The sequence below is a fragment of the Talpa europaea genome (assembly GCF_964194135.1).
Source record: "Talpa europaea genome assembly, chromosome: 3".
NCBI lineage: Eukaryota > Metazoa > Chordata > Mammalia > Eulipotyphla > Talpidae > Talpa > Talpa europaea.
In genome coordinates this window covers 105,711,137-105,832,990 of record NC_140069.1, presented here as the reverse complement: position 1 = coordinate 105,832,990, position 121,854 = coordinate 105,711,137, and the positions used below count along the sequence as shown (strand labels likewise).

At 39.2% G+C, this 121,854-nt stretch overlaps 1 protein-coding gene across 1 annotated transcript; it reads left to right on the top strand.

The window, feature by feature from the left end:
• Positions 1 to 14,637: 14,637 nt before the first annotated feature.
• On the top strand, positions 14,638 to 95,941 carry DPY19L1 (dpy-19 like C-mannosyltransferase 1; the record flags this gene model as incomplete). The annotated part of the gene is given in 22 exon segments (XM_084230773.1): positions 14,638 to 14,935; positions 30,456 to 30,480; positions 31,154 to 31,241; positions 33,236 to 33,373; positions 36,672 to 36,797; positions 37,487 to 37,578; positions 51,190 to 51,247; positions 54,519 to 54,610; positions 58,341 to 58,440; positions 60,818 to 60,895; positions 63,752 to 63,838; positions 65,825 to 65,884; positions 66,435 to 66,515; positions 67,825 to 67,926; positions 70,961 to 71,032; positions 72,962 to 73,011; positions 85,216 to 85,240; positions 86,315 to 86,434; positions 87,662 to 87,836; positions 89,195 to 89,294; positions 90,443 to 90,568; positions 95,785 to 95,941. Coding segments are annotated over 22 exon segments (2,250 nt in total).
• Positions 95,942 to 121,854: the final 25,913 nt, after the last annotated feature.

Genomic DNA, 121,854 nt, shown 5'->3' with positions numbered 1-121,854 from the left:
TCTTTAGCTGTGCAGAAGCTTTTTAGTTTGACATAGTCATTGCTTATGTTTCCTTTGTCATTGTAGTTGAGTCTCTGAAGACATCACTCAAACCAGTGCTGTATTTTGCTAATGTTTTCTTCTATGAATTTTATGGTTTCAGGTGTGACATCCAAATCTTTAATCCATTTTGCGTTAATGTGTGTGTAAATTGTGCAATAGTGCTCTAGTTTATTTTTTCCATGTGGCTGTACAGTTTTTCCAACTCTATTTGTTGAAGAAATTCTCTTTTCTCCATTGCATACTTTTGGCTCTTCGGCCACAAGTTCACTATCCATGTGAGTGCAGATTTATTTCTGGGTCTCAATTCATATTGATTGTAGCGATGATAAAAAGATTGCATAATGATCAAGGGAAGTCTGAGGACATAGTATTTGGATATATGAACATTAATATTCAGAACCCTGTTGAAATGAAGTCAGGAGGCTAGAGAGTGTCTACGCATGTGCAAAGCAATAAAAACCAGCAAACTATAGGTCCCAACATTTGCCCTCTCTGCTGCTGTTTTGTTTCCAAATAAAACCCTGTTTGTTGTTGAAATAACAAATTACTTATATTTGAGGTCATCAAATATATAGATATGCCCTAGGCTTAAAACCTAAATAATGTTAATATTAATTGAATACAAGCAAAGTACTGCTCTAGAGCTTGTGGATCAGAGATACATTTGGATTCTACAAGACTACACATTTGAAATGAAATAGAAAATGATTTGGGGGTGGATTGTAGGGAGAATACTGGGGGCAGAAGGAAATCATGCAGTGAAAATCTGGCATCTGAGCAATCCCTTCTTAAAGCGAATTCAAATTATACACCCGACACATTTTAATCAAAGCACCACAGGTATTTTGAGTTAGAAGGGACTTAGGGAATCACATATTTCATCCCCTTACAGCAACATTAAATGACTTGACCAAAGTCTCCTAGCTGACCTGATGCCCAGTGAAAGTGGGCAGACATCCTGGAAGAGTGCCTTTCTTTCCTTGGGGCCTGTCATTTGCTGTTTCAAAGGGAAGCTTCTCAGCCAAGAGTGATTTAATCTTATGCAATAAATGCTGTGGCTTATGGCACTTATGTCCTGTGGTTTTGGCAGGCAGCAGGATCCTCCAAAGCTTATCTCTGCAGGCTCAAGTGCATCACAGCGATGTGTTTGCTCCTCTGCCAGCTACTTTTCTTGCCTACTTTTCTAGAAGGCACTAAGCTGGGAGGCCTGACACAAACTGCTGATGTCTAGTTTTATGTGCCTTCCAGCTACCTTTTCCAATGCAGTTATATAAATATCTTTCCGCTTAAGTCTATTTTCCAGACTGGTGGCTCCCACAATGGTGGAGTCACAACCTGCTGGGCTGTTGCAATGGGCTGTCAGCAGAGGTGCAAGTCATTTTTTACTAACAATAGAGTGCCAAATCTGTCAAAAACTTACTTTTCAACGTATAAATTAAAGAGAAATTCAAGTTAATCCTTGTGATATGCCACACTCAGTAGCCCTGAATGTACTTTCTTTTGAAAGCCCATAATTATTGAATGGACTTTTGTAGCCTTCGTTTTCAGGAAAGCAATTTTTAGCTCTAAAGAGAAACTTCGACCCACGGTGTCATTTATGAATATTCCAGCTCACAAGACAGCACAGAGTTAAGAGGCAGGCAGAGTGGCCCCCTCTGGGTTCATGTCTTGGCACCACCTCTAAACAGCTGAGTCACCTTGAGTAAGTTACTTGATGTCTCTGTTTTCCCCATGTAAATTGGGGCTAATAAAAATATATACCTTGTAGGTTGTTGTGAAAATTCTTTAATGTATATGAAAGACACAGACCTGGCAAATGCTGGTTTTAGAGGAGATTTTCTCGTTGATAATTGTGAGGCTTTTCCTTTTATAAGGGTTTTCCTTGATGTCTTATCATTTTGTCTTCGGGCATGAAGAACAAATATATCATTACTGTTTTGAATCATGTCTGCCTATAAATACATAGGCCACCTCGGCCTGCGTTCCTTTTGTTTTCATGGCGCTTACATGGTCCTCTTTCTATGCTGGTTCCAAAAATGTGTCTTGGGCTCCACTGAATCCAAGATAAATTGGATTTTGCATGAAGGGTTTTTCTTCAAAATTATTTCATGACTCTCTCCACAAGCTCCTCACACTTGCACCTTGATTCATTTCTCCTTCCCTACATCCATCATTATCAGCCTCTCTCTGTGACTGGCCAGTCCGGGGAGAGGGCAGGGTGAGATTTGCAGGTTTTCTGAGCTGCAGCAAAGTTGGGTCTGGGTTGAGGGGAGAAAAAGGAGTCTGGAAAGGTGACTCTCTGGAATTTCAGTTGAAGTTCCAAACTCTTTTCCAACCAATGCTGTGTGGTTCTTTTTTTTTTTTTTAATAATTTTTTTTTTTTAAGAGGCATGCTTTTTATTTATTTATTTGTTTGTTTGTTTGTTTGGTTGGTTATACATGCACTGGGTACAGTCAGAAGCACGGGAGGGTGAGAGAATTCACCAGAGCCAGAGAGGGGAGCAGAGCAGGCAGAAGGACCGAAGTACACTGCTGAGGGGAGCAGCGGGCAGCAGGAGAGGTCTGCACGCCATGTGGGACCCTCCTCCAGTGGCCGGGGAGCAGCCGGGGACCGAACCGGCGCTGCAGTGGCTGCGGGCAGCTTCGCAACCCAGCGCTCAACCGCTGCGCCACCGGGGAGGCCCCTGCCCTGTGGGTTCTTCATAGTTGTCACCTGATCAAAGTGTTGGGGAGGGATGCAAAAAAGAGGGATCAGTGCCACAAAGGTCTGTGAAGATCTGACTGTGAAGGTCACTTCGGCGTTTAGATTGGAGTGACATCCTGCCTTCCTCGTACCTCATTATATTTTTCTTTTCCTCTTTAGACTTGATGTAAATTGAGAAATAGGAACAGATAATTTCTTCTTTCTCTAAAGTTCTAAGTCTCCAATGCACTTTGGTTGTGTCACCTGGAAGTTTCTAAGAGTACAAATGTGTCCTTCTTGGTTTCATTGGCTGGGTGAAGTCTAGGCATCACATTTCTTAAAGGATCCCAAGTAATTTTAATGTTGTCAGAGCTCCAGGGGTGAGAGCTGGCAGACATGTGGGTACCTCCCAAGCCCTGCGGGCATCCCCGTGCCCTCCAGGTTGTAAGAAAAGAGTTGGGTGGCAGCAAAGACTCTTGCTTGTAACCTAAAATATTCTAACTCCACAGAACCTAAAATTACATATTTGTGTAACCTTAGAAAACTTTAACAAAGTTTTATAAATAGCACGTGGGCTTATGTTACCTACCTCAGCTTCTTGGCAGTATTTTCAAGCCCTGTTTCCAAGACCCATCTTAAACTACTAAAGAAGAATTACTATGGGCATAATTCTATGCCCATAGATATAGCTATTCCTCCAAAATACGACTCCAAAAACAAAGATGAAGGGCAAACTTGGTGAAAATGTATCTCTTTTGCTTTTGCAATTTGTTTAAACCATCGGCACAATGGGTTTGCTTCTCCTGAATGTCTCCTTCACAGAAGTACAGATATCTACATGTTAGCAGTAGAGGAATTTGAGAAAATATTTGCATTCAAGAAAATCAAAATGGATGCAAAAGAAAAATCTTAATTTACTGGGGATTGTGACCTCCACTCAGAACTGATTCACTTAGAGTGGCTAAGCTTTAAGCCACCATCCAGGCCCAATTTTTTAAGGTGTAGTCATTTTGTAAATTGTGGTCAGGAACCATGCACATCAGAACGTCCTCACTAGAAATACAGGCTGCCTATGGCCTCATCCCAAACTTCTTACTCCTTAGGACAGGGACATACAATCATCTGCACTTTAATCAAGCATCCCAAAAATTTTACTGGACTTTATATTTCAAAGCAGCAGTGCCATCTTTAAAATTATACAGGGAAAAATTAACTGGTAAAGCTGGAGCTCCTTTCTTGCAGCAAAGCAGGGACAAGGCAGGCTTGTACTCAGTAGGTAGCCTGCCCTGCGGCTCAGGGGAGCTTCATAGCACTCAGCTGCTTGAGGGGCTCCAAACACCATTGTCCTCTCTGCCTTCCTTCTTCTGACAAGCTGTGGTTCCTGACTTGTCTCCTTCCTACTCTCCTTGTCCTCTCCACTCCATGGGCCATCCTTGTTAAGGTCCTTGGTCCTCCTTTTATCCCATCACATTTTTTATCCTCAACTGTCTTACCCACTCCGTTGCTTCCGAATGCATGCATTTGTCAGAAATAGTCATAGGAGAAAAGAAATTTAGAACACATGAATTTGCAGTGAGGCAAACTGATTTTTTAAACACCTGCATTAACTTGCTGAATAATAGAACACGTTTTTACTCCCACAAGGCCTTCATTTCATTGCACATCTACTCTGACTGCAGAGGCTTCCAGGATGCCCAGGCTCTGCTTGTCTCTGGTTGCTACTGAGGACAGATCTCCTGTATCAAGCAACTCTCACCTAGTCATATGCAAGTGCAGTTCCCACAAAGAAAGTTCTACTGCCAGTTAGAACTGTGAGCTGACAATGAAGGAGTTGTGTGCACTTTCAACAACTTCTTAAAAGTCCTACTTGTGTTATTTCATTGTGGGAGAAGAGGAAAAAAGAACAAACATCAGTCTGTATGGATTGTATGTGCTGTGATAAGCTGCCAAGGGAAGCGCAGAGTGGGCAGCATCAACTCGCCCATTTAGCTCTTTTACACCCAAGTGTGACTAAACTCTGCACAGAGCAAGACACAGCACTTGGGACAATCACTGGGTGGGTGGGTGGGTGGGTGGTGATGTTGTGGCTTCTGTTCAGGGGACTCCAAAGGCCCAGGCTAACCCTCTCTGACTTTTTTTTTTTTTTTTAAGATTTATTTTTATACAAGAACCGGGGTACAGGTCAGAGGCGCGAGAGGGTGAGAGGATTCACTGGAGACAGAGTGGGGAGCAGAACAGGCAGACTGAAGAAATACACTGCTGAGGGGAGCAGTGGGCAAGACAGGAGAGGTCTGCTTCACCATGTGGGATTCTTACCAGCCGGCTGGGATCGAACCCGTGCTGCAGAGGCTGCGGACAGCTTCACAGTGCGGCGCTCAATCGCATGCATCACCAGTGAGGCCCCACCCTCTCTGACTTTCACCCTTGGAACAAATGAGCATCAAGGGAGGCTGAGTGTCAAGAACATCACTGGCCCCAAAGCATCACTAACATCATTGGCCCCCATCCCCAGTCACCCTTATCCTGAGTTGCAAACTCCCCAAACATGAGAGAAAGCAATGGACTATGCAGTCCTAGGACCAACGATTGAATTTGGGGTATGTACTCAGTTACTGCCACTTCCTCTTTAGTCCACTGCATCCAACCAAAAGGTCATTTAAGGAAGATCAAAAAGAATTGGGATAAACCCTTTTCCTCTCTCCCTCAATCTTCTCACTAACTCAGGGCCAATGGCAATTGGATCTTGCCTCCTCCTGAGACAGCAGGGACCCCGCGCCGCAGAGAATATGCCTAATCACAAATCTCTCCCGTAGAATTAAACATTTTAGCCGTTCTAATATTTGTCCTGGTGTGCTCTTCCTATCCTACTACAGGCCTTCTGTACCTTCTATACTACACCCGTGCTGATTACAGGAGCGGGCTCTCAGCACCTGGTTTTCTCTCTTGCAGCAAAGCAGGGACAAGGCAGGCTGGTACAACTCCCTAGCAGCATTTCAGCCACCCCACCACCCACTTGTCACAAGTTCATGTCCTCATAGCAGGCCTACTTGCTATATCCCTGAATCCTGTTTTCATCCGTCAGTGTTTTGGTCATGTACTTTATTACTTCCTTATTTCCAAACTAAAATATTTGTCTTTCTTTAAAGGTATGAATCTCAATTATTTCCTGCTATTAATTTAATTTATAGATTGAATCTATGGCAAAGATTGGATAGGCACCAAAGGTGTGTCACACTCCAAGACACTACATGTTGTTGCCTGTGGTTAACTTCAGGTGCTCTCCAGATTCCCTATTCAGGCCTGGAAACAGGGATTTGGTTGCCACAGTTTCAAAGCTTTTGAAATTTGTTTCTAGGATCGTTCTTGGTTGTAGACTTTCCACGGAGTGTCCTTTCCGTGCTTCTCCCACTCATTGGAAGCAGCCAATATAAACATTTGGTTGATGTGGTGTCACAGGTTTGGGACCCTTGCCACCCTGGGAATCTGTGGCCTTGATCCTAGCTCTAGAGCTCCCTGGTTGGTTGGCTGAGATCACTGTTGTGATTGCTTTGTAGTTAAATTTCTCTTTGCCTGATTCCACTTTCTTCACTCCTTTACAGATTTTGTTCTTGAAAGCACCACCCAAAAACTTCCATGCAAATTTTCACCTTACCGTCAGTCCCTGGGAACTTAACCTAACATAGAGTTTTCCCTCAAGAAGCTTACAGTTTAGCTGAGAAGTCAGACGAAGAAACAGGCAAACAAACAGTGTGATCGGTGATAGGACAGGGGCAGACTAGATTATTAGATGTAGAGCCCAGAGTGAGGATGGAGGCAGAGGAGGACAGCCCCTGCAAGGACCGATTGCTAAGTGAGAGGTGAAGGGTGAGTCGGAGTGACCCCAGAAAAGACAGGACAGGACGGAGATATGACAGTTCCATAGAATAGCATGTATGAAGGTCTAGAAAGACAGTGGTCACTGATAATTGGGGGATGGTGAGAAATGAGCCTGGAGGCAGAAGAATAAGAGAGGGGTATTGTAGGGCACAGACCAGCTAAACCTATTAAGTCATGCTCAGGAATTTAGAAGTGTTAAAGGATGTCCTAAAAAGGAGTAAAGGAGTGATATCAATAGATTTGCATATTTTAAAAGTTCTCTAGTTGGACACCAAGAAAAGATGCAAAGCCAACAGTCAGGTGTTGCTGAAAAATGATGGTGGATCGTGATAGTGAGGTTGGAAAGAGACTTATGTGTGACCAGTTTAGTAGGATTCAGTGATTGATTGGATTTTGGAAGTAAGACAGAGGAAATAGGAATGATTCCCCGAATAGAGAAGTAGGGGAGTCCTTCCATAACTGAGATAAAGAGTAAGGAGGAGACGCATGCTTGGATTTGGGCTCAAAATGCCAAAACTCCATGCCAGTGTGAGCACACTGGGGATAGTTTGGGATGTGGCTCAGAGAGATCTAGGTGGGAGACGCAAGTTTGGAATTCTGCTGCAACAGAATAACAGTAATAAGATTGTCCAAGGAATATGTGTAGAATGACAAGAGGAGAGGCTCTCTTTAGAAACTTAGGGAACATCATCATTCAGTGAGCAAGCAGCGAGACTTGAAAAAAGGCAGACTAGAAAAGAACAGCCAAAGAGAAACAAAAACTAAGCATATGTAGGTCAGAGATACCAAAGGGAGGAAGGGATTGGATGACAAGATAGAGCAACACAGGGATGTCCTGATAGCCTAACAAAACAGAGGCCATGAGCGATCTTGGTGAGAGCAGTTTTGTGGAGTGTTAGTTGCCAGAATTCCATGAGTTTGAGTGACTAGGACATGAGGGAGAAAAGAGCAAGTATAAGGAATTCTTCCAGGAATGTCTGTGACTTAAGAAAATAGAGGCAGAGGACAGATGCCTTAGGGAGATATCAGATTGGGGGAGGATTCTAATTAAGATAGTAGTTATATGGCAAGCTATTTGTGCTGTTTTCACCCCCAAATCCATGTGCTGGAATCTAATCCCTAATAACCAAGTGATTGGTTGGTAGAGAGAGGTGCCAAGTTGGTGGGATGGGATAAGCTAACCCCTGTAAGAGAAGCTGGTTGTATATGGATGTATATCCCGGTGATGGGAGGGAAAGTGGTTCTGGGTGAGTTTGTGTGAGTATGGGATGACAGGGAGATAAATTCAAGTTTCTCCATGGAGTAGGAGGGAAGGCCATTTTCTGGGAGTGTGATAGCTGGTGATAGTGTGGTAGGTTTGAGGGACTTACTCAGCTTGGGCTACTGACTGGGTAGCCAGTCAGTTTATAGACATCAAACTGGGTGACCTATAAACAGTGGAGATTTACTTCTCAGATGTTGGAAGCTGGAAAGTCCAAGATCAAAGCTGTGTCAGATTTAGAGTCTGATGAAGGCCTATTTCTTGGCTCATAGAGGGGCTTCTTTTTGCTGTGTCCTTATGTAGAGGAACCGGGTGAAGGAGTCCTCTTAAGGTCCTTTGGTAACGGCACTACTATCATTCCTGAAGGCTCCTCCCTGATGATTTAATCACCACTCAGACCCCAATGTCCAAACAGTACCATACTGGGCTTTCAGCACAGGACTTGGGGGCATGGGTGACACAGACCTTCCATTGATAACAGATATAAGCTATACCTGCTCTGGAGGATGAGACCAGGTGAACACAGAGGATTTCAGGGCAGCAATTGGGGTCTAGTTACGGATGGAAACAAATAATCCCCTGCCTGACAAGTTTGGGAATTCTCCAGCATTCCTCTGCACCATGGGTGTAGATCCAAAGCTGGACAGTGGGATATTGCCAGGTAGGTAAGACAGAAGGACTGTGCAGGGGAGGGTGACAGAGTCCTGGCAGCGAGAGTTGCACTGATGGAGCTTGACATTTGAGATGGAATAGCAAAGAGACTGAGAGTCATTGGAGGTTTGTTACTTGAATGGTAAAATGCAGAGGCGAAGTCAGTTTGGGGTAATGGCAAGGAGCAGAATGAGACCATGAGTGGTAGATGACATGGAGGAGGAGGGCAGGTCACCAGAAAGGAGGATGTCAAGAAGCTGAAAGGCTCAGTGATAAAAGGGTATTGAAGTCATTAATAACACTGGAGGACTGAGGGCCCTGGGGCCAGGGTAAATGGGGGATGTGTGCTACTGGCAGTCTTTGTTGGACAGCACACAGAGAGAAGAGATGTCAAGGAGTTCAGAGGAGCCCTCCAAGAGGCAGAAAGGAAATCAGCAAAGAAGGGGTGGAGTTGTGGGACAATGAAATTGTCACAGGAGAAGAAGGGTCTCTGGAAAGAGCTGAGAGGTGGAGGTTGCAGAGGTGGAGACTGCGGTTGGAGGCTGTGTGTATCAGGGGTGGATTGGTGGCCTCAGGGAGCACAGGCCAAGTCCAGAGTAAACAGCTTAGGCGTGAGAGAATAATTGTGTGATACTAACAGGTGTTTACCCTGAATAATGGGGATAGGTAACTGAGCTATGATGTCTAAAGAAATCAGCCCTCCACCTTGTTTGTGTCTCTGGGCAGATGAGATGGAGGCTTAGGCAACTGGCTGGGAGTCAGCCAGCAGAGGCCACTGGATACAAGCAAGTCATGGTCTGTGCTAGAGACCAGAGGTCTTATGCTTATGCACAAGTATAGTAAAAAAAAAAAAATATATATATATATATATATATATATATATAAAACGTGAACCATCATAAATTGGGGATTATCTGTACTCCTAAGGCCACCTGGGTGCAGGGGAGGCTCAGCATCCTTCTGGAAGGAATCTGCTGAGGTCTGGATAGATTTGGGGGTGTGAAGAGCCAGGTTCCGTGTTTAGACACTCTGAACATTTCATGTTACAATCATTCCTTTATCCCTTTATTCCCTTTTTAATCCATTCATTTACTTATTATTGCATTTTACCATTCAAGTAACAAACCCACTCAAACATACATTTGCTGCTTCTTTTCTTCTTTATTCCAAAAAGGGAGCTCATATTATCACCTATTATATGTCACACACTGACCAAGAGTTTCAGAATGGTACTTTTTCCTTCTATAACACCTTTTCCATGTGTCCTTCTATTCAAACAGAATCTATTGTTCCAGCAAGGCCTACATCACCTTTCATTTCCTCCCTGAAAACTCCTCAGTCATGTCAGCCATGGGCTCTTCTCTTTGAAATTCTTTCTGTATTTAGCTCTGAATCACACATTTTGCTACATAAATAGATTTTGTTCTAGCTTCCCTTATCTGTCCAACTAAACTATAAGTTCTTTGGCTATAGGGACTTAGAATATGACTTTTTACTATCTCTAATATCAATAAGCCTTTAAGCCCTCAATAACAGAATTACATTTTAGGGTAACATGCTCCTATGTGACAGGAAAGGTTTTTGATGCATTAAAACTAGGACTAATTGAGTTTTTCGGGAACACTATTTGGAGTATGAACAGTTTAAATTACAGGTCAGCTATGAGAAAGACAGAAGATAAAATCTGAAAGGCAATAAAGTAGCAATTTACATTTATTTTCACCAGAGACTAAAGGAATACATTTTAATACAGTGACAAGTTAATGTTGGAGCTTTGTAGAAAGTTGAATTACACAGATACACTTTATTTTTATTTTTTTTTTTTCAACAAAAATACATTTTATTTATTTTTTTTTTTTTTATAAATTTTATTGTTATATTCCCCATACAATTGCAGCCCCCCATTCTGACCCCAATCCCTCCCCTCCCGCCCCCGCCCCCCTAAAAGTGTCTCTGGTTCATAGTTTTTTGTTGATTTTGATTTTCACTTTCTTATAGTTATTCATTTTCCTGGTCCCTTATTTAAGTTTTCTAGATTCCTGCTATGAGTGAGACCATCCGGTATTTTTCTTTTTCTTTTTGGCTTATTTCGCTGAGCATGATCCCTTCCAGCGCCATCCATGTTCCTGCAAATTGCATGTGTTTATCTTTTTTGAATGCTGAGTAATATTCCATGGTATATATGTACCACATCTTCTTGATCCAGTCATCTATTTTTGGGCATTTGGGTTGTTTCCAAAGCTTAGCTATTGTAAACAGTGCTGCTATAAACATAGGGGTGCAGGTGTTCTTTGGAATTGATGTTTACACAGATACACTTTAATGCAAGTATTTTAGGTTTCTATGACTTGGGTTGGGATTTGCAGGTTCTTCTGATGTGAGCAGCTGCTGAGGGACACCATTACCAGAATCTAGAACTTGACCCCAAGACTTTTCTCCAATAAAGAGATCAAGTTACCTAGTTCTAGGATATGAGAAGTAGGTGCCATAGCCAAGATTCTCCTTTTGCTCTCACTCTGTAAGTAGGAGGGCACATGGGAAAAAAGAGGAAAGAAATTTAGAAGTTTTAAACAGCACCTATAAAATGCCAATGTAGAGAAATAAAGAAATTGATTCTCAGCAGAGTCATTTCTTGACCAAATATAGCTTTTCATGTCCCATTTAGGAGTATTTTCTGGTCTCCATACTTTAATATTGCTGTTTCTTTTTTCATTATTTATTTGTCTTCCTCTTACTTTATACCATTTATGTTAATTTCCCCTTTTAATCTCATCCCCCTCTATCACCAAAGTGTTTTTTTTTTTAATTAAAAGTTTTTATTTAAAACACCTGAATGTAGCCTTTTGTGAGAAAGGATTGGGTTAGTACCCAGGGAGGGGACCAGGTCAGAAGTTCCTTTTGAGTGGTTGCTCTGTTGGGTTCTGTTCTTGGAATATGTCTGCCTTTGTCCAGCATTTCTATAGTCACATCAGGAAATACCTTTCTGGTCATCTGGGACTCCTTGGTGAAAAAAACATTAAAAGTGATGAGTAATTGTAATGCTTATTCTGTATTCATTATAATCTAGAGTCAATTCAGAGGCTCATCTGTGCACAACACAATTTTTTAAATGCAGCTTTCACTTTGTCTATATATATATTTTTAGTTATCTACCACTATGTGGCAGGCACTGGCCTCAAGATATTGATATGAGCATGCTGCAGTCTCTGCTCTTATGGATCTTATAGTTAGAAGGATAAAATGAAATCTGGCATGTAACCTTCCATGACTGTTTTAAGTTTCACTCCATCACTCCCCCTGTGTGAAACATCCTTCTTTTGGTGGTGGGGGTGGTGATGAGAGGTACTATTTACTATTTGATCTGGGCTTAATGGCCCATCAGTGGCATCATTGCAAAAGTATGTATGGGAAGCAGGGAAATTTAGCGGGGATTGATCGTTCAAAAACTTAGAAGCGTGAAGGAAGGGTCTGGTCTAAAGATCACATAGCTGTCCTTGATTTCCCTCTTTGTACCCCACCCTGGACTGTGAGCCTTAGACTCTGGGAAGACAGAGGATTTGCCATCCTTCTGATGCCACATCCACTGCTTTGAACATTTATCAGGCAATTACGTTGATGGAAGTAATTGTTATATATCTTGCATGCATTATATTATGTGAGTCTTATAAACCTGTAAAGTAGATGTTTTTATTAACTACATTTTAGGGATGAGGAAACAGAGACTAAAATAGGTCATATAACTTGGCCCAGGTCACATGCTGCTTACCTGGTGATGAATGTCAAAGTAAAGATTGGAACCTGGTCCTCGATTTACCATATTTTTAATCCAATACCTACACTGCTCCACTCTGGGATTCCTCATATGGTGACCAAGCCAATAAGGGTTACTTGTCACTACTGATGGAGTTGATAAAAACTCACTGGGTGTGTCTTACACATAGGTGTTCCTCTTTCAGTTCAGTTCAACAAAGCTTCATAGTTGGTTCTGGACAAGACTCTTTGAGACCATATGAAGGTGACAGGAACTTGATAGGTCCTCCATAAATACCAGATCAAAACAGAGGAGGGCTAGAACTGAGTGACTTTCAATGGACCAGCACCACAAAATGTTTTATGAAAGGTCATTTGATTATGCCATTTCCTGCATTCATTCAATCACATTCATTCAATCACATTCATTCATTCATTCATTCAACTCTGGTAAAGGGTATGGGGTGAAAGAAGCAGTTCCTGAATCCCAGGCCCCTCATGTAGAGAAAGAGACAGGCAAGCAAGCCAATAGTTTCAATATTGAACCTCATTCTCCATGTATTTTCTAATAATTAAAATCCATGAACAAATTATTTGTATTACCTTTATTAGACATTAAATTAGGTTACTTTTAAACCTAAAAGGTAACAAATTCAAAAGTAATCCAAGAGAGTAACACTGGATCCATCTGACACATTGTTTCAAATTCTGATATCACCTTTTTTTTGTATCACTTTCATTTTTTAAGTCTAGGGTCTTTCCATTGCACCTTGTAAAACAGCATTAACTCAATTCTAAATATTTTTAAAAAGTCAGTGTCTAAAAAGTTATCCTTTGCTCCAAAAAGACATCCGCATATCCAATTCACAAAATTTACAGTGTATGAGGAATTATTCATTAGCATTGCAAAAAAGAATTCCCCCAGTGAAAGGTTCATTGTCCCTTAAAAAAACATAACAATTTATCAACGATGGTCTTAACTTCTGGCAGAGAAACTTAAGGGTGAGGATCCCAAGCTAAGGGAAGCCCCTGGAGTTACAAAGAGCGTCAGAACGATGTGCCTCCATCTTCAAACTGGAATTCAGGCACTCTTTGGAACTAGCCTCACAAGGAAGGGACCAGACTGGTAAGTATTCCAGGAGGTGTAGGTGTAGGGCTTTGTACAAAGACCACAGAAGTGGGCACAGGGAGTGGAGGGGGGGAGGGAAAACTTGGGATCCACCTGGTTTTCTTCATCTTCCCGGGGTGGGGCGGGGGGCTTTCTTTACTCCTGCATTCTGCTGCCGTGTGAAAGAAAATACGTTTCAGACTGGTTTTTATTTTTGCAGCAAATAAAGTTTTTTCCCCTTACTTTCTATGGAGCCAGAAAGTTACAGCATGTGAAACTAACAAAACATACTTGTTGATAACCTTTCCTTCTCGGGCCTGTCAATTTCACCACGTCCAGCCTGAAGGTGGTCGCCTACCCTGGTTTTTTGCACTGCATTAAAAGCCGGCAACAGGTGTGCCTCGACCCTCATCAGCTCTCTCCTGAGTCACCTTGTCGGCATTCCATACTGGCTTCAGCAGTTCATCGCATCCGTGAACTAGGTAGCTGCACTGTGCAATAATAAACATAGCACCGAGGCTTGACCATCAGCCCGCCTAACAGCGGGGGAGGGAGGGGGGCAGGCCGGGGGAGGGCGAGGTTCCAGGGCGCACGCACAGCGCACCCCAGTGGCGGTTCTGGGGCACTTTCCCCCGGGTCAGACACCCCCGCGCCGCGCCGCCTGGGCCACGAGGTCTCTCTCCTCCAGGCTCCCGGCGCAGCCTTAATCGGGTCCGAACTTCGCCTAGCGGCTCCCGCCCTCAGAGGGGTCTTTCCTCCCGGCCCCTCCCAGAGGGCGGGCGGCGGCTCGGGGAAGGGGGCCCAAGCGAGCCTCCGACCCAGACCCGCGCGGGCCGCGCTGAGCAGGGGTCGCGGGGCGGCCGCGGGGTTGGCCCGGCCCGCGCCGGAAGTCCGCGCGTGCGCGCTGGGGGGCCGGGAGCGCGCGTCCGGCACGGAGGGGCGGAGGAGGCGGGGCCGCGGCCGCTCGCAGGGAGTCCCCGCCCCCGCCCCCCGGCGTTCCGCTGTCGCCTTGACAACGGGAGCAGCGGCAACGGCGGCGGGAGCGCGAGTCCGGCGCCGCCTCCCGGCCGCACAGCCAGGCTGGCAGTCGCCGCCCGGCCTTGCAGCTTTCTCCGCCTCCCCGCCCGCGGGGAGGGACCGGCCCGCCCTCCGCCCGCCCGCCCGCCCGCCCGCCGGAGAGTGAGCGGCGCCCGGGCCACCCCGCCAGCCCGCCGTTTCCCGGCTGCCGTCCGGGCGCGCGCAGCGAGGGGGAGCGACTATGCCAAGATGGTCCTGCAGGCGCGGAACAAGCACCGGGAGGCGGCCCCGAAGCCGCCCCAGCCGCCCCGTGCCTCGCAGTCGCCGCTGAGGGGAGCGCCGGACGTGGGCGCCGGGGAGCCCGGGCCCGAGCGCGCGTCCCCGTCCTCGGGGCGCAAGGGCGCGGGGGGCAAGAAGGGGCCCCGCTCGGAGTCAGGCGCGCCGCCCGCAGGGGGCGGCCTCGGGGGGCGGCTGGCCGCGGGGCTGCGCGGGGCGCTGGGCCTGCGGCGCGCGGGGCGCGGCCGGACCTGGACCACGCTCCTGCTAGGTGAGCAGACCCGGCGCGCGGGCGCCGCCGGACGCGGAACTTTGAGGCGCGGGCCCCCCTCGCTCCCTCCCTCCCCGCTTCGGCGCCGCCGAGCCCCGCGGGCCGGCCCCCGCCAGTTTGCAGCCCTTTCCGACTTTTCCCGGGACGTCCTCACCTCCTCCTCCCCTCCCCCGGCTCAGCCTGCCGCGTTCGCTCTCCAGCCGCTCCCGGTCCCTGTATTTGGAAACATGGCCCCGCGATCAACAGCTGCCCGGCCTGGCGGAGAACCGGCAGGTCTGCGCGGACGAGACTCGGGCAGTGCTGCCTGGCGCGGACCCGTCGCCTTCCCGTTATCTCGGCCCCTGCCGCGGAGGATGGTTGGCTTCAGGTTGGGAGTGAGGGTGTAGGACCGAAAGCAAAAGCTCGTGCCTTGTCCTGGAAAGTTGCTAAACTTATTAAATTGTAGCGTGCTTTTTACTTGGCCGCAGACGCCGTCGGTGACACTTATTTGTGATTTCCCCCTGGGCGCCTCAGTTTCCAGGACGTGTTGTGTTTGGGGAGCCCGGGGCTAGTGCTTCCCGCTGAGCGGGGGAGCCTGTGGCGAGGAGGGCTCTTTTGGTCTCGCCGCCAGGCACCAAAGGAATAATGTGTAACGTTAGGCTTTAAAAAGACAAAAAAAGAAAGTTGAAACGTTCACAGGTTGTAGGCCGACTTAAGGTTCCCTTTGTTTCCGGATGCACATCCGATAAGGCAAGTTAGAACAGTTTAGATAATAGGCCTAGTTTTTCCAAGTCATTCGGTAAAAGGCTGTCACATTTCCTTTCCTATGTAATGCCATGAAAGGGCTTTGGCTGCCGAATTATTTAACTTTTGGTGATTTATTCCTTGTTACTCTTTAAGATTCTTTTAGTGACCCAAAAGAATTTCGTGTGCAAATAGGCCGAGGAATAGGACACAGCAAAATCGGCTTCCCTGGAGATAACATCCACCACTAGAAGCCACTCAGTCATAAAAAGCCAGAGTCCTGTGTGTGTATGTGTGTGTGTGTGTGTGTGTGTTAATAGGCTCAGGAAAGGTTGGCTTTATTATTGGGGTACTTTTTTTTTCTATTGCAGATTAAAGATTAAAGCCTAGAAAAACTCAAGTGTTTTCAGTAGCGATCTCAAAAAGCCTGGCTGGTGTGCAGGTTAGATCGGTTCACCTTGGGGAGGCAGCATGGTACAGTGGATGAGACAGAGGCTCCAGATTCAGTTCACAATGGTTAAGTTTAGCATAAGTTTCAAGTTATTTCCTTTGTGAGCCTTTTCTTCCCTATGACATCAACTGCTCTACTTACCCCAGGGGCACCTTCCTGAGGGGCAGAGCTAACTGGAGTGGGTAATAAATGCACGGGAAGGCACTGATTTAACAGTATTTTGTTGCTGTTACACAAGCAAATATTTAATACTGATTTGAAGTCTGGTAACAGAATGAAGTTGCATATTTCTTGAATGACTGATGAAAACATTAACCATTATATGGTGAAATACAGAATGACATTTCTTCAGGGAGGTTGCAGTAACAAATCATAGAGTGATGTAATATCTGTTGCTATTTTCTTATGTATTTTCTTTTCTGATAATTGTTTTTCCTTTGACTCTTACATTATGCTGGATGGCTTATGTTTGGATTTAGTAATACATGTGCCTAAATACAGATTTATATTAATGTGATATTGTGTGGCACTTGATTTATTTGACTCATTCCTGTGGGCCCTGGATGGAGGTTCAGTGAAGGACCTGTTCCATGTTCTTGGGCGCACTTTGGACACTGGTCATCCCATATAGGGAGGTTGGATGACCAGACCAAGGTTTGGAGAATTCCTGCCATTGATAGCCATCTGCATGAGACCACAGAGCAGCTTGAGGATGGCTCAGCAGAACCACTGGGATTCATGAGTGAGGGCTGAGCTGACATTGTACAGTTTTTTAGTAGGGGACTTTGTTATGACAAAAGTTGCTTCATTGTGTTTAGGAAGACATTTTCACAACTTGAGGTTCCTTGATGGAAGATTTGATGACTGATTTTAAGATTTAGAAACTGATGAAGGGTCCCTATTTCAGTTTTTCTCCTGGTCATGTGTATTAAGCCCTGTGAAGAGGAACTTACTACCTACCGGGGTGGTCTTTCCATTCTCCAATAGTGTTGTTAAGCATTGTTCAAATCAATTTTAGTAAATATATATATTTTTCTTCTTTTTGGACATTAGTTAATATTTATTCGACAACAGTTGTAAGAAAGGGTTCTTGAAATGTTTATTTTTAGAATTTTTAGTGCAGTAGCTCCCTGTATCAGAAGTACCATGATAATGGTTCTCAAACTTTTTTAATGAGAACCCATGCAATAAACAATATAGTTTATGTGTAAATTGTCCACGCTTTTGAAAATGCCACCCAGTGCATTTATGCATGTGTTTGTCACCTATTTATGCACGTCATTGTCCTGGCAGGAAACACACTTAATAAGTGGTATGTTTTCAGAAGTTTGAGCAGGTTTAAAGAATCCACAGAGGATACTGAGGCAGCCAGGAATTGTCAACATGGAAAGCTTGAAGGGAAGAGGAACTTTTTCAGGAGAAGAACCCAGGAGAGCTGTGCTGTAGCAGCAAGATCATCCAAGAAGAATGGCCCCCAAACACTTAGCTCCCACCCTGGCATTGCTCACTGGCTAGCCAAGTGAAAACCTTGAGGCAAGGGACCAAAATGAATCCTTATGTGAGGGTTGAATGTTCCTAAAACTGGGAACAGGTCAGAGAAAGGAGGAGAACATATTGGAAAGACAATGGAGACTCATCTGTACATATGTGCATATACTTACTTAAGACAAAAGGGCCCTGTAACATCCTGCACTTACCCTTATTTACTACACTTGGACTGTCTAGTCTCTTTTAAAAAAGATGTTGCTTTTTAATAAGATGTTGCTTTTTAATTTTATGATCTAATATTATGACCCACAGTTTGAAAACACTGTTTAAGAAAAACTTCCAATTCAACTCTTGTTAAACTCGTTTTTTTTTTTTTTTTTTAATGACCCTTAGTTTGTGCACATGTAAAAATGGGACACCTGAACTCAATCTCAATCTTAGCTGTGTACTAGAGTCATGAAAACTAAAAATCCTGATAACCAAATCACACATCAGAGCAATAAAATCAGAATTTGGGGATGGGTGGGGTGGAGGAAAAGCATCTGCACTTTAAAGTGTGATGTTCTGCCTCTCGTTCGAAGCGTGCTATGGAACATCACTGAGCTGACATCCCCATGGGGCACACTTGCCCTGGAACTAAGTAAATATCCTCCTCCCCTTCCTAAGTGGGAACACAGAGTCCAGTTTGCCAAAATTTTGTTTTTCTAGTTTGCCAAAGTCCATTTTTTTCCTCATATACTGTTTCCCCCAAACTGGGATCGCCAGTTGTCATTTATCATCTGATACTGTTGGGGAAAAGGATGTCCTGAACACACTCCACAAACACATGTGTTACGGACTCCACCCCCACCCCAGACTAAAGAGATCAAGACACCAAGGACCATAAATCCTATCATGTCATCACCACTGAAGGGAGGATTGCTGGGAACTGAAGGTGGAGCTAAGCAGACAGACTTGGTATATAACCAGACATGCGGGCCTTGGGGTCCCCTTCGGTTTTTTGCCAGCTTTCAGCGTGCTATTAGGGTCCCAGCTCAGCAGAGCTGGTAGGACACATTCACCAATTTATCTCTTTCTCCCTGAGTTATTCCTTTCTTTATTTCCCCCTTTTTGTAAATAAATCCTTTATTAACCTTTTTGTGTGTGCCTACAGTTGTGTCTCATAAGTTCCTTATAAGCACCCAGGTGAGGACCCAGAGTCAGGCCAACCCATTTCACATTAGGGTTGCCCTGTAACAATATAACTGCTATTTTACTTTGATTTGAGAGAAGAGTGACATGTTTCCTGTACCTGTGTCCCTTTTCAAAGGAGGGAAGACAAAGATAGCTGGGGAGGGCATTGTGTTTCAGGTAAAAATAGAAGGGGTGCTATGCTTTGTGGATATACTAGTTAAACTTGCACACAAAGCCTGTCTGTGGTGAGGGACTGTAACTTAAGATGCGATGCCATGGTCAAAACAAGCATAATGAAAAAATGTACCCTGAATATGGAAAGATGATAAAGACCACTCTTTTTTGCCCATTTACTGCTGTCCTCCGTGACTTATTTTCATTACCTGCCTGCTTCCTGTGGTCATAGCCACTGCACTCCTGCTTGCAGCTGGCTCTTTACTGGTAGGGCTTCTCACTACAGTGTCTTGGTTGGGAGAAGTCTTTGTCTTGGGGGATATTTGGTAACACCCTGGCCTCTCTGTTAGATGTCAGTAGCACCTCCCCAGCTGTGAGAAGAACCTGAGTCTCCAGATGTTGGCATATGTCCCCTGGGAGGCAAAATTGCCACATTTAGAACCACTGCTTCTGAGAGCCTGGAAGATCATTGCAGTAAAAGCCCTGAGAGCTGGCTTTTCTTTTTGCATGTAGTGCTTGACTTTGATGCCCATTGTCGATTTCAAAGAGGACCAGTGATTCATTGCCCAGCTGTCACACAACACATAAAGGTGGCGTCCCCTTCTTCCCACTTCTCTCTCACCTACACAGTGATCTCAATGTGTGGCCCCTGGTGTGCTTGTAAGTAATAATAATCCTCTATTTTTCAAAGTCTCTTTATGGGCATCACTAAAGAGTATTTTGCAACCGTACTAAGAACCACAAGCACCTGTCTAACCACTACAGTGGTTACTGATAGGCAGAAACTTGCACACAACACCCTTGTAATGGGAAACATATGCAGCTTCTTTGGGGAAAAGGAGTAGGAACATGGGTGGAGGCAAAGGGCTGAGGGTACGGCGTTGGGAGTAGAATGGGTAGGAGGCAGTGTGGTGCACTTGGAGAAGCACAGGTATCTAATACTGACTTGCCTTTGAATGCTGTTTCCACACTTAAAGCTCCGAATCCCTTAATATTTCTGAGTTTTGATTGGCTCATCTTGAAAATGAGATAATAAATGCTTACCTGATTATGGTAAAGAATAAATCGTCCTTGGGAATTGTGACTAACTCTTGGAGGGACATGGGGCCTACATCGTGCCAGACATTGTTTTAAGTCATTTAGATTAATTCATTTATCTTAAACTTATTTCACTGCTAAGTCATTCTCACTGTGACACTGATTGCCATACCCATTTTCCCAGATAGGAGGTTTGAGGCACATGTATGTTAGGGTATCTTGCCCATGATTACCCCAAGTATCCCCAGGATTCCAGCCTAGGTATTGTGGCCCCCGAGTTCCTGCTCTTTACTGCTAGGTTGTATTTTGTCTTCTTTAGGATCAGTACAGCAAGAGCAAAATTGAAGCCCCAGGGTCCAGTTCTGAGAAACCCTAATATTTAGTTGTAGAGGTCAGGACCAGGACCCAGTGCAGGTTTTCTGATCTCATGCAGACCGGGTAAAGGAGGAGTCTGAGTCCTCAGTGGTTTTGCAGGTCTTTTATTGGGGTTCGGCGGGTACGTGCAAGGCAGGGGTGCTGGCTGGGGGGGTGGGAGGCTGGCAGGCCTCCCAACCCCAGCAAGTCTTCACTCTATCTGTGCTCTCTGGAGTTTGTTCTGCTGCTTCTCGGCTTCTCTTTCGGCTTCGGCTTCGGCTTTATTGCTGCTACTGGCGTCCCTGTGACGCCGCCCTTAAAAGCCCAGTCTTAGCCCAGGTGAATCCTATCTACCTATGCCCACACCCTATTCCAGGTGCCCGCCATCAGGCATGCATTCAGGATAAGGATCCATCATCTATCCTGATGGCGGAAGGGCAGAAAAGCCTGATATTTTCTTTACCCTACATTAGTGTTCAATAAGCGTTAGCTTTCTTATTTCTTCCTTCTGCAGGAGAAATAAGGAAAAGAGGAATCATACATAGACACACAAGAATAAGAAGTGGAGCGAGAATGTTAGGCGTGGTGTTAGGGACAAGAAAAACTGAGAAATTGAGGCACAGAGACTAGTGGCCATCTTAGTGGCCCTGTTTCAGACAGACACTTAGGCACGGCTGAGCGCAGCCCCTGAGGGGTGTGTGCTCACACATGGCTGCCAGGCAGACACCTTTTCCTGGAAAGCCAGTGAATAGTTTCCTTCCATGTTTACAACCATTTTTTTCTCCTAAAATAGACTTCTAGTTACCTCTGAAGAATGTTTAGATTCTCTAGAGCATCCAAATCACCCAAATATCTTTTATTATTAAGGCACAATTAGAAGGGGTCTGAATTTGTGATACTCTTAAGTGCTCAAAATAAATAACAAACGTGATGCATTTAATTTGTATAAATATAAGGATGCATAAACAACTCATGATTGATTTTTGCTCTGCAAAATGGCACTGATGTCATTTTTGGAGTCTGTGGGTTTGCAGTGCGGGGTCCTTGGATTCATGCTGGGAAAGGTTTCACCAGAGCTCCCCTTTCAGCGGCACATGGCGAGTTTCCCAGGCGAGTTTCTCCAGGAGACAGAGATGTTAGTTGTATTTAAAGAGCTGGTTTATAGGGCCTCCCCTGGTGGCGCAGCAGTTGAGCGCTGGATTGCGAGGCTGCCCGCAGCAGCCTCTGCAGCGCCGGTTCGATCCCCGGCCGCCTGTGAGGGTCCCACAAAAATAAATAAATAAAGAGCAAGTTTATTAGAAAAGGGACAGAAAAGTAAAAGACACTTGCATAGGCACAAGCGGGCAGGAAGAGCTGCCCCAAAAGGTTCAGGTTTGCTGAGAGAGGCCTGCATGGTAGCAGGGGGGCGGCCTTGCACCTGCCTAGGCACAGGTGTGCAGTGGGATTGCTGCCCGAGCCAGTGCAGAGACTACACTGATACAGTGCTTTTCTCTTTGGGAGGGGCGCACTCCTCTCTGGAGTGGCCTGTTTGTTGCTGATGTTGGATAATTAGGCAAAACTAGAAGAGGACCAGAGATTCCAGGATGGGCCCAATCTCCCTATCTTTACCCTCAGGTCTGTGATCCTTCTTGGGTCTTATGCCTTGTGATAAGGCACTGGCGCCTGAGGGTCTTGATTCCTATTGCTCTATTAATGGTCATGTTAATCCCCTCTACCCACCTCCTGTGTGAGTCAGCTTTTAGTGTTGTGAGGCCTCCTTTAGGTTTTCTATTCTTTCCTCTGTCAGCAGCAATAGTGAAAATGGATACAATTTTATTAAATACATATTTGTATTTTGATATTGCTAAAATTTGAATTATAGTTGTTCTTATTATTGTTTTTTGTTTTGTTTTGTTTTTTTTAAAGAGGCATGTATTTTTATTTATTTATGATTTATTTATTTGTTTTGTTTTGTTTATACATGCACTGGGTATAGTCAGAAGCGCGGGAGGGTGAGAGAATTCACCAGAGCCAGAGCGGGGAGCAGAGCAGGCAGAAGGACCGAAATACACTGCTGAGGGGAGCAGCGGGCGGCAGGAGAGGTCTGCGCGCCATGTGGGACCCTCCTCTGGTGGCCGGGGAGCAGCCGGGGATCGAACCGGCGCCGCAGAGGCCGCGGGCAGCTTCGCAACCCAGCGCTCAACCACTGCGCCACCGGGGAGGCCCTATAGTTGTTCTTATTATAAGCTTTACACACTTAGCCTATTAGATTGTATTAGTGTTTCTTAAAGTTTATGTTAGTGAGAGGTATACATTTTTATAGTGACTAAGAATCTATGTGTATGTGTGCATATCTGTGCAAGTGGGGTAGCTTTAGACTTTTTGTTTATATTTAGTCCTGCATTCTTATCTTTTCTCACTAAGAGTTTTACCCAAACCATTGGAACATTACTCTTCAAGGGAAAGTGTTTTCTTTAATTATCTATTCTAATGATTATTAGTTATCAAAGTTAGTAAAAATTATATCTATTTCTAGGTCAGGAATGTTATGCTTCAGTTCAACCCCATAAAAGGCATTCTTATTTCATGGAAAAGATCAGTTCTCCTTGGGTGACTTTTCATTATTCTAGACTCTTTGAATAGGAATAAATTTAAGTGGAAGTATTAGTTTTCAGAATATATAAACGTACTTGTAACTTTTATTTTTTGTTATAAGACTATTCTTTGTTTTCTCAGCATTGTTACTGTAGATCTGTTTTTCCTGATCATTTAAATTAACAGTTCACATATCTTCATGTTTGCCTGGCATCTTTCTTCATGTTTGATGCCCTCTCCAAAGTAACTGGTAGTCAGGTGTGTTGTGCTGCACTGGACTATGCATAATCAGTGCTTGGATGGCATCTTCTAATTTTAACTGTTTATGTAGCAAATGTGAACATCGCAGCATATTCACCAAAATTACTCAGTGAAGTATTGAAGTACTGTGATTCATGTACTGACCAAGGATGGAGGTGATTTTATCTTCTAGTTTATAGTAGCATCAGCCATGTCTTGAACACAGTTTATAAAATATTGGACTATTTACTTTTGAAAACTTGCTTTCTTGACAATTTTAATTTGGGGAGATTGGTGTAATTGAGAGAAATGAGGCTTTATTCATAATTTTATACCAATTTAAATTTGCCTAAAGTGCTACTGCTCTGTACTGCATTTCCCTTTTTATTTTTTAAGCGTTCACTTGCTTTTTGAATGTCACACCTCATTTGAATAGCAATCATTAAGTGATCACTAAGTACTTATGTAACTGGCATAGTGCTACTGTTTTCTACTTCATTTAAAAGATATTTTTTAAAGACCTTATTTCTCTGTTCTCATCTCTGATCTCCAAGATATTTCATAAACATCTGGAACTTAAAGGTTACCTCCTGGAGTTTTACAAGTGAGGAAACTGAAGTGGGCCAGGTGAATGAATGGCCCACCATCATTCCTGAGTTCCTGGGTGAAGTTTGGGATTGAAGTTAGGTCTCATGGCATGTGAATCATCTATCAAGCTGTAGAATGAAGTCTGAGGCAGCTGTCAAGATACTTTAGTGGGAAGACGGCCTCACATAGTCCAAAACCTGAGAACTCTTTTAGAAAGAGTACTGCTTTGTTGACTTAGCAGAATCACTCCCATTGGTATATCCTTACAGATAAACCACCAGGCCTTCCTGGTGACACCAGGGGTTAAGTCTCAGCACGATGAAGCTCAGCAGCCTCTGCAGCATGAGTTTGATCCCCAGCCAGGGAGCTGACCCACATGGCATGGCAGACCTCTCCTGTTGTGTCCACGGCTCCCCTTAGCAGTGTATTTCAGTAGATTTGCCTGTTCTGCTCCCTACCCTGTCTCTGGTGAATCTTCTCACCCCCTGCACCTCTGGCCTACACCCCAGATTTTGTATGCCTAAATAAACAAAATATTAAAAAATGAAACAAAACAAAGTAAAGTAACCAAAAAGTATCACAGTTTTCTTAATCCTTTCAAGGATAAGTAGGATGTGATGTCCAAGAAATGTTTGCAATTGGGGGAAATCCACAACCTTAATGTTGGGATGGCTTATTGGTTATCAGACTTGTTAAAATCTCTTGCTTAGTATGCTGGGTCTGGGTATAGGGTGTGTATTGGGGGTCTTTTTTTCCTCCACTGAGATAAAATCTATTATTTTCATTAGATTGACTAGTGTTTGTAGTTTGGTTGTCTTTCCTCAGAAGTATTTAATGAGCTTGCATATTATTGTGATAAGTATCCAGGTACTTGTTCTTAAAACACTGAAATCCATACCAGTTCATCCTTTTTTGGGTAAATGTGCTTATTAATAACACCTTCATGACTAAGCTTCCAGTCAGAGGACAGCAGTAGACTTTCCTGTAGGTTTTGATACATCCTAGTCACAGACTTAGGATCTCATGGAAATAGAAGAGCCATATTTGCCTCAAAAGGATTACAGAATCTTTTTGCTTTTTTGGTGAATGTGTTCTGCAAATTGCAGCTGATAAAAAAGATGTCACATCTTATTGTTATTATTAGTTTTTTAATTTTTTTCTTTAGTGTTGTAAAGTATCATTTTTCTCAATGCCAAATATATGGTGGACGTTTAGATTTACTAAAGTCACCTTATAATCATCATCACATAGACCATTGTGAATTCTAGATCTCACCAGGATTAGTAGTTTCTTTAAATCATGACTGAAATTTAAGGCAGTCCTGTGTTTCACGTTGAGACTCAATATCTCTGTTACATATTGAATTCATTCCTATTTCCTGTTCTCAAAGTGAAACAAAATTAAAGGGTCAAACCTACCAAGGCTTTAGTTTTGGAACAGGGAGATCAAAATAAAAACAGAAAATAGCCATGGAGGCACCTTGAAGAGTGTGAAGACTGAAGTGTTAGTTGTAATAGCTGTGTGAGGTTATTGAGTGCTAAGGGTAGAGATAACCAAGTTATAATCCCCCATTTGACATTTGGTGAAAATGAGACTCAGACTGAATGACTATAAGTCATAGAAAACTCATTAAAAATGACTTACTAGGGGGCCTCCCTGGTGGCGCAGCGGTTGAGCGCTGGGTTGCGAAGCTGCCCGCATCCTTTACAGCTACAGTGCCGGGTTCGATCACTGGCTGCTCCCCGGCCACCGGAGGAGGGTCCCGCATGGCGCGCAGACCTCTCCTGCCGCCCGCTGCTCCCCTCAGCAGTGTACTTCGGTCCTTCTGCCTGCTCTGCTCCCCGCTCTGGCTCTGATGAATTCTCTCACCCTCCCGCGCTTCTGACTGTACCCAGTGCATGTATAAACAAAACAAACAAACAAACAAATAAATAAATAAAAAACATGCCTCTATATAAAAAAAAAAAAAATGACTTACTAGGGAAAGTAAAAAAGATTTTGATTTTTAATTTTAATTCTTTCCCTTTCTTAACCGTTTGTTGTTTTCAGCTATCAGGATTTTCTTGATTCTCCTTGAGAGTAGCTTTTGAATTTACATTTGTCATTTATCGTTTGTTTTTGTCTTTTGTTTTTCCTAATAAAACTTGTTTAAAATGCAAATTTCCAAGTTTAGAGTGATCTGTTGACTCAGGATCTCTGGCAATGGAGGTGCAGAGATGCAGTCCTAACTGATTCCAGTCCTAACTGGATCAGTATTTTTTTTTTTAAATATTTATTTATTTTACAAGCACTGGGGTAAAGGCCAGAGGCACAGGAGGGTGAGAGAATCCACCAGAGACAGAGCAGGGAGCAGAATAGGCAGAAGGACCGAAATACACTGCTGAGGGGAGCAATAGGTGAGATAGGAGAGTTCTCCCTGGCCAGCTGGGAATGGAACCGGCATAGCAGAGGCTGTGGACAGCTTCACAGCACTGTGCTCAACCTGCTGCACCACTGGGGAAGGCCCTGGATCAGTATTCTTAACAATACTTGCATATTAGAATCCTCCCAATGCCAGACCTAGTGATAGTCATAGTTTCCAGGTGATTCTGAACATTGCCCTTATATGTGTTATACAGATATCTGAGGGGTCTTATTAAAATGTAGATTTGGAGTCAAAGAGTCTAGGATGGGACCCAAGGGTTTGCATTTCTAACATGCACCCAAACAACTTGGGGAGGAGAGGAGAATGAAAGAGAAGGTCAGAGCAGGCATGGAGGCTGGAGGCGCCACTGCTTGTGGAGAGTAAATGCATTAGACCTTGCTGATGGAGTTCAACAGTGGGGAAGAATTCCCTCTCCCATTTCTTTCTTCTGTCCTCCTTCCAGACAACCACTACAGGGCCAGGTAAGGTGGCAAGAGCAGGGGACATCTCCTCCCCTCTTGCTGGGTGGACTGTAGACTTGCTGGGTCCATCTGGAGAGCAAGAACACTAGTGCAGCTGGCCCTGGGAGCTGTGACTGGAAGGAGGGAGGGGGCTTCTCAAGGAGTAGAGGTGAGACAGGCCAGACTGGGAAATGCTCCTGAACTTGCAGAAGAGAGTGCCTGGCCCTGCACCCCTGCCGCTCTTCCTCTGTCTCCTCCCATAGAGGCTTCAGCTCCTGCAGTGGGGAGAAAGGCCCAGAAATCCAGAGGCTTAGGCAGCTTGCTGCCTATAGAAGAGGGATCTAAAATAAAGTCTCTCTCTGACAAAAATAATTTTTGAAAAAAAAAATCTATTATATGCACATGAGTGGATTTATCCATCTTGTCAAAGTATATTGACTTTGCTTTATTATGGCGATATGATTTAGGTTTATTTTATTCCCTCCCTTAATTATATCAAGCTGTATATATTAATTCAGCAAACATTTGAGCTGGGCTCTGTGCTCAGCTTCCTGAACTTTAGTTCAGTAAAACATTGTTTCTGCCCTCAGAGAGTTATACTTGGTTTTGTTTAAACATGATTTGAACAAAGGAAGGATAATTTTCAGTGAAGGAGGTGCTCAGATTCCATAAGACTGAAAATTGATATCAATGTGGCATGTAATCTGCCACAATTTTTAATCAGAGAGTGGAAGGAGTGTCCTATTTAGTCTCAGTTGTGGTAGTTCATGTGTTTCTAGCAAAACATGAAGAGCCTTTCAAAAATTCTCAGCCATAGGATTCCAGTCTTTTGAATTAGATTACAAAGCAAACCTTTCTGTGAACACTTTTTTCTTACAGATAATGTTTGGGATTTTGGAAAGTTTTTTTATGTTCTGACTTTTAAAATAACATATTTACTTAAGTGTCTTCGAATGCTAAAAAAAATAGCATATGTATAAAATGGAAAAAATAGACTATCAATTTTATGGCACTCCCAAAAGAATATAGTCTGAGTTGATAAACACTGGAATAAATTAGAGAAAAATCACTAATAATCTTTCCTACTGTAGGCAAGTTCTTTAGGGGTGCCTCAGGAGTTTTTTTTTCATTTTATATCTTTGGATTTAAATTATATTCATGTAGGGCAGTATCTCCTTCACTGGGGCTTTTATTTTCAGATGACATAAACATATAATATATTCAATTTTGAGTGAATTAAAACCATGACTGTGTTTTATATAAAATTTATTAGTGTCTATAAATGTGCTGTATTAGCAGATGCTGTATTAGCAACTTTTTTCTTTTACTGTTAAAATTAAAAACCAAAAAAAGAAGAGGGGGCTATGACACTTTGGAGACCTAAACCTTTGTCCCTCCTCCTCAGGCCACCAGTGCCTGGTATAGGACTCAGCCAGAGGTTCTGCCTCCACAGTGTGTGTGTCTGCCTGTTGTGTTTCTTTGCCAGGTAACTGAGCCTCACTGAACACTCAGTTTGTCATGTCTGTACTGGGGAAATATATGTACCTACCTCATAGGATAATTGTGAGGATTTATTGGGTTTGTTCAAGTTAAAACAACTAAAAACTGCCTGCTATTTAATATGAATTCAAATGTTAGCTGTTTTATTAGTTACTGTTATTAAAGATATTCAAAACACTGGGCAGGTTATGAATTGACTCTGGAGACTATGAAAGAACGCTATTTGAATACCAAGAACTCCAGGGGTTTTCCTGTCTAGTGCCTTAGAGACTGAGTTAAAGGCATTAAAGTTAGCCACAAAAAGCCATATTGCACCTTTTATCCTACTTCTGAGAAGCTGTAGTATTCTGAGGAAATAGAGAAATGATGATCTTTAGAAATCCCATTTATCACTCCAGAATTGTGAAGATCAAAGGTTAATTTAAATGCATTGCTGTTTAAGTCAGCAGAAGACAGGATGCCCTTTTTTTCCCTTTTAGAATTATTTAGTGTTATAATAGGAGTTTACTGTTATTGTCAAATGTAAAGAAGAAATGGTAAAATTATAAAATAGGAACAAAAATAACACTTTTAAATATTGTTTAGAATGGAGAATTGAAGATGATAAACCAAAAAACTGTGAGAATTAATAATTTAGTAAATGAGCCCAAAATAAATACATCACAACATAAATACTCTTCAAAAATTGCACATTAACAATATTCGGTGAAGATGATTTCATGGATTTTAGCAGCAAAACTTGTGAGACTCCTGGGAAAGACTTAACAAGAAATATTAAGTTTACTGTGTATTACTATGTATTAACTCTACTGATAGGATTTTTATCAAGGGCAATTGAAAAGCAAGTTGAATAATTGAAGGTAAAATACCATGTTTATCGATATGAACATGGAAATTTAAACATATAGATCCTTTCCAAATTAATTTGCAAATCAAATTCCAACTATAATCTCAGTGGTATTACCAAAGTATATGACTAGTTCTCAGTATGATAAAGGTGCCATTTGCATTCAGTGAGAGAAAGTCATTCAGAGCATTATTGTTACATCATTGAGTAAATAAAACTCCAAATTTATTATGGTGAAATAAAGTCTTCAAAGTCAGAAACCAAAAAAGAAAGGGGATGGTTGATTTGTCAATAAAAAAAATTTTAAAAAATCAGAGTACCATTTCAAAACATTTGACAAATTTAGTTAAATATTTGCAATTTTGGAGATCTAGCTAAAAATGGGAATGCCTTTGTTTTTTTATAACCATTTGTATTGCCTAGACAAAAATGTATTTGTAATCTTTAAAAATATCAATACTTTTTAAAGAATGAGGAAAAAAGATCTGAGCTGTTTTTTTTTATTTCTGAGAGTACCTTCATAGTTTGATTCCTTAGGAGTTATTTCATCAGAAGCCTGCAATAAGATGAGTATTGTGATATGAGGAACTTGAATGGTATTTTCTGGAGTTGTCTTCATATGTTTTTTGTACTTGGACAGAAAGCAAATCATGAAGTCTCAAACTGATTTTGTGACTAATCTGCCTTTCTCTTACCTTTTCTTCTTTTACTCCTTCATCTCTTCCTTTCTTCTTTGCTGGTTTCCTTTTACATCTGTTTAAAAATGGTAAAATTTATCATAAACATTCAGATGATGTAGCAGTGCAATAGAAGGTGGTAGTTCCCTTTCTTCTATCTCCAGTTTTTTTCCCCTGAGGTCACCCTGTCGTTTTTTCTAAGTTACCTCACACCATTGGTTCTATTCTTCTTACAGTTAACTTATTTGTAGGGTCTCCACTGAGGGCCCCTTATATAGCTTTTAACAATTGATAGACCCTCTGATATTTAGCGAATTAGTGAATGAAAATTGTGTGTATATATACCTAATTGCTTTATAATCCAGTCTATTGGTATATTTTTTTAGATTTATTTATTTATTTATACAAGCACTGGGTACAGTCAGAAGTGCAGGAGGGTGAGAGAATTCACCAGAGCCAGAGCAGGGAGCAGAGCAGGCCGACTGACGAAATACACTGCTGAGGGGAGCAGCGGGCGTGGCAGGAGAGGTCTGCGCGCCGTGTGGGACCCTCACAGGCGGCCGGGGATCGAACCGGCACTGCAGAGGCTGTGGGCAGCTTTGCAGCCCAGCGCTCAACCACTGTGCCACCAGGGAAGGCCCCCAGTCAATTGGTATTTTAAGCATAGTCCTGAGGTGTCTTTTCAAGTCAATATTCTTTCCCCTATTCCTAAAAGTCCAACATTTAGACATCACAAAATTTACCCAGCTTGTCTTTGTAATGCTTGTCTGTAAAGTGAAAATATTTTGTTATGTTAAAACAATAATTTCAATTTCTTTTTTCTTCCAGCTGCCTTTGCAGCAGTGTTGCACTGGTAAGATTGTTTTTCTATTATTGTGTATTTTATGCAGTTATTTGTAATGAAACAAAACTATTGGTTTATGTATATATGTACTTGTGTGTATATGTACATATATGTACACTTCATATGTGTATGTATTTACATATGCATATATAAAGGAATAATTTCAGTATGATAAGAATGAATACATATTACACTCAACACAACAGTGTGAAAAAGTAGCTTAATGGATAAATCAGGGTTAGAATAATGTGATTTTTTTAATTAAAGAAAGAGCTCCATTATTAAAGAAGCTATATTTGAAGCTATACCTCGTTTAACATTAATATAGTGTTCATGTTGAGAGGAAGATTAATTTTTTTAATCTTCTCTATGGAGAGAGATAGGAATTTCATTAGATATCACTGAATGGTAACTCAGTGACATTTATAACATAATTTATAATTTTATTGTACTTGATTTAAAATATTTTTATTCTAGTTCATTCTAATTTTGAAATCTAATTTGAATGTTTTTTCTTAAATAGATAAATTTCAGTAGAAACATAAGACATACTAAGTAGGCAAACAGATATGGATGACCTAATATTTGAGTTTAATTACAAAATTACCTGCAAATTTTCTTTTAAAAGTATTACTGTATATAAATTTCAACACTGTTGGTTTTTGCTATTTTGTTTTTGCAGGAGTCATATAACACACCTCTTTGAAAATGATCGTCATTTCTCTCACCTCTCAACATTGGAAAGAGAGATGGCTTTTCGCACGGAAATGGTTAGTTTTCACATGGTGTTTTAGAAATCTAAAAACTTGAAGTTTTTTGTCATGGGAATTTTCAAAGATATTCCAAAGTTGAGAGAATAGACAGCTCTCCCTCTCCCCACCTCTCTCCCACATCCCATTTCTTTTTAAAGAAAACCTCAGACATCATATCACTTCTTCTGAAAATACTTTCATACGTATCTCAAATGAAAGAATTTTTTGGTTAACAAAGTACCGTTATCACACTGAGAACAGTGTATGCCAATTGTTTAACATCATCCAATACCCACCAGTGCTTAAAGTGATCTGATATTTTTATTACTACTACAGTTGTTGTGTTGGTATGTTTGTGTCAGGATCCAAACAATGTCTAATCATTGTATTTAGTTGATGTGTCTTTTGGGTCTTTTAATCTATAAATTCTGCTTCCCATTTTTGTAGCTTTGTTTTCCTTGCATTTACTTATTGAAGAATCCACATCATTTGTCCTGTAGATTTACCCACAGAAATTTATGTTGATTTTATATTCCACTGTCCTAAATTTCTGGAAAATTGATAGATCAGATGAAGGTTTGATTTTTTTCCCCAGGGAGAAATACTTCATAGGTGATGCTGTGCACTTGTGCAATGTCAAGAGACTGTTATCTGTGATGTTCAGATTTATCAGTGGCTTATGATATTGTCATGCTGATCCCTCCATTACAGCCCAACCATCAGCCTACATCAGCTATTTCCATAGGATTGCCAAATGGTGATGGCCTATTCTGTTATTTTTTATGCATTTATTAACTGTAATTCTATACAAAATAAACTTGTCCACAATACCTTTTTGGTTTCTCTGAGGTACACTTCAGACAGAAAAGACAATGAAAGAAATCAGAAGAGGGCCTCCCCTGGTGGCACAGGGGTTGAGCGCCGGGTTGCGAGGCTGCCCGCAGCCTCTGCAGCGCCAGTTCGATCCCCAGCCACCGGCGAGGGTCCCACAAAAATAAAAAGAGAGAGAAAATAAATCAGAAGAAAGTGAATGATTCTCTGTTTACTACTCTTCAGAAAAATGAGTTGGTTCCCCAGCATCTTTTGGTATTCAGTGGAGTCCCTTCTTTTGAGTATCGTTATGCTCTGATGGATCTTAATACGTTTAGAAAACTTTTCTGTCTAGCTGGTGAGAGCCCTCACAGCTGGCTCTCTGTCCCCTTGACATGACTTCATGGGTATTCTAATTTCCTAACTTTCTGGTTCTACTAGTCATTTCCTCTCCATGGAATCACATGGTATTCCAAGGAGCCTCATTCCTTTCAGTGAAAATGGTATTTGAAGACTGTACTTTCGGCGCTAGAGAATCCCACTGCTACTACATTGACCTTTGTGGCTAGGCCTTTTTAGTAAACTGTATGAAGAAACTTTTTGTAAGCTTTTTTTAAAGAGAAAATAATGATTATTTTTAAATTCAAATTTAGGATTACGTAGGTTACTTTTTTCTTGAGAGGAAATGTATAACTTTTCTGTTAGTCTGAGAACCTTGATTTTGGATTTCTTATTTTTGATGAGTACCAAGGTATTATTAAAAATATGGTTATTATAAGACTTTATTGCAGTTTTTTTTGACCTTAGGGTATTTTCCACTGGGTATGTGTAGTAAAATTAGTATATTTTAAGATTTGAAATCCTCCCCCAGTTTGATAGGTTAATTCCTTTTTTTTTTTTTAGTATTTAGGGATTAAAAATTTGTTTTATAATTAAGATATTTACACGACTCCAAAACAAACCTATTTTTGAAGCTATTTTGAGCTCAATTGTTTTCAGTTAAGGCAAGGTTATATAAAATATATAGCGTTTTTGGCAAACTAAGAATTTCAGTGATCAGAAACCTGTGAAATTAATGGTGGCTATTACTTGCTCAATTGCTTCATTTTTCAAAAACAGTGTATTTTTAAGTTTTTTTAAAGTTAATAAAAGGCATAGGAAACATGTACTTTTTATTATAATCATAACTTTACTTGTTTCAGGGGCTCTATTATTCTTATTTCAAGACTATTGTGGAAGCACCCTCATTTTTTAATGGAGTGTGGATGATTATGAATGATAAGCTGACTGAATATCCTCTTGTTATTAACACATTAAAAAGGTTCAATCTCTACCCTGAGGTAAGTTACTTCTCCAGATGTGATTTTGAACAACTTTAAAGAAATGTTACCTGCATTTACTACTGATTCTAACTTAAAGTGTAATTACACTTTTTTTTGAAAGAAAATATTTTTCCTTGGAAAAAATATTGGAAAAAGCGTTATTTTTGGAGGAGCTTTAACTGATTCTGTGAGAATTATTATCATGATTGTTTGGTTTAGAAAATGTATAACCTTTCTAGATTTAAAGTATGCTTTTAGGGGCTATAGCAGGAGGACATCATTATTTTTACATGTCATTTGCCAAACAGTCTTTTTTGCTATATGGGGTTCCTCATTTAACTGAATGGGGTGGGGATGGGGAAAAGGTGGGCTTATCTAGGACACAAAAAAACAGTGATATTTACCTTTTTGGTCTTTCTTAACATCCCTGCCTTCAGTTGATACATTCCTGAGCATTTCCGGGCCTGAGCTGAGATGTGATTTCCATAATGATATCTTCTCCTGTTCAGCACACTTCCCCAGTGTTCTTGCTTCTTAGCAAGAGCTAATGCTGCCAGGCAGCTGTGGCCTGATAGCAGGGCCACGGCTGACTTGGTCTCTGTGGGTTCCCCAATCTTGGCTAAGTCCCAGCACTTAGCAGGGCTGTCAGTCATTTCCCATTGAGTAAGAGGAGGAGTTGAACTTCCAGATCAATGAGTTAGCCCAATTGATTAATGAGGAGACAGAGATAGAGGAGTTAGAGATGAATAATTAATCACCAAGGTCTAGTGTTTCCTTACTAATGTACTGCTGATTGAGTACTTTCTATAACTGTATACACATTTACTTTCACAGAAATGGACTCATATAGGAAAAATGGGATCGTGCAGCACATTTTTTTTCCTAAGTGCCTTTTGTCTTTTAAGAATATAACCATCTTCCTATGTCATCTCTTTACCACATCATTTCTAGTGGCTTTATGTACAGAATACCATTTTTTGTTTAGTCCTCTTATGAAAAATCTGTCTTTTTCTCAACTTGTAGATATAATGAAGCTGCAGTTAGTCTCTTTGAAACTAAATCTTTATACACATCCTTATTTTTTTAAACTGTAAATTTGTTGATGTGAAACTATTTAGTTTGGTAAATTTTATTTTGCTACATGCTGTCAAAGTGCTTTCCAGGTAGGTTATACTAATTGAAATTCCCACTAGCAGTGCTTGATTTACCTGCATCCTTGCTAATTTGATAGACAAAGAAATTAGAGTTACATGATGTATTTCATTTGTTACTCTGTGTGTTTGTATTTCATTCAGCACTGTATATTAAAATGCATTCTCACTTTAAAGAATAATTGCTTGTTCATGCCCTTTGTCTATATTTCTGTAGAAGTCTTGTAAGAGCTCCTTAGTTATATATTAGATGTCAGTGCTGGGCTGACTGGATAAAACATTTCCCCTAGCTTTTTGTTTGCCTTGTAGCTTTATGTATGATGTGTATATTTTTTTCTGTATAGAAATACAGCTATGAGGGCCTCCCTGGTGGCTTAAGGGGTTAAGCACTGCACAGTGAGGCAATCCGCAGCCTCTGCAGCACGAGTTCGATCCCCGGCAGGCCAGGGAGCAACCCACATGGCGAAGCAGACCTCTCCTGTCTCGCCCGCTGCTCCCCTCAGCAGTGTATTTCAGTAGATCTGCCTGTTCTGCTCCCCCCTCTGTCTCTGGTGAATCCTCTCACTTCCTGTACCTCTGGCCTATACCCAGCTCTTGTATGCACTAATAAATCAATCTTTTAAAAAAAAAAAAGAAATACACCTATGGAAGTTTAATATATAATTTTTGTTTTACTCATATATTTACAAATATTTATTTTGCATAAATATTATAATCATAGTTTTGATATCTACATTTTTAATTAATCTAGAATTTGTTTTGATGTATAATATGGGGTAGGAATCTAACCTCTTAATATTTTCAAAATGATCTGTGTTACCTCTTTGAGGAGTGGTCCATCTTCTCCCTACTGATTTGAGGTAGCTTTCTTTATTATTTACAATTATTGTATATATATATATGCTTGCTTCTATTTTGAACTGTGTTAAGTATTGCCTTAGGTCGAGGTCTTGGGAAACTAGCTTTGAGTTGGTATTTGCATGCAGAAGTGTATGAGGAGAGCAGGGTGAGGCAGGAGGAGAAGTGGAGCTGTGATACTGTCACAACAAAGGCCCCAGCCCATCCCCCAAGAGCTCTGGAACCAGCATGGCCTTGCAGTTTTCCTACTTTGAGACAAGGGCTGCTGCCCTTGGCATTCCTCCCCTTTGAGTAGTCAGATATTGGGTAAGGTTACCCTTGGGTACAGGGTAGACTTTCAGTGAATTTACTCTCGTCAGCAGAGGGTAGTTTTAAGAGAAGGACTCAACTGAGAACTTTAGACACCAGCCCTCCTAGCTGGTGGGAGAATGAGTGCTCAGCCTGGAAGTGGAGTCTGGGTGATACCCCAGTGCCTCCGCCTTGGTTACTTTGCTCTGTCTGACTCTTCTTGGGCCAGTACTACACTATTTAATTTATTACAAATAATCAATTTTAATTTTTATTAGGATATCCTCCCAGTTGTATCTTTTTTGTTATTTGTCCACATGACATCTATAGATAGATACTTGGGTTTTCTTATTATTTTAATGTTTATCGAGAGGAGAATTTACAGCTTGAAGATTAGGTCTATTCATGAAGACAAGTATCTTTCTGTTTTTTCAAGTCTTCTTTCATGTGCTTTAGTAGAGTTTTATAGTTTTTGAAAATGATATATTTTACATATTTCTTATATTTTACTTTTCTCCTTGGGTAAACAATTGAAGACTGACTAGTCAAAAGTCTGTGGAGGGGATTGTGATATTCAATTTACTAGGTTTAAAAGTTCCCAAGTTGGGGCCTCCCCGGTGGCGCAGCGGTTGAGCCCTGGGTTGCGAGGCTGCCCGCAGCCTCTGAAGTGCGGGTTCAATCCCCGGCTGCTCCCTGGCCACGGAGGAGGGTCCCACTTGGCGCGCAGACCTCTCCTGTCGCCCGCTGCTCCCCTCAGCAGTGTACTTTGTCACTCTGCGTGTTCTGCTCCCTGCTCTGGCTCTGGTGAATTCTCTCACCCTGCTGCGCTTCTGACTGTACCCAGTGCTTGTATAAATAAATAAATAAATCTTTTAAAAAAATAAATAAATAAAAGTTCCCAAGTTGGATTGTACTGGAAGGGGAAATTTGATAATTAGAAAAATAGCTCAAAATATTCTAATAATGAAACTATTGAGGATATACCTTTTCTTACGATATCTCCATGTTTTCAAAACCAGGTAATTTTAGCCAGCTGGTACCGGATTTATACTAAAATAATGGACTTGATTGGCATTCAAACCAAGATATGTTGGACTGTTACCAGAGGTGAAGGACTGAGTCCTATTGAAAGCTGTGAAGGCAAGTGTGTTTCTGTGATAATATCTAGTAATCTGTTATAGCATTAAACCTTACTCCAAACTTATGGTATAAACAATACCCATTATGCATATGTATTCTTCAAGTCAGGAATTTGGGCAGGGCATAGCATAGTAGGGTTGGTTTGTTTCCGTGATATCAGAGGCCTCTGTTAGTAAGACTCAAAAGACTGTAAAGACTGGAATTAACTGGATGCTGCTACACTTACATTCTGTGTCCTGAGCTACCATGATGGTAAAGCTGGGTTCCTCTGGGACTGTCAACCTGAGAGTGCCCTTTCCACGCAACATGTGCTTTTTTCTAGCATGGTTCCTTAGGGTAGTCAGTCTTGTCATACGGCAGCTCATGGCTCCAAACTGGACACTGTGTAACCTCTGTGACCTAGCTTTGAAAGTCACATACTTTGGCTTCTGCAGTTCTCTATTAGTCAGTCACAAACCCAAGCTCTAAAGCTGGGGCATAGACCCCATAAGTCCACAGGCGAAGTGTCAGTGAATTTGTAGCCCTGTTTTAAAACCACCATAGCTACCCTATTCTTCCTTATGTTCTCCGTAGGGTCATTTAGTATATTAATATATATGGTAGCCTTTTTCAAAAGAAGTACATTTTATTACAAATTGCTAAACATATTAACTAATTTATAGTTGGGGTATGTGTTTTGTTTATTTTTAAAGGATTGGGAGATCCCGCTTGCTTTTATGTTGCTGTAATTTTTATTTTAAATGGACTAATGATGGCATTATTCTTCATATATGGCACATATTTAAGGTAAGACTATTAAGATTTTATATGTGTTTACAATAATATATACAATAATGAATAATCTTAGAGTTCATTTTTATAGTGACACCGTTTTTAATATATCTGCTTATAGGTATAAAATCACTGCCCAATTGGATGATTTCATCATTCGCATGGCCAGCCAGGCTGAAAGTAACTGTAGAGAGTTAGATAGAACATGATGGAGGTTATTTGATAAATTCTAAATATTTATAGGCATTTAAACATAAGCACTATATATTGCTTATATAAAATATAAAGGAAAAGACCACTGTCAAAGAGTGTTAATGGCTTTTTGCTAATGTTAAAATAGAAATGTATTTTATGCAGATGTTTGTTATTTAACTATTTCATAGCTGAATAATCTTCTTAAAACTTAAAGATTGACAAATTTTCTAAAGGTTTTTACATTTTTTCCCATTTTTTGACAATTTCCATTTTTACACCTGTTGAACTATTTTACTGTGAGACTATCTTTAGGATTTAGAACTTTCTTTTTTTACTAATTACTGGTTCTTTGTAGTATCCTTGTAGAAGTATTAGTGTATATGTATGATTTTCAGTTCAAACAGTGAGTTTGGCTCTATTATCTCATTATCTTCTTTGTTTTGAAAGTGTGGCATTTTCATTTGAGTACCTCAGAATTCTCTGAGGTTAGCTCCTAGCTCAGTGTTTGAATGTACAGCAGTTACTAGATAAATATTTGTAAATGAAGGAACTATTAGAAGATCAATTTAAAATATATTGCATACAGCTTTATGGTATTTTGATGCGAATATTTCTAACTTAGTTTTAAGAAAGTTTTCTTTGTATTATGTACTATGGGAGAGATCGAAATGAATATGCGTGATTATAAGATGATTTGAAAAGTTGGTTTTTTGAAATGAGATGGAAATAACTTAATCAAAATTATATGGTAATCCAAAGGTGATTGAGACAGGAAGGCCAGTAAGCCTTGTGTCCTGTCATTACCAGGCAAAGGGAGAGGATCTGTTCCTTTTGCTGAGTATGAAGATTAGATTTCAAGCAAGAAAAGTTAACCTATAATCCTGGCATTATTGCTAAATTTCTAATTTAAAATCATGCTGCTTTTTAAATTGAAACAATTTCTAAAAATATTAAAATAAGCATTCAGTGTCATATATAATGCTTATTATACCCATTGTTTTAAAGGTTGAAGGTACAATAACTGCTGCAGAGAATGCAAGGTTCTAGGTTTGGTTGAGGGGTTCTTGGTAGTTTGGACCCTGACTGAGATTTTTTTCTTCAGCCCCAACAGACCCTGGTTGGGTGTTTTCTCCTATATGGAAGATGCATCCTCATTAGTTTAGTCAACACAGAAAGTATATACCAATGTCTTTCTTTTTGAAATGGTGTGTTTGGGTTCTGAGAGCATGACAATGTGGTGACATGGGAAATGGGTTGGTGGTAGGTGTATATGAATGGAAGATAAATTAGAAAGGACAAAGTGCTTAGAATTCTGGAGGCAGGAGAAGTTCTGTGTTGGAAAGTTTGGTTGAACTCATCATTAGAGGAGCAGAGCATTTTGGATTCATGGAGGAGAAAAGAATTTCAAGGATAGGCAGAACTGGAAAATCTGGAATTTGGAAAGGGCAGAGCAGGTACATCAGTTTTACTGGTGTGCAGATTATTGAGGAGGCATTGTAGAAGTTAAAGTTGGGAAAATGGGTTAGCTCGTTGGAGAAAGATTTAGTGGCTGACTAGTTTGAAACATATTTCAAAGCAAGTGAGGGAATTCAGAAATTTGACCTATACAGGTTTCTCCTGCTATATAAAAGTAAAATGATCCATTTGATAAGATTTGGTAGGCTTTTTCAGGCCTGGGATCTCAAAATTTTTTCCATATAAATTGATGATAATAGTGTTTGCACACCCAAAAAATAACTTGCCAAATCATACCAAATAAAAATGGTCTATTTTCAAATAGTGGGGGAAATCTGTAGGGGAATAGATACAAACTGAGGTATGATCTCACCAGACCCTTGAGACACTTACTTTATACCTGTGTCCTAAGTCAGGTGGTGTCTCCTTCAGCACAATGTTTGTGAAACTGCAGGGCATGATCTAGTGGGGGATTCTAAAATCAATTTAGTGGGTTGGATCCAGCAATTTTTTCTTCAAGACTTATTTTTATTTATTATGCATACAAGAACTGGGGTGTAGGCCAGAAGTGCAGGTGTGAGAAGATTCACCAGAGACAGAGTGGGGAGCAGAACAGGCAGGCTGACTGAAATACACTACTGAAGGGAGCAGCAGGTGAGACAGGAGAGGTCTGTTGTGCCATATGTGGGTTAGCTCCCTGGCTGGGGATCAAACTCAGGCTGCAGCAGCCGGCAATAGCTTGGTAGTGCTGAGACTTTAACCCCCTGTGCCACTAGGGAGGCCCTGGATCCAGAAATTTTTTTTACATGAAAAATAAATGAATCCAAATATAAATAATAGTGTATGCCACGCTTAATAAGGATAGATGTTATTTAGAGAAACTTCCGTTTGTTGTATATATGTGTATACATGTATGTGTGCTGAGTTGTAAAGTCTCATTTCTTATTGTAGTTTTCATGTAAAATATTTTTTGTAGACCTGTTTAGTGTAGCAAGAAGGATTAACTTAGAACATTGGGGTCTTTCCAAATCACAGCCTCCAGTGTTTCTGCAAATTCTCAAGGTTGCAGTCTGTTTCAGCTTCACCTATTTTATTCCTTTGTACTCAGCAAGGCCCTATGATGTTTGCAGCTCCTGGTACTCTAATACCTGGCAGTGGGCTGCCCTGTGTAACTGACCTTTGGTATAGAGATTGCAGTAGTGGCATACATTTTCATTTCTCTAGCCCTTCCTTTGCTCTATTTATGGGCTTTTCTTAACTTTGAATAATCTCTTTAACCCTGTCCAAACACATCCTAAGGTCAAGGCTCTCCCAACAACACCCAGCCCAAATGAGTATCCGGTTCTTGTGCATTATAGAGCCAATGAATTTTAGGAAACCTCCACTATTGCATCTCTTCCCAATGATGGGTATGTCAAGTGGTAATCTTGGCTTATATAATGTAGAATAAAGTCTTCTATCACTTCTTTTCTAGCAGTTTTTTTTTTTCATTGTACTTTTAAATGTTCTTGGCGAGAGTATTTTTAGAGGTCTCAAATTACTAGTTAGTTCTTAATGTTTTCTTCCTTGATGATAAGTTTAGTCACCCTTCTAATTTTATAAAGTGGGATAAAGTGGCAGACTTCTTAGCAGGTGGGTTAAGAATAAAGAGGAGGATATGTATTGTTGTAGAATCTTTTTATAAATTTTGTTGTATATTAAGAAATAAGAGTAGAGTTAGTTTGTCATAATTTCTTCTTACAGTGACATTGGTTTACAGCACTATATATGATTCACAAATATGGGGTCCCCTATCTTCAGGTGCGTGCTGCCACAACACACCCATCTTCAGGGCGCCCATATTCCTCCAACACAATCTATTGCATCCCTTCCTCTCATTGTTCTCCGTCCTTCCCCCCCTCTAGCATTCTCAGTCTTACAGCCAGATTACTAGGATTTGTTTTCGTTTTGTTTGGGTTGGTCTTTACTTACCTTTGTTACATTTCATTACGGCCCACAGGTAAGTGAAACCATATGATATTTTTCTTTCTCCTTCTCACTTATTTCAGTTTTCATTTTTTCCTCTAGTTTCATCCATGTTGTCACAAATGACAAGAGTTCATCGTTTTCTAATAGCGGGAGAGTATTCCACTTTGTAAATATACCACATTTTCTTTATAGTCTCAACTGTCCCTGGACACTTTGGTTGTTCCCATAACTCATCTATTGTAAATAGCACTGCAGTGAAGAGAGTAGTGCATATATTCCTTTGAATTAGTGTCCTTTCGTTCTTCAGGTTTGTACCTCCTGTGGTATACTTTGAGAAACCTCCATACTGCTTTCCTGAAGTCTGCATTCCCACCAATAATGGAAGAGGTTTCCATTTTCTCCATGTCTCGGCCAGTATGTAACTGGGACGTTCTCACAGGAGTGAGATGGTATCTCATTGTGGTTATTATCATATTCCTTATGATGTCAATTTTTTTTTTTTGTAAACAACTGTTGGTCATCTATATGTCTTCTTTGGAGAAGAGACTGTTTAGTTCTTCTACCCATTTCTTGATTGGGTTATTTGTTTTCTTTTTCTTGAGTTACGTGAGTTCTTTATAGATCTTGGATATCAACCCCTTATTAGATGTATGATGTGCAAAAATTTTTTTCCCATTCAATAGGTTATTTATTTTAGTTATATTTTCTTTCACTGTGTAGAAACTTTTCTAGTTTGATATAGTCCCATTTCTTTATAGTCTCTTATTTTTCTTGACATTGTAGACATATCCACAATGACATCATTGAAGTCATCATCAAGGAGTATTTTGCCTGTGTTTTCTTCAATGTATTTTATGGTTTCAGGTCCAAATCTTTAATACCTTTTGAATTAATTTTTGTGTAAGGTTTGAGATAGTGGTCTAGTTTCATTCCTTTGCTTGCGGTTGTTCAGTTTTCTCAGCACCATTTGTTGAAGAGACTTTGCTTTCTATGTATATGTTTGGCTTCTTTGTTGTAGATTAACTGTCCATATAATGTGGGTTTATTTCTGGCCTCTCGATTCTAGACTATTGGTTTTGTGCCTGTTTTTTATTTTAGGACCATGCTATTTTGATTTCTGGAGCTTTATAGTAAAGTTTGAAGTCTCTGAGTATGATTCCACCATTGTTTTTCTTCTTTCCTTGGCTATTTGGGATCTTTTGTGGTTCTGTATGAATTTCAGTAATATTCAATTTCTTTGAAGAATACCATTGAAGCCTTAGTAGGAATTACATTGAATCTGTATATTGCTTTGGATAAAATGGCCATTTTAATAACTTCCAGCCCATGAGCAGTGACTATCTTTCCATTTCCTTGGTTTATCTTCTCTTTTTTTCAACAATGCCTTATAGTGCTCTTTGTGTAGGTCCCTCGCCTCCTGTGTTAAGCCTACTCCTAGCTCTTCAATTCTTTATGCTGTGATTGTAAATGGGATAATTTTCTTGATTTCCTTCTCTTCTAGCTCATAGTTTGCAAATAGGAATGCAACTGATTTTTATAAATTGATTTTTTAACTTGCCACTTGACTGATTTTTTATTTTAATTGTTTTTTTTTAGCAGCATTTCTAGTGTCTTCTATGTATATTTTAATGTTGTCTGCAAATAGTGATAGTTTTACTTCTTTCCTAATGAGAATTCCCTTTATATCTTTCTCTTAACCTAGTTTCTCTAAGTAGGATTTCCAATACCAACACCATTTTGAATATTTGTGGTAGAAGTGGACAGCTTTGTTTTGTGCCAGAGCTTAGAGGGAAAACTCTCAGTGTTACCATTGAGTATGATGTGAGCTGTGGGCTTGTCTTATATAGCCTTCATTATGTTGTAGTTTGTTCCATTTTTTCCCTTAGTTTTTAAGGGTTTTTTTTTTTAAATCATAAACATATGTTGAATCTTATCAAATGCTTTCTCAGCATCTGTTGATTTGATCATGATTTTGCTCTTTCATTTTGCTGATGTGGTGAAGTATATTGATTGATTTATGGATGTTGAACTGTCTTTGCGTCCCTGGAATAAATCCCACTTGGTCATGATAAATGATCCTTTTAATATATTTTTTAATTTGGTTTGCTAAGAGTACGTTGAGGATTTTTATATCTCTGTTCGTCAGGGATATTGGTCTGTAGTTTTATTGTTTGTGATGTCCTGTCTACTTTTGGTATCAGGGTAATATTGACTTCATAAAATGTGTTTGGAAGGCTTTCCTCTTTGTCAACATTTTGGAAGAGTTTGAGAAGGATATATATTAGTTTGTTTTTAAAGGTTTGATAAACTCACTAATAAAGCTGTCTGGTTCTTGGCTTTTTTGTTTTGGGGAGACATTTGATTACTATTTTGGTTTCCTTGCTTTTAATTGTTCTGTTCAGGTTTCTATGTCTTCCTTATTCTGTCTTGGAAAGTGTATACCTCTACAGTGAGAACTGTAAGACATTGATGAAAGAAATAGAAGCTAAACTAAGGAAATGCAAAGTCAGTTCCCTGCTCATGGATTGGAAAAACAAACGATGTTAAAATGACCAGCCTACCCAAAGCAGTATACAGATTTGGTGCAATCCCTATGAATGTTCCTATGACATTCCTCAAAGAAATGAAACCAACAATACTGAAATTTATATGAAGACACAGAAGATGCTGTGGATAGCCAAAGCAATCCTGACCAAAAAGAGGAAGAATGGCAGTATCACATTCCTAGACATCAAACTAGACTACAAAGCTAGTAATTAAAACAGCGTGGTACTGGAACAAAAACAGACCCAAAGACCAATGGAATAGAATTGAGAGCTCAGAAATAAATCCTGTGTACCCAAGAGTATAAATTGGGAAAAGAAGATCTCTTTAATAAATGTGCTGGGAAAACTGGACAGCCATGTCCTAAAGAATAAAAGTAGATCACTACCTCATCCTTGCACAAAATAAAATAAAATTTCATCTCTTTTAATCTTTCACAAACATCTCTATGCCTAATGTCTGCTGCTGAGTATTACTATGGCAGGTGTGATCAGTCCCAGATATTTTCCTCCACTTTTGAATAATTATCCTTTTCTGTTTCTCTCCACTCATTTTTCCATCGCTTCTGTGAGAAAAGTCTAATCCTCTGTACATATAACTAATCACCAGGAAAAGCCTTTTCTTCAACAGGAGGAGTCAACCATTCATGGACTATAATATTTGGTCTGATTTTCTCTTCTTTGTTATTCTCTTTGGTCATTGTACTTTAGAGTTGCTTCTTTGATGAAAAAAAAAAATTAACTGCTTTATTTCTAGAGATGGTTCAAGAGTCCCAAGGGCCTGAATATTAGCCTTTGTTGTAAACTTTCCTTTTAATTTTACATAATGTCCCTCTTTCTATCCTGAAGTGAATAATCATAACTAATATAACCTATTTTCATACCTTTTTTTATGATCCAATTTACATATAAAATGACTTAGTATTCTTTTAAAGCTCTGTGGCAGATAGACTAGCTTTTTTGTGTCCTTAAAAAAAAAATCAGTTATTTACTCTTTCTTCACCCCTACCTGTATTAAAGAAAACTTGAATTTCCTCTTTATACCAATTTTGTTTCCATTGTTTTATTTGACTTTTTTTGTCTTTATAATATCCAAAATTTACTGTTTAAATCCTTGATTTTTGGCGAAAAATTTGTCTTAAATAGGTTATGGATTACACCAGCTCTGATGCCAGTGTATCATCCCCAAATGCCAGAACATTTTGGGATGTTCTGTAACATGGCCTGCTAGCACTTTTTTACTCATTTAGTCTAACAGTTGTATATGAATATTTAAGAGATAAGTCTTTCTCTTTATCCTCCATAAACTGATAAAAGTTACTGGTTGAAAATATTGTTATCTTTTTTTTTCTTCCCAAAACCTGTTCCTTTTTATCTCAGTATCTTAGCAAATGACACGTTTTCCACATTGTTTGATGTTTGAGCTGACCCCTAGATCATATCGTCAGCCTTCCTCTTTAGTTACTTCTGAAATCCAAGTATCACAGATTCAATAGTCGCAAAATTTCTTTCTCCATACTCTCTTTGGTATCCTTACAGTTCTGTGATTGAACTCCTGTATCCTCTGTCCCTGAGGGAACCCACATTTCCTCTTTCTGAGACACCCTGTTTCTCCCTGATCCATCCCACTTACTCTCTCTCTGGGATACCTGTATTCTCTCTCTGAAATTGCCTCAGTTCTGCCACAGGTTTTGCTCCTCCCCAGATCCGGCGCTATCTCATGCTTTCTTCAGTGTGACTTTATTTGAGGAACTGTGACTAGGACAGTGCAGCTGGAGCACAAGCTTTGGAGTAGGAGGAAGGATAGTGAGAGGAGTTTAGAAATATACGCAAGGCCAGATTCTGCAAGACATTTTAGACTTAGTTTGGATTTGCTCCTGTCAGCAATGAGATGCCAATGAAAGATTGACTGCTGGTATTTGCATGATTGGATTAATTTATTTTTAAAAACGGCACTAGCTGGATATGGAGCATGTACTGTAGACGGCATAAGCTGGAATAAGCTAAACCAGGCAGGAATGTATTGATTTGTTCTTGGAAGAGGGTGATCTGAGCTGTTGTAGTGGGAGTGGGATAGAGAGAAGTGGAGAGACTCCGAGGTGTTTGGGAGATCATGAGGCTTTGTAATTGACAAGTGTTTTTATTTTTTGTAATTTTTAGGGCAGCACAGGTTTGCACATTGGTGTCATTTTCTTCAGTGTTGTTCAGCACAGAGTTATGAATCTAGAGTGCCTGTGAGAAAAGCAGCTGTGGATTGTGGGAATGAGCTGGAATGTTGGGAGATAACAGCTATGAGGAGGACGAGGGAAAGAAATGAACTTAGAGGAGCAGGGCTTGTGAAGGGCTCAGGAGAAGTATCTGGCAGTGCAGTACAGGAGGCTCCTAGTCTCCCGTCTGGGCCTGGAGCCTTGCTTCAAGAGAGGATCATGGTGGAGTGACTAGGGAAGCACTATTTCAGAGGCGAGTGAGTTTTTACGGCAGGAGAGAACAGAAGCATCTCAAAAAGGACTGATGGTGCTGGGGGATGCTGGCTCTGGAAGGCACAGTAGAGTTAGGACATGGAGTCAAGCAGTGGGTGCTGGCTGGATCCCCTACACAGTCGGTGCTGAGGGCAGTCTGAGTCTGCTCCCTCTGGGCCAGAGTTTGACAGCCACATTCCAAAAAATCTTACCAACAATCTTTGATCGATTAGTTTTTATGTTTTCATTTTTCTTCAGATAAAGACCTTTGAATTTATGCCATGGGGAGACTCAGTGTTAGGCACGAATGGCAACTATGATGATGAATTGGGAAGTTCAAAATCTAGTAAAAATAATGTTTCTTGGGTCTCGCAAAGAGTTATAGGCATTAATTAGTTCCTTCTAATCTGCTGGAGGGGATGAAACTGATAACTTTCTCAGCCTTCCTGGTTTTCATTCTCTTCCTTTATTTGCACTTTCCATAGTGCTTTTGAGTATCCCCACCCCTGACTTGAGTGGAAAATTCTCTTATTTTAGTTTTTTAATTATTCACAGATTTTCTCTTCTCAAGCATTTACACATGAAAACACACTCAGGTAGTGATTTAATATAATTTTGAGTTAACTATATTACTTTTATTTTCTTTTAAATGCTGAACTTTGAATGTTTCATTATGCTTTAGTAAATAGAAAAAACCCCAGTGATTAATGCAGTGACACCACACTGTGATGATTGATTTGAATCCATGTTACTTAAAGATGTGGAAAAGAAGAGAATTATGTAATTGATAAATGTGAGACTGATAAGTACTTTTAACACATTTTACATTTTTACCCCCTCATTTTTTATATGTGAGAAAAATGAAGCTCAAAAGGTGAATGAGATGTATGAGTAAAGGTAGTGGATGTTTAGCAAGCTTAGACTGTTTTATAATTTGAAACATAGGAGCTTTCACTTTTTCTGACAGTCGGTGGTAATACTGCACTAGAAACTTTTTTTTAACCCCTAGGGAATCACCCAATAGGTTAATCAGCTGTAATGAAAAAAGTAATGCAAATATTCTGAACAGTATATCTTTTTCATTTAACGTAATAAAATAATCTTGTGTGATAGTCTGTCAGGATTGGAGGGGAGGAAGGTATGCTGGGGACACTACCTTAGAGTTATTGCATATCACATCGTTCGTAGTGATTGTAATTCAGAGTATTCTGTGTATAATGAAACAGGTTTTATTTCCCCCCTCTAGCTATGGAGGATATGAAAGTGTACCAGAAATCTGCCTCCCTACTTAGTTAAGCTAAACTGTTTATATTCAGGGAAGATGTTAGACCTTATCCTATATGCTGGTAACTTGGTGGAAAAGGAATGTCCTCTCACTGGTTCTACCTTTATGGAAATGTCCAGTCTCAGTGACCCACATATTGTATGGTGTTGAGTGAGGGTAAGAGATTTCTTGGGCAGACCTTGTCCTGCGATTTGGTGAGGAAATTGAATTTGTATCTATTCTGTTCATGTACTCTTTATCCCCATCCCTGTCTTTGCTTTGCCATTTAAAATTATGAAATTTCAATATTTACTCTGTTCTAGGGCATTTTAAAAAGGGAATCTTACATTAACTTCCCGAAATGTATTTTATCATCTTCTTGGGTTTTAGGTTGTTTTTGTTTTGTAATCAGACTGTATTATCTTTGCAGCCAGTTACTAGAAGTTCATAAGAAAATATGTACATTCTCTGTATAGTTAAAATATTATATATATATATTCATAAAGTTGACCATTGTGATTATTTTGTTCAAAGTCTTGTTATGTTTCCTTTAGCCTATGTGACCTGTTAAATTATGAAAGTGTTAAAATACTCCATTATCAGATTTTATCTTGTTCTTATATTTTTGGAAGTCTAACTCTAGGTTCTTGAAAGCTCTATTGCTTTTCCATAGCATTTTTTTCTAAAGAAACTTAACTAGAATTAAATAAATGGAGAGATATACTTTCCAGTTGAGTGGGTCGGCTTACTATTATATAAATGACAGTCCTTCCCCAATTATATGTAAATTTAATGACATTTTGACAGACACCCAACTTTTTTTTGAGGGGCATTAGTTAGAATGATACAAAAAGTAATGAAACAGAACCTAAGAGTAGTTGGGGCCAGGGAACTTTCCTTGTATTTTGAAATTAACAAAATGCTGCAGTAATAAAAGTAGTGTGATGCAAAATATATAGAATTAAGTCATTTGACTACAATTAAATGGGTTCTAATGTTATAAGAAATGAATATATTATACTCAATTTCATTTCACCAGAAAATGAATGTTCAATTGGTAAATGATATTAGCCTAATTAGCATATCTGCTTCAAAGAGAACAAAATTGGAACTTTATATGTACATTTCTATAGGTAAAAGATTTAAGTTCAAAATATATGATTTGAGAAGAAATTTTAGAACACTATATAATTTTGAGATGAGAAGACCTTCACAGACAAGGTAGGAAAAGCAGAAGAGATAATTAATATTTAACTTCATAAAACCAGCTATATAAAATTAAAGATTTCTTTTGGCAGAATACACTATGAATTACATCACAAATTCAACAATCAAAAAATTGGTCTCCATGTTTAATAGGGGAATAGACAATCTAATAGAAAAATGGACTTGAATGTGAATTAACAATTCACAGAAAAGAAAAAGTAGATGGTCAAAAAGCACTAAAATGATTCTCTATATAAGTGGGCGGGAAGTATAAATCAAAGTAAATTGAAAAAAAAAGCTTCCACCTGTCTCATGGGCAAAATGTATCTGGTTCTAGTGCTGTGTCAGAGAGACAGGGACTCCCCATATACTGGCATGGGAGTGTGGACTAGTGTGTTTTCTGGAAAGTTTCCATTCTTTGACTTAGCAGTCTCAGAGTTAGGTCTATCCTATAGAAATAAAAGCACCAGTGTTTCTGTATGTAGCAGGATGTTTACTTTAACCTTTTATTATAGCAAGAAATAAAAAATGCATTCATATGTTAAATAGTAGGGAAAGACTGAACAAATTGCAGTACATTTATATTATGTACTATTTAACATCCATTACATGCATTGCTTCATAATAGATTAACTAGAAAAGGATCAAATTTTGGAGGGATGTTAATGATATGATTACACTAAAATATATATTTATATGGCTGTAGAGAAAGATTTGGAAGGATGGGGACACACAAATGTTACTTTCTTAGGTGAATAGCATTGGGGGAGGGTGACAAGGAGGAAAACATTCTAAAAAAATATACAGACTTGTGCTTTTTGTCTCCTTGGAATAAGTTAACAGTATTTGCTCATTCATTTATATGTACATATACACAAACATACCCCGTAATCACCCTTAACTTTTCTAATGTTTCGTCAATTTGAATGACTTCTGGCATTTGCCTCTTTGCTTGTCCTTTGTAGAGTTGTTGCTCCTTTGAGGAGAGAACCCTGACTTCTACTCTCTGGCCTGTACTACTTTTTGGTCCTTTATCTGTTCCTATTACTTCTGTGATCCATCATTTCAACCACTTTATCACAAATATGTTGTTTTTGTGCCCCTATTTCTATTTAATCTGTGCTAGTCTGTTGATAACCAATGGAGAAAAATCACATAATCCTACGATCAGTGCCTCTGTAAATTCATGGTCTCCAATTTTACTTGCGCCTGAGCAGACAGCTCTGCAGTTCTTGATTTCCCTCATGACCTCTTTCCTTAGCTGCAGGTAGCATTTCAGACACTCCCTTTCCTCAGACCATTAGCTTTGCCAGGTCTTTTCCTGGTTTTATCCCAAGTGCTATAGGGAAAACGACAACTTCTTAGTCCACTTTCCCCTAAAGTGGTATCTCCACCTTCTTGTGCTTAGTCATCTGTCCTGGGGATCCCAGCCCTTCCTGTCTCTTTGTGGAGGTAGGGGTAAGGAGGCAGTATGTGCCCCTCCATGGATTATTCCTGCTACCTCATGCACCTCTTCTATTTCTTTACTCATGTTCTTAAGAGTAAAGATAATGGCCCATAAAACCTCTGTCTAATTTTTGTTCCCTCCCTGACTTCTCTGTGTTGTACACATACTTTGTTGAATGGAGAGAAAGAAGGAAGGATATTGGGGGGGGAGGGGCGGGAATAATGAGAAAGCAACATGAACTAAAGAGAGGAAGAAGGCCTGGAGATTAAAGATGAAAGCAACAATGGAATGAACCTAAAACAGCCTCACTTTCCCCTACCCAGATCCCTCTGGCCACAATGGGAGACCAGAGTGAAACATGCATCACTCTTACCTGAGCAAGGGAGGGTGTGCTTGTTTAGCACTGTCTGCTGGGCCCTTGTGGTTTCTTAGCTAGAGTTACACTGTCACCTTTCGGTATTTGTGTTCTGATTTGCAATGCTTTGAAAACAAATGAAAGGCAAACCTTTATCTGTAAACTAGTATTCCCCAAGTATGTTCTGTGAAAAAATTGCTTGGGGATAGGTTTTGAGAAATACTGAATTAATAAAGTCTTTCATGTAAATGCTGAAGTACTTTGTGAATTTCCAAAACCAGCTGTGTTGTTTTCCAACCTCATGACCACATACATTGTGACTTTTCTGTGTTTTCTTCCTCTCCCTTCTCCTGAATATATGTCATGTGTCCCAAGAAAAATAGTTTGGTAAGTGCCGAAGGACACAAGTAAATATATTGTGCTAAAGAATAAATAAAGAAAGAAGATAAAAAAGGCGAGGTTGCATTGTATGATGCACAGTAACATCCCTATTAAGAAATTTTTATTTCCTGTCAGTTTCTGTGTTTTCTGGGTACTTTGAAGATAGAAAATGATTTTGAAAAAATGAAGCATTATGATTAATGATAGAGGAAATAAGCAATTTTGTAAATAAATATAATCAAGTTCTAGTGTGGCTGAAACTTTGTAGTACTGGAAGATTATTATGTCATGTTATTTCAGGATTGACCTGGATTTCTGTTATTTGAGTTACATTTTCTTATCCTCTTTTCCAGTGGCAGCCGATTAGGAGGCCTGGTGACAGTGTTGTGTTTCTTTTTCAATCACGGAGAGGTAGGTAGCCAACAAATGTTTTCAAAATCTTAATGGAATTTTACTTCTAGAAATACAAGTCATTTCTTTGGTGGTCACTCAAAATTCTTTTTTAAATTATTTGAAACTTTACTTCTAGAAATATAGGCTTCTTTTAATTACTTTAATTTTAAGCTATAGCCGCATTTGAAAAATGCTTGATCTTGTTTTGAATCAAATTTCAAACAAACATTAGCATTTATTTTAAGTTGATTTTTAATGACATATCTCTCAGATATCTCTTAGTGATTTGAAGAAACCTGTATCAGTTCTTTACAAAGCTCACACTTTCGCTATAAAAGGAATAAGTCAGCCATGTATATAATTAACTGTCTTTTAATGGGATTAACAGAGCTGTGTACTATATTTCTATTTTTGTGTGTTTATATTAAACTTTGATATACTTTTTAGTGTCCTTTGCAGAATATTTTTCTTTATAAATTTTCATGTATCTGAGGGTGTTCTAAGGGAATCAGCATTGTAAAAAGCATAGACTCTGTATCCAGGCTACCTTGGTTCAAACCCTGGCTCTGCCATTTAGTTGGCTGTGTGGCTCGGGCAAGTTTTTTAATCTCATCTTCCTTAATTTCGCCTTTCTTTTCATAAATGGTCATATTTTGCAAAGATTAAATGAATTTATATGTGTAAAGTACCTAGGACAATGCCTGACACATAATAGTTCTGTGCCATTGTTAGTTTGTGGTAGTATCATTACAATTAACTTAGTTTAGATTAAATTCTAATATAACTTAAAGGTGTGAATCAATTCTTTCCACTAAATTAATCATAGCTGTAAATGAATTTCTAATACCTATCTAGTTTAATGGAAAGTTCTATAAGAGGGAAAGAAAAGAAAGGTCAGCTTACTTTGTGTGTGACATATCTTAATCCTTTTATATGTTTCTACACTGTCCACTGTATTTGAATATGCATATTACAAAGCTACGTGTAGTCATTTTAAAACCTAACTGTAGAATCAAGATTGAATTTTAAAAATTTTTCAGGGAGTTACGGATCGTTGCTGAATATTTGGAATATATACTGAGTATTTGGAATCACAAATTTAAAGCTAGTATGCCCTTACAGATTAGGACATTTAACTAATGAATAGTATGACAATAATTGATTGGTTTGGTCTGAGTTTTGAACCAAAAAAATTTTTTGGATTTTTCTTGACTATGAATGCAGCAATGTTATAGTATAGACCATAAAACATTTAGAAGCAAAGATTCTGAATGACCTAAAAATAGGAAATGACCACTTAACAGTGGAAGAAAGGAGCATTGAGTGTTCACAATAAAATGTTGGAAGAAAGGGAATATTGAAAATTTTTGAAAGTAGAGGTTGAAAACGGAGCTATCTATTGCTAAAATTTTTTAGTCTTTGAATTCTTAAGTAACTGATTAAAAATTTACTTTCACTAGGCAGAAAATAAATTACAAGTGTATTGTCATCAATATCTATGCAGTATTATGTTGCATTATTCAGTGTTTGAAATATATGCTGAAAATTATATGTAAGATAATGACATTTTGAAGCTGTAAGGTCTTCATTGAATTCCTTTTCACAATTAAAGGATTTCTTGTAGTTTGTTAGAATGCAGCATGCATTTGTGACCTTTTTTGATGCAGTTCAGTTCCTTTTTTAATTTTTAAGCTTCAAGATAATGCTTTTAAAAGGCATTGATATTTTAAGCTGTCAACCTATATAGAGAACTATAGATTTTTATTTTCTACTTAACATTTAAAGAGAAAACACTTTGTTGAAACTTAAGGTACGGTTAAAGCACATCTCTTTAGCATTTTCAAATCATATGGATTGTCTGGAACAGCAGTTGTATTTGTGCCATATCTGGTAAAGCACAGTGTTGTTGGAGACCCAGTAAGTACTTTCACATACACTTGACTGCATTCACTCCATATTTTAGATGGGGGAGACCTTGTTCTTTTGTTTCAGTCCTGCAGTTAGACCTTCTTAACCCTACTTTACACAGGATGTAATTGAGTTTTAGAGAACAGAGTTACTTCAGTCATTAAAAGTAATGAATTTTTCTAAGAGATGTAATATAGTTGATTTGGGTAATAAGATAAATGTGGATGAACACTGTGCATGAAGAAAACTCTCAAATTGTATATTATGTGGTTAAACTTTTTCTTATTGGTTTTTGCATAGAGATTGATTGCTTTTAAAGATTTGTTATGTATCTCTGCTATCAATTGTACTAAAATCGTTAATCTAACAGACTTTTAAAAATGTATCAAAATACTTTTAAAATCTTTTCATAATTATCCTGTATGTATAACTTTCATAGTAGCTTTGGTATAGAGAAAAAAAAATTGTCTCAAACTTTCTGTAGCAATAGTAGAAATGTCTCATAGTCTGAAATAGAGCAAAAATAAAGGAATAGCTTATTTCCATTATGGTCTTTGTAATTTTATGTAATCTTTAAAGTAGCCCTGCTTGATCTGAGAGTTGTAACGGTTTCATCTAGTATGACTAGCTTAGTATTAGAAATATCAAATTGTTTACATTAATCCAATTTATTTTTCTTTAAATTAAAAGATGGACTTATTATTTGTATTTATTCAGAAAAATGATTGAGTACTGAAACTGGCACAGTATATTATTTAATTATGTCCAAAGTGAGCTCAGAGAGCTTGATAATTGTTTTAGGACTTTTGCTATTTAATCTCATCCCCTCTACCTCTTTAAAATATTTTGCAGCTCAGGGTGACTAGGCAAAGAAGAAGTAAAAACAAAGATGATGTGCTCTTATTTTTAAAAACAAATAAACAAACAATAACCAGCATGGTGATTATCAGTGCTAAGACAAAGAGTTTTGAAGTATTGGTTAGGGATAGTTTTGATGAATTTCATGAGAAAGAAGATGAGTATAGCTAATTGACACGACAATTTAAATGAAACCTTTTTAATTTTGCCAGGATTTTTTTTGCTGGTATTTCCCCCACTTTTAGGCTCTAGTTGAAAGTTTTTGGTACTTTGTTATTGGAAATTCATAATGCTAGTATTTTACAAGATCTTATGCCATGTTTGTCTCCTTTTCAGAATTGTTCCTCACTTCTCTTTTATGCTGTTGGAGGAAAATCTAGTAGCTTGTTTTACAGCACCATTTAAATTATGTGTGAAAACACTCCTTTTTGTATTTATAAGTAGTATAAATAGCAGCTTTTGCTTGGTATGTCTTACTGAACCACTTTGATAATTGTGCCATATGCCGTGACTCTTCTTTCAGTGTACCCGTGTGATGTGGACCCCACCTCTCCGAGAAAGCTTCTCGTACCCCTTTCTTGTACTTCAGATGTTGCTTGTGACTCATATTCTCAGGTAACTTTGACTTAGCCTTAGTTGTTACTAGTTTTGCATTAAGAAACTTAAGCTAGAACTTCTTAAACTTTCATAATAAAAAATCACTATAACAATATAATTAAGATTATACTGTTGCTAGGTGATCTATGGGTGCTGCTTGTGGAGCAGCAGCTCAGCTGCCATTTTTGTCATCAGCACTTTCCCAAATATTTGCTGTTACCATGATAGTGTCCCAAAAATTGACAGAAAGAAAGGGAAAAGCTGGTGGCAGTAGAGAGTATTCTGTAATTACAGTTCTTCAGAGGCAAAGAACAGTTTTGCTTAGCTATATTAACATGTAATTCTTTCTACATTTGCTTAGTATTCTCGAGAATCAGATGGTTGGGGTTAGAAAGAACCACTCAAATGGACCAAAGCTATACCAGGAGAATTCCTGTAGAAGTTCAGAATTAGACTGGCCTATGCCACATTCTGGCCTTCAACTAGAGACGTCATATCAGTAAAAAGAGAGTTGCACTGAGAACAGTTCTCTCCCTGTTCTGTTGACAAATATTGAGGCTAGATAGATGCTACCTTGCTTCAGAGGGTAAAATAATAATAATAATAATAATAATAATAATAATAATAATAATGTATCTATGAAAAGTTAGAACAAAGCCCAATGAAAATCTGCAGATGACTCAGGCTAAAAACTCCCTCCAGTAATGAGCAGATTCAGGAGAACATGGCTGAAGCCCCGTGCACCAGAGGCTGCTTTTCTCTAGCTGATGTTGCAGTGGGAATGGAGATGTTTTGTGGCTTTTAGTTACACAGGCTTTTCACAGAATTTAGAATGGGCAGTGGCTCTTTTATTAGCTTGTAAAGTCTCTGCAATTACAGCCTGATTGCTCTCCCCTAAATTTCTTTTCAGTATGGGATTTAAAGCTTCTTTTGCAACTTCAAATTCTGTGAATTCCTAATCTTTAGCCCTGGGGCACCTTGGTAGACATTGCTTTCTCAAGGAAGGACAGCACTTCTGGAGGAAGTGTACAATGTCTGAGCTTTCGATTCACCACTGCAAATGCTGTGTGTCCACATTCCTGACTGGCTTTTCTCTCCAGTTTCATGTAGACCTTGGACTGCCCATCAGTCTCTATTTCCTGCTTCTCTTTGGCCTCTGCTCCTGTCTTAAATCCAGTGGCACAGACCTTTGTTTCCTGTCATACTCCTTCCCTGATCTGCTCTACTCTGAGCTGCTCCACTTCCTGAGCACTGCTTCCTTTCACGCATCCTGAGTGATAACTGCAGATGGTAGTGCTAGTTTTCTTTTTTTGCTATTACAAATCATCACAAACTTAGATTTATTTTCTTACATCTTTCACCTTTATAGCTCGGAAACCATAAAATCAAAATGTTGGCAGACTACACTCCTTCTGGGGCCTCTGGGGAGAATCAACTTCCTAGCCTTTTCTAGCTTCTAGAAGCTGCTGGCTTTCCTTGGCTGGTGGCCCCTCCATTTTCAAAATAGCAGTGGTGCATCAAGTCTTCCCATTACTTCCTTATCTTCTCTCCTGCCTCTCCCACTTTTAAGGATGCTGTGATTACATTAGGTAATCCAGGATAATCTCCCTGTCTGAAGGTAGTGTTCATTTCCATTTGCCTTGTAATGTGACAAGCAATTTTGGGGGATCAGGACGTGTACCATGTGGAGATTATTACTCTTCTGGTCACTGTAAAACTGCTCCAGTCATTGTTTCTTAGCTTCAGAGGCTGCTTTGTGCTAGGTTCTCCTGTCTTGTTCTCCAAGTGCTTTGTGGCAAAAATCCTTCTTTTTCTTTAGACTCTTAATCATGTCTATTCATTCTTTTTTCCTCTTTTTTTTCCCCCTCTTTTTTCCTTTGCTTGGTGTTTGTCTTCATCAGCGTTTTCTTTCTCAGATTCCCGGCCATCTGAAACTGCTACAGCTTTTACCACTGCTGCTTCAGCTTCTCTGTCACCTTCATCCACGTTTTCCTCAGGATCTCTGCCCATTTGTGTTTTCTTAGTTGGCATGACTCCGTTGTTGCCTGGTGTGGCTACTGCTATGGGTGGTTGCTTGGGAATGTGATGGATGCTTTCATTTTCACTGGGGTGACAATTGCTTTCTTAGCAACTACAGTCTTTTTTGATGGGGAAAACTGCATCCTTTTCTACAGTTACGGCAAACTTCTTGGCTATCTAAATCTTCTGATATTTTATCCTTATAAACTGAAATCTTTTGGCAGGACAGCGATTTCCTTTTATTTTTAGTATCCACCTATAGTTGACACCTTGTGGGTGAGACAGTAAGAAGCTCAGTAATGTTGAGATAGGCTGCAGATGCCAAAGATGCTATAAATTAGAAGAGACTTTCTTAATGCTAGGGGTCATTTATAAATAAAAATACTTAAAATTATAAACAGCTAGTCATAACAGCACAGTCTTAGCTCTTTTGCAATATTTGTGTTTCCATTTCCATTGTGGTTCAGAGCCATATTGATCATGCCACCACTAGTTGGAATTCTTTTGCTTTCCATTTGCTTCATTGTCCCTCAAGTATATTCTGTACTCAACTGCCAGATTAGTGTAAATTCCATGTGTAAATCTTTAATGTCTCTCCTTACCCATAAAATGAAAATCTTGTTTAGTATTCAAAAGCAGTAGAGAAATGCTTTGTTTTAGACAGTGACTCATCAACTCTTTGTGATCTACAATAAGTAAGATGCACTTTGTTTATATTGTGACCTACTATACACATACATGGGTGCACACAAAGACCCAACTTAAAGTTTCATGGGATAGAATACTTATTACATAGGATGCAATCATATGATTTGCTTTATTCTCCTTTGCTCCATTAAAAAAAAAAAGATAATTTTTATCTAGTTAGTTTACTTTGTAACTTGTTATAAGTTACCTGGCTTTTAGAAATACTTCATTTAGAGGCATGATAGAAAGGGTTGGATTAGAATAGCAGAAGCATCAAGAAGGGGGAGGGATAGGGATGAGTAAGAACAAAAAAAGAAGAAAGCATAATGGCCTAGGGTGATGGACTGTGGCTTATTTGGTGGTAGGTGCACTTTGGTAGCAATAGCTAATGGGAAGGATCCTAGTGTTACCTCAATTAAAAGAATAAATTAATTAAAAAAGAATATGAATAAAATGCTAAATTAGTATTAAAAATAAAAAAAAAAGTAGAAAAGAATGTGTGAAGAAGTGTGATTTAAGGAATGAAGAAAGGTGTTTCCTCTAAAGGTCTCTTCTCTGTTCTATATCCTACTTGTGTAGGGCTGAGCTTTTACCTCACACTTTCCATAGAATCTCCTTCAGCCTCTCAGCCCATATTCTGAATTCTTACATCACTTATCTATATAACCCTTAAACTTAGAATATGTTACTGTCTATATCAGACATTACCTTCCCAACTAATGAATCTCTTGAACACGCCTTTAAAAATATCTGATTATGAATTCACAAAAATACAGTTTGAAAAAAATCCAATGGCTGTACTGACCCAGCCACTCCTCTCTCTGGCAGACATTGTTTTTTACAGTAATAACAGGTATTTGCTTTTCATAGAAAATTATTGTAACTGAGTGTCAGGAGGTATAATTTCTATCTCATTGGTTCGTTTTGTGTCTGGTTTATTTTACAACCAGATCATGTGTAGAGATACTAATTTGTAGCAGTTTGGACTCATGCTCGGATATTTTGTGGTTAAACTTACTGGTATTTATTTTATCCTTTCAAGGGCTACAAAACTTTATAGGGGAAGCTTGATTGCACTCTGCATTTCCAATGTATTTTTCATGCTTCCCTGGCAGTTTGCTCAATTTGTACTTCTTACTCAGGTAAGGTTGTTTACATTTTTAAATTGCGTTAATAAGCTTCTTAGTGTGTTTAACCATGTGAACTCCTTGGTAACATATCCTGGAACTGAGATGTTATATGAATTTAAGTCCTACATTGTTTTAGCTAATACTTTTTTAAAGGGTTAGGCAGGGCAGGAACATATGTAAGATTTATTAATGAATGTTAATTATTACAAGCAAAATTTATATATTACAGTCAAATGTATGCAAATGGCAGTCTTTGCTATTCAGTGTTTGTGGGCCTAACAGAGGAAGAGTGCTATAGTTTTGAGTATTTCTCTTAAGTAAACTGTAACTTTTCTCTTAAGTAAAATGTATTTTGTGAATGAAGCTGTGCATTCTTATACAAAGGATAAATGTAATATGATAACAAATATACAGAGCTAAATGGTTCATATTTTATATGTCTCTCCTGCCAGTATACAATTTATCTATCTTTTTTCAGATAGAGGGCTATAAAGCAATATCAGGGTAGCATTTTTAGAGAGGGAATAAATTGTGTGTTTACCGCCCCCCTTCTGGTTTGCTTCTTTATTATGCTGGCCTTATTCATATTCATATTAATATAAAGCACTTTAAAGTTGCTATTTGGTGTTCTTTGAAATGTCTCCCTGTGGAAATGAAGTCAGACCTGGATTTGAGTGCTCACACTACTCACTAGCTTCCTGACTTGACAAAGTACTTAATTTTTGTTAGTTTTTTACTTTCTCATTTGTCAAATAGTGAAGACAAAAGAGCCTACTTTACTGAGTTGTGGTAAGGATCAGATGAAGTAAAGCCTGTAAGACCACACATTACCTGGTGCTTAGCAAGACGTCAGTCAAGTGAGCTGCTTTTATCATTATGTTTAAAAACAGATTTTATTTGTGCTATATTCTTTCTTTCATCTTACCTTTTAGACTCCTTTGCCTTCTTTAGTTTGATGACATTTTAAATCAGTTTCTGGTTTAAAATGTCCAAGATTAACTCCTTAGGATTCTATCCTGTGGGCCTGCTTTGTGTTGCTGAGCCCCTGTTGGAAAGGAGAGTTAGTTAGTTTAGCTCTCTTGCTCATTTTGGTGGGTGAGGTGGGGTGGGCAGGCTGGGGATGGTTTAATGAGGGGAGCTGGTAGTGTGTTTCCCTGTGGACCTGAGACTGAATGACAGCGCGCACGTCCCAGCAGCCACTGTGCAGCATCTATCATCCCTAAGCTGTGTAGTGTCCCCCAGGGATAAAACTGGTGAAGGGAAACTCTTTTTCTTACTAATGGGAAAGTTTGTTTGGAGGTAAAAAACTTGATGAATTGAACTTAAGTTACAGGTTTGAGAATTCACTTGTTTTACAAGTTGCCTGTACCATGTTTGTGTAGCAGGAAAAGCATGGAATTTAATTCAAATTGAGGAAGGATGGGGAGGCATTGTTTGACTTAATTCCTCTATATTTTACTAAGAGTCAATTAATTACTTCATCTAATTAACTGCAGTACTCTCAGAATTCAGAATAAATACGTACAATTTTTTTTCAAAACTATGAAGTTACAAATACCTTTTTTTTTTTTAGTGAAAATACTTCTATCTTGAAATTGATAAATTTTATTTTTTTAAGATTTTATTCTTATTTAAGCATACAAGAACTGGGGTGCAGGCTAGAGGTGTAGGAGGGTGAGAGGATTCACCAGAGACAGAGTAGGAAGCAGAACAGGCAGATCTACTGAAATACACTGCTGAGGGGAGCAGTGGGCAAGACAGGAGAGGTCTGCTGTGCCATGTGGGTTATGTCCCTGGGCATGCATTGAACTCAGGCCTCAGTGGCTGGTAATAGCTTGATAGCACTGAGACTTAAGCCCCTGCCCTACCATGAGGCCCCAAATTTTATTATATCTCGAGAATATTTGTATTAATGAAAGAGAACACTAAAAGAAATACTGATAGTGATTAACAAGTACAACTTATTTTGTTTTTATACACACATATTAAAATCATATATAATTATTTTTGAGTTTGATGTACCTTCCTTGATTACATATTTTGTCATCTGTTACAATTAAATTTGCATATTTTTTATTATATGTATTTATAGTAGAGTCACTTAACTTTTAAATGAATGTTGTTATGGATAATCCATGAAGTAGATAATTTGTATGAGAAGACAATTATTGAGAAGACTGTGTATGGCAGAGAAAAAGCAATTAATATTTGTTATGTAAATATATTGACCAGATTCAATTATAAATTGACAGATAAGAGCAAAGCTTAAGAACTCATTTTCAATATAAATATAAGTCAGTTTGAAAGAATAATAAAGGTAATCTTTTCTTCACTTATAGCTATTCATTATATTTATTTTCGATTTTTAACTCATCTTTTTAAATTTCAGATTGCATCATTATTTGCGGTATATGTTGTGGGATATATTGATATATGCAAATTACAGAAGATCATTTATATACACATGGTAATGATTTCATGTTTTCCATTTTTCACTTACTTTGACCTTAAAACAAACTTCTGGTTACTATTGGGTTTGTTCTTGGCTGAAACGAGTTGTAACATAATTCCATAACTAATAAAGTATCATTCCAAAACTGTTATATATAACAGGCCTTGTTTTAAATAGGCCACCCAGAAAAATTTAATTTGGGTCATATTATATGCTGCAGAACCATGCCTGACTTACGTTATCAGTAAAAGAAAGAAGTCATGAAAGAGAAATACGGATTGATATATTATCCAGGAGCTATTCATTATGATGAGGTAGAATGTTCATCCACTGACCAATATATGGGACACACCAGTGAATAAAACTTTAAAGATAGCAGCATACATAAGGAGGGTGATACAGTGTGTAAATAATAAATGTAGTAAATGGGTAAATTATGTAGCATGTTAGAAGATGATAAGAACTCTAGTCAAAAAGAGAAATGATGTTACCCCAGGGAGCTCAGGGAAGTTGAGGTATCAAATGAGATGACTGAGGCAGGTCTATTGAGAAGGGGATAATGGAGCACAGACTGGGAGGAGAGGAAGTTAGTCAAGTAGAATATTCTAGGTTGGTGGAACAGCTAGAACAAAGGCCCTAATGCTGGAAGGTTGACTTTGGTGGTATTTATTCTTTAAAGACATTTGTCTCTGTCTTTAGACTTTATAATTTTGATGTTTTCATTTTCCAATAACTTTAATGTCATTAGAATATATCATTATGTCTGGTTTTAAATAACTGATACATGTAAAAGGACATGTGTGTAGGGAAGTTGTGAACAGAGTTATAAAATGAACAACTGTGAGCCTGCCCTCCAAATGTGAAATAGAGCCATCATTACTTTTAGAACTCTTGTGTGCCCTAAACTTACCTCTCCCATTTCATAACTTTACCATATATGTATTCCTAAATAATGCATATAATATTTTATTATAAATATTATTATTGTCTTTAAGGTTTGTGAAAAATGGTATGCTTTTATTAGAATTAGTGTCTACTTAGGTTTCTGAGATTAGTGTGTTACTAGAGTGCAGACATTTTCTGCTTTATATTTTTCATTGTGTAAATAAAGCACTAATTATTTTTCCATTTTCCTCATTGAAAGGTTTTTCTTCCATTTTTCCTTTATGTATAATGCACTGTGTCTTACACATACCTCCTGGAACATATATACTAAAAGTTTCTCTAGAGAATTTAAGCCTAATAGTAAAATTGCGGGTGGCAAATTCTGTGTAATATGGTTTTGTGTTTCCTTTTTTAATGACATTCTTACTAAAATCTTTTGGCATTTTTTTTCTTCTGACATCTGAGAGAAAATGGTATCTGTTTTATTCAGTGCAGTGTAAACCACTATTTTCACTCTCTATTTTAATGCTTAAATTATTTCCAAAGGACAAATTTCCTGTCCTTTTAACATGTCCTCAAATAACTGAGCACTTTTAAAAACAAATAAATAAAGGCTTAGCTTCATCAAATGCTTTTCTGTATCTGCCTGGATAATCCTATGTATTTTCCCTCTTTAATGTTAATTGATTTTTTTTTTTCCAGCAAGATATCGTGCTTTTCTGGGCTTAACACAATTTTTTAAATATTACTAGATTCACTTTGCTATCTGTTAGGATTTTTATTTAATTTTTATTTTTTTCACTTTTATGGATTTGCCAGTTGTTTATACAACTATGTAATTTGAGGATTATAATCTCATACCTTTGTATACATACTTCACCTACCGTTAACCAAAGCACGGTGCCAATGCCAAATCACTTCACTTCCCATCCACTCTGGTTACCTTTTTATTTTTCAGAGTGTAAAAATTATGTTTTGCTGTCTTAATGTCAGTTTTTTTTCCCCCCGTTGGCTCTTGGGTTATATGAATTCCCTTATATTTTTTAGATATAAACTCTTTATCTCATATATGGTTTGCAAATATTTTCCCCCATTCTCCAGGTTTCTTCACATTGTTGATTATTTCTTTTGCTACGCAGGAGAGTTTTAGGTTGATGTAGTCCAGCCTATTTATTACTGATTTGGTTGCCTGTGTTTTGGAGTCATATCTAAAAAACCAAAACTGAAAACAAACAAACATTGCCAAGACCAGTGTTACAGAGCTTTTCCCCCTATGTTTGCTTCTAATTTTATGGTTTCAAAGCTTATATATATATATATATATATATATATATATATATATATATATCTGTAATCAACTACTGCTTCATGTTGTGAGCCTTGTAAGTTAGGGGTCCTATTTTATTCTTTTACATATGGATATTTAGATTTCCTGTGCTCTATAGGCAGAAGAGTAAAGTGGTACAACATTTTGTATGGCATTTGTCAAAATTTTAAAAATTTTAAAATGTAGAAAATCACCCATCAATCCACTTCTCATAAACATATTGATATATACATAAGATAAACATGTAAAGATGTTTACAGCAATGTTTGTAGTAAGAAAACAGAATGACAACAGAGCTAGAAAGCACTTAAACGTTTAGCAGTAGTCAGGATTGATTAAATTATAGTGCAGCTCTTAAGGAGAATATTTTTTCCAGTCATTCAAAATAAATTACACGGTTGGGATTGACTTGGAAAACTGAAACAGAGTAAAAACAAGTCATAAGATAGCTTATTTCCATTTGTGTTTTTTCAAAAATACACAGAATTTGTACATGTGTCTGGAAGGATGTACAAAATACTTGATGGTGGTGATCTTTGGGGGTTTGAGTTTGAACTTATGGGTATGTGCAATTTCCAGAATAAAAATTAGTGGTGGTTGTTTTTTTGTTTTGTTTTTGCTGTGTGTATATTAATGATATTTTTCTTGGATTTTTCCAGATTTCTCTTGCTCTCTGTTTTGTTTTGATGTTTGGAAACTCAATGTTATTAACTTCTTATTATGCTTCCTCTCTGGTCATTATTTGGGTAAGTGTTCTTTTAGTACATAGCTGTTTTTGGAACACTGGCCTTAGATTCACCTGGAATTTACTATGAAAATTATTTCAAGCGTCTTACTAGAGACATCTATATGTGATAATGTATTCAAATACTCACTTCCAAAACAGGGAAGGACACACAACAGAAGTTAATATTCAAAACCATAGCACCTTACATTGTGGTCCCAGTGTACCCTATCTGTCTCTTTTCTGTCACCACAGTATTGTCTCAGGGTTCATTTTAGGAAGGATTCTGTTCTTTTTCCCTTTTCTTTCTTCCTCTCTTTAGTTTTTATTCTGTTCCTGCTTCATTCTCTGACCCCCCCTTTTTTTTTCTTTCCAACCTACTGTGATCAGTGGCCTTAAGCCTTGATTTTTTAGTCTCCCCTCCCCACTGCCATATTTGTATGAAACAGTCACATAGTTTAAATCAGGTGATTCAGTTTTATTTTGTAAAATCACTACCAACAACAGATTTACATTATGGAGAGATCATCTTAAAAAATTTGAGCGAATGACAATAGGTCATCTAACTCCTGCCTCTTTTGGCAGGTGACTTTCTAAATATAAATCTTCCTAAATTAAAGAACTTCCAAAGGTGGCTGTTCTTTATTAGTGGGGTTTCACCATTACAATATTTTGCCAACTTAAGAGTAAAGATCTCCTTTATATTTAAAGTACATGTGCGTTAGAATTGGCCTGTTTGTCCTGTCTTAATTGAAATGTATTCTACTTCCTGGATAATCATTTGTTACTTAGGTCATTTGGTAGAACCCAATAACAAATTTGTAAACTCTTATTTCTCTGTCTTATTTTATAAATAATTTTAATAACTAGCTTCCCCAAAATATGCCTCTTCCCAATCTAGGCCACAATTATTTTAGGTTGTATGTCTCGAGTATAGTTAGTTATGGAAATTAGCAATTAGCATATGGTTGTGATGTACTTACAACAGTGACAAAAAAATCATTAACTGAGTTGCTATGCTTTGAGATGAAAAAGGTTCTTATAGTCAGTGACTTCTGTTTGTAATTTGGCGGTGTGACAGAGTACTTAATGCTGTATCTTACCATGTGTAGATAGGCAAGTCCTACTAATACGCAGGTTAGTAATGATCTTGGTACTTGTATATAGGGAAGTCATTGAATGGAAGATGGCATAGCAATAAAAGCTAATGTCAGCATATCTTGCAGGAAATTTCTGTTAAGCTCCTACAATGTACCAAGTTTCCTACTAGGTGCTCGATACTGAGGTGTGTCTTAGATGTGAGTTAAACATGTTTACTTATATTTCATATATTTTGATGTGTAAAAATAAATAAGTCTAACAGCTGAAGAATATAGTTTGTTTATGCATATTTAACTATAAACAGACATTTGTCTATTTTAATTTTATCTATACTTACTGCTTTGAAACCTGAATCTTATCACATGATGCTCTCTCACATATTCAGAAATTTCTGAAAAGATTTAATTTGTTTCATGTATTTATGTTTTGATCTCTAACCAGTTTTTGTCAAATTGGAAATAGATTTAGCTTCCTATATTTATCACAATTTGGGAGTGATAATGCACATGAAAAGACATAAGATTTGACAGAAAAGTAATTAGTTGATGCACTTGTAGTTATTCTGAGTCTATAGTATGTGATTTAAAGAATAATTATTTAAGACACCTGTGTGAATTTGTGAAATTATTATATAACTCAACTCTTAGATAAATCAGAGATGTAAAATCAGTCATAGAAATTTATATATGGTGATCTGTTTTCAACTTTACAAAACTACTAACCAAAACTACTTTGATTAAGTAGGGCTATTTTTTAAAGTCAGTGAGCCTGCGGTGCTGCTGTGTGAAACATGGACAACGTGCTAAATTTTAGATTCTTGAGAGTCTTATTATTTAGAGGGATTTTTTAGTACTTGAATTTATGTCTATAAGTACTAACTGTATATCTCGCTATTTTCTCCATGCAGGGCATACTGGCAATGAAACCACATCTCCTGAAAATAAATGTTTCTGAACTTAGTTTATGGGTAAGAATCAATTGATTTGATTGCTTATGTTTTCCTTCTCTAAAATATATCATTGGTTTTATGTTTTACTTTTAAGGAAATGATCTATGTAATTAATGCAAGGAATCTAACAGTTTTACAACATATTAGGGCTCAATTTTAATGTGCTGAAGTGCCCTTTTCATGAAGGAAGTTAGCATTAATATTGGATAGGTAGTTAAAGAATTCCAGTTTTATTTATTTTATTACCAATTTTTTTTTCCTGAGGAGCAGAGCATGTATAAGAAACTGTTAACAAGACAGCAATTTTATTGAAATAGCTATATAAACCTTCTATAAAATATATTTTTATAACTAGGTTATATATGTGGTTTTGGTGATAGCCCCTGGATTTTAGAGTAGCATTCTATATTTTAATTTCAGGTATACATTTTTTTAGCATTTTTTCTTGCATATGAAGATATTTATTTCATGTATATGGTTAAAACATTTTTTTCTTCCTTGGCTATGTCTATAGAATGTCTATAGAAGCATCAGTTTATTTTTGTTATGTTACATTTTTCTTTTGTAGGTTATACAAGGATGTTTTTGGTTATTTGGAACTGTCACACTCAAGTATTTGACATCTAAAATCTTTGGCATTGCAGATGATGTAAGTGCATTTTGCTAAGACTTGAAAAGAATTAAACAAGAATGAATTGCTGGAGTTACTAAGTCCCACTATTTAAGTCAAATTCTAGGATAAAGTCTATTCATCTGTTGTTTTGTTTACTATGATAGGAAGTAAATATGACTATTTATAGTCTCTTCCTATATCACAAAGATTTTAAAATTTTAAAGCAAGAAGTCTCCAGAGGTTTAAGTTTAAAATTTAAGTCTATGTAGTAATTTTTTTTTTTGGTTTATTTTAATTTCCTTTTGTAACAGATAAAGCCGCCAGTTTCAGAGACTTTTAAACCTTTAAACAGAGATCATAATATAATCCATCCTTAGTGAACTTTAGCTCTTTACATATCTGGCAGTTATTATATTGTGATTTATTACCTCTATTTTGTTTAAGGTTGTCCAATTATTTTACCTTTAAAAACTTTTTCATTGCGTAGATTGCTTTCTTACGCTCTTTGAAGTGCGATATATCCTCCCTATTGACTTCTTAAGTTTATCAGTATACATTTCTCCTCCAATAAGTTTAACTTGAACATTCTTCAAGACATTCCCATCACCCTTTAGTTCCTACTCTCCCTCTTCATGTGGATATCATGTAGGATGTTAAGTATGGTTTTTCTTAGATATATCTTTCCCCTTTTCCTTGATTCTTGTGCTTTTACGCACTAATGAACTTGGAAGTTTGGTAAATGTTATCTCATTTGTTGAAATAATTGCACCTTCCTTATATAATATTTTTGTGGGAACTAACCAAACCAATATAAGTAAGAACACTTGCCATCATGTAAAGAATTTTATAGATGGATTAGTCAAAAGGTGTGTTTTATTCCAAGTCTTGCCCATTTTCTACTTCTTTCAAAAAGTCTTTTCAATCCCTTTTTCAGAAATCTGAATCACTATGTCCTTCTCTTACTCCATTGCCCTTTGTGCATTTATGATTGACAGATGTCTGCATGTCCCCAAGCCCATTCCTCCTGATAAGCTCCAGCAAAGGATGTTGTGTAATATATTTCAGCAGGGTTAGCACAGTGAACACGGACAACCAGGATAAAAGCCTTTGGTATGTTGATGAATGATCATGGAAGCCAGAGTGCTGTTGGCATGATCACGTTAGCAAAAGAAGAGAGAGCCTGAAATTAGACAGCACAGCACTTTCTTCTTTCACAGAAGCAAACCTACTATGGAAATAGTAGACTATAATGTCGTGAAGACTATTTTTAGATATCATTAAGATGAAAATGCATTATTAAGATATATAGCATAATATAATGGTACCTCACTTTATTCCTTACTAGGCTCATATTGGCAACTTATTAACATCAAAATTCTTCAGTTATAAGGATTTTGATACTTTATTGTATACCTGTGCAGCAGAGTTTGACTTTATGGAAAAGGAGGTAAGATGTGATTTCTAGTTTTCTTAGATTTTAGTCCATTCATTTTTCTTAAGAGGTATATGCTCGGATGTTTTTTTCCCTTAGGCTTGTTCCTCTGTGTTGTTATCTCATTTTGAAGAAATAGGAAAATCCAGCAGCTTAGTGGAGATGTTCCTATTTGCATTAGTTCATTTCCATGAACTATTTGGCCTTTTCTCATTTTGACAATTTAGAAGCATGCATTCAGACTAGCAGTCTTTTTCTCTTTTTTTTGATGGATAAACACAATGGCATGTCAGGCATGTCTTTTCAGAGATTTCATTAATTTAGTGACGTTCTTGTATTTCCACCCACTTTGTGGTTGTTTGAATGATCACATTGCTTTGAAATAACAGAGTAGTAGTGAATACAAGTTTTTCATTCCAAGAACATTTTTTATTCTAAAACTATATTCAGATGTATAGAAGAAAATCGAAGAGTAGTTTAGTGAACTGTGAGACAGAAGCCTGCAATATTACTTGATGTTCTCGAACAAATGACTCATTCTTTGTAGTACAGCTTATTAGTTTCTAGGAGTGCGCTAAACAAACATGGTGAGGCAAAATGAAATATTTTGGAAAGTACTTTAATATTTTAGTGATATTTTATATAAACTATATTTTGCAATTTTTTAGGATCTGGCTAAGGTCAACAAGCATATATTTATATGTCTTTGTTAATATTGCTCAGGTGCTCCTAAATTATTATATTTTATTATCTGTGAGATACTTTTCCTTAAAGCTGTATGTCTGTATGCATTAAATTTGCCAACAGTACTCTTAACTCATTCATTTTCCTCTTTGATCTCCCTGGGTTAACCCTGTATCCCTGGTTACAACCAGTGGGTGGTAGTACACCACACCGCAGGCTCTTACTAGCTAGACTTCTGAGTAGACTTTGTCCTTGTACATGTACTGTTTCCTCCACACACTGTCAGTCTTTCTTGGTGTTCTAACAAATGACTTTGACACTTAGTGGCAAATAAAAGGTGTATGGATGATAGTGCTGAGCTTGCTGAAAGAAACTAAGAAAGTGTGTCTTGCAAGACATTACAATGTATATCAAAGCAAGACTTTCTCGAGGAATTAGTAAAAGAAATAGAGGGTAAGCATCAACAGAGAGTTAGGACGCAGTGGAAGTCCTTCGATATTATTGAGGACGCGTGTGCCACTATAGTCTGAGGATATGAAACACCAGTTATGTGGTTGAAGAAATTGCTTATTGAGGTATAACATGACATCATTCAATTTGAAGAAAATGGCACAGCTGTTTTCTGCATTGCTGTAGATCCCTTCACAGCAACTGTGCTGTAGAGTCAGAATACACTCCCATCCTCTTATGGTGTGTCTGTACAGTGGGGAAAAGGGAACAATATAACATCATTAATATGAAAAGACAAGTAAGTAGATAATAGAGGGAACAAAGTGGTACCATCTTATTTACATATAAAAAACAAAGTCCAAGAGCAAAATTTCAGCACTGGCTTTGGGTAGTGAGATAATGATTTTTTTGTATGTGTAATTTTTCACTTTCTATAATATATTTTTAGTGTTTTGTGCTACTAAAACAAAGTGAAAAGAGTGAGGTGAATCCTTCCCTTTAAGAAAGGCAAGTAGATAGCAACAATATCTAAAGTACAGGGATCCAAAGACAGGTACATTTGTATGGCAGGGAGTAGATAATGCTGGATAGACCCATGTGTCATGCCTGATTATATGTGTTTGTGTGTACTTAATGAAATGAAGAAAACATCAGAGATAAAGGAATAAAAGATTCCTCAGGAAATGTTCATGGGATCAGAAATCCCTGAGTTTTCACTTGATCAGAGTATCTTATCAGTCACTTTTATACATGAAGATCTTTTTGGAGAGATATAAACTCTTTAGTTCATGTGTCTTTCTTTTCCTATTGTAAAGAAATTATTCCACTGTCTTCTGGTTTAAAGTGTTAGTATTTAAGTCTGATGATCTGATTTTCTTTGTAAAAGAAGTAATAAAAATGCTTTTAAAAAAACTTTGGAGAATAACTTAAAATGGTTTGAACTCTTAAATTTTGTTAAGTACTTTTAGCACAATCTTGACACATTGCCTTTTTGAGGTGAACCACCTGTATCTTACAACTGTTCTTAAATTTAAGAATAAATTTACATTTTAAATATTAAGTATCGTGAGCTTGTTTATAAAGGTAAATAGTAAAATTTAAAACAAAAATTATTAGTGGCACTTTTAATTGCATGATATATGCATTTTGTATTAAAAACTATCAAAATTACTTGTCTAATGAAATAATAAGTAAAAATATTTGGAATAAGATGGAAAGTGATAAAATGCTGCTTATTATATACTTTGTAGTATTAAAACATACCTGTATTTTTAATATATTTGAAGCTAGATTTCTCTTTATAAAAATACTTTGGAAAGCATGCATCATTTGACTCAATAATACAGGATTACTTTTTAGAGGGATAATGTTGGAGGTAAACAGAATAATGGAAATTTAAACATTTTAAGACTGGGAATGTTTGAGACTGTGCACAGTATTGCATTATGTAGGGCTTTGTTATCAGATTTTTTACAATCTTCTTTTAACTTGAGAAAATGTAAAGTGTTTCCTCTTGTAAACATTGGTCGTCATTATGCATGTATTATGTGGAAGGTGACAATTTTACAAAATGTACAGGAAAAGCTTATTCCATTTAAAGGCACTCTGCTGACCTTAAATGAATATTAATTTGGGTTCTCAGAAAAGTAGTGTGCACAGAGTGAGCCGTGACCCTTTAGTCATATTTTACACTTACAAGAGTTTGGGACTGACTGTATTTGTTAGTGTTTTCGACTCAACATTTTGGGAAAGTTTGTTTCTATGGAAATAGGTCTTTGTGGCTAGACTGAATCCTGGATAGGTGAATGTTCTTATTCTGTTCATCCTTTTAAAAACTAAATTAGTTCATTTTTGAAGTGAAATTTTATCTGTGTAAAATAATGTTTTCCTCTAACAAAGCACCTCTCAATTTCAGACTCCACTGCGGTATACGAAGACATTGTTGCTCCCAGTTGTTCTGGTCGTTTTTGTTGCAATCGTTAGAAAGGTGCGTCTGTCACTTAAGAGCTCTTTTCTATAATAAAACATTTTCTTGTGTTTAACCTACTAGTTGTGTATACAAGGCTACATGTTAATATGACCCAATAATTTTGTATGGGTTAATAGGAGCATTTTCTGTATATTCTTAGTAATATAATAGCCTTTGGTGAATTAAAAGTCGTGAAGAATACTCTCCTATTAGCACAGACATAGGGAAAGAATAGCTCAAGTGTTTGTAGTCATGTATTTTGAAAGATGTATCAGAGAGCCATGTTGGCCTAGATACAGTTGTTTTGCCTGTGTAAAGTATCACCAACTCACTTTTAGCTTTTATGTGATAATCCCCCTAAAAGATTCAGTGTATGTCCAAGTGATTTGCGCAGTGTTCATTAGCTCCTGGATCATGTTTATTATTAATCAGAAAGAAAAAAAAATAGAATATTAACAGTGTATTACTGAACTTAATAAAACAGCTAAACTCCCCACTTGCTTTGATAATGAAATTCTAAACCCAGTTGTAAATCAGGCTCAGGGAACTCTAGTCTTTAGGGAAGTAGAGCTGATATGATATTCTCTTTTTTATGAGTTGGTGAACTCTGTAACTAAAAGTGCTTTGAGAGAATCAATTGGGATTAATCTGTGATAGAAAAACAGATGATAGACCCTAAAAGATTTTTGATACCTAGAACTGCTTACTGTATTAGTACAATTTTTGTAGAACATTTTGTACTTTAATTATCATTCACATTATATATTTTCTCTGTGTTTTGCACTCTCCCAAAACAGTTCACAAACAATACAGCTCACATTTCAATTGGTTATTAAATAGCCCAGTGGGGTACACAGATAATATCATCCCTATTATGAGAGATACAGAATTGGAGGAGCAAAGAGGTGATTAACCACCTCACATCATGTCATTAAGTAGCAAGGAAGAGCAGGAATCAGACCCCGTAACTGCCCTCTTGTTGTGCGCCATATGATGTTCAGCTCTGCAGTCTCACAGCCCCTTTTAAGTTCTAATCAGGTTATGGTTTGTCAGTTTTTGCTATTGCCAGACTCTACATCCTTTGCGCTTTTGCGTACTTTATGTCAGTGTGCACCCAGTAGGTAGTCAAAAAATACCAAATGTTGGTAATCTATAAGGCATTCAAAAGGTAGTTACCTGGGTAGCTGGAGATGATGGAAACCATGAGCTCAAGTAAAGAAGTTAGGATGTTTGGTTTAAAGGAGAAAAGATTCAAATAGTAAAAGGATATTCATTTTCAAATATTTAAAAGCCTGCCACTTGAAAATAAGATTACATTTATTTTAGTTCCTTAGAATTACAGCAAATTTCAGGAGGTGGGACATTTGACCAGAAATGGTCTGGACTTACTAGGAAAAGTGTTATATATTCAAGCAGCAACTGGGTGGTTCTTTTAAGAGCTGGATCACAGCCTGTCATTGGTGTTATATAGAACATCCATGCGGGGGCAGGACTACAGATTAAATAACGTGCAGTTGCTGCTAAATGTGAAAACACAGTGAGTATCTTAGTTGTGCTTAGTCTCTGACCCAGTTCTCCATAAAAGAGAGGCATTACTAACAACCTTGGCATGGTGGAATTTACTGAATGTCAACCAGAAGCCAGAAGGTTCGGTTTGAAAATGCAGTAATACTTCTTAGTTGTTGTCTGACTTCAGGGAGATCATTTAATTCAGCTGAGCCTGTTATTCATTCACAGAATGAGGTTAATAAAATCTGCCTGAATAGGATTGTTACATACTAGATATGACCATGCACTGTACAAATGTAAGGTTATTTTGTTGTAATTACTATTTTTGAGTTATGTCTTACATCCATACTGCCTATATTTTTATAGTTTTAAAATTTAGAAGATACTTCAGTTAAAAATTTCTTAGTTGTTCTAAAGTATTTAAAAATTTATTTGCAGATTGTTAGTGACATGTGGGGTGTCTTAGCTAAACAACAGACACATATCAGGTAAATATGCTACTAATATTTTGTTACCTCTACTCATTTATTAGATAGATATTTAGAATGTACTAATTCATTAATTTAATTAAAATTAGTGTGTTAGATTTATAGTTAACATTATTACTCAACATTTGATAATTGATGTTTTCAATTGTTGTCATAATGTTTTTCTCATTATTTCCTATCTGTGCAGAACTTTCCACATGACTTATTCAGACCCCCAAGTCCCATCCTGAACAATATGACAGTAGTACTACATGTAATCTATACTTGAAAGAACAGAACTTTGTGCTTCAGTTAGCAGAAAAAAAATAATATTTTTTTGTGACCAGTGGGCTGTCTTTTGAGAAAAGAGGTGGGAAATAGAACATTTGATCCATACATCACTTTTTACACAAAATAAATTCCAGATGGAACAAAGATATAAATATAGGGGAAAAAATGAAAACCTCAAATTAACCAAAGGATTATTTTTATGTTTGTAGGGTTAGAGATACCATTAAACATCACGTGGAACCTATAACCTTGACAAGTAACTATATAAATATTTTGGTTTTGTAAAAGATATTGTAAGCTTGTTGAAGGAAAAGACAAATTACAGACAATATTTGCAATATATGAAAAAGTACTAAAATGGCCATCATGTATAGAGAACTTCTACAGATTAATAAGAAAAATATATATCATTAGAAAAACAAGTGAATAACACAAGTAGGAAATTGTGTTCACATTAAGTTCACAATTTTCCCTTTTCCATATTTTCATGTTCATGGTCTTCCTTCCTGCTCTTTAACTGTGGCAAGCTGTTGTTTGCCTTTGCAGTTTTGCAGTGGTTGTGCCCAAAGCCCACAGGTGTGTCCCCACACCCCACAGCCTAACTCTTTGTGTGGCTAATTCCTCTATCTCTGCTTAAATGTCACCTTCTTCAAGGAGCTTTTCCTGACCATCATTTCTGAGTGATTTCCTTATCTCCTTGCCGGTTATTCTCCATCATTGCACCCTCTTTGTCTTTCTCTCTCATCATTTATCACCAAACGGTGATAAATACATACTGATATGTTGGCCTGTATATCCTGAAGGGAGGGGTCATTTTCTCTTTAACAGTTTATATGTCATGCCTGGCACATAGTAAAAAATAGTTAGATGAGTGAAGTCCTACACAGCAGTAGTGAAAAAGGTGATAAATCTCATGATAAAGACAAAATGATGAAAGTAAAATCCTTCTTACTTACATCTTTGTAAAGATTAATAATTCCCAATAATAACAAGGGTGGGAGAAAGTAAGTGGGCAGGCAGTTTGGTGATACATAGTAAAACCTATAGCAAGTCTTTTCTTGACCTGGTCGGTGCTACCAGTGCAAATGCATTCTCTAGAAATGCAGAATAGTAGTTGCACATAGGAGGGGTATTGCATGTAATGTGAAAAATATGAACCACCAAAATATCCACTAGTAAGGAATTAGTTTAATTATAACCCATCATATAGTAGAATTCTGGGTCATCTTTATGGAAATCTTCCTTTATAAGTCATTGAATAAAAAATTATAAAGCATTATATATAAGATGACTACTCTCGTCTAAAAATGGAGATTCTGTATATTTCGTTGTGCATAGGAGGTATTTGGAAGGATAAAATCCATAAAATTAATACTGTGGGAATGGTCTTCCAGTTTACTGTACTGTTTTATTGTTTCTAATAGTTTTTTAGTCAGGTTTTTCTATGTATATTATCATGTCATCTGAAAATGATGATAAGTTTTACTTCTTTCACAATATGGATTCCTTTTATATCTTCCTTTTGCTTAATTGCTCTAGCTAGGACTTCCAATATTATGCTAAGTAATAGCATGAAAGTGTACATCCTTACTTTGTACCTGCTCTTAGAGAAAAAGCTTTTAACTTTTTAATACTTACTGTGATGTTTTACTTTGGATATGTAAGGTGTGACCTTTATTATGTTGAGGTATGCTCCTTTTATCCCCATTTTATTGAGAGTTTGTAATCATAAATGGAAGCTGATTTTTTTCAAATGCATCAATTAATATGCTTATTAATATGCTTTATCTTCCCTTTTGTTGATGTGGTCAATTACATTGATTGTTTTGCATCCCTGGAATAAATCCCACTTGGTGAGGATGGATGATTCTTTTAATGTAGTGTTGAATTTGATTTGCTGAGATTTTTGTTGAGGATTTTTGTATCTATGTCTTTAGTTTTCTTTCTTTTTTTGATGATGTCCTTGTCTGCTCTCTGTATCGCAGTAATGTTGGATTCATAAAATCTGTTTGGAAGCCTTCCCTATTCCTCAATTTTTGGAAGGGTTTGAGAAGATTAAGTATTAGTTCATCTTTATTTATTTATTTTTTTTGCCAGAAATAGGTTTATTTATTTTATTTATTTATTTATTTTAAATAATAAATTTTATTTTTATATTCCCCATACAATTGCAACCCCCCCTTTCTGAATCCCAATCCCTCCCCTCACGCCCCCCCACCCCCAAAAAAGTGTCTCTGTTTCATAGTTTTTTGTTGATTCTGATTTTCACTTTCTTATAGTTATTCATTTATCTGGTCCCTTATTTAAGTTTTCTAGATTCCTGCTATGAGTGAGACCATCCGGTATTTTTCTTTTTCTTTTTGGCTTATTTCGCTGAGCATGATCCCTTCCAGCGCCATCCATGTTGCTGCAAATTGCATGTGCTTATCTTTTTTGAATGCTGAGTAATATTCCATGGTGTATATGTACCACATCTTCTTGATCCAGTCATCTATTTTTGGGCATTTGGGTTGTTTCCAAAGCTTAGCTATTGTAAATAGTGCTGCTATAAACATAGGGGTGCAGGTGCTCTTTGAAATTGATGTTTCTGTGTCCTTTGGGTAAATACCTAGGGGTGGAATTGCTGGATCATATGGAAGCTCTATGTTTAGTAGGTCCAGAAATCTCCACGCAGCTCTCCATAGTGGTTGGACCAGTTTGCACTCCCACCAACAGTGCAGGAGAGTTCCTTTTTCTCCACACCCTCGCCAACATTTGTTGTTGCTAGTTTTTTTAATATGTGCCATTCTCACTGGTGTAAGATGGTATCACATGGTAGTTTTGATTTGCATTTCCCTGATGACAAGTGATGTTGAACATTTTTTCATATGCCTGTTGGCCATTTGCATTTCCTCTTCAGAGAAGTTTCTTTTTAGCTCTTCTGCCCATTTTTTAACTGGATTATTTTCTTTGTTGTTGTTGAGTCTCATCAGCTCTTTGCAGATTTTTGTGATCAGTCCTTTATCATTAGTGTTGGGTGCAAAAATGTTCTCCCAGTTGGTGGGGTTTCTCTTTGTTTTTGTTATTGTCTCTTTTGCTGTGCAGAAGCTCTTTGATTTGATGTAGTCCCAGCTGTTTATCTTTGCCTTCACTATCACTGCTTTGGGTGATGTGTCTGTAAAGATGTCTTTGATGTGCAAATCACGTAGTATTTCGCCTATATTTCCTTCTATATATTTTATGGTTTCAGGTGTTATGTCTAGTTCTTTAATCCATTTTGAGTTGATTTTCGTGTATGGTGTGAGGTAGTGGTCAAGCTTCATTCTTTTGCATGTAGCGATCCAGTTTTCCCAACACCATTTATTGAACAAACTTTCTTTGCTCCAATGCATAGTCTTTGCTCCTTTGTGAAAGATTAGTTGACCATAAATCTGTGGGTTTATTTCTGGATTTTCTATTCGATTCCATTGGTCTGTATGTCTGTTCTTGTTCCAATACCATGCAGTTTTGATGATTATGGCTTTGTAGTATAGTTTGAAGTCTGGGAGTGTGATGCCTCCATTCCCTTCTTTTTTTTTTTTCAGGAGAGCTTTGGCTATTCGGGGTTTTTGTGATTCCATATGAATTTCATCAATAATTGTTCTATTTCTTTGAAGAATGACATTGAAATTTTGATTGGAATAGCATTGAATCTGTATATTGCTTTTGGTAGGATGGCCATTTTAATAATGTTTATTCTTCCAATCCATGAGCAGGGGATGTCTTTCCATTTCTTTGTGTCTTCTTCTATTTCTTTTAACAGTGTTTTATAGTTTTCTTTGTATAGGTCCTTTACCTCTTTTGTTAGATTTATTCCCAAATATTTGAATTTTTTTGTTTCAATAATAAAAGGGACGGTTTTTTTGATTTCTTCTTCTTCAGATTTATTGTTTGTGTATAGGAAGGCTACTGACTTTTGTGTGTTGATTTTGTATCCTGCCACTTTACTGAATTGATTGATGAGTTGAATTAGTTTTTCTGTGGAGTTTTTGGGGTTCTCTACGTATATTACCATATCATCTGCAAATAGTGATAGTTTGACTTCTTCTTTTCCTATTTGGATTCCTTGGATGTCTTTCTCTTGTCTTATTGCTCTGGCTAGGACTTCCAGTATTATATTGAAAAGCAGTGGTGAGAGTGGACATCCTTGTCTTGTTCCAGATCCTAATGGAATTGCTTTCAGCTTTTCACCATTGAGAATGATACTGGCTGTTGGCTTGTCATAGATGGCCTTTATGATGTTGAGGTATGTTCCTTGTATCCCAAGAATTTCAAGGGCTTTTATCATGAATGGGTGTTGCACTTTGTCGAAAGCTTTCTCAGCATCTATTGATATTATCATATGGTTTTTATATTTCTTTTTGTTGATGTGTTGGATAACGTTGATTCATTTTCGGATGTTAAACCATCCTTGTGTCCCTGGAATGAATCCTACTTGGTCGTGGTGAATTATCTTATGGATACATTGTTGGATTCTGATAGCTAAAACTTTATTGAGGTTTTTTGCATCAGTGTTCATTAGGGAGATTGGCCTGTAGTTTTCCTTTTTTGTGTTGTCCTTGTTCGGTTTTGGTATTAGTGTAATGTTGGCTTCATAGAACATGTTTGGTATTGTCCCTTCCTTCTCAGTTCTTTGAAGGATAGGCACTAATTCGTCTCTGAATGTTTGGTAGAATTCATTTGTAAATCCATCAGGTCCTGGGCTTTTGTTTTTGGGGAGGTTTTTGATTACCATTTCAATTTCGCTGCTTGTAATTGGTCTGTTTAGGTGTTCTATTTCTTCTTTATCTAGCTTTGGGTGATTGTAGAGTTGTAGGAATTTGTCCATCTCCTCTAGATTGTTGAACTTGTTTCCATATAACTGTTCATAGTAGTTACTGATTATTCTTTTGATTTCTGCTGTGTCCGTTGTGATTTCTCCTCTTTCATTGATGATCCTGTTTATTTGTGCTTTCTCCCTTTTTTCCTTTGTGAGCCTGGCTAGGGGTTTGTCTATTTTACTGATTTTTTCAAAGAACCAGCTCTTGGTTTCATTGATCTTTTGGATTGTATTTTTAGTTTCAATTTCATTTATTTCTGCTTTGGTTTTTATTATTTCTTTTCTTCTACTGGTTTTGGGGTTTTTGTGTTGTTCTTTTTCTAGATCTTTGAGCTTCGAGATTAGGTTGTTTCTTTGAGTTCTTTCTTGTTTCTTGATATGAGCTTCTATTGCTATATATTTTCCTCTTATTACTGCTTTTGCTGCATCCCATACATTTAGGATATTGGTGTCCTCCTTGTCATTCAATTCAAAGAATTTTTTAATTTCTTCTTTGATCTCCTCATTAGTCCAGTGGTCTTCCAGTAGTGTGGTTTTTAATCTCCATGAGGTAAGAAAGTTCCTTGCCTTCCTTTTATGGTTTATTTCTAGTTTGATGCCTTCATGGTCAGAAAAGATGGTTGGTATGATTTCAATTTTTGTGTATCTGTTGATGTTTGTCTTGTGCCCCAGTATGTGATCGATCCTGGAGAATGATCCGTGTGCACTTGAGAAAAATGTGTACTCCGTTTTTTTGGGGTTTAGTGTTCTATAGATGTCTGTTAAGCCCAAATGCTCTAGGTCCTTATTTAGAGCTTTAGTTTCTTTACTTATTTTTTGTCTTGTTGATCTATCCATTGTTGATAGTGGTGTGTTGAAGTCTCCCACTACGTATGTGTTTTCTCTGATGTCTGTTTTCAGAGAGGACAACAGTTGTCTGATATATTTTGGTGCTCCTTCGTTTGGTGAGTATATGTTAATGAGTGTTATTTCTTCTTGAAGTATTGTCCCCTTGATCATAATGTAATGACCATTGGGGTCTCTTTTTATATTTTTGAGTTTGAAGTCTGTTTTATCTGATATAAGTATAGCTGTTCCTGCTTTCTTTTTTGGTCCATTTGCTTGTAGGATTGTTTTCCATCCTTTAACTTTGAGCCTATTTTTATCTTTTGTAGCTAAATGTGTTTCCTGGAGACAGCAAAAGGTTGGGTTTTGTTTCTTAATCCAGGCTGCAACTCTGTGTCTTTTTATTGAAGAGTTTAGTCCATTCACATTTAGAGTTAATATTGATATGTTAGCATCTGTATTTGCCATTGTGTTTGTCTTTCCTTTGATTTTACTTATTTATTCTTTTTTTTTTTTTAGAATGATTTTTTTTTAATAGAGGCATGTTTTATTTATTTATTTGTTTGTTTGTTTATTTTGCTTATACATGCACTGGGTACAGTCAGAAGCATGGGAGGGTGAGAGAATTCACCAGAGCCAGAGCAGGGAGCAGAGCAGGCAGAAGGACCGAAGTACACTGCTGAGGGGAGCAGCGGGCGGCAGGAGAGGTCTGCGTGCCATGTGGGACCCTCCTCCAGTGGCCGGGGAGCAGCCGGGGATCGAACTGGTGCCACAGAGGCTGCGGGCAGCTTCGCAACCCAGTGCTCAACCGCTGCGCCACCGGGGAGGCCCTTTACTTATTTATTCTTTTAATAACTTTTTTTTTTTTTTTGGCCTTCTTTCGTTGTTATTCGTCCCTCTGAGGTTCTGGCTTTAGGATTCCTTGTAATATTTTTTGGAGTGGGGGTTTAGTCTTAATGAAATTCCAGAGTTTCTGTTTGTCTGGGAAGGTCCTTATTCTTTCTTCATAGAGGAAGGAGAGCTTTGCAGGATAGAGTATTCTTGGTTGGCATCTGTTTTCTTGGAGTCTGTTGACTATGTCCCTCCACTCTCTCCTTGCCCGTAGTGTTTCTTCAGAGAAGTCCGATGTCAGCCTGATTGGTTTTCCTTTGAATGTTATCTGTTTCTTCCCTCTTGCCAGCTTCATTATTTTTTCCTTGTCCTGGATTCTTGGGAACTTTACTATTATGTGTCTTGCTGTGTTTTTCCTTTCGTCGTGGAAGTTTGGTGTTCTTCTTGCTTCTTGTATATCAATTTTCAGCTCCTTCTTCACATTTGGGAAGTTCTCTTCAGTTATCTCCTGGAATATTTTCTCTGTTCCTACATCTCTCTCCTCTCCTTCTGGAATTCCTATAACTCTTATATTTCCTTTCCTCATGGAGTCAGATAGTTCCCGAAGTCTTTCTTCGTTCTTTTTCCTTTGTACTTCTCTTTCCTTTTCTGTTTTGGTTCTTTTTATTTCTGTGTCTTCAAGAGTACTTATTCGTTCTTCCATTTCATCTATTCTGCTTTCATTGCTTTTCCCAGAGTTCTTTAGTTCCTCCATTAATTCTTTGATCTTCTGTGTACTTTTGCTTCCCTCTTTATGGACTCAGTTTCATTCTTCTGATTGTTGATTATTTTTCTCATATCATTGTTTTCCTTTATGACTTCTGTCAGTTTTTTAATCACAGCAATTTTAAATTCTCTTTCTGGAAGTCTCAGAAGTTCTTCCAAGTTACTGTCGTTGTAATCTGGAGGGTGGTTTTCTTTTTGTGGTGTGATTTTTTTCCTGAGGAGTTGTTAGGTTGCGTGTGGTTCTTCTACTCCCTACTGTCTGTTTTCAAGCTTACTGGCCTGCCCGGGGCTGTGTCTCCAGAGTCTCTTTGTTCTTCTCTAATGGCGCCCGGAGCAGTTCGCTCACCACCGGGGCGAATCCTGCAGGGTTCTCCACAGCTCCCGTTCACGGGGTGTGGTGGCTGTAATAGTTCCTTTCCACTCCCGGTCCTGCTTGCTGCGTAGTTTGTTCTTGTTGGTCATTTTAGTTTGTTGTTTTCCTCCTCTCTGCTGGCCGGAGAGTGCCGACTCTGTGGGTGGGGGAGGGGAGCAGGGTTCTGTGCTTTCCTCCCTTCTAGTCCTCTTTTATGGCCACTTTCTTCTTCGGGTAGTTTGCTGGAGTCGTCCGTTTATCTTCCCTGTCCCAGTTCTCACTGGGACCTGCCGCTTTTCCTCCCTATTAACTTTTTTAAATGGGAGATCTTACTCGCAGCGTCTCCTCACCGCCATGTTGCTCTGCCCCTCTCTAGTTCATCTTTAAAGAGTTGGTGGAACTCACTAGTGGAACCATATGGTCCTGAGCTTTTGTTCTTTGAGAGATTTTTAATTACTGTTTCATTATCCTTGCTTGTAATTAGTCTATTCAGGTTTTCTTTTTCTTGCTGATTCAATCTTGAAAAGTTGCATGCTCCTAAGAATTTGTCCATTTCATCTCAGTTATCTAATTGATTGGCCTAAAGATGTTTATAGTTGTATTTTATAATCATCTGAGTATAAAACTCTAAAATCAATATTTAAAAATTAGTTGTTTTCCTACATGGAAACAATGAACTAAAAGAGAAAAAATATCAACAAAAAAACCCTATTTACTATAACATAAAAAAAAAATCCTGGGACTAAAACTAACAAAGGAGGTGAAAGACAATATATACAAGGAAAACTATAAAACACTGTTAAAAGAAATAGAAGATACAAAGTAATAAAAAGATAACTCCCTGCTCATAGATTGGAACAATTAACATTGTTAAAATGGCCATCTTAACCCAAGCAATACATAGATTCAGTGCAATCCGTATCAAAATTTCAGTGGCATTGTTCAAAGAAATAGAGCAAACATTACAGAAATGTATATAGAAGCACAAAAGCCTCAAATGTCCAAAGAAATCCTAACCAAAAAAAATGCATGTATCACAGTTCCAGACTTCAGCTACACTACAAGTGATCAAAACACTATGACACTGGAATAAAACTAGATACAAAGACTGATAGTATATAGAACTGAGAGCCCAGAAAAAACCTTCACTTATATGGACAGTTAATCTACAACAAAGGAGCCAGGAGTATACAATGGAGAAAGGAAAGTCTATGTGCACAACAAAATATTACTCCGCTATATTTAAAAAAAAAAATGAGCTCTTGTCATTTGGGACAACGTGGATGGAACTGGAGGGGATTATGCTAGGTAAAATAAGTGAGAAAGAGAAGACAAATTTCATTCAAATGTGGAATATAGAAAAACAAATTAAACCCTACAAATCTGACTGTAGAATGAGGTCATCAGAGGGTGAGTGTGGAGTCGGGAGCAAATAAGGGAGAGCCCAGCGGATGTGAATTGTGAGAGATTTGGTGGTGGATGTGTGTGGTAACATACATCTGAAGAAATGTGAAATTGTACTTCTGAATCATCTACAGTTTGCAGACCAACATTACTTCAATAAAGAAGTAATGTAATAAAGAACAAACAAAAAACAACTGTGGAATTGGAGGATGAAGTAGAAGTTTTCATTCTACTTTGTTGTTTTGGGGGATTTTTATAAGTAGAGACTGTTGGATTTATGTGTCTATATTTTCTTTTATAAATTGAATATGCATGGCCTTATATGTCCAGATTTCTACCAACCAGTGAACAATTATTGCATGTATTCCTTGTTCATACTTAAAAACAATTTTGGGTAGCTGCCCTTGCTTATACCTGAAGCCTTTAAGGATAGGGGGAAAAGGAAAAAGCTTTTGGTATATGCTGCTAAGATTTCGCTTCATTTGAGATGACGTTGTTTCTGAAGAGCTTGGGAAGGAGTGACAAGTCACAGTTGTAGTATGTAGCTCTGGAACACAAAGGTGGAACTTTTCACAGGAACAAAGCTTTCCTTTTAAGAATGACTCAACTGTGGAAGTAATTTTATTATATATATATATAAAATTATATATAAAATTATAAATATAATTATAAATAATTATATATAAAATTATACCATATAATATTAGTATAATTGTATTATATAATATATTAATTATATTAATATTATATAATATAATTTATATATATAAAAACCACTGAGCTTCATGGGGTTTTCTGTTCAAGTAGGATCAGAGTTTTATCAGAAATAGGATGGCACCTTGACATTTAGTGTAAGCACCAAAGTCACATGCCAACATAAAAGGGAGGGGGTGAAGATAACATTTTAATTATCAAGATGTGAGTACCAGTATTCCCGTTACTCACTGACCCAGGGAATGAAGTAGGGTGGAGGCAGAATGATGTAGTTGAATATCTGCTGACCCTGAAATCAATCAAAATACAGTTGGCCTTGCCACTTGGTAGCTTTATAACTCACTTACCTCGGCTGGAATAATAAATAGTTGTATGACCACCGTTAATGAGTGGTATTAAGCATATTACTATTGTGGGTACAAAATAAATGGCGAATTGATAAATTTTACTTGCTTTAGCTCCATATATTTCCTGCTTTAGCTCCATCTATTTACTGAGATTTTAATATATCACTAGTTTTGAAACCATATTCTCAAACTGATTGTACACTGCCTGGGTTAGGAGTTCATTGAATCATTATTGATTCAAAAAAGAATTGAGCTCTATGTGCCAGGGCTTATGCTAAGTCTTGGAATCTGCCAGTGATTAAGACAGAGAAGGTATGTGTCACCTATTGACACCTTCCCATCTCTGTCCCAGACTTCTCCCTTGTAGTTCAGATCTATACATGCGACTCTCTGTCATCTCACTTGGCTGTCTACTGAGAGTCTCAAATTTTGTGAATACAAAACTGAACCTGTGAAAGTACTTTCCTACCACTGTGCTCCTCCTAGATCTTCTTCATCTCACCGGTACCTCCATTCTCCCCTGTGCTCACTCTTTTCTAGTCAGACCGTCTTTATTTTTGACCCACTGGGACCTTCCTATCATGGGACTTTGTACGTCCTCTCCTCCTGAAATGTTCTTCCCTGCATGACCTCAGCCTCTAACTCTCAGTCACCCAGTGTCCCTCATCTTTTAGCCTGTTTCTTTTTCTCCACAGTATTTTCCACAATGTAGTATGTTTTTGTTTGTTTGTTTGTTTTGGTTGTTTTTTGTCTCCTTTGACTTACATGTAAGCTCTGTGAGAGCAAAGGTTTCTTTTCATTTTGTTCACTGCCGTGTCTCCAGGGACATAATACTCAATGAAATTGAGTGGGTGGGTGGGTGGATGGATGGGTGGATTTGTACCCTACACTCTTAAATTGTTAGTTCATGTTTGTAAGCAGAGACAGAGAATAACCTAGCAAACTAGTAAATGAAATTTTTGTTTTCAATGAGAAAATGAGAGATATGGGATAGTAGTGATTAAGGAGGGGATAGTGAATGTGGGAACCAAACGTACTTCTGAGGCTTTATGGGGTACAAATGGTGTAGTGTGACAGGAGCACTGTGGTCGAAGTGAGTTTCAAGGATGAAAAGAGGCACCAGCTTAAGAAGAGTAAGTGTGGCATGCTAAGGATTGGCAGTTTATTCTAATTGCAAAAGAAACCCATTGGAGGGTTTTAATATAGGGATTGGCTTGGCTGTTTTTCAGTTTTTAAAAGATTGCTCTCACTGCTGTGATGAGAATTGACAGGAGTTGGGGTTTGGGGAATAGGACCTGAATGTGATGTGGGGAGGATATGTGGGCCTCTGAGCATTATCCTATTTCAAAAAATTGAAATTATCAAAGCCTAAGGTGGATTTTTGGGGATATTTGTATATTCCAGAGCTATTTCTAAAAAATATCTCTCTGTGGCTTTCTAATTTGCTTCTATAGTTTATGGGGAACTAAGGAGCTGAGGGGCCCACTGGGAATGGAAAGCAGAGCTGTGGAACTGTGAAAACTTCAGAGTTCCTGTCACTCAATGCTTTGCCAGAGTGTCACCTCTGACGTCGCTGATCGATTGCAGAGTACCTTCTATGAGCCTTCATAAATGACATGTAGTCAGATAGGCAGCATGTGCAAATAAATAAACAAACAAACAAACAAATAAAATGAGCTGTTTTATAAGATTGTCACGCACTGGTTTTGGTTTTTAACTGCAAGTTATTTTGATTTATAGCTGTGTGTCCTTAGGGAATATTATAGAAGCTGTAAAACTCATTCATACAAGAAAAATGCAAATAATTGAAGGAATTGCTTTAATAATGATTCAATTTTAATATATTTTTTCCATTTCAGAAAACACCAGTTTGATCATGGAGAGGTAAAAACCTAACATTAGTAAAGTTTTACTTATTTTATGTTTGTATATATTTGGACTTCTCTTTCTAGTCTCAGTTTCTGTATTTATTAGCAGTTCTCCCTAATCATCTTCCAAATATACCTGTATATATTTTTTATGAGAACGTGTGACCATTCATTTGTGACCTTCCATGTGCTGGAAGAGAATTGCTGAAAGTTCTTTAAATTATTGCATTTGACATGTGTGACCATTCATTTGTTAAAACAGTCAAATAGGAAACTCATTTTGTCTGAGTGGGTCACCCTCACAGTGATAGCTGCGTATTTCTGGAGTCTGTGTGGTCACCTGCGGGCAGCACTTTCCTCTCTGCTCACCCTGCCTGAGGCCTCAGAGCTGTCACTGGCTGCTCCCAGAGCCTGGTGATTCAACTTGGTTTTTGCGTGTTTTCTCACATTGTTAATTTTTGGATAGTAGGTGATTTCTCCCTTTAGGTGTATAGTCCCTCTAGTTCTCCCACCACCATAGCCTCTGTGATCTAGCACTGCAGTCCCTTTTGCTCTTTCTCCCCTTGATCTGACCTCTCTTCTCACCCTCCCCTGATGGATGCCTCTGATCTATGGTCATCTTGCAAGTGCTTTGTCTTTTTCCTGACTCTTCGTTCAGTGTCTCTATATTCCACATATAAGTGAAACCATCTGATGTTTATCTTTTTCCTTCTGACTTATTTCCCTTAACATAATCCCTTCCAGCACATGGATCGAACTGGAAGGGATTATGTTCAACCTGGTTTTGATAGCAGTTCCAAGGGGGAGTGCTGGTGTCTTAAAGCAGCAGCTGTTTCTGTTTACCACTTTCCTGCCTTGATCTGATGCTAGTGCCAAGGTAGATTCAGAAGTTGGGCATCATCATTTGCTGACTTGACTCTGGGCAGAATTGCAGAACCACGTGCCTTAGAAAACTTGTTTTACACATTTCAGATATCAAAATGATGTTGCTAAGAAAAAAAATGCCCTTTTCTGTATACTCAACAATTTACCAGTATATTCTGAAATTTCACAAATAGTAAGAGTAAAAATGATGTTATCTTTCTTTCAGCTGGTCTACCATGCATTGCAGCTGCTAGCATATACGGCCCTTGGCATTTTAATTATGAGACTGAAACTCTTCTTGACACCACACATGTGTGTTATGGCTTGCTTAATCTGCTCAAGACAGGTATGATGGTGGTTTGTAGTGTTTGGTGACTTTGTAGCTACTCTGGTCATTCTACCCCTGCGTTTGCTATGAAATAGCCTAAAATTTGAATTACCCAAAGTTCTTTGAATTATTGCAGTTAAAGGTCTTCATGGTTTTGTACTGCTCTTATTAAGTGTCAGGCCCAAAAGTGATCATTTTCTCTATTTCTAACTTCTAAAATAGTCCTTGGAATACAACAGACTCTCAGTGCAGGCTGAATTCATGAATGATGACTACAGATCTTGAGAGAAGTATTTTTGTTTGTTTGGGCATTCATATCACTAAGAATACCAACAATTGATTTTAAGTTGTAAGCACTGCCTCCTTGCTCTCTGTGTAGGGACTCACACTTCTCCATAGTGTCACCTTTTCATGAATCAACTAGCTACAGTGCAAGTGCAGTATTTCTTTTAAATTTAGCACATATTTACTAAGTATCTACTCTTTGCTATAGGAAAGAGGGTAAACTGGTACATAAAAAAAATTAAAAAAAACCTTAAGTGTATATACTTGAAGCCCTCAAGAAACTTGAAGTATAGCTCTATAGAAATAGAGAAATAATATTGTAGAGAAATAATATTGAAAGTATGATAGAGACAAAGCATTTTTATTGAGGTGGACTATTTGAATAAGGAAAACCTTAGCTGGCCTCAAGGTTCCCAATCAGAATGTTGACATTATGTTAGAGACTCCCTACTGTCCTGATGCTGACCCAGGAGTGAAGCTGCTGTTCCTGTTTCCTCCAAGAGGGGACAGGAAAGGGGTCTGTCTGGTGGGAAGTCTCTCATCTTAAAATCCCTCCTGAAGTGTGACTGATGTGGTCTGACTTCACAGGTGGCCGACCTCTGCAGCCACAGGGAGGCCTGTACTCTTGAGGAATTCTTTTGATCTCTAGAGTCTTTGTTTCTGGATATTTCTCCATTGAATAATTAACCCTTTATCTGACAGTGTATCATAGGATAACTAATCCTTCATCTGGAGGACTGTTTCTCTGGTAACCGTTTTGTTTTTTCAAAGAAACAACTTTATTACAAAGCTGGCTAAGCAGAGACAGAAGCTCCCAGTTTCAGAAATAGTTCCTGAATGGCTGAGGAATAGGCTATCACATTTGGAAAGCTGGGCTGGGGAGGATGGGAGAACTTTTCTTTGCTGGATACATGCTACTTTGCACTAACAATGATCAGTGTGTTCTTAATTTGGTTTCAGCTATTTGGATGGCTCTTTTGCAAAGTACATCCTGGTGCAGTTGTTTTTGCTGTTTTAGCAGCCATGTCAATACAAGGTTCAGCAAATCTACAAACCCAGTGGAATATTGTAGGGGAGTTCAGCAATTTGCCACAAGAAGAACTTATAGAATGGATCAAATATAGTACTAAACCAGGTAAAAAAAAAAAAAGTCATATAATTTAGCTGATGTTTCCCTTTCAATTATATGCACTACTGCAAAATCTTAAACTCAAGTTACTTCTATTGTTCTTGCTCTTTCTAAGCAGGGCTACTTCTCAGTTATTGTGATAAAAAGAGAGATGTCAATCTTACTTAAATTATTTACAAAGAAAATGTTATACATTTTTTTAGTAATTTACTTTGTTGTTTTCCATAAATTCCATTTTTTTCAATTTTTACCCAGAGTTTTATATGCCACATTTATTTTTTTATGCTTATTTCCTTAATGAATTTTTAATATTAGTCCTTCACATCCCTTTTTGAAATGAATTCATAAAATGTGATAGTTATTCATTTGTAGAAAGGGAGGTTTTGCAGTGGCTGCCAATAGCTTCATAGTGCTGAGACTCAACCCTTTGTGTCACCACGGAGGCCCCCTGGTGATGCAGGGGATTAAGCATCAGCACTATGAAGCTATCCACAACTACTGCAGCATGAGTTCGATCCCCAACCAAGGAGATGACCCACATGGAGCTGCAGACCTCTCCTGTCTTGCCCGCTGCTCCCCTTAGCAGTGTATTTCATTCAATCCACCTGTTCTGCTCCCTGCTCTGTCACTGGTGAGTCCTCTTACCCCCTGCACCTCTGGCCTGTACCTCAGTTCTTGTACACATAAATAAATAAATCTTTTTTTAAAAAGTGGGGGAGAATGTGTTATCATAGGTGCTATCATTGAATGAACAAATAATAAGTTATCCTCTAAAATTCCTTGTGCTGGGCCTCCCTGGTGGTGCAAAAGGTTAAGACACAGCCTATGAAGCTGTCCGCAGCCACTGTAGCACAAACTCGATCCCTGGCTGGCCAGGGAGCAATCCACATGGCATAGCAGACCTCTCCTGACTCACCTGCTGCTCCCCTCAGCAGTGTACTTCAGTCAATCCGCCTGTTCTGTTCCCTGCTCTGTCTCTAGTGAATCCTCTCACCCACCCCACACCTCTGGCCTGTAGCCCAGTTCTTGTATGCATAAATAAATAAATCTTTTAAAATAAAATAAAATTCCTTGTGCTGTGAAACTTTCCCAGTCAATTTGGTACATCTTTTCCTACAATTAAGAAAGATTTTTAGGATATTAAAAATACCAACATCCAAAAATCTTCAACGTGAGATGACAGATGCTCTGTCTTCTAGGGCAAATTGTTAACCCATTTCTGGTTGTTGCTTCACACAGGTTCTGCCATTGACTTTTAAAGTCATGAAACTCTCTGGGCTCAGGTTTTTTTCACCTGGAAAGTGTTTGAGATGACTAAAAGGAGACCTTGCATAACACGGGTGACTGTGTCTCTTGCTTTGCAGATGCAGTGTTTGCGGGCGCCATGCCCACAATGGCAAGTGTGAAACTCTCCGCACTTCGACCCATCGTGAATCATCCACATTATGAAGATGCAGGTTTGAGGTTAGTACTCAATTGTCATATTGAAAAGAACTTTCTCATACAAATAGGTAGTGAATGAGAGAATCAGTAACATTGTAAGGAGTGTTTTTAAAAGAATATGCTATAGAGTTAGGAAAGAGGAGTATGTTGAAATAAGACTACTAAGTTAGATGCAAAATTGCTAAGACTCTGTAGGGTAGGAAAAATAAGACTTTTGAGTTTTCTTCTCTACCAGGCAGCATAAAGAAGTCATCCCATATCAATTTTCTACAGGTTAACCTGATGCCAAAACACCCAGGTGTGTTATGAGTGGTGGGGGGCCTGACACGCTCCTGAAGGCTCATTGGTCTGTGGTTGTTATTAGAGTTTTCTTAGAGGCTGTTTTCCTTGAATTCTGAGGACTCAGTTGAAATGGAGTCCATTCAAAAAGGGTTTGATTCTGGTTTTCACCCAAATAGTCCCTTAGAATGACCATGTTTTTTTGTTTTTGACTTTTTCATGGCACAGTCTTATGTTCTCTTAGTGAAGGGACTAGATCTAATTTTCATCCAACTTCTAGGATTGGTCAAACTATTCATGTTCTAATATACTGGATGAATCCTATTACTATATTCTTTTGTGTAACAGTAGGGCATGTATTTTATACATCAGAATGTTTTTCATTAAAAAAAATTAATGTCAGCAAGCTAATTTTCCAGAGCAATTGTGTTGAATAGTTTAGGTTTTTTGGTTTTTGTTTTTTTCCCTTAATGTAGGAATGAAATGGAGAGCCATTTAATATTAATTATTGTTGGGGTCAAAGTTGGGAATTCTGTGACTTTAAAGCCGACCTGTAGCTGTGCTTGTGTAATACCCATCTGCATACAGGGTGTCTTACTCTTGTTTGTGGTAGAGTGATGAAGAATTTAAAGCAAAAACAAGCAGATAAAGAGACCAAGTTTGGAATGGAGGGTTGCATTAAGCCAAACCTCTCCTTCCAGGACTCTTGGCTACTTCTGCCTTTTTCCTTTGATTTCCCTGATGCCCCCACACAGGAGCTTTTGTGAAGAATGTTCTCATGACTGGATTCTTCTCTGTTGTCTTTCTTTTAGTCCCATTCAGTGCTTTCTTCCAAATAGGTTGATCACATCCTTTAATCATCAAAATCTGCCAATTGTTTTTCTTTAAAGAGCCCGAACAAAAATAGTATACTCAATGTATAGTCGAAAAGCAGCTGAAGAAGTGAAGCAAGAATTAATAAAGTTGCAAGTGAATTATTACATTCTAGAAGAGTCATGGTGTATAAGAAGATCCAAGTGAGTATTCCACACAGTTAATATTTTATATTCATAAAACATGAGAAGTTAATTCAGTCTCATGCCAGTGCTTTAATAGTCCTATTGTAAGATGCATGTAACATTCAGTAAAATGTATGTGGAAAAATGTTTTAGATAATTATCTAAATTGAATCTTTTTTTCTGTTCTGCTTATTATGAATATTTGTTGTTGTTTTTTTTATAATGATCTGTATGTTCATGCTACCTAAAAGGTACTATATTGATGCAGATAATATTTCAGATGGTTCATATTTACCTGTAATATTTTAAAAACTCTAATTTAAAGTTGGGTATATTTTCTTTAAAAAGACTTGCAGGACCTGAAATGAAAAAACAGAGGAGAGAGTCATAATGAAGTCAGTTGACAGCTGAGAATTAGGACCTCCTCCATCCATACCTCATTTCTAAGATGCTGAAATATTCTAAGATATTCTGTACCACACCATATCCTGTGTATTTGGGACCTCCTTTCAGCATCAAATTAGAGGGAAACTTCTTTCTTGCTGCTTCATATCTTATTTGAATGGGAAAGTAATTTAACTTTAACGTGACCCACATTCTCTTGAGTTTATAGTTTAAGAAAACATCTCCACAGAGTTCAGTAGGCAGAGTATAGCTACAAGAATAGGTAGGGTCTTGAAAGCAAATGTAAATTGTCAAGTTGACCATGTAGACGTGTGCACCCAGGTGACTGGACAGTGGATGACAGTGGCTTCCTATTGAAATACCAAAGGATTCACTCCGTGAGGAGCCCAGACAGAGCCGTGTCATCAGAAATCAAGGATCTTTCATAGGATGCTGTTAATTTTCAGAGCCTCACTGCTCTTTAACAGAGGCCTCCAAGAGATTGCTGTATCTGTGGCTTTATCATATTCATTCACCATGATTTTCAGTGATACATAAAGGTGTTAAAACAATTTTGGAGTGAAAATTGTACTGTGATATAGTATCCATACAGCATTACCCACAGGGAATTTGAGATGATTATTGATTATGGAATGATTTCCTATGCTCTCTGCCAACTGACTTTAATTAGAAAATGTTATTCTCTTGATTATAATTTATGAACATAAGGACTTTAATACATATGAAATTCATATGCTCAACTTTAGTTAATTTGTTATATAAACTAAATAAAAAAAGTCCTAAGCATCTCTCATACAAGCTTTATGAGGACATTGTGAGAAATGAATGGTGTGCTGACCTTTGTGATAGGAAGAGCTCAGCTTCCTGACAGCTTTCAACCAGCACTGGATCTTCTTTATTGCCTTAGGCATCACTCTCCAGTTCTGTTGTGCCAGCCTGAAACACCTGTACTCAAACAGAAAAATCATCTTTCATGACCCTTTACCCCCAAACTGTAACAATTAACCTTCATTCAAGATTCTTCACATTGTCCTAGCCCCCTTGGATGGTGTTTTAGAAACATGAAAATTACGGAGACCAGTATGTTTTGTGTTCTAACATGTTGGTCACACTCCTTGGCTTTGTATAACTGTAGTTAAAAGTTTCATGTTTTGATGGATTGAGTATGATTTTTTTTCTACACAAGAAGGGATGAAAGGACACATTTAGGAAGCATAGCAATAAACCTTCCAGTCATCTCCATTTTAGAGCTCACGTACAGGCACTTAGAATTGGGGGTAACGTGTGTTGTGTGCTGGATTCCCCATCTGCACCTTGACCTTCCTTGCTGTGTTTGTTCCAGCAGAAGTGGAGAGGGAGGAGGCTAAGAAAGTGACTTTCTCTCATCTGTGCCCCCCACTCAGTGATAAAACAACACTCTCCATCTACTGTAAGATTGAAACTAAATAGAGTATAATTGTCGAGAAACCTTAGACAGGCGTCCTGTGCTTAAACCTTGACACAGCACAAACTGCTTCCTGATCTGTCAGGGAACCAAATGGGGAAACTCAACTAGGAGAGGAAAGGGAAGAAAGCCCAATACTTAGTGCTGACATTTGCTATAAGAAGAACAGAGTTTCTTGTCAGATGCTTCTCCTCCAATTGGCATCTTCTTTATCAGCGTGGCTTTCACTTTCAATGCAGCTGTGCCAGCCTGAGACACCTACAGGTTGCAGGAACAGGAAAATCTGTCAGCACAGGAAGCAGTGGGGAGCACAAATAGAAAAAAGGGAGAGAGGGACGAATATTTCTCTACTGCTTTCCCTGTGCCTGACATATTGGTCAGCACTATGTTTATGTGAGCTCAATTACATCTGGCTTAATTGTGTGGTTTGATTGTTCCTTAAATACTTGACACCCCGTGTTCAAATACAAGCACTAAAATACACTCAAATGCAAGTTGTAGATGAGTTTTTAATTAACTGCTCTTTTATTCTCAGTTCTCTGCTTTCTTTCTCATTAATTCCAATAATAGAGTTGACATAAAATTAAAATAAAACAATTCAGAAGGAAACTTTTTAGATTTTCACTAATGCTATTTAAAGTTGTAGCTGGCTGTCCTGGGAAACTTCAGGAAACAGATAAGGACTAAAGAATGTTATACTTAGAGCTTACAAAGACAGCTGTTTGCTGTCTTTTTCCAAAAAGCACTTGCAGCCCAGAGATGAGTACTTTTCTATTCCTGTGTGCTTCATTCTCTCCTCCTATTGGCCTGTAGCATTGCAATAGTTTGACCTTGACATGTATGAGAAAATTAAATGGTAGAAAACCCAAGCCTTGTCCTATCCCCACATGTATGTTGGTAGAATCTAGTGTCATAAGGGTGTGCAACAAATGTGCACCAAACACTCTTCATGGGCACAATCATTGGGAAAACCTTTTGGGAGATAATTTGACAGCAGCAAAGTAAAAATTATGTTTTTCTTAGATACACTGCTTGTGCTACTTTGGGAAGTTTACCTTGCCAAAAGGTAAAGGCACAAAAAAATATTTCTAACAGCATTGTATTATAGTAGCAAATGGGGAACAATTAAGATATCCATCCATAATGCAGTAGTTAAATAGTACATACATATAATAGACACTATTAAAAAAGAATAAAGTATATCTTTGTGGACTAAGATGGAAAAAATGGCCACATTGTATTAAGTAATTTCGTTTTTTTTAACTTTCATTTTTTTGGTGCAGTTTATATATGTTTATTTTATCTATTTTTACAGTAATTTCATTTTTGTATAAAAATAAAAATCCATGCATTTTAATATGTCCATTCCTCTGCCAGCATGATCTCTGTGAACATGGGTAAAAAAAGTTTCAGTGCCTTATGTGCTAGAATGTTTACAGATGTCACCTCTGAGAAATAGCAGTGGAGGTGACAGTGACTTGCATAAGTCTGTATCTTAACACTTTTAGAATGATGGCTTACCGTCACCAGAAGAAGTTCGTAAGGAGAAGCAGGTGCATTCCTGCTGTGGTCCTTGCTTCATATAGTGGAGAGCAAGGGAGTGGTCCTACCATCAGGGTATGGCAGAATTTAAATTTTTTCCCATAAAAAATGAAACAACTATGACAAATCACAGTTTTCACTTCTCTATAATTTTTCCTATTTTTAAATTTCTCAAAAATCATATGGAAATGGTGAATAGTTGTATCTACAAAACTATACTTAAAATAAATGCTAGAATTTTCTTGAGTTTATTTGGGCAAGTATCATAAAATACTGATTTCACCTATGCCATTCTTTATATAAAGGTAATGCTTTTAAGATTTAATTGTGCGTTTAGTTAATATGAGTTTAACACTGACTGAAATGTTCGGCAGGAAAAGACGAGGACGACAGGGAAAAGACGAGGAAAGGGGGCTTTATTGCGTGTCCCCCCCTCCCCACCCCCCCACCCCCCCGCAGCGAGCTTCTCAGACCCAAGGTGGGGGTCGATGAAGTCTTGCCTATTGTCAGGGGAAGGCAGATTTTTATAGGATGGGGAGAGGGAAACCAGGCTTGCAGGTGGGGGAACTGGTTTATGGAGGAACAGTTGTTTTTCTGATGGTATAGGTGGCAGGCCCTCATTCTCACCCCTCAGAGGGCTTCCTCATTCTCACCCCTAGGCTCTTACCAGATGCTTTTTTGTCCTAGTGACTCTGGTTCCCGCCAGACCTTTCAGACACTACCTGAGATTTTCTTTAAGTTGTCTGACGCTCGGTGTGTTTGCCAGTTACTACCTTTTTTTTTTTTTTTTACAGTGATGAAAAGGTATATTTTATTTATATTTTTTGAGCAATTTTATTTTATATATTTTTTCATCATTTTTCATTTTTGCACAATGTATGCATTTTCATCTTGGTTATAGTCCCCATACAATTTCTACCCCCCTTGTTTTGATCCTACTCCCTCCTCCCCCCCTGTATAGACTGAAACCAGTTACTGTCTTTAAAATCAATATAATACCCCTTCCTGTGTGTGGCACACGTGCTGGGTGCGTTCTCGCAGTCGCTGCAGCACAGCTGTCGCAGTGTTTCTCCTTTCACTAGAGTGGAGGCTGAGGCTGACTAAAGTGTCCAGGACCATATCTTCAATAAGTAGCTGTAGGGTAAGGAAAAATGTCAGGCTTTTCTGCCCTCCCGCCATCAGGATAGATGGTGGATCCTTGCGGTCCTGAATGCATGCCTGATGGCGGGCACCTGGAATAGGGTGTGGGCATAGGTAGATGGGATTCATCTGGGCCAAGACTGGGGTTTTTAAGGGCGGCGTCACGGGGACGCCAGCAGAAGCCGAGAAGAAGCCAAGAACAAACAGAAGCAGGAGGGCAGAGAAGCCGAGGAAGAAGAGAAGCAGAGAGAACGCCAGAGAGCCCAGTTAGAGTGAGGATTTGCTGGGGGCTGGGAGGACTGCCAGCCCCCCAGCACCCCTGCCTGCCCTATGCCGGGTAAATCTAAATAAAAGACCTGCAAAAGCCACTGAGGACTCTGACTCCTCCTTTACCCGGTCTGCTGGATCAGAAAACCTGCACCGTGTCCTTCCTGCCCCTACAGTAGCTCAGGCAAGATTTAACCAAGAGCTCTTAAACCACCACCTGAATTCACATATTTAGTACATTTGTTTCTTTCCAGTAACCTTTGCTGCATTTATCTTTTTCTGAAGATTTATGACAGCTTTACACAAATATAAATAACTATGATACGCTTTTAAAAAGAATTAGTAAAAAGTGAAATAAAGGTGGGAATACAAAAGTGTGTTCCCTATCTGCCATTATAGAATACATTCATTTTTACCTGCACATTAATTTTTCTAGGCCTGGTTGCAGTATGCCTGAAATTTGGGATGTAGAAGATCCTGCTAATGCTGGGAAGCCTCCCTTATGTAACCTCTTGGTGAAGGAATCCAAGCCTCACTTCACCACTGTATTCCAGAACAGTGTTTACAAAGTCTTAGAAGTTATAGAAGAATGACTGCTGCCTGTGAAGAACAACATCAGTAATGGTTTTAATGTTTTGCTACTAAGTTATGCATTGTTTTTAATTCAAATCCCAAAATCTTGTATAGGTAACTGTTTTCAAATAGAAAACGTGTCATTTTGTCAATGGAATGTCATGTTGGCCGTAAAAGTCCTTATGCTTTTTCATCAATCGGTTACTATTTCGATGTGCCCTTAAAATTTGCTATGCAAATGGGTATATGCTTGTACTTGACTTAAATATTTGTGCTAAAGTGAGCAAAGGTACCTGTATAAAAAAAGTCTGTTGACAAATATGATATGAAGATAGTGTATTCTGAACTCTTGAAGGGGCTGCCGGACCCCTCCTCCCTTCTCTGCCTCTGGCCCTTGTCTTTTGGACATGGGTGATTAGTGTAAGCCCCAAGATCATGTCAGCCCCTGTCACTGACCAGTAAGAATAGGTGGGCAGATACGGGTATTTGCTCTGTAGAATGATCTGTTTTTGACTTCTTCATGTTCCTTTTGTTCTCTGTCGCTCTTGTTAATGAAGCACTTGCTGCCTTTCATTAATCCAAATTCTTGGACCTGGTGGTCAGGACCTCATTCCTTTCCAACCATAAGGCATTAGAGCTTCTCCTCCTCCTCTCTGTTCCTCTCCTCCCAACATTCTTTGTCAAATAAGTGTTATTTACTCATTTACTTGCTTGTCAAGTCCTTATTCTTGGTTTAAGAAAATTTAATGGCAATTGTATATTTTTCTCGTTTTTAGTATTACTCAAATGTTTATATTTTAATACCTTTAAACAACATTAAAATTTTTCATGTTTAATTTTAGTTTTAAGAATAACTATTTTGAACAGCCATGAATATAGTGCATCTAGAAACTAATGTATATTTGAAAAGACTTAACTTACAGTGAAACAGTAGACTATAGTATGTGGTAATTTTTCTTTTTCTGTTAAGATATGATAAAATGTGACTAATTTTCTGTCAGGAAAGTAAATGAATAATGATAAATTTATGTAGCTTTTATATTTTACTTTTAAAATTACCTGTCTTTTAATAAGACAAAGCCTTAATTAAGCCTTATGCTATAATTTTGGTTCCAAAAGCAATTATTTCTTTATGAGGGCTAAATATATTGAGTCTTACGTTTTATTTTTTTCCTTCCTATTTATTTTTATTTTGAAAAAGTGTCCGAGGCTGCTTTGAATTCCTAGTATGGATTTTTGTTTCTTAGAAGTGAATTTGTAAGAAATAAGATTCTTTAATATGATGATGGTTCACTGGTGATATGGTGGTGGGAGAACTATGGGGGCTACAGTGATGTAAGAAAATTTAAAAAATAAATAAAAATTAAAAAAATAAGATTCTTTAAAACAGTGAATCTTCATAGTTTTGAGTAATGGCTTAGGATTTTAAATTCTAAGCAAATGTGACTCTGACAGACTACCCATTTAATTATACAGTGTTCTCTTTGTTAACCGCAGGCAAATTAACCTCCTTGTGGATTGTCCTTGAGACCTGAGACCTCAGGGATGATTTCCGGTGCCCACTCCTGGGAGCCACTGAAGAGCTGTTCTCTTCCTGCCTTCTCACCAGAGCCCAAGGACAAGCCTGGTCTGGGGGAAGCACTAGCTTGCTTACAGCAGAAGCTGCAAAGACAGCATTGGCCGGGGAGTGCGCAGTGCTTCTCTGCTCAGAACCCGCGTCTCTCTGGAGCCTCCTTTCCAGGGTCACCCTGAGGTTCTGTGTGTGTCTTCCGGTTCCCATCTGCCTTCTTGCTTGCCTGCCCCCTTTTTTTTGCCAGTTTCAGAAAATCCAAAGTAGCTGGAGAATGTGGGTTATAGTAGAATCCGGAACAACCGGGTGAGGCCACTTATGAAGGCTAAGTAAGGGTTGCAGTGGGTGAGGGGACGTGTGCTCTGTTCTGTCTGTGGTTTTTTTTCTCACCCAACTGTGACTGATTTGTACATCCAGAAGTTACTTTTTAAAAAAAAAAAAATCATACTTTTAGGATTATCCTCTGTTCTGTCTACCCTTCAATAATTGCTCTCCTGATAAGGTCACATGTAATGATTGGAAATTCTGTACGGGAAGAACAGTAAAATACTGTTAGAATTGTTCCATATTTCAGGAAAAGTTGAAAGTCAAAATTTTTTTCCCCAGAAGAAGCTTTTTGTAACTGTATTTATTAATGTAACTCCACCAGCAAGCTATGATTATGTTGTAGGTCCGTCCGTTTAGAAAGGAGGCCTTGGGCTATACTACACACTCAGCCTTGGTCACATCTGGTAGCAGCTGGTGCTGTAGATTATAAATATCTTTTATGGCAACATAGAGTAGTAGTGGGTTTGTTATACATGACACAGCAGTATTAAAACTAAGTATTTTATGCATTTAAAAATATTTTTGCTTTAGTGTGAGGAGGTGAGGACGGTCAAGGAGATGATGAAAATAGCTATTGCTATGACAGAAAAAACAAATTTGGGGCAGTATTTCTATAACAAGGTAAGCCTCTAAAAAGGCTTGGCAGAGAAAGTGTAGTGTTAAAATAGGGCAATAATACTTAGGAAAATGGAAGGATGTATCAGGAACAAAGTAATATTGCATAGGAGTATTGTATTTTTATGAATTTTATGCCAGTTGTTTACATGTACTATGTATGTTAAATAAAAAAGATAATGAAAATACAGGATGTGCATTTTTGTTGTTTTTATTCTCACTGTGATTATTAACAGGGCTGGCTTCATTCTATAGTCAGATAACCATGAACTGGTTTGTGGGCGATTGCATCCCTGGATAATGGGAACAATTACAATGGTAGGGTCCAGGAAGCTATTTGGTCCTCTGCCATTGGTGATGGTATAGGTATTGGGGTTACCCATAGTTGTCTTACATTTGTGGCATTACTACTTACGCTATGTAGGGTAAGTAAGTGATATCAGGCTTTTCTGCCCTCCCACCATTAGGATAGATGATGGATCCTTGTGGTCCTGAATGCATGCCTGATGGCGGACACCTGGAGTAGGGTGTGGGAATATGTAGATAGGATTCACCTGGGCTCATACTGCACTTATAAGGGCGGCGTCACGGGGATACCAGAGGAACCATGAGCAGAGAGCAGAACCACGAGAAGAGCAAACAGAAGAGCAGAGAAGGAGAACCATGAGAGAAACAAAGAGAACGTCAGAGAACGCCGGAGAGCCCAGAAAATGTGAAGACTTGCTGGGGGCTCCAGGACTCTCTTCTCCTTTACCCCGTCTGCTCAAATCATAGAGATCCTGCTTCGTGTCCCATCCTGCCCCCTACATGCTACTTCGTCATTTACATCACAAAGCACATTCACTAAAGCCATAATTTGGAGATAATTCTGGAGTTGCTGAAGTATTTTTCTCACTCGTTAAACCACAGACAGGTTGGTCTCATTATGCCATGTTTTTGCTTAATACAAACATCAACTTTATTTTTTACTTTTCATCGACTTGAAGGAAAGACAATTTAGCTTAGCTCAACCCTATGCCTGTATAATTTTTTAACACAGTGACACCTTCCTTCTGTGACATCCTTGGGGAATAAAGTGTTCTAATACTGTTGTTCTAAATTTAGTATTTATCAGCATCACTTGGAGGCCTTGCTAAACATATTGTGGTACCCCACCACAGAGGTTTCTGATTCAGTTGGCTAAAGGTAGGGCTGTAGTTGAGATCCTGACCCCAGATATGATTGTTTCAGGAGGTGGGACCTTCTGGAGGTGATCAGGTTGTGAGTATGGAGCCCTTATGAATGAGATTAGTGCCCTTGTAAAAGTGGTAGAGAAAATTACCTGGCCTCTTCGCCATGTGAGACACAGCACAAAGATGCTGTCTGTGAACAAGACAGGTACCGAATAAGCTAGCACCTTGATCTTGGACTTCCAGCATCAAGAACTGAGAAATAAATATGTTTTTGTAGGGTAAATGAAATGAAGATTGCTCAAGTCTTTGTGCCATTGGCCTCTGCTGCTATTACCTGCAGCCTTTAATGCAGGAAGCACTTTGGGAGTTTGCACTCTGGGTATGCAGGCCTGCGGGCTGAACGGAACCTGCAGCCTGGTGTGGGCGTGCCTGAGTGGGCGCACCTGAGCCTGGAGGGCCACGGCAACGAGGATGGCGTGATGCAGATCCGTGCAGCCCAGAGCAGGGGAAGGCAGTCGGCATCGGCGGGCTGCTGGGGATCTCGAGAGAAGCAGCGAACGCGGGAAAACGCCAGAGAACGCTGGAGGGCCCGGGAGGGCCCCTAGAACCTGAAGATTAGGAGGCTTCCCCAGCCATTTAGCCCCCTGGCTCCCCTGCCTGTCCTGCACCTGGTTAGCCCACTACAAAATGGTTTAGAATGATCTTTAAAAGCCTGAAAAAGCCGCTGAGGGCTCCAGGATTCTCCTGTGCCTGCTCTTCCCTACTGCCTCTGCACTACAACTAGCATAGTCCTGCAGGATGATTCAACACAGACCGGTATGGAGCCCTCTGCCTCAGGAGGGAGTGAAGGGTGATGGCCCTAAGTATGTAGTGCTCGGGGGCGGCCTCTCTGGGCACCTCCTGAGTGGCTGGTGCAGGTGGAGAGGACTCTGCATGCAGTGGGATGGTTTTGGACGGACATGGTGCCTGCTCAGAGGCAGGGCTGAGGATTGAGTGTTCTCTTGCAGCTGTGCAAATGGAGTCAAGGACAATGCTGGAGGCGCCATGGTGGTGGCAAGGCAGCACAGGTGGTGACCAAAGTCCAGGGGCTTCAAGAAGAGCTTAGACACTGCAGGAGCACAGGAGGTGGACAAGGTTTGGGACATGCAGGACAAGACCTCAGTGGAGGAGGAGACGGCTTGTGAGGGCAGCCCACGACCCCTGAGGCAGCAGACTCTTTGGGGATGAAAGAGGACCGTGATTCCTCTGTCGGAGCGCGCCCAGTGCTGACTCAGGCTGAAAACTAGCAATTCCACCAGAAAACAGGGGAACTTGGGTAAGTTGATGTTACATCTACGGGACCCTAGGGATGGAAGGAGATGAAGATCAAGGGCTGGCCGGTGGGCCTGGGTGACCTAAAGCAGCCTTGTGTGAAGTTGTCTGCAGCTAGGCGGAGGAGAGGGGTCAAAAAAGCCAAAACTCCCGCCAAGGTTGGGAAGCCTAAGGGGATGATGAATGGTTGGGAGTTTGCTAAACAAGGTAATCAAGTCTCAAAATCACCTGTGGATGATGCCCTGTTCACTGGTGAGTAGGGGTAAGGAGCTGAGGAACCCTTGGGGGAAGTGGGGGTGGGGAACAGTGCTTGCGGCAGAGAACAGGTGTGGAGCTTGTGTCTGCAGGTCCCCAAACCACAGCCTGGGCAAAGTGTTGCCTTAGTTCAGGGGTGTGCTTGTCACCTTGGTGGCGATGAAGGCCGAGTGTTGGGGTGCTATGAGTATCCCTGGGGATTGGGTGATTACCCCCAAAAGTATAGTATCGCAAATCTGTGTGCACCCTGGGGGTGGGTGCAGTGTGTGGCTTGTAGCTGAGACTGCAGTTGGAGAGGGCCAGGAAGCCAGGTGTGTGGCGGCAGACTCCATGAGTGAATAGTGGATCCCCACCTCACATGATCAGCGCCTTGCAGCAGACTTGATGGATCATCTGTTGGCGCCAATAACCACCTTGGTTTTTGCCCCTCAGCTGGTCCCTGCTTAATTGTGTCCTGTTGTATTGTTCCATTGAGTTGTATGTTTTGTTTTGCAGGGGGATGGGAGGGGAATCCTGGTTACAATGTCCAAGGGAAATTTAGGTGAAGATTGTGTGGCAAAATCCGAGGAGGTGGACTGTAGGGTAAATGTTTGCTCAAGCTTTTGCAAGTTGGCCTCTGTGGCTATCACACACCCTATTGAATGCAGGAGGAGCTTGGGAGGGTGGACTTGGGGTAAACAAGCCTGAGGGTGGACACCTGGGGTGTGGTGTGGGCTAGCTTCTGTGGGCGCACCTGCGACTATTGAGTATATATGGGTGGGGTGAAACCGGGAGCAGCAGTTGGCGGTAGAGAATGGCAACGAGAGGAAAAGATACAAGGAGGCGGCCCCGAGACAACGCCAGAACTCAAAGGTAAGACGGCCTATAGAGCCCCTTGCGTGTCCCCTCTTCCGTCTATTCATGCCCTGTGTCCCCTCGTCCGTCTCTCTAGTCGTCTATTTGATGTAAATGGTGGTGTCTCCAAGTACACTGTTTGCAGACACATTTAATACATTTCATTGCTTTTTAAGTTCCTGGTCTTTTTTGTCATATGCACATTTAATACCCTTAATCACAGTTGTAGGAAATTAAGCTCATTCAATTGTCACACTGATTGCCCTGAGAACTTTAGTATTTTCTAAAAGTTACAAAGAAATGAAAATAATGACCATTTTTAAATAATTTGGCATATAGCCATGATTCTTTTTTTTAAAGTGGAAGGCCTGATCTTCAGCTAAGTTTTATGTACACAGCTCACATTTGTGTCTGCCCTCCCAGGTGACAATGCCTTGTTTATTGGCCAGGCCCCTCAGGTCTTCATTTAGAATGTATTTACCAAAATCGAGAATTCAATGTATCTCTCTTGGCATGGAACATCTTGGGCACAGGAAATGCAGTTCAGTAATCCTTCCAACCCTTTAAATCTGTAACGAATTTGACTTTTTCTAACAAAGATCCCCTTATGGTGTGTTCTTAAGGTACAATTCTTTGCTAATTGGAAATTACTTAGGGGGCTTTGAAAATACTGAAGCCTGTTGCTGTTCACATTCCTTTGTTCATCCTACACGTTTTTAAGCTTTCTAGCCGGTGTGTACATGAACACGTTTGTTTCATCGTCAGGACAGGATCAGAAGCCATGGAGACTGACAACTGATTTTTTTTTTTTAAAGATTTATTTTTTATTTATACAGTAGCTGGGGTACAGGCCAGAGGCGCGGGAGGGTGAGAAGATTCACCAGAGACAGAGTGGGGAACAGAACAGGAACATGGACCAAAAGCACTGCTGAGGGGAGCAGAGGCCGTGACAGGAGAGGTCTGCCTTGTCATGTGGGAATCTCCCTGGCCGGCTGGGAATCGAACCCGTGCTGCAGAGGCTCCAGATGCTGCATTCAGCTTCACAGCGCTGTACTAAACCCACTGTGCCCCCCGGGGAGGTCCTGAGTTTTCTTTTTTTCACGATGGTATCCATGGCTGCATCTTCATTTGTAAGCAAATCCTGAAAAAAACATGAAAAGTGTTTCATGGTTTATCTAAGAATACAGAAAATGTTGTTATAGGTGAAGAATATCAATTTTGTATAGCTTATTTCAATCTAGATAAAATATATTTTGTTCAAAAAAATACTCAAGCCTTTCCCTACCTCCAGAGACAGATTTAATCCATCTAGTATGTGGCCTAAGATTTGGACCTTTTAAAAATCCCCAGATGACATTTAGAATCTAGCTTCTGGATATCACTTCTGGATAACCACCCTTCCCAAGTCTCCAAATTGGAGTTGGTATGGAAGTTTTCCTCGTCCACACATTCTCTCATTAATTATTGATAATTTCCATTTTATTTCTGTTTATCGCAGAACTTACTGTTGAATAGACTTTTAAAGAATTCTGTGTCCACTTATAGATATCTGCCATAAGGAGCAGGTCTGGCAGGTGCCATATCTTAGTAAACCTGACAGGCGTATCAGTGAGAAATGGTAATTTAAAATAATCAATTACTGGGCCTCCCTGGTGACACAAGGGGTTAAGTACCGCGCTGTGAAGCAATTGCCGCCTCTGCAGCACGAGTTCGATCCCAGGCTGGCCAGGGAGAAACCCACATGGAAAAAACAGACCTCTCCTGTCTTGCCTGCTGCTTCCCTCAGCAGTGTGTTTCAGTCTGCCTGTTCTGTTCCCCACTCTATCTCTGGTGAATCCTCTCACACCCCCACATCTCTGGCCTGTACCCCCGCTCTTGTATGCATAAATAAATCTTTAAAAAAAATAATCAATTGGGCCTCCCCTGGTGGCGCAGTGGTTGAGCACTGGGTTGTGAGGCTGCTCACAGCCTCTGCAGCGCCAGTTCGATCCCCGGCCACTAGCGAGGGTCCCACAAAAAAAAAAAATAATAATAATAATTACTTTAAAAATCAGTATTAATGTGGAGAATCATATTCTTTGTAAATGTCCTTTCTTTTACATGAAATATGCTTTTTGGGGCCTGGTGGCACAGCGGTTGAGCACTGGGCTGCAAAGCTGCCTACAGCCCCTGCAGTGCCGGTTTGATCCTGGGCCGCTGGGCGAGGGTCTTACATGGCGCGACAGACCTCTCCTACCGCATCCGCTGCTCCCCTCAGCAGTGTGTTTCCTCAGTCTGCCTGTTCTGCTCCCTGCTCTGGCTCTGGTGAATCCTCTCACCCTCCCTCACTTCTGACTGTACCCAGTGCTTGTATAAATAAATAAATCTTTAAAAAAATATGCTTTTTGTTGTGGCTATGTATAGGCCACCCCACAAATATCCCACAGTGGCACATTGATTATTTAAAATTTAGGTTCTTGGAGAAAACCAATGCAGGAATGATATTCCTGCCTTCTTTGTTTCCCTAAAAGCAGGAAATAAATCTTCCATGTGAAAGACACTCATTACAGCAGGAAATGAAGAAGCATCCTTCCCACAGACAAGGAATTCAGAACAGTTAGCCTATGTAAATACATTCAGCTAAATTAGAGTCCAAAACAAAAGTTTCCTTTCTTCACAAATAATCTTTGTCAAAAAAGTATGTAAACCTCATGCACTGGTCATTCCATGGTCCAGCCACCAGTATGAAATTAAATGTCTTTTTCTCCTATTTATCTGCCTTTTGAATATTATTTTCTAGCCCAAAAGATGTAGTAGGGTAGAGGAAATTTTTTTTAATCTTAAACACTTTTTTTAAAAAAAAGATTTATTTATACAAGCACTGAGGTACAGGCCAGAGGCCTGGGAGGGTGAGAGAATTCACCAGAGACAGAGCAGGGAGCAGAATAGGCAGAAGGACTAAGGTACACTGCTGAGGGCAGCAGCAGGCAAGACAGGAGAAGTCTGCCTCGCCATGTGGGAATCTCCCTGGCCGGCCAGGAATCGAACCGGCACTGCAGAGGCTGCAGACAGCTTCACAGCACTGTGCTCAACTGCTGCACCACTGAGGAGGCCCCCTTAACACTTAAGGAGCTTTCACTTCAGGATGCAACTTGAATATCACTTCATCTGTACAGCCTTCCCTGACTGCCTGCCCTTTTATAAAGCTGAGTGAACTGTCCCAATTGGCCATTCTCCTATAATCTCTCCATTCCACATGTTAAATGTTAATCATACCTTTTCTTTTGCTTTGTGTCCTTACAGATTGGACTTCTGTCTTAGTTCGAGTCCACAATGCCTTCAGTTTCTGGAAAGTAATAAAACTCAATTTTAAAAATAAACTATGTAACATTGCAGAAAATTCTAGATAGCACTAAAAATTATTTTTCAAACTAAGAAATGTATTCTGGCTGTGGTCATGAAATAAGGAAATTTGGCTATTTTCAGATGAGATTTATATATATCCAAGAAAAAGACCCTTAGTGGCTGAACAAAAATTAACCTTATGATATTAAGACTAGTTACCTTGACACATTAGACATAGTTAGTAGCCAAATAACTTTACTGGAAGGCACTATGGTAAAGACTCCAGAGGAAGGACTTTCATTGAGCTGGTTTGGGTTTTGTGACCTAGGACACAATAATGGTGAAACCGGGACACATTCACTGCTGGCCATGAAGCAGGCAAGGCTATTGGGAATGTGGAAGTTTGGGCAAAGTCCCAAAGGATGAGGTAGAGTCTGATCTGTTATTGTTAAATGAGGATGTGAGACAAAACACAGGACTGCTGTCATATAGCTAATAGTGTCATAATCAAGCCACCTGCTTTGGAATCCTGGATACAATTTTATAAATTGTTGTAAATTAAGGTATGTTTCTTAATTTGAAAATTAGTTTTCTTCTCTTTCAAAAAGATATGCCTCCTTGTTTGGAAATTACAAACAGGCAGAATGGATAAATCCATAGTCACAGCAGGAAATTTTAACATGCAACTCAATAGTTGGTATAAGAAGCAGGCAAAAAAGAACCCAGTAAGGATATATGATTTGAGCGATAAGAAAAGCAATCTTGATTTAAGGGTCACATGTAGAAAACTACACACACACACAAAAAAAAACATGAATGAATTCTAATTGAAGCATGTGGGACATTACCAAGAATTGACAACAGAGTGTGAACTCCAGGATGGCATGAATTTTTTGGCCTATCTACTGATGTTACTCAAGCACCTAGAACAGTAACTGGCATATAAAGGTGCCCAATACTTGTTGAATAAAAAATTGATCATACATGGGCCCAAATAGTGATCTTTAAAAACAGTGACTGGGCACAACACTAATGATAAAGGACTGATCACAAAAATCTGCAAAGAGCTGATGAGACTCAACAACAACAAAGAAATTAATCCAGTTAAAAAATGGGCAGAAGAGCTAAAAAGAAACTTCTCTGAAGAGGAAATGCAAATGGCCAACAGGCATATGAAAAAATGTTCAACATCACTTGTAATCAGGGAAATGCAAATCAAAACTACCATGAGATACCATCTTACACCAGTGAGAATGGCACATATTAAAAAAACTAGCAACAACAAATGTTGGCGAGGGTGTGGAGAAAAAGCAACTCTCCTGCACTGTTGGTGGGAGTGCAAACTGGTCCAACCACTATGGAGAGCTGTGTGGAGATTTCTTGACCTACTAAACATAGAGCTTCCATATGATCCAGCAATTCCACTCTAGGGATCTACCCAAAGGACACAGAAACATCAATTCCAAAGAACACCTGCACCCCTATGTTTATAGCAGCACTATTTACAATAGCTAAGCTTTGGAAACAACCCAAATGCCCAAAAATAGATGACTGGATCAAGAAGATGTGGTACATATACACCATGGAATATTACTCAGCATTCAAAAAAGATAAGCACATGCAATTTGCAGCAACATGGATGGCGCTGGAAGGGATCATGCTCAGCGAAATAAGCCAAAAAGAAAAAGAAAAATACCGGATGGTCTCACTCATAGCAGGAATCTAGAAAACTTAAATAAGGGACCAGGAAAATGAATAACTATAAGAAAGTGAAAATCAAAATCAATAAACAACTATGAACCAGAGACACTATGGGTGGTGGGGGTCAAGGAGGGGAGGGATTGGGGTCAAAATAAGGGGATTGCAATTGTATGGGAATATAAAAATAAAATTTATTTAAAAATAAATAAATAAAACTTAAATAAAAAAATAAAAACAGTGACTGGGAACATTTACATAGAATCAATGCAAAAATAAAAGAAGCGAGTTTAAAATAATTCGTTAGTTAAAGGAGAGTCAGCTGAAAATTTGAGGCAAGAATAAAACAATGATTTACTACAAACTACTTGTGGAGCATGTTTAAATCAGATCTAGAGATACATTCCTTTTTAGTGTAAAATACTCAGACTAAAAATTAATGAATTCAAATGTGTCAGAAATACAGAGAAATCACAAAAGTTTATCCTCACCCCCCTCTCACAGGAGGAAATAACAAGCAGAACTTAAAATAGAGATCAACAAATCCAAAGTCAGTTATTTGAAATCATTCATAATCAAAAGAAAACAGCAAGGCATCAGAATGGGCAAAGAATAGACACTACTGTTTGTAAACAGATATCAGGATTATGAGCCTTTACTTAATAAACTTGATGAAATGGTTAAATTCCTAGAAAAATACAATTTAACTGAGCCAAAAGAAAATAAAAATTAGAATATCACCCTCAGTAAGGAAATTAAACTGGTAATTTAAAAAAGCATCCCCATCAAAGAAAATAATCCCTCCAGTTTATAAGCTTATTCTGCTATGCATTCAAGATATTGATTAGCCCACTCTTTGACATCCAGGGAACTGGAAAGAAAACCTCCATTTTTCAGATGAGTGCAGCAGTAATACCAAGAGCAGAGTGGGGTTAATGCGGTAGGGAGAATTGCAAGTCTTACATTCATGAGTAAAGATGCAAAGAACATAGGAGTAAATTGAATAAAAGGAGTAAAAAAAATCAGTTATCCGCAAATTGACCTATAGTTTAATCAATATCCCAACAGGGCCTTTTATGGAGCTTGAAAAGCTAACTGTAAAAATTTTATAGGGAAGACTAATCAAGGTATGTCTGAAAAAACATGAGATCTGAACATTTTTCCTGATAGCAAATATTTTTACAATGGCTATGGAAGTCTTGAAACAAAAGTATATAGATTGACTAATAGAACAGAGCAGATCTCAGAACAAACAGGTGCACATATTTAATACATGAGGCTGACAGCTGGTTGTCTATAGGGAAGGCAATGAATTGTTTCACTATCTCAGGAAAAAAAATAAACAAAATTAGCAGGCAACTATAAATCAGACACCCTGCAAGGGAGGGAGAGGCAGAGGGGTCAAAACGGGAGAGAAGAGCGCAAAGGACTATGGTGATGGTGCATTGATGAATTAGTGGTGGGAATTTTACAGGAACTACACCTGAAAGGAGAAAACATACATTGTACAAAAAGGAAGAATGATGTGAAATATATATATATATATATTAAAGAATAAAATTCCAGATAAAATGCCAAAGCACGAGAGACAATACTATAAAACTTAGAAGACAATATAAGGATAATAACTATCTCCTCAAGGAGGATTTTCTTAAAACTTTCGAAAACCCCAAAAACATTAAACTGGAGAGAGAATTGCTGATAAATTCACGTAGTCTCCTTCACTACTGATGGAGGGTAACTATTTAGAAATAATTGGCAATACCTGATGAATTTGAGAATGTGCACAATGTGACCCAACTTTGCTACTCAGATAGTGTAGTGGCAGGATAGGCCAGAGCAGGTTCTCTATGATCAGAGCAGACAGGTGAAGGAGGAGTCCTGGAGCCCTCAGTGGCTTTTGCAGACTTTTATTGGGATTTTACTGGGTACACAGCAGGCAGGGGGGCTGTCAGCCTCCCAGCCCCCAGCAAGTCTTCACTCTGGGCTCTCCGGTGTTCTCTGGTTCTCTCTGCTTCTGCTCTCATGGTTCTCCTGGCGTCCCCGTGACACTGCCCTTATAAGCCCAGTCTCTCAGCCCAGGTGTACCCACTTATGCATGCCCACACCCTACTCCAGGTGCCCGCCATTAGGCATGCATTCAGGACTGCAGGGATCCATCATCCTAATGGCGGGAGAGCAGAAAAGCCTGATACTTTTTATCTTAACCTACAGATATATACTCAGAAAAGTTCCTATGCAGGCATCAGGAGCCATGTATAAGAAGTTCACCACCAAGTGTTCCTAACAGCAGCAAATCACAGCAGGGAGGGAAATGACTTGAACTTGTGTTTGGAATAAATAGTAGGATGGTGTTCTGCAGCCATCCTAGGCTGGGTAGGTTCGTCGTCGGGTAGGTTCATCAGGCCTGCATACAAGACCACAGGTGTTGGTCCTAGATGCTAATGACGGGAGGGTGGAAATAACCTGATAACTTCCATTTACCCTACAAACTACCCCGTCGGGGTTTTTCACCATACAATCTACATACAATTTTCTCTTGGTGAATATGAAGCAGAGTATGCCATATACCCAGGTGGAACTGGTGGGCATACTATAGCTGTGACCCACAAAAGTAAAGAATGCAACTGAAAACAATACAACAAAAATACAACTAAGCCCAGGCACTAAGGTGTTAGGGCACAAACCCAGGGGCAAAAAAGACAAGATTATTAGTGCCAGCAGATGATCCATCGATTCTGTTGCCGAAGGCGCTGCTCGTGAGAGGGGGGATCCACTCTATTCACTCATGGTTTCTGCTGTGACAAACCTGTGCCATCAGGCTTCCTGGCCTTCTCTAGCTGCGGTCTCAGCCACAAGCCATACACTGCATCCAGCCCAAGGATGCAGTCTGACATTGGCGACACTCTAGACTCTCTGGGGGGTAAGCTCCCAATCCTCAGGGGTATGCACTGCTGTCATCCCAACACTCGGCCTTCATAGCCACCAGTGTGACAAGCAGACCACTGAACTAAGGTCAGTCCTTTGCACATAGATGTGGGTCAGGGACCTGTGGATAGCAGACTCCACAAGTGGCGTCCTGTCCCCACTTGTCCCCTGTGGATGAGTTCCTTAGCCCTCACCCTATTTGAAAGTGAACAGGGCATTTCCCTGTCTGGGTTCAGCAGCAAGTGGTCCGTGGCCTGGCACTTCCAGTATAGGCCATCTTATGGAAGTGAGCCTCTGGTCTTGCAGCTGCTTCCATCATTCTAACAGATATGTATTGGGCTTTGTTTTAGGATGATCTATGCCTGCTTTCACTCAGTCTGTCCACATTTGGGTCACTTTAACAGGTTGTGTGAAATTAAGAAGCTTCCTTGCCCTTGGCATTCTTTTTGGTTGTTCAGCAACTACCCCTATTCCCTGAGTCTGAGCACACTAGCTCTCAACTTCACCCAAACTGGCTATCATTGTGTATTTGACATCCCATAGCAGGTGCTAGCAGCGCCATATAGGAGTCAAACAAGGGTGGTAGGCACTTTTCTTACCAAATCCCTCATTCCTGCTGTGAAAAGCTCATTGTCAGGACCATGAGCATTCACATTAAACATGGCCTGCCGCTTCCCCAGTACCTGTGCCAGCTCTGTGGATGTCTGCCATCTGCTCAGGCTGGCACATCTCCTGCCCCAGCCCATACTGTCTGTCCGACAGCCATTATCCAGGCCAACAGGGTGTGAGCACCCTGGGCACACCACTGGCTGCTCTGCAGCCGCTGCCTCAATGATGGGTACAGGGTCACTGAAGCCAGTGTCTCAGTGCTGTGTAAGTAATCCTGTCCACCCCAGGACCCACAAACAGAGCAGCCAGGCTGCCAAAGGTTCTCCTGGTTTCTGATAGATCTATTTGCCCAAGCCCACCAGTTCCTCCTGGGTATATGGTCCATACGTAGTAAACTCCGTCATTTGTGGTGGCTCAGCAGCCGGCCCCCGGGACCATGGGCTACTGTCACTTCATTTTCTGAGTAACATCAGGCCGGGCGAGCCCAGAACATGGGGCCAGCTTCGTCCTCCTCTCTCGAGGAGCGTGGTGGTGGGCTGGTCTCTCCGGATCTCTTCCTCCAAAATCCTCAGACGTTGTTGCAGTTCCTGTGTCTCATCCTGCAGTTGCTGGACCCTAGATTGCTCTCTCTGCATAGACTCTCACAGAGCTGTGAGAAACACTGCAGCCCCTGCCGCCTGGCGGGCACTGTATCTACCCAAGGTCTCTTCTATTCTGCACAGGGCCCCTTCCAACTGCAATGGGGATCCACATACTTCTGACCATTCCTGGGGCGGTGCCCACTGGGAGAGGAGGCTGGCCACTGAGTACCGCCTGCTCATGGCCAGCCACCCCACATGCCCACCCTGTTTCAAAGGGCTCCATACCTGTCTGTGTTGAACCGTCCTTCTGTTTACACCATTGTCCTGCAACCATCCCAGGCCAGGTAGGGTCATCATCGGTACAGGCAGCTTGGGGGAATCTCGCCACCAGGGAGACAGTAACTTGGGCCCCCCTGCGAATCTCTATGCTCTTTCCTCTTGTAGCCTTCTCAGACGTGCTCCACCTCTCTCCACCACACCATCCTCTGCCCAGCTCCACCCCCTGTGATGCCGCCCTTATATGCCCTCAGTCTCCTGGCTCAGGCACGCCCACTCACCACGCCCACTCAGAGCCCTAGGAGCCTCCACAATCAGGGCTGCACTTAAGACCGCAGGTGTCCCTCATTGATGGTAATGGTGGGAGGATGGAAAAAATCTGATCACTTTCATTTACCCTACAGATAGATAAAGACTGTGAGGTGTAGTCAGCCAGTAGGACCTACTATGTGAAAGCACTATAGGTAACTACATGGATGACTCTCTGGGAAATATGTTAAGTCAAAAATAATCAAATTTGCAGAAGAATGCATATGATCTGAGTCATAAATAGAAAGTTCAATAACAAGGTCAATATATTTCAGAGGGTTAAAATGTAGTAAAATACAAAGATAAGTAAGTAAATGATAAATGCCAAATTCAAGTCATGGCCATTTCTTAGAGGATAGAATGGGCCAGGGACTCAGGGCTCTTCAAAGTTGAAGGTTATGTTCTTTGAAATTGGGTAGGGGTTATGGCTGTGATTTTACAGTAATAATTTATGTTATTCATATTTTATAGATATTCCAATGTATATTCGAAATTTAAAAAGCAAGTAGATGCTCTCAAGCTGATACACTTGAAATGAATAAGCTGATGTAGACGTGGCAGGATTGAGGAAATCCCCGATTACTCTGGCAACCATGATTTTAAGGGGTATTTTTGCATGGTGGGCCCTGGTTCAGTGTGAGGGCCAGTGGCATGAAGGAAGTAGCTATCTCATTTAAAGGGCCCGAAGTGGCCACTTAAGGTAATAAAACCTCATAGTGTTAGAAGGAATTGCTTGCTGACTGGGTTTGAGTTAACATCTTTCTTACAGAAGAAAAACAGAAACCCTGGGAGGGGAAGTGATTTGCCCAAGTTTGCACCAGTTCTCAGTAGTATATGAAACTGGGAAGTGAGTTAGAAAGATTCCTTGGGGCCTAGAGACCACTGTGACCATGCGTAGTGGGAAGAACATGGGCCTAGAAAATGCTGATTCTGGGTTGGAATCCTTAGCAGGGTTGTCCATGAGACAATTCTGTTCTTCCTCCTGGCTAAAGTGGAGGTAAGAAATAAAGCCAGTCTCATAGAACTGTTCTGAAGATTGCATGAGGTGCTATAGGTAAAGTTTTATAGTCAGGGTGTAATAAATGCTTCTTTATTTATTTTTTTGTGGGACCCTCGCAGGTGGCTGGGGATCGAACTGGCGCTGCAGAGGCTGTGGGCAGCCTTGCAATCCAGCGCTCAACCGCTGTGCCACCAGTGGAGGCCCTGTAATAAATGCTTCTTGCCTGCCTCCTCCCCCGATGACAGAAGATGAGGAGACTGGATCAATACGGCATCGTCAGCCCACACCCGCAGGTGGGAAAGCCACAGGCTTGCTTGAGTGTGCAAGAGCTGCAACTACTCTGAACGTTTCTGCCAAGTGTCTTCGTGGTACCTGTTGGGTTGTCTTTTTCATATTGAATTTATTTCTGGTTCTAGATTACTAACCTTTCACTTTGCATTTGTGTAAATAATTATTGTGAATCCTTCTTACTCCAGACACACTGAACTTTTGTTATCACAGCGAGATCCATATGGGAACAAAAAGAATCAAGCTGAACAAAGATTTCTACCCAGAATCAATTTCCCGAAGCTGGGAGCTTTATTGTTCACAGTCTGTGAGCAAAATATATTTATTTTTTGGAGGAATGACTGTCTCCTTTATTGATTTCTCCCTTTATTCAGCCTCCCATTGCCTGCTATTTCATACTGAGTTTGGGCTCTTACCCTGAGCAGAAAGAGTCCCTAGCCATTGGGACACCATGTGACACCATGTCTGGTCTCACGCAGGACCTTTCATCTGTGTCAGAAGAGGAAGGGGAAGCTGTGGGGCTTTGTGGCACCCAGGCAGGGCAACTTCAAGGTTGGCTGAGGGTCCTCATAAAAGTTTAATTTAGGCATATTGAGTCACATTCCAGCCATGAAATTTAAGGTAAATTCACTTTGAAGCCACCTGGAGAATATTCTCCATCATAGGACTTGTAGGATTTCATTTCGATTTTTTTTGTTGTTACAATTTATCATACATATGTTGAATCCCTGCTGCCTCCCAGGCACTGGGCAAGAGATGTAATAAAGCAATGACACTCTCTGTGGCCGAGGAGGTTTGGGGACTTGGCAGTTTCTCACAAGCAGATGGTTTGGAATACGTGTGCTGGAGTGGGGACAAGGGGCTCTGCAGCCTGGCTTAGCTTAGCCGTTGTAGGGTGAGTTGGTCAGGCTTTTTTTTTTTTTTTTAAGATTTATTTATTTATACAAGCACTGGATACAGTCAGAAGCGTAGGAGGGTGAGAGAATTCACCAGAGCCAGAGCGGGGAGCAGAACAGGCAGAAGGACCGAAGTACACTGCTGAGGAGAGCAGCGGGAGGCAGCGGGCGGCAGGAGAGGTCTGTGTGCCATGTGGGACCCTCGCAGGTGGCTGGGGATCCAACCGGCTCTGCAGAGGCTGCAGGCAGCTTCGCAGCCCTGAGCTCAACTGCTGTGCCACCAGGGGAGGCCCCAGGCCTCTTTTTTTTTTTTAAGATTTATTTTTATTTACACAAGAGCTGGGGTACGGGCCAGAGTCGTGGGAGGGTGAGAGAATTCACCAGAGACAGAGCAGGGAGCAGAACAGGCAGACTGACCAAAGCAGCGGACAAGACAGGAGAGGTCTGCCTCATCATATGGGATTCGAGCCAGGAATCGAATCGGGGATACGGAGGCTATGGACAGCTCCATAGCACTGCGCTCACCCTGCTGCGCCACCAGGGAGACCCAGGTTGGTCAGGCTTTTTATGCCACTAGCCAATATGGTTATCCCCTGCGGCCTTGATAGTGTTGATGCAGAAGGCGCCTGGGGATGTAGGTATGGGGCACGTGTGCCTGATTGTGGACACCTGGAGTATAGGTGTGTGCGGATGCATAAGTGCACACACCGAGCACGGAGGTCAGGACTATAAGGGCAACATCATTCAGACAAAAGACAGCCATGAGAGGATGTATGTTATGACTACAGAAGAGGCAAGATCAGGAGAGAATGCCAGAGTCTGGAGAAAAATTGTAATGATTTGTGGGGGGCTGGGAAGCTCCACTGCCTGCCTGCCCCCAGCACCTCCTGTCTGCCCTGTGCCTGGTTGCCGCACTACAGTCATTCTCTGAAAAAGGATAAGTAAGCTGAGGTGACACATTTACCTTTGTAAATGTCTGCTGTCATGTCTGTAAAAAGGAATAAAGAATCTTTATCACCTGGGCTTGAGATCTTATTTTTGTCATCAACTTACTGCCAGTTCTGTATGCTCAATCTTCTATTTAATGTAAGAATAAAAGTGGTGCCGTTACCTGGTCATTTTTTTTTTTTTAAGATTTACTTATTTATTTGTACAAGCACCGGGTACAGTCAGAAACGCGGGAGGGTGAGACAATTCACCAGAGCCAGAGCGGGGAACAGAACAGGCAGACTGACTGAAATACACTGCTGAGGGGAGCAGTGGGCATGGCAGGAGAGGTCTGTCTGCGCACCATGTGGGACCCTTGCCAGCGGCTGGGGATTGAACTGGTGCTGCAGAGGCTGCAGGCAGCTTCGCAGCCCAGCGCTTAACCGCTGCGCCACCAGGGGAGGCCCTATCTGGTTATCTTCTGACCACACCTGTAGCTTCTTTGGCTGTGCTCTCTCCTCACCCTGAACTGAACAGGCAGCATAAATCAGACTTCCACTGAGGTTTAAGTGAGAAGGGCTGTGTTGGGGTACTGCCATCGTGCCCATTTCTGCCTTGAGAACTTCTTCACTGACTTGGCTTCCTTCTGTAGTCCTGTCCCCTCACCGCTGGGTGCTGTCCCTGCTCTTCCTCACTCTTGTTCCTCTTTTGCTCAACAGCTTACCTCTTCTAGTTACTAGAGAAGCCCTTTCTGGTCAAACTCTAAGTTCCCCTTTATTATGCAGAATGGTTTCTCTCCTTTTAGTCTAACCTGTTTTTTCTTTTAATTGTGCTGCGAACACTTTATATGATATCTGGCCTCCTGAAACTTGATAAGTGTGTGATACAGCATCGTAAACTATAGTCATGATACCATTGTACAGCAGATCTCTAGTCAGCATTCATCTACATAACTAAAACTTTACAACCATTGTCCTTTGGGTAAATACCTAGGAGTGGAATTGCTGGATTATATGGAAGCTCCATCTTTAGCAGGTTGAGGAATCTCCACACAGCTCTCCATAGTGGTTGGACCAGTTTGCACTCCCACCAGCAGTGCAGGAGAGTTCCTTTTTCTCTACATCTTTGCCAACATTTGTTGTTGCTAGGTTTTCTTTTTTAGTTTTTTTTTAAAAATTAATTTATATATTTACACAAGAACAGGGGTAAAGGCCAGATGCGCGGAAGGGTGAGAGGATTCACCAGAGATAGAACAAGCAGACTGACCAAATACACTGCTGAGGGGAGCAGTGGGTGAGACAGGAGAGGTCTACCACGCCATGTGGGTTCCTCGCTGGCCGGCCGGGATTGAACCGGCTCTGCAGAGCCTGCGGATAGCTTCACAGCGTGGTGCTCAACCGCCTGCGCCACCAGGGAAGGCCCTGTAGCTAGTTTTTTTAATATGTGCCATTCTTACTGGTGTAAGATGGTATCTCATTGTAGTTTTGATTTGCTTTTCCCTGATTACAAGTGATGCTGAACAATTTTTCATATGCCTGTTGGCCATTTGCATTTCAGAATCATTAATTCAAAAGGGCGCCCACACCCCTATGTTTATAGCAGCACTATTTACAATAGCTAAGCTTTGGAAACAACCCAAATGCCCAAAAATAGATGACTGGATCAAGAAGATGTGGTAATATACACCATGGAATATTACTCAGCAATCAAAAAAGATAAACACATGCAATTTGCAGCAACATGGATGGAGCAGGAAGGGAGCATGCTCAGCGAAATAAGCCAGAAAGAAAAAAAAAAATACCAGATGGTCTCACTCATAGCAGGAATTTAGAAAACCTAAATAAGGGACCAGGAAAAAGACTAATTATAATAAAGTAAAAATCAAAATCAAAAAGCAACTATAAACCAGGGACACACTACGGTGGGGGGAGGGTAGGAGAGATTAGGGTCAAAATAAGGGGAATGGGGATTTTATGGGGAGTATAACCAAGATGAAAATGCATACATTGTGCAAAAATGAAAAATGATGTAAAATATATATAAAATAAAAAATAAAAAACAAACAAAAAAAACTTTACAGCTATTGGTTAGCAATTCCCCATGCCCCCTTCTCACAAGACCCCCAGCAATCACCATTCTGTTCTTTGCTTCTCTAAATTTGACAGTTAGGATCTTAATCAGTGGAATCATTCAGGACTTGTTCTTCTGTGACTGGTTAATGTACTCAATCTGTACAGCATAATGTACTCAATCTGTATCCATGTTGTCACATGTGGCAGAATTACTTCTTTTTTAATACTGACTAATACTCCATTGCATGTATATACCACATTTTAAAATTCCATCTATTTGTTTATGGACCTTTACTTGTTTCCTCATCTTGGCTAGTTGAAATACAGTGAACATGGGACTGCTAATATCTCTTTGAGACCTTGACTTCAATTGTTTTGTCTAACCTTCTTACCTATGTTATCTCTTCCTAGGGGACTTCCCATTCATAATCAAACATGTCCATAAGCTATTTTTCCCAACCAAAGGATCTGGACTCTCTGTGAAATGAATTATCGATCAAGTTTAAATAGCAAGCAACTTAAAAGAGTAACATCTCCTTTCCTTTCCCTTTCTTAATCATAGTGCCTGGCACAGATGAACGAATCAGAGGGAATCTGATCACTAAACATTTTAAATGCTAAAAATGTCTGAGGTTTTCTTGTGCTTCTACTGACCCCTCCCTCCCCACCGTGTCTCCTCAACCCCTCCAGAATAATTTCTTGCTGTTCCTCTTTGAAAATTCATTCAAACATAGAGGGGAAAAAGCTCTGGAGGGGGTGGGAGAAAGGGGAAGAAAATGAATCCCCTGTCAAAATAGTCTGGCTCCACATCTGCCCTTCTTCTCAGCCTTTGCTAAAAGTGGGCCTGGCTGCACGGGCTGGGCTGGGGGCTCTGCTCACTGAGCATCTGTCACTCCTGGCAGAGCCAGGGCTGCCTTCTGAGCTGAACAGGAAAATGACTAAGTGATGACAGAGAAGTGACTGCCAATTCCAAGCAGAATTGCCACCTCTATATGAATGCACAGCATTGTCTTTTCAGATGGCATTTTCACAATGAGCTTGCCCTCCCTGCAGAGACTTATGATCTCAAGATTTGATTCCTGTCCAAATGCCCAGGGATCCACTGATTCTTAGAATTGTGGAGTTTTACACTGGAAAAAAAAAAAAAAAACCTTGGCATGAAAGGCAAAGCTGAAGACTGTGAATTGGTTTGGAGGGATGGAAATTCTTAAGGGAAGCTGAAAGGTTTCAGGTGAATGCTGAGGAAAGAACACTGGATTTATCCTAGAAGACAAGTATTAGTCTCTGCTCTGACACTAACATCTGTGTGATCTTTGGCAAATTACATCTCTGAACTTTACTCATCTGTAAATGAAAACATTGAAAGGGATCGATAATTTTCAAATTGTTTACTGAGAATCCTATTATCAGTCAGTTGGGGAAAGGCTGAGATAAATGACTGAAAACATGACACTGTGGCAATGACCTTCCCAGAACTTTTAATATGCTAATAATGTACCATGACTTTCCAGGATGAGGGTAACCTGCAAGTTTTCATAAGCAATCAAAGGCCCTTTAGTGGAACAGGTGGTAGTCAAGGTGCCTAATGGCTTTATTGGTGCTAAAGTCACTTATTCTAAACATTAGTTACACAGTTCACTAAGTGGGGAGAAGCTAGAGGAATATAAACAAGAGCAGTACAATTCCTGAAGGTACAGAAAGTGAGTCCCATGAGAAAAAATTCAATAGAACTGAGGATGTTAAATTAGCGGGAGAGATGGGTAAATGGCAATCTGACTGATCTTCATTTACATGAAGGGCTTTAGTAAAGAGAAGGAGGTAAGGGAGGGCCAGTGAAAACAGGATGAGTTGGGCCTCCCTGGTGGTGCAAAGGGTTGAGTGCAGCGCTGTGAAGCTGTCTGCAGCCTCTGCAGCACAGGTTCGATTTCCAACCAGCCAGGGAGATTCCCACATGGCGTGTGCAGACCTCTCCTGCTGCCTGCTGCTCCCCTCAGCAGTGCTTTTGGTCGGTCTGCCTGTTCTGCTCCCCGCTCTGTCTCTGGTGAATCCTCTCACCCTCCCGGGCCTCTGGCCTGTACCCCAGCTCTTGTATAAAAATAAATAAATCTTTAAAAAAAAGACCAGGATGACTTAAAATTTAAATAAAAAGGAAAGAATCTTATGTTTGCTCACATTGTTACCAGTTCCACTGCACTTCATTCCTTGGAGTAGTTCCAGATTTCTATCTGGTACCACATTCTTTCTGCCTGGAGGATTTCCTTTCACATTTCTTTATAGTTCAGATCTGCTGGTGATGAATTTCTTCAGCTTTCTTATGACGAAAGAATTTTTATTTTGCCCTTGTTCTGAAACATGTTTTCACTGAGTAAACAATACTAGGTTTTTTTTCCTTTCAGTACTTAAAAGATGTTGCTCCACTGTCCCCATCTTTTCACTGTTTCCAAGGAGAAATCTGCTGTAATTCTTATCTTTGTTCTACCGTAGGTAACATGTTTATTTCTTGAGTGTTTGTAAGATTTTCCCTTATCATTGATTTTAAGAAATTTGATTGTGCTATATCTTGGTTTAGTTTTCTTCATTGTTTCTTTATGCTTAGGCTTCATTGAACATTTTTGATCTGTGAGTTCCTAATTTTCATCAAATTTGGAAAGTTCATCATTCTTTCTTCAAATATCCTTCTTCTCTCTTGTCTTTTATGGACATTCTAATTACATATGACACTTGAGTTCAATGATGCTCTTTTCATTTTGGGGGGGCAGGAAGGAAGATTCTATTTCACTCTTCCTGTTTCATTTTAGTTAGTGCTTACTGCTATCCCTTTATGTTCACTAATCTTTTTCACTAATCTTTTCTTTTGCAATGTCTGATCTGCTTTGGGTACTGTTTAGCATATTTTATATTTCAAGTGTTTCAGTTTTCATCCCTTGATGTTCCATTTAGGGTCTTTTAAAAAATGGTTCCTATGTCTCTATGTAGCTTTTTGAATATATTGGAATAAATTCTTTAATATTGTCGAATGTACTATGATAAGTGTCAGTTAAGGGTCATTTTTGATTAATTATTCTCATCATGGTTATGTTTTCTTGCTTTTTTGCGTATGTTATGATCTCTGAACATCCAACACTATAATTTATTGTCTGATGCCGATTACTTTTACATTCATTCAGATATCCATGAACTATTTTCTGGGAAACAGGTCCTTGCTATTAAGGTTTTATTTAGAAGGATTCAGAGCAAGCGCTAAGACTGTTTAGTCCCTACTACTGAGGCATGATTTGCCTGGGTAGTTTATCCAATGTGTCATGAATTTATATGCTTTCCCTCTGGATGGTAAAGCAGGTATAGCTACTGCCCTTTTTGAGCACTGAGGACTATTCTCTAATCCTTCTAGATGGTTTTCCCAGTCTCAGGCAGTTTCCATAACACATATACATATCACTATTGTGCTAAATACTGAAGAAAGAAACTCTCCAGATGCTCTCTCTGTAGTCCTCTTCTTTTTTGGCACTCTATCTTATAAGTTTTAGCTTCATCTCCCAAGGCTTTCAACTATATTTCCTCAATATTTCATCAAGCTTGACATGGCTTATCCATTTTTTATACAGCCAACTATAAACTCTCCCAGGGCAGTAACCATGGTTCACCTCATTAGCCATTTTAAGGATCACTATCACTTATTACTTAATATTCAGCAACTTGAAAATCTTTGTTTCGTATTCTTTGTTTTTTGTTGTTGTTATTTCAGAAGGGTAAATTTAGTTCCTGTTACTCCACCTCTGGTGGAAGCAGAAGTGTTTCACTTAAAATTATAGAGGAAGGTTTAAGTTGATATAAGAAGGGCCTCCCCAGTGGCGCAGTGGTTGAGCACTGGGGTGAAGGCTGCCCGCAGCCTCTGCAGCGCCGGTTCTATCCCTGGCTGCCAGGTGAGGGTCCCACATGGCGTGCAGACCTCTCCTGCCGCCTGCTGCTCCCCTCAGCAGTGTACTTTGTCAGTCTGCCTGCTCTGCTCTCCCCTCTGGCTCTGGTGAATTCTCTCACCTTCTGCGCTTCTGACTGTGCCCAGTGCTTGTATAAATAAATAAATCTTTAAAAAAAAAAAAAAGAAATCACACACACACATACACACACACACAGCTATCACTATTAGAAAGACAGTAATTCAAACAGGAGACTCAGAGATATCTTGGAGTCTTCATACTTATAGATCTTAAGAGTAAAGGAGCAATGACATTAGTTTTGGGTGGTTATTTAAGAATTCTTATTGCTAGATGTGACAGAAAATAAATTCAAGCCTTGAGCAAAAAGGGCAATTTTATTGGCTTACTACTTTTCTGAGAAGTCAAGGTATTGAGTCAGGTTCATCGGCCACTCAAAGTTTGAACACTCCCTCCAAACCCACATTTTCCCTTGATTTGAGGACCAAGACAAAGAGAATAATGTTCTCCTTAGCAAAGGAATCTGAATGGCCCTGTTTGAATTAACAAACACTTCCAGCTTAATTACTGTTTCAATTTAAATTACTCTGCTTGTTTAGTTGGGATCTGATTCTCTCACCTTCCCACACTCTCCCACCCTATCCGTTCCAATCTTACTAGAATCACATGGAGTGGGAGAGGGATGCTTGGTAGTTAAAAAAATTCCTCAAAACATGAAGGAGATAGAAGAGATGATCTTGGAAGATTTCTACCTACTCTAAAAATTAAGGACCAAAATAGTATTAAAGGAGTTAAAAAATATCAGTTATAAGTCTACACACACACACACACACACATGCACACAATAAATTGATTCCCTTTCTAGAAATAATTTCTTATAGTTTAATTGCTTTCCTGATTTTTTAAGAAATGCATTCTTATTACTGAAAATCTGGAAAACAAAAATCTCATTACCACTAACACATTTTCAGTGTGTGTCCAAATTGTGAAAGAACTTGATTGATTT